The 138,505-nt window shown below is 35.0% G+C and overlaps 2 protein-coding genes and 1 long non-coding RNA gene across 3 annotated transcripts in view; 2 read left to right on the top strand and 1 right to left on the bottom strand.

Moving 5' to 3' along the window:
• The window catches only part of LOC136037402 (GRIP and coiled-coil domain-containing protein 2-like), a 201,739-nt gene extending 193,280 nt beyond the window's left edge, over positions 1 to 8,459 (top strand). Inside the window, exon 10 of the mRNA XM_065720153.1 lies at positions 6,446 to 8,459. Within this exon, the coding sequence (XP_065576225.1) occupies positions 6,446 to 6,510 (65 nt within the window). The 3' untranslated portion in view covers positions 6,511 to 8,459. The remainder of the gene's footprint in view (positions 1 to 6,445) is intronic.
• A 32,534-nt stretch (positions 8,460 to 40,993) lies between these two features.
• LOC136037399 (acetylcholinesterase-like) lies at positions 40,994 to 126,685 on the bottom strand. Its single transcript, XM_065720144.1, has 5 exons — positions 126,533 to 126,685; positions 102,742 to 104,304; positions 73,761 to 73,933; positions 56,532 to 56,700; positions 40,994 to 42,089 (listed from the first exon to the last, which is right to left on the bottom strand). The coding sequence occupies exons 2-4, from the start codon at positions 104,283 to 104,285 to the stop codon at positions 56,591 to 56,593; spliced, it is 1,827 nt and encodes a 608-aa protein (XP_065576216.1). The 5' UTR covers positions 104,286 to 104,304; positions 126,533 to 126,685; the 3' UTR covers positions 40,994 to 42,089; positions 56,532 to 56,590.
• Positions 68,621 to 70,288, top strand: LOC136037397 (uncharacterized). Its single transcript, XR_010619925.1, has 2 exons — positions 68,621 to 69,801; positions 69,894 to 70,288. It is a non-coding gene; the product is annotated as an uncharacterized LOC136037397 (long non-coding RNA).
• Positions 126,686 to 138,505: the final 11,820 nt, after the last annotated feature.

Raw genomic sequence — 138,505 nt, 5'->3', positions numbered from 1 at the left:
GTTCAATTTTAAACAGTCAAAAGAGACCCAAGGGCAACTAGCCCTCCGCGCCCTTTTTGACCCAAGCCCATCCAAAAAAAATTGGAGACAGCCATTTTATTAAAAATAGTTCAAAAATTAGTTAATAAGAACTCTGGGGATGACAAAAACCCCCAGAGCCCGGGGCAAGTGTTTTAAGTTATACCCTGCGGGCCTATAAGGTTGTTATGTTAGGGTAGGTCGTATAAACTTCAGAGGTGGCTTATTTTATTGGAAATCGAAATTTCTAGTTACCTTTTTATGAGTCAATATCTAACCACCACTACCCCCCCCCCCACACACACACACACACACACACAGCAGGGCATTTTTCTCCAGAAGCACTTTATGTGCAAGAGGTGTAGTTATAAACTTCGGCGGGGGGCTCATTCAATTGGAAACAATAATTCCTATTGCTCTTTTTAAGAGTCAAGCGCGACCTGAGGGCATCAAGCCCCCTCCCTTCTTCCATGCCGTTTTCCCCCAAACGCATCCAATTAAAACTTTGAGATGGTCATTATGTCCAAAATAGCCAAGAGGTGAAGTAATTGAAATAATTATTCCTCGGGGCCTGACAAAACCTCCCACTGCCCCCAGGGTAAAAGCTGTAAGTAATGCAAGCTGTCCATTGTCCATATACAAAGTTTTTATGAAGAATACAAGGTTTTTGAAGGGGTAATCGTATGGACTTCGGAAAAGCCTCATGCGATTTAAATTGGAAATTCTAACTCCATTTTTAAAAGTCAAAAGTAATCAGACGTTGGGAACCTCCCCCCCCCCCACCCTATGCCTTTTTTTAAATTCTTTCGATCAAAGTTTTGATTTAGCAGTTTTGTTCAAAATCATCCAAATTTCAAATATCTTTGGTTACAGGTTTGAATCCCCCCCTAGCCCTGAGGGAAAGGGCTGTAAGTTACACTAGCGGCCCATTGTTAACATATAAAGCTTCTACGGAAGACGTGGTCGTATAAACTTTGGAGGAAGTTCATTCGATCAGAAATTAAAATTTATTTTGCTGCTTTTAAGAATCGAAAATGATCAAAAGTAACAACCTCCCCCCCCCCACCCTCCTTGTGCCTTTTTCCTCCAAATGCATCTTATAAAAATTTTGAGATAGCCATTTTGTTCAAAATAGTCCTAAATTCAAATTGCTATAAATTAGGGATTTAGAAATCCTCCATAACCCCTAGGGAAAGGATTGTAACTTATGTAAGTTGCCCATTATTAGAATATAAGTTTTTTGTGGAAGGGCTGGTCGTTTTAACTTTGGAGGGGGCTCATTTTGTCGGAAATTGAAACTTTTAGTTCTTTTTTTAAGAGTCAAAAGTGATCAATGGGTAATTACCCCACGCTCCACTTTCCCAAAGGGCATTCGGTCAAATTTGGATGTAGCCATTATGTTCAAAATAGTTTAAAGGCCAAATAAATATGTTTTTGGGTTTGAGCCCTCTCCACCCATTCCTGGGGAAATGACTCTGAGCTAAGAAACTTGCTTATTGCTATTTTGATACTTTGTGTACCTTGATACCTTGTTTACTTAGATGCTTTTCTTTACTTTGATACTTTGATACTAGTTTTGATACTTTGATGAAAGTTTGATGTTGAAAAAGTATGAAATAAGGCATTTTCTAAGAACTTGAAACTTTTTTGCAATCAAAAACGAACAAAAATAAATTTAAAAATCTTTCCGAAAAAAGTTTTTCAAAGAAAAGCAAAGGCTATAGTAAACTTATGATGAGCAGTTATAAATACCTGTTAAAATTCAAACTAGAAACGACAAGAAATCACAGTTAAAGAATAAATGAAACCCAAAACAAACAAAAATTAAATAAACAATCATAGCAATAAAACATACAAGTACTAATTTGAAGGAATAAATAAATCTTAAAACGAGTAAAACTTAAATGGAATATGCAAATCAAGCTTGAAACGAATAAAAATCACTACAAAAAAGAGTTTGGGTTTTTCCTTCTTCTGTCACTGCAAAATTCTAAAACCTACTGCGTTCATTGGTGCTTTACTGAAAACTATACTTGTCTCTTTGTGTCTTGAACAGTCTTGGAAGTACAAATAAAATCAAAAGTTCAAGATTTATATTTCGCTGTAATTTTATTTTCATTTTCAATGCTGTAGTAACCAGAAAAGACAATATTTGAAATATAAAAGGTTTTCAGTGAAATGCCAATGACAGAGTAGGCTTTATACTTTTACAGCTAAGGAAAAGGGTAGTATCCAAACTCTTGTTTTTAGTTAAACTATATATGTCTTGAATTGTCCTGGAAAGAACTAATAAAAATTAAACTGAATATTCGGTATATAATGATGTTAATCGCTGAAAGCTCGTCACTTCAAAATTTAATTCTTCTCTAATTTTTCTGTTTATTTTCAATGCCGTAATAAGTAAAAAAGAAAATATTTGTAATATAGTTCGTTTTCAGTAAAGCACCAATGACACAGTAAGTTTTAGACTTATACAATGAGCGAAGGAGGCAGAACCCAAAGTCTTGTTTATAGTGATTTTTTTCGTTTCAAGCTTGATTTGCATATTCAATTTAACTTTCACTGGTTCAAAATTCATTTATTCATTTATACTAGTACCTATTGTATGTTTGTTTCCTATGATTGTTTATTTAATTTCTGTTTGTTTTTGGATTTCATTTATTCTTTAATAGTAATTTCTTGTAATTTATTCATTTATATTAATACCTCTTGTATGTTTTTTTGCTATGATTGTTTATTTAATTTCTGTTCATTTTGGGTTTGATCTTAAGTTTAACTAGACCTACGTTGCCTGAGCAACGTGAAGTGTTGCGGCAACCTTTGTCCGGCTTCGCCGAATAAAGTATTGCGAGAGCAACACTTTGGTTTTGTTTCTTTGCTATCAGTTAAACGCTGAAGTTGTCAGCCTATCGAAGCTTTTAAACCGTTATGTTCAAAGAAGAACGCGATCAGTAATCACATGATCAAAGGCTATTCCTCACCGTTGAAAAAACAATAATAGAAGAATATCGAAAGAAGGGACTAAATTGACTTTGCAGCCAGTTGAACTTTATCCTTTTCAATCGTAGACATCGTGATGGATCAAGACTTGGAACAATATCTTATATAATCTAATTGGTATTATAAAGCTATCCGTAACTTTTCAGGATCAAAATACCATAGATGACACTCTATTAATTATTATGAAACTGCCTCGTTTTACGTTATCGTTTGTACCCGTTGCGTAAACACTTAATTCTAGGTTACAGTGAGTATGGGTAGGCTACACCAACTAGCAAAAGTTACAAACCCCTCTTCACTAAAGATGATGGTAGCCTAACAGACGATTATTACTTACAAGTCCCCTACATTTCTTACCACTGGAAGCAACTCCATCTTATCATCAAATACACTAGAAACAAATAATAGGTACATCAAATAGCAAAATTTACAAACCCCTCACTGCCGAAGATGATTATGAGCTAACAAATGACCTCTCCTTACAAGTCCCCTACATATCTCACAATTGGTATCGGCTTATTTTTGGTTTCAGTGTGTACCCTACTACTGAAGTTGTCAACCCCTTGAAACCAGACAACCAGACTGTCAGGCAACCAGACAGACATATTTAACACTTATAGAGTTTAGTCCATCTTCAATTTGAAAATGGTGCCTGTCTGCTTGCCTGCTAGAACGGAGCTTTCTACTCCAAAGCAGAAACATGGTTTAATGAAACGAAAGCTTGGCTGCACAGAAGCTTAAAACAGCGTAGCTTTCCTTTGAAGGTATAGTTTTTTTGGGAATTATAGATTGTTACTGTTGGAACTTTAAGGACAAAAAGTGACGTCATATTTAACCAATTATTTCTGTTTATTTGTTGTCACGGTTCAACATGGCAACACTGACGGAAATATGATTTGCCCTAAAAATTTCATATGAAAGATCTAAGGCTGAACTGGCCGGTCATGACAAAAACAAAGAGAGAAAAAAATCTCAAGGTGAAGGAAACAAACAGGACGAAGGGCAGTAGAAGGAAAAGACAAACTAAAAGGACATAGATATTTCGCCTGTATAAAACAAGGCGTTTCTAACGCTAAAAACAAATATAAAATCTAAAATAATCCAAAAGCTAGAATCAAATAAAATCTAAAACCAAGAAATAACAAAAAAACAATATAACATTGATGCTACTGTGATTGAGCACCACTGAAGCTAATTAAAATTACTTCAATTAGAACACTGCAGTGAGTCAAATTGTAAATGGAATCTACGGTTGGAAGAGAAGCAACAGTGAGAATCACAATGAATCTCAAGTCAAAACAAATCCTAGAAAATAGATTATTCTTTGATACATTAATAGGAAGGTGGAATTGAATTCCTCCTAAAAGGAGAATTGGATTGAAACTCCTAAAAGGAGTTTCACGTTATCTGCATTTAGAAGACAATCAATATATACAAGCCTGCCGAGTGCCAAGTATCGGGGCTTAGTCTCAAAATCGGCTATATATGTTTTTTTCTTAAAACTGACATATTGAGATTTTTTCCAAAAAAAGATCTAAATAGGTCACAACTTTACGGAAGAATTTGTATTTTTCTTAAAGTGATTGTGTTGAACCTATGGTGGCGCCATAACATCATGAAAAATTTCGTGCTGTCTGAAGTTAGATGACAAGCAACAATGATAATCAATGTATTCAAGCCTGCCGCGTAGCCTTGCTGGGCCCTAAAATCATCAGCTTAATCTAAGTCCATGGGGAGTTTTACTTCCTCATTTGATTCCATGGTCTTCCATTGCCTTTCCAGTGCTTCTCAAGACAAAATTTATTGAAATAATCCATATAAAGGGGGATAGAACACAACCCCGCTTAACTCCTGGTTTAATGTGAAACCAGCTGCTAACCTCATTTCCTACTTTACCCGCAGCGGTTTTATTCTCATACATAGCACTAATCACTTTAATGTATTGTCTGGTATATCATACAAGAATAGGACCTTTGCTAAAGGTCTTCTATTAGCTGAATAAAACACTAGCTCTTAATCTACAAAACTGAGGACTAAAGGAGTTTAATGACTCTGGTGCTTCTCAAATGTTAACCCTAGAGTTATTATTTGGTCGACACATCCTATACCCTTCTTAAAGCCACACTGTTTTCTCTTAAAACTTTATCATTAGTAACTCTTAGTCTAAAAAGTATCATATTACTAATTAATTTGCTACCTACAGAGACCAGACTAATGCCTCTGTAAATACCACACTCACTCTTATTTCCTTTTTTGTGCAGGGGATAAATTGGAGTTTCCCAAAAATCGAAAGGTACTTCTCCTTTTTCAAAAATCATGTTCATAATCCTCAGTAACTAATTTCTGACCTCACAACCACCATATTTAAAGAACTCATTTACCAAACTTTCATCACCTTGAGCCTTATTATTTTTAATCCTTTTAGTACTGTCACTAATTCTTCCTCACAAAATCGATCTTCCTTCACATCTAAGGTGCCATAATTTTTTTTTCATCCTTCTCTGTATCTTTTCCTGTAACTCTATCCCCGTTTACCACATTCTCAAATTGTTCTTCCCATCTCTCTTTAATTCTTTCCTACTCACTAAATGTGGCCCCTTTTTTATTTTGAACTTTTGTGGCCCCTTTCCTATCTCTCAATCTATTAACATGCCAGTACAATATTTTACTATTATGCCGTCTGGCTGTATCTTCCAGGTCTTATCGTTAATTCAAATTTTAATGCTTTCTTCACTTACTTTACATTCCTCTTATCTTCTTGTTATGTGTGACTCAGATAATTCGCTCCTCCTTCTCTACTTTAAACATGAAGCATTTCCACTAATATACCTAGATGCGTTTGTAACTTTTTTCCCTAAGACAATATCAGCGACTTCACAGACTATTTTCTTGAAATTACTCCATCCGTCTTCAACATAGTCAAATTTTAAACTCACTAGTTTAGTATTCAACTGTTCCTGGATATTTTCTCTTAAATTCTCATCCTAGAGTCTACCCACCAAAATTACTCCCAATTACTGGTATTAGTTTTACAATTTTTTTTATTATCGCCCCATCCCTTTCCGGAAATATTCCTGTGTTTGTACCTCTTACAGAAGTTTCCTCTCTTAATGGAATGAATTTGTTTGTGTATTGTCTTGTAAACCGTATGTAAACAAATAGTTCTGTCAGAAACTTGCAAATTAATTGTTTGGAGTTTTATGTAGCGTGATGTATCTTATCTAGAGAAAGTGTAGGAAAAGTCACCGATTTTATGATTTTGCATTGATCATTAATATGATTTTGCATTGTCTCAGTATTTTGTATAAATAATGGAAATTCTTTTATCTTTTCATGAAATATTTTTTTTAATTTCTTGTTTGTTAAATTTACTATAATTTTTCATTAATATTTTCTGTATAAATAAATCAATTTTTTTTTCTTTTAGGACCGGATATTGGCAATAAAGCTTCTGGCTACCTGAATTTCGGTATATGGCCACTTCCAAAGTAATACCCGCATTCCCTGAAATTAGTATTATACGTTTGTTGAAAAGTATTTCCATTTCTAGAAGTTACGTTCCTTTCAGACTAAGCGACAATTAACCTCTGCAACCCTTTGAAACTTCTCCTGACAACTAGGACAACTGCAGGTGGGAACTGGGCCGGTGCTCTTTGGGATCTAAAAATCAAGGTAGCAACTTGCCAATTCCCGTACCTTAGAAGATCCACTAAAGTAGATTTCGGTTCTGATAATTTTTATATAGTTTCCTATGAGTGGGGCTTCTCCTAGCCCCACTCCAAGGAAGAATTTTCCTTCATTTTTAATCGGTAACCAACTCTTACTTAGTAGAATACATTAGTCTTGCAGTGAAAATGGGGTAGTATTGGAGGGATAGAGTACCTCTCCAACAGCTATAACATAAAAAGAAAGTATAGTTGTCATGGTAACCATGGTTAGTCATTATAACGGTCATGGAATTAATATGGTTGTGGCTATTTAATACAGGTCATGGTTATAGGCCAATATAATGGTCATAATGACCATTATAATATAATGGTCATGGAAACCATGTCTATGGACATTAGTGAACTCATTTCTAGAAAAGAGCCATGCATAGCAAATTTATGATGCATTTATAGAGTCAGACATAATGGATTTAAATGACTAGGACACAATACATGGATGAAGGATAACTGATTGCAAAAGACGTCTTTTTGGCCATCTATCTTGGGTAAAACGAAAAGCAGGTCGTCCTCGAATTGGGTGAGAAGAGGTTGTAAGAAAGGATTTATAGGACATAGAAACTTCTTGCGAGGGTGTAAAGAGAAAGGCTTTGGATATATTGGGATTGAGGAGGAGCGTACGCAGCTGACTTGGCCTCAGGCGTCTTCGTGTTGCAGTGAGCTATAAGTAACAGTGGTAGTACTAGCAGATTTATGACATAATTTGACTTAGCGGTGTATGGTCGCTTAATCTGAAAGAGGTTGTATTTAGTGCTAAATTCATATCTGTTATGATGTGCCTGCTCTTTTGTTTTATTTACTGGCTAAGTATTTTTGTAATTCTTTTTCCATTGTTCGTCTTTTTCTTTTCAGAAAACTTGGCCGTGTTTTCTTTATTACAATTTTGACATAACGATTACGATTTACCATCTATTTCTGATTTAAGAAAAAGAGATACAGGGGGAGGGTTTGCCTATACCCATACAATTCAGTTTGGTTTACCTGTTATAATGATATTTTAGACAAGGGGTTCTAATTTGGGTGGGTCAGGGTAGGGGCATTGCTCATTAGACTTTTGAAGGTATATTTTATGGGTATTATAGTAAAAATATGGGGGAACTAAATCTCTCTCCCCCCCGCTCCTTATATTTTGAAAATACGCTAACCTTTTTTGTTTCTTTATGTTAAAATATTGAAGAAAATACTCCCCCCGTACATTTTCATGTATTTGGTGCCCTTATTTCAAACTAAAATTTAGCCAGTAATATTTGCTACTAGTAATTTTTTGACAAATTGGGATAAGCAGATTTTGTTTTAACAAACCTGTTTTTTGTGTGTGAAAAATAGGTTTGAAAAACTTGTTATGTTTTGACAAACAGGTTTTTGGGGACGAGGATATGTCTTCTGGTGGAAATATCACTTGACAGGAGTTGATACGTCATGTCACTAAGATGCTCCACAAGAAAACATATCCAAAATCGGCCAAGAGAGTTTGAAGGACCCCCATGGTTTCATTAGCCTGACTCTTTTTAACTTTTTAATTGTGGTTGTTGGCTCTTATTCGTGTAGTTGTTATTCATTAAATAAAAAGAAATCAAGGAGCCTACTCCAAGGCTGTTTCTATAGTATTTGTTAGCCAATTTGGTAGTATTCTATCCTTTTCGTTGCAAAGTGCAGTCATGTTCCAATTGTTTGTTATGTATATTATTTATGTTATTAAATTGAAATTAAATTGTCTTCGAATTTATTTATATTCTGTATATTAGATTAAAGCCAACTATCCTCCATTATTTTTCTTTGCTTTGTTCCTAAATGCCATTGAATCTATTTTTTATGCAGTTTATTAATACTGTCGTAATTACCGAATAAATAACTAATTATTCAAATTAATTTATTTTAATGAAATTTGTATGTTATTTATTTTTGACAATAATTTGAGCTTAGAGAAGGTCTGCAACGATGATAAATGTTGTAAAGATTTACATAAATTATTAAGTTACTTTAACTAGCTTCAGTATATTTAAGTTCGGTCAAACTAGCTCTTTAGTTCAATGATTGGGTCAAATAAATGAGCATTGCTAAATTTGGATAGTCTCGCAGTGTTTTGCCTCAAGAAAAAACTTTTGAGGAAAATTTAGTCTTCCCGGGTATTTCTCCATTCCTTTATGGGTTTTAGCTATTCTGGTTGAAATACAGTGAAGTCTAAAATTTCCTTTCCTTTGTTTGGTTTCAACGTTTTTTGAAATAGCGGAAACAGGGCGTCAATAATCAATTTCATTTTTGAGACATTGTTAAAAAATAATTTTTTCCTTATCCCGATTGCCCCTGTGTTTGAGCATTCGATCTTAAAGAAGTTGAGGCAAAAAGTTAACACAGCTTCCCTCGTTGGAGAGGTAACTACGCCTTCACGTATAAAACTATTTATTGATGTTTTAAGTAGTAGTGTAAGTAGTGGCACTACTTAGAGGCAGTAGTGTTTTTCGGGAGTTGGCGGTGGCGTCAGTAAACACCGTTCAGATTCTTTGCCAAACTTAGATTTTAACAAGAACTCATATGATACTTGTGACGAGGCCGGAGCCTAAAATTAGAGTCGGTTTATCGATTTTAGAGTTTATCGATTAGATCAAAGTTATTGATTTCATCGTCCTAGCACGTCAAGAAGCACCGAACTCGCCGAAGCACTAGAAATCCCTCCAACTCCCCCAAAGAGATCGGATCTGGTCCGCTTATGTCAATCAAGTATCTATAATTTGTACTTATTCTCAAACTCGCCAAAGTACTAGGAATTCCCCCAACTCCCCCAAAGAGAGCGAATCCAGTCCGGTTATGTGAATCACGTATCTAGAACTTGTGCTTAGTCTTCAAAATTTCGAATTTCCAAGATTTTCCTCCCCCTCCCCCCTGTGTTCCAGGATCCCATCCGAATTGAAAATGGAGCATCTGAGACATGAGATCTTTGTATATATCAAGTTTCAATAAGGTCCGATTGTCCATTCTTAAGGTAAAGACACCTTCATTTTCACGATTACCTCTCCCTCCAGCCCCCCCCCCCCCCAGATGTTCGAATCGGGGAACGACTTTTATACCTGTAATTAGACATTTTGTGCAGGTCCCTGACACGCCTACCAGTTTTCATCGTCCTAGTAAGTCCAGAAGCACCGAACTCGCCAAAGCACTGGAAATCCCCCCTTCCAACTCCCCCAAAGAGAGCGGATCCGGTCCGGTTATGTCAATTACGTATTTAGGACTTGTGCTTATTCTTCCCACCAAGTTTCATCCAGATCTATCCTCTCCAAGCGTTTTCCAAGATTTTCGGTTTCCCTTCCAACTCCTCCCGACGTCACTGGATCCGGTCGGAATTGAAAATAAGAGCTTTGAGACACAAGGGTCTTCTAAATATCAAACTTAATTAAGATTTGATCACCCGTTCGTAAGTTAAAAATACCTCATTTTTTCTAATTTTTCCGATTTAACTGAATTACCCCCCATCCCCTTCTCCCCCAAAGAGAGCGGATCCGGTCCGGTTATGTCAATGATATATCTAGGACTGGTCCTTATTCTTTCCACCAAGTTTCATCCCGATATCTCCACTCTAAGTGTTGTCCAAGATTTCCGGTTTCCCCTCCAACTCCCCCAAATGTCACCGGATTCGGTCGGGATTTAAAATGAGAACTTTCAGACATGAGGTCCATCTAAATAACAAATTTCACCTAGAATCTGATCACCTGTTCTTAAGTTAAAAATACCTCATTTTTTCTAATTTTTCCGAATAACCGAATTAACCCCCCTCCCATCTCCCCCAAAGAGATCGGATTTGTTCCGGGTATGTTAATCACGTATCTAGGGCTTGTACTTGTTCTTTTCACCAAGTTTTATCCCGATCTCTCCACTCTAAGTGTTTTCCATGATTTTCGGTTTCCCCCTCCAACTCCCCCTAATATCACCAGATCCGGTCAGGATTTAAAATTAGAGCTCTGAGACACGAGATCCTTGTAAATATCAAATTTTATTAATATCCGACCACCTGTTCGTAAGTCAAAAATACCTCATTTTTTCTAATTTTTCCGAATTAACCGTCCCTCCACTCTGCCCCAGATGGTCGAATCGGGACAAAGACTAATTTTAAATTAATCTGGTCTGGTCCTTGATACGCCTGCCAACTTTCATCGTCCTAGCTTTTCTGGAAGTGCTCGAACTAGCAAAACCGGGATCGATTTTGTTTTTAAATTTTTATCCGTTTTACTTCCATCTCCCTTCCACAATTTGTTTCGGTTGATATCTGAACAACATAATCGAAACACGCGCTCTGCCTTTGACCTTCGAGTGAGACGAACTCCAACAGTACGTTCAGATTCCTCCCCGGATGTAGCATGTGCTAAAGCTTGGAACATGCTTCCAAAAGAGCTGAGAGTGAATGATAAAAAAAAAGAAAGATAAATTAAATTAGATGAAGTTTAGATTTTTTAGTATATTTAGGTGAGGTGGTTGTATGTCCGGAGAGAGAGGGAGGAACCCTATGGTTAAGATTATATCATGAGTAGGCGTGTGGTTGTGTCGAAGAGGGAAGTGGGAGGCGTACTGCGTGTTAGTGAAGTATATTTTATGTTTATGGGTCTCAACGTGAGTTTTGTCACAGACCAGTGTACTTTATGTTTATTTATTTCCTTTGTTTTAATTATACCCGATTGAACTTGAACTAATTTGATAGACAGACAGACCGACAGAAACTGCGATCGCCAGATGTTTCTTGGTAAATACCAAGCGCCATAAAAATACCTCTTTTGGGGGAATTTTCTTTGATTTTTTTTCTGGTATTTTCATTGAAAGAAATGACAAGTTTGTCCCTCCCTTGATTTTGAAAAATATATTTTGCCCCCTATCCGCCTAAGTTTTGTGAATTGATGCTACTACTTAAAGCCGCGCATATATTTGGATGTGGAGTTCAGAGATGTGCCTTATAAGCCCTAGTCCTATGTTTTAATGAATGTGAACTGGTATTTGATTCAGCTTACCAAAATGTGAAAAAGACTTTGAAATAGGGACTTTCCAGACCTTAAAACTGTCATTCCAGTCAAGAACAAAGTCAATAATAAAGAAGCTAAAAATGTACAAGCTGTCACCTGGGCCTACCTTAGGTTTATTCATACCCACGACCTTGTAAGAATTTTTTTGGCTATTTCCGGAGTACGAAATGTTTTATGACAGTGCCACATTCCGTCTGTGCTGCCACCAGGGCTGTATTCAGGGTTTTTATTCGGTTGGGGTTACTAAAAAATTACCCGGATTAGGCCCTGCTGCCACTAGGGTCGTATCTAGGATTTTTTAGGGGTAGGGTACAAAAACATTGAAAACGCATCAAAAATGTTTTTATATGTATGTTTTACGAATTTTTTTTGTTTTTGGGGGGAGGGTAAAACTCCCTACCCTTTCCATAGATATGGCCTTGGTTCCCCTCCTGAACCATGAAAAAAAGAAGCAAAGTTAAGTAGTTCGATTTGCCATGCTGGTCCTTCGTTGGGGATTCCCAAAGACAATTACGCCTTTAAAGAAAAGTTCCTCCTTCTTAATATGCTTGGTTTCATATGTTTTAACTTAGTTTTTACTAACCATATATCTGTTTTTACCATATATTGTTGGTTAACCATGTATTGTTTAACCATATATCTGTTTTTATATTTGACACCCATTACTACCAAAAACTGGATAACTGCACATTAGGAATATAATTGATTTTAAACCTCTTATGAGAAAGCATTAAATTAGACAAGTTGTCGGGGGGGGGGTAGTTGTCCCCTGGTCACTTTTGACTCTTAACAGTGGAACTAGAACTTTCAGTTTACAATCAAATGAGCCTCCTCCAAAGTTTATACGACCGCTCCTTCAATAAAAAAACTTTTATGCCCTTGGGTTATAACTTTCGACCATTTCAAAAAGAACTACAACTTTCAATTTCCAGTTTTCAAACCCTAAATTTTATCTGACTACCATTACCGTGTAGATCTTATATGCCCTTGAGGCGCAACTGGCGTTATTTGCCCCCACGCGTGGGGGATGGGAGTTTTTTTAACTGATCCTTGGGCTATTTTAAACAAAATATTTATCTTAAAATTTTTATTGGATGGATTTGGGAGAAATAGGGCGTGGGGAGTGGTCTAGTTGCCTCCCGGTCACTTTTACCTTTTGAACTCGGACTAGAACTTCCAATTTCCATTCAAATGAACCCTCTCCTAAGTTTATAAAACCATCCTTTCTATGAAAATCTTTTGTACCCCGGGGCGTAACTTAAAACACATGCCTTAGGCTGTAGGGGGTTTTGTCGACCCTGGAGGTTTCGTTAACTGATCTTTGGATTATTTTAAACAAAATGGCCGTCTCTAAGTATTGACTGGATGGATTTTCAAGTATGTCTATCAAAAGTATTCTTTACAACCGAAAAATGTATTTTCCCCTTTTAGTTCATTTTTAAAACATGATTTTTTTTAAGTTTTTTATAAAGTATTTATTTAACTCTTTTTGATTTTAAATTGTGCCTACTTTATATTTTGAGGAGAAAATGCTTGATTTCCGCACATAGTAGGGGTAACTTAAATATAGCTATAAAGGGGGAAATAAGTTGTTTTAAGACAACAGGAAAAAGTGTATATGTACTATATCAACAATATTAATGGTTTGTCTAAAATTTTTCACTTCCAAACTATTTCTATGAAGAAATAAAATTTTTGGTTTTAATCGAAAAATATGTTTTCAAAATCTATATCCTGTTATTAATTTTGAACATTGTTATTTTTCTGCTATTTCTGAACTTTTTCAGCTGTTCTTTACTTCTGCTATACTTGGTACAAAAGTTGTCTCCAGATGCTGTTTCGCATAAATTCTCCAAGGAAGATTATTGTGAAATATCATTGCGCAATATTTTCAATTTCCTGATTGAGTTTCTAAAGAGGGAAATATTACAAAGCTCCTTGATAGAAATAAATTCGTGGTAATAGTGAAACCTCTTTCTTGCTTAAACGGCCAAGGTAGTCTTTCCTGGCGATTAAATAATATTTTCTTTTTTCAAATCATGGTTGTCGTGACCGCTGCAACCTACTATAGCCCAAAGTAAGGAGAAATTGCCATTTATAGAAGATTCAGGAATGGTAACTATTATTTTGATTAGTCTTGATAGTAAAAGCTTGTTTTGAAAACAAATTTAAGGGAATCTCGAAAAATAGAGTGAAATTCCTTGCGAAGTGACATCAGAATGAGACGAAAAATATGCCTGCACCATTGGAATACTAATGATTATAATTAATTTTTTTTATTGAAAAAATTGCAATGTTTTCAACTAAAATATCGGAAACGTGTTACTTTCAGCAAAGCACAAAGAACAGCCTGAACGGTAAAAGTGTGTGGTTAAGGGAGGGGCCCTCCTGCGGTTCAGTTTTTTTGTATTAAATTTATAATGTCGCTCTTTGCTTGCATTTATAAAAAAAATGTTTTTTCTGTAAATTACAGAAAATGTGACTTGGAAACAGAGACGTGATTTCAATGATCTCTTACCACTAACTATTTAACTGAATTATTAGATTATCAGAGGTTTAAAAAAAAAATGTATGTGAAAATGGCGGAGGTGGTTTTCATCTAGATGATTTAAACGAATATCATGTTTCTTATTTTCTTAGGAAAATCATTGTATGCCTCAATAAACAAGCTTAAATATGCGTCTCGTGTATATAATTTTTGGTTCCCACAACCCAATCAAAAGCTCTTCGACTAATCACATTGATGCCAGATTGCCACCATTCGGCCTAGTGAATTCCACCTTTTCCGCCATTATTATATTTGTTTTAAAGCCGGTCTCGTCAAACATCGTTCCATTCTGATATAGCATTGGTAGAGTTAAATTTTTCATATTTATTAGCCCAGTTGGAAAAAATAGTCAAATCTGGAACCGAAGATACATAATTTCAGAGTAGATAATATTGATACCAAACATCAAATCTTCTTCTTTTGTGTACCTTTTTTAATCTTAACCATGCCGAAACAAACCACAAAAGCAACCGTTTAATGTCCACAAAACGGAAAACCCAATAAATTTTGAAATGATCAGTGCAACCCTTGGAGGCAATTAAACGTATGAAAACACAGAAAGGGAATAAAAAATGAAAAGAGAAAAAACAAATAGGTGAAAAAAAGAGGATTTTATCAGCCAGTAGCTAAATATGAAAAACAAGCAAATATTTCGACAAGGACCTCCGCCAAGTCGTCCTCAGTGCTCAAAAAAAAACAACAGTTTTTTGTTTTCTTCTTTTTTTTTTTTTTTTTGCATAGCCAGTATGGTCTCAGAACGTATTTGAGGCAATTAAACCCAGTGGTACTGTTTTACAATAACCCAATAATTAAAAGTAGGCGACAAACCTTCAAGTCAAGTGCGAAATGCACCAATGGATTTATATCCCCTTATCAGTGACTGATTAATTCACCTGATAACATCCCTTTGAATGGTATTTCCTTTTTCGATTTCACCTGGGATGCACTGACTAATTTTAAATATATGTGAATGAGTCACATGAGGCAATTAATTCAAAAATCGAGACAACAATGTTCCTTATAGCATTGTATCAAAAGTCACTGATAGCATTGTATCCTCGTATCAGAAGTCAATCATAAGCAGAGTATAAAAAAAAACACAATTATAATTAATTCAAATTTTACCAATCGCCGCCTCGAAACTCTTTATAAGTTTTTGCTTTTGAGGGACTTGAGTGAAAAACTTTCAAGGCCTCACCTTATTTTTGTCAACCCTACCCTTTAGGTTTGCAGTTCATTTCTACAAAAAAATAAGTATTTAATAGTGGGAGCTAACACAAATACTCATCTTGATCCCAGGATGTGGGGTATTTTCTTGAAATAGCTTATACTATTCCCTGACCCTTCGTAAGCCTCTTTTTATCTGAGGGACTTGAAACCACAACTCTTCAAACCCTGGTCACAATTTTGCAAACTCAGTACCCCGAATTTTGGGTTCATATTCACAAAAATGACTCTACAATAAGCTAACGCAAATACTCTTTATCATCCAGTTTTCAGGGCATCTTCTCAAAATGCCTCGTGCTACAATCAAGGGATATTTCTTGTTCCACACTACTCTAATCTTGTAAGTGCCCTGAGGTTTCCGACAATGCAAAGACTGATCTTGTTATTGTAAGTGAATTTCCCTCCTCTTGCTACTTAACGAGAATCCCCAACTGTTTATTCAAGCCACCTTTTTCCCTTAAGTGACTGAAATAACAACATGACTAAACAAGGCAACTTCTATTAGAAAATATACTGAATTTATATAAGCTAATAGACAATGCTTGTGGGAGAAATATCGTCCCGTGGTTCCATAAGCAACGCGGCACGAACCGTGCTGCGAATATTATTCTATCATTTTGTAAACAGGTGAATGATTTTATTGAAGAATATGGGGAACTTGAATCCTCTGATAGACAGCGCTTATGAAAGAATTATCTCCTGGGTTAGACCAGTGGTTTCGAAAGTACCACGATGCGAACCGTTATGCAAATTAAATAAAAAAAAACAAGTTTTTTTAAATGAAAGTAAGGAGCAGCATTAAAACTTAAAACGAACAGAGCTTACTTCGTACATGAAAGGGGCTTTTCCTCCTCAACGCCTTGCTCTTTATGCTTAAGTTTGACTCTTTCTCTTAACTCTACTTTTTAAAACAGTAAAAACTTTAGCGTAAAGAGCTGGACTTCAGCATTAAAATGTATTTCTTGTGATGTAACAATTGGTGTCAAAATTCCATTTTTTAGAGTTTCGGTTACTATTGAGCTGGGTCGCTCCTTACTACAGTTCGTTACCACGAACTGTTTGATATTATTCTACCATTTTGTATACAGGTGATATTGGAAAATATGTGGAACTTCATTTCCACATGCTGTTCTGCACTTATTCTACTGTTTTGCAAATAGTGGCCGCTTTCATTAACATGTTACTTCCCCTTTTTAGAAAAGAGAGAAGACTGATGGTTTTTATTTTTCTTTTGCAATTTGTGTTTTCAAGGATATATTCAAAATTTACCTGAGATTATTTTATCAGCCAGTGCTATCTAATTCTTATATCTTTTCTATTTCTTTCTTTCCATTTTTTTTCTCCTCCGTATATATAAGGGATTAATCAGTTTCATTACTGACGGAGATCCTATAAGTTTTATCGGTATAATGGTTGTAGAGATAGCTGAAAGTTAGTGAAGAACAAATTGCAGCATAGTAACTAAAAGTTAAGATATTATAAGCATCTTTTGAAAATTAACTTTTCTGGGATATATCCTGTATAATTACTATCAGGAAATAGCCTATGACTTTTTCCTAGTTAGAATAGTAAAGGACGACCCCTACAAAATCAAAGTGGCTAAGTAAGTCACTATATCCCATTAAAGATACTTATATTATCTCAACTTTTAGTTACTATGCCGTAATTTGTTCTTTTCTAGGTTTCAGTTATCTCTAAAACTATTACACCGATGAAACTTATAAATCTCCATTAAAAATAAACTTGATTGATGTCTTATGTAAGCTGAGGAGAAAAAAATGCCGTATATGCAGAATATCGGGGTTTAAGCCAATTTCCTTTATTTGCAAGCCAATATATTTTCTTTGTTGTTCAAGCCAAGGAAGTTCTTTTTTCTTTTTTTTTAGTTTTTTCTTTTTTTATAGTTTTTTTGTAGTTTTTTTGTTCTTTTTTTATTTTATTTTTTCGTTTTTAGGTTTTTTTCTTTTTTTCTAGATTTTTTCCTTTTTTTTCGTATTTTTTGTTATTCCTTTTTTGGCTTTTTTCTTTTATTGTTTTCTTTCGCTTTCTTTAATATTTTTATTTTTTTTTTTTTTTTTTTTTTTAGTTTTTTATCCAAACATCTTTAGAACTATGATATTCATCTCTTCATTTTGTGTATACTATACAGAACAGAACTATACAGATCCTTTATATGAGGCTGCTAGAACTTTCTGCAACCCTGATTAGTCTCTTACTATGTTGCAGCTTCCACTACGACCACGACTATGGGTTTGTATATAGTTTATCTATCTACTAGCTGATGCCAGGCGGCTTCGCCGCCTAGCCCCAGCTAGCAGCACGCGGCAGGCTTCTATATATGGATTCTCATTGTCCCTTGTATTCTAACCGCACGCAATTTGTTGTCTTTTCATATTGCAGTTTTTTCAAAGATATTTGATTATTAAAGCAAATCCAATTTATAACAATAATTTTTACTAAGATTCAAACTTGGTTTTCTTTTTTAAGATTTTTGAATTGCTTCAATCCGTTGTCAAAATATATTCAAATATTTTTTCTTTTTTCTAGTTCTAAGAGGGCTATCTCAGAATTTTGACCCGGTGAAATTGGGAAAATAATTAGGGTGGGAGGGGGCCTAGGTACCCTCAAACTTTTTGGTCACTTAAAAATGGCACTAGAACTTTTCATATCCGTTTTAATGAGCCCTCTCGCAACATTCTAGGACCACTGGTTCTATACGATAACCCCTGGGGAAAAAAGAACAAATAAATAGGCATCCGTGATCTGCCTTCTGGCAAAAAATACAAAATCCCACATCTTTTTACATAGGAGCTTGGAAGTCCTGTGGTGGCGCAGTGGGTTTGACCTAAGCTTGGTAATACGGGACCCAGAGATCGAATCATGAGGGTTCTCTGATACGCTGAATCTAATGGTGTGATTTTCGTTAAGATTCTATGACTTTTAGGGGGTGTTTCCCCCTATTTTCTAAAATACGGCAAATTTTCTCAGGCTCGTAACTTTTGATGGGTAAGACTAAACTTGGTGAAATTTATATATTTGAAATAAGAATTAAAATTCGATTCTTTTGATGTAGCTATTGGTATCAAAATTCCGTTTTTTAGAGTTTTGGTTAAGCCGGGTCGCTCCTTACTACAGTTCGTTACCACGAACTGTTTGATATCAAAAATGTATTTTTCTTTTCCTTTTCACTTCAGCTACAATGGGCTAGGGATCGGTTTTTACTGTAATTAAATAAAAAAACAAGTTTTTTTAAATGAAAGGAAGGAGCAACATTAAAACTTAAAACGAACAGAATTTACTCCGTATATGAAAGGGGCTTTTCCTCCTCAACGCCTCGCTCTTTACGCTAAAGTTAGCGTAAAGAGCGGGGCGTTGAGGAGGAAAAAAACTTGTTTTTTTGTTTAATTTCTGGTCGTTTTTGAATTAATGCATGTTTTGATCTTGGCTCTCCGCACATAAATAATTAAAACGAAATTTGCATATTAATTAATTGCAATTAATCGGAAGATTCTGAGAAAAAAGGAGCGAGGGAGGAGGCCTAGTTGCCCTCCAAGTTTTTGATTACTTAAAAAAGCAACTAGAACTTTTAATTTTTTACAAATGTTTTCATGGGTAAAAAAATACGTAACTTACGAATTAACTTACGTAACGAACCTATATTTGTATGTTTTTTTGCGTATATTAGGGGGTTTCAACCCTCGTCGATACCTCGCTCTTTAGACTAAAGCTTAGATTTTGTCCCAATTCCTTAAGAATGACCTCTGAATCATAAAGGCCGTAGAATAAATAGTTGAAATTACTAAAAATACTTTAGCGTAAAGAGTGAGGTATAATGACGAGGTAAACCCCCCATATGCGTAATAATTTTTGTTCGTTTTAAGTTTTAATGCTGCTCCTTTATTTCAGTAGAAAAAACTTTTCATATTTTTTTTGCATGGTTTTTTCAAATAATGCTAGAAAATCCTGCGCCCCCTTCATTGAAATTTTTTCCCCCATGAGAAGTTTCTCCATGGAAATATCCTCCCACGTGCCCCCCCCCCTCAACTCTCCCCCTAAACCAAAAAAAAATCCCCTGAAAACGTCTGTACACTTCCCAGTAACCATTATTATATGTAAACACTGGTCAAAGTTTGTAACTTGTAGCCCCTCCCACGGGGACTGCGGGGGAGTAAGTCGTCCCTAAAGACATAGTTATTATGTTTTTCGACTATGGGGAATAAAATGGCTATCTCAGAATTTTGATCAGGTGACTTTTGGGAAAAAATGAGCGTGGGAGGGGAGTTAGGTGCCCTCCAATGTTTTGGTCACTTAAAAAGGGCACTAAAACCTTTAATTTCCGTTAGAATGAGCCCTCTCGCAACATTCTAGGACCACTCAGTCGATACGATCACCCCTGGGGAAAAAAAACAAATAAATACGCATCCGTGATCTGTCTTCTGGTAAAAAATGCGAAATTCCACATTTTTGTAGATAGGAGCTTGAAACTTCTACAATAAGGTTCTCTAATACGCTGAATCTAATGGTGTGATTTTTGTTAAGATTATATGACTTTTAGGGGGGTTTCCCCCTATTTTCTAAAATGAGGCAAATTTTCCCAGGTTCGTAACTTTTGATGGGTATAACTGATCTTGATGAAACTTATATATTTAAAATCAGCATTAAAATGCGATTTTCTTTATGTAATTATTGGTATCAAAATTCCATTTTTTAGAGTTTCGGTTACTATTGAGCCGGGTCGCTCCTTACTACAGTTCGTTACCACGAACTGTTTGATCACTAGTGGCTATAGGTGGTTCTTTAACATTAATTTCATCAATCAAATATTTTAAAGTATCCCCCATAGTCTAGGGGTTTGGATAGCTTGCTATCGCCTAGTTAGACCGAATTTGATTCCCGAAGAATGATTTTAGCCGTACTGATGTTGTTATCAATTCTTTGAATAGTATTTACTTTGGTGATACAATAATTAATTTAGTTTTTAAACAAAGTATTTGGGATTTTTTGTTGACTGTAATTTGAATTGAAAAAAAAACACAGTGAAATTGTATCATCCAAGGCAGAGAGGGGCCTAGGTTTACCTCGTTATTTTTGTAATTTTTTCCCAGTTTCTGTTTTAAAGATTATTTATGGTGCGATTATTAAACCTTACATTGCATGTGGGTGTGCCCTTTGGGCAAGCAATTTTTTTTTGGGGGGGGGGGGGGTCTTTTGGGGGATTGTTCTAATTTTAGTGATACACATATTTGGTATTCCCATGTTAGAATTTTGAATGCTGGTCAGTTACGGGATAATCAGTTATTAACTGTGGTATACCAGTGTTTAAATGGTGTTTCACCAGCTTGTTTTGTGGATATTTTTTCTACTAATTCTGATTATCATTCCTATCATACTAGAAATGTGGATAAGCTAGTATCTGAGATAAGAAACACAGTGAGATCAGCTCATGCGTTTCGTCATGGGAGTGTAAGCCTCTGGAATAGCCCTCCGGACAGCATTAGGGGCTCTGAATCAGGGTCTTCATTTAAAGCACAAGACAAAAAGCTCCTTCTTGGTCAAGATGAATGGTGAGAGCGGTTCTCTTGTTAAAGGTTATTTGTTTTTTTTCTCTCTCCCTCCCTCTCTCTCTCTCTGTCTTCAGTTTTTTGTATATTTATTTATATGTTATTGATAATGTCAATTAATTAATTAATTGAGTCACTTCGCACAGGATATTTAACCTTCTAGCAGTGGCTATGTTTCTCAATTGAGTTTGTTGTGAAATTAATAAGGCTTCTCTCTCTCTCTCTCTCTCTCTCTCTCTCTCTCTCTCTCTCTCTCTCTCTCTCTCTCTCTTTCTCTCTCTCTCTCTCATCTGAATCTGATGCTTCACTTGGAGCTTTCCAGCTATACAACATTCTTGTGCAAATAGAAAAATATCTTTATTTCTATTATTAAGAACCGTTCCTTCTAATATATCATATACGGCTAGATCCTTAAAAATCCATCCCACTCTCTTTAGCTCAAACTTCTTTGCAGCTTCGAGACTGGTTTGCTTAAAAAGATTTTAAGGCAGATTGACATTAATTTGACTACCTCTTGTGAAGAGTCATGAATAGCCGCAACAAGAGCTCATACAAGCAAGGGCATACCTTCACACAACTGGTATCGGCGGTATAAGTAACCCATTTGTCGGTTCCCCGTTACCGTCAATAGCCTACATATTGATCAACAATATGACCATTCTGAAATATAATATTATCAACATGCTTTTAGGCCTGCTGCTTCAAGGTTATAGTGTAATGACATTAGTTAGAAATGCTTCTTTTCAGATCTATAAACAGACAACAAAAGCTTGACTTGATTAAATATGAAACATCCTCAAGATCAGTGTATTTTCCTCGGTCTGCTCCAGATCCGATTTATCATAGAAAAGCGTTAAATGACAAATATTTTATTTTTTTGTTCTGCCAAGTAAGACTCGTCGGATGGACCAAGAGCACAGCAGTTGAACCACTGATTCCTGGTATTTGATTCATTCAGACACCCTTGTCATCTGATTCTTTCAATTTGCCCAGCCTTTACTTCCAGCATTTGATCCACAGCATCGTAAAACATTTCTCTTTATCAGTAAATTGGTCTTTGTTTCTGATCCTGTGGTACTTGGCAATGCTCTGGCAACCGATTTTGGTACCAATTCAAATACCGAAACATTGCTAATCAGGATTAAGAACAACCGTTTGCCAATTAGGAAATTCAAATCCTTTATATGACGTGTTTTTTTTAAGCTCGGAAGACCGTTCCTATTGACGCTAAGGTCGAAGTCCTGGCTTACAAATCTAAACAAGTCGCAAACCTTTTTATAAAGGTCGTTAATTGAGGAGTTTTCATTAATTTCGATGCGTATAACACCTGCTTCCGACTGAATTCGTAAAAACATTACTTACTGAGACAAAAATAATTTTAATTGGAGAAGAAAGTACACAGATTGGTTGATAATTGTTTAACATTGTCCCTTAAAGGAAGCAACTGTCATCAATTGTCATCAATGTTATTTACCGTCTTGGATTTTTTCCATTAATTGTTTTGCATTTACCAGTTTTCTGGCAATATAATTAGCTTTTACATAAAGAGAAACAAGTTAAATTATGGATTATGACAATTTCTTTGTAATATCCGTGGCTAAGATCAAGGATTTAAGTTTAATCTGGGTATGGGGAGCAATATTTAAGAATTAACGACGCTTCTTGACTACTGCGTCGGTCCCTGCGTCGGCCCTGCAGTGCATTCCTGCGGCGTGATTCGATCTCTGGGTCCCGTATTACCAAGCTAAGGTCAAATCCACTGCGCCACCACAGGACAGGGGGAGCAAAAATTATAATAATAACGAAAATTTGAAATGTAAAAAACATATCTACTTTAAGATTAATTCATACAGATGGCCTATTTCCGACCACGACTCCTTTGCGTACGTAAATCCCAAAAATAAACTAAGTTTTCCAAAAGCGCATAATTACTATATCCCAAACATAGAAAAAATCACGACCCTTATTCGAATTATCCGTTACTGAAGTTTCTGACTGAAACATTAAATTTGTATGGTACATTGCCCTTTAAAACAAAATTCACTTTTCATTTGTTGTGATTCTCAGTTTCACTTGTCTTTTAACCGGATATTTTTTTTGTGCTTCATTTCTGGTACTTCTCGCTGTCGGTTGTCTTCTATCCGTATATTTCTTTGTTTTTTTCACTTCACGTTCATCATTCCTTCAGACATTTTTTCAATGGCCTTAACTTCAACTATTCAGATTAGTCTTGTCATGTTTGATGGTACAGCTTGTTGCATGTCTTCTAACCGTATATTTCTTTATGCTTCGATATCGTTCTTCATTACTTCAGACATTTTTCTATGTTATTTTCTTAAACTATTCAGATTGATCTTGTCATGTTTGATAATACAGACTGTTTTTTTTTATTTTATTAGCGATGTAATTTCCGAAGAGTTTCAGGCTGTTTCTTAAAATGTTAAATTAGTTTTTGAACTATTAATAGTAATCGAACATTTTACTATTAAGAGTAATCGAAATAATAGTTACCAGTTTTTTATCAGCTTCTAGTTGTAATGTTTCGCACTAGCCAGTTTAATTGAAAACTCAGTTTATTTAATTTAGAGTTACACGGGCCATAGTTCGTTCTTTACTAGCTTGCAGTTATCGCTTCAACCATGATAAAGCTGTAATTTTGCTATGCCAAAGCATTTCAAAAGTGTACCAAATTTTTCCAGACATGTATTTTGTCTTTTGCAATTTCTATCCAATCTTTGATTCTTTATGCTTATTTACTTGTTGAAATGTTTTCGCTTCTGATAGCCTTTGAAATATCGTTTGTGATTCAATGTGTTTTCCCCTGAACACACATTCGTATTTTCTTTTGCTACTTCTCTGACATGTTCCTCTTTCTGTCTGTGTTTCATACTGGGTTCCTAATTTTTTTTTTCCTCTGCTTCTTCCGGATTATATTCTTTACTATTGAGCTCCTATGTTTGTTCATGCTTTCGTTCAGGTGATAGTTCCCTCAAATTCAGCATTTGAATTTCCCGCAATCTATTGGTGTTGCGTCATCTTGCAAGTCTCAATATAAATTGAAAATTGATAAAAAATACATTTTTTTTTACTGAAAAAGGCACCTGACTATTTCAACAGCTTTTGTCTCTTAAAAAGGAAACTATATCCATTAGTTTTCGAAATATCATCATTTATTCATATCCATTTGGAAATATCACTCTTTGAATTTTTAAAGACCATGCCTTGTTGAGCTATTGGGATAAAAACAGTAAATAGAGGCAAAATTTCTCATTCTATTTTCATTTCTTTTTTCTTTACTTTTTTTAGGATAGGGTGCCATAAATATTTGTTTAAATATGGACTTGCTTGCGGATTGTTTCTGTAAGCCTTGTGAAAGTATTGTTGACCTTAATTACATAACTTAAATTATATAAACTAAATTTCAACTATCTCTATAACTATGATATTGATGCCCACATTTACCTTGAACTATCGATCCTTTATGTACTGAGTTGTAAGCTACCACTGCAACTCGGATACGGTTGAGACCTTGTACATATATGTACCAGATTACAAACAGGAAAAAAGCCTACGGCTTTTTCTTCTTTGGAATAGTAAAAAATGAACATCACAAGATCAAGCAGCTAAGTAGGTCCAGTATATGTAATGATCTGTTATTGCAATGATCGTCTCTTGTAATGATCCACGGGAGACCTGGGTTCGACTCTCCATCAGGAGAGAACTTTAGTATATTGAATTTAAAGACATATGTCTCAAATTTAAACTTTAAAAAAGCCACAGGGTTATATACCTTTGGGCTTGAGTTCACTCTTTACTATAATTATATGTAACTTATTTTCCATTAAGTCTCCGATGGTACAACAGTAAGCATATCCGCTTGTCACTCGGGTGATGATCCGTTGAATCCAATGATTCCTAATAGAAAAATGTAGGTGTTCATAAAAAATGATTATATTAAAAAAATATAATTACAAACATGCACTATATATGGTGATTTTCTTTTAAAATGAGCCATTAAACAGCTCTCTATGATGTGTAGTTCAAAGCTATCTGTGAAAAATAAAAAGAAAGAAGAAATATGCACTTGATGCAGAATATCGTGATTGCAGCCACCTTTCTTGATATTCAAACCAATATATTTTCCTTTCTCTTCAAGCCAAAGAACAGTTAGTTGCCTTGTATAGGGGTATTAGGTTAGTTGCCTTTATAGGGGTATCAGGTTAGTTGGGGGGTATTAGGTTATTTGCCTTTATAGGGGCAGTTCTAAAAGTGTATTGCTTTTATAGAATTCGAATCTTGTTTTAGGAGTTTTTACTATTTGACGTGATCTTCTCTTACTAGGTTACAAGCTAACGCTACAACCCGGAAAGTACAGTTAAGTTTTTTACACACAGTACAGTTACAGTACAGTACAGTTAAGCATGTTAGTATAAGCTGGTGTTCATTCTATAGTAGAATTAAATAAAAAAGTTTTTAATTGCAAGAAAGGAGCGATATTAAAACTTAAAACGATCAGAAATTATTCAGTATATGAAAGGGGTTGTCCCCTCTTCAACGCCTTGCTCTTTACGCCAAAGTTTGACTTTTTCACGACTCTACTTTTTAAAACAATAAAAAACTTTAGTGTCAAGGGCGAGGCGTCGAGGAGGGGACAACCCCTTTAATATTAACCCACCAAAGATTTGCCATGGCACGCGACTTGCTGTAAAAAAAAAAACAATGGAAAACGTAATAGAGGCAACAATCTTGACAGGGCCTTCCAAGGGTGAGGCTGTTCTTATTCCTTGCATTCCCATGAATCCAACGGATCTACCTTTTCAATTTATAAGATTGCATTTCCGAATTCAATTAGCATTTGCAATCACCATCAACAAAGCTCAAGGGCAATCATTATAAAAATGTGGTATAGATCTTAATACGGATTGTTTTTCCCATGGACAATTATATGTTGCATGTTCTACGAGTCGGTAAACCGGACAGTCTATTTATATGCACAGACAATGGGACAGCGAAAAATGTTGTATTTCCACAAGTTTTACGCAGTTAAAAATTGGCACCTTGCATACGTGTTGCTTTAGGGAGGGGGGGTTGGTTTGAGGCTTAGAGAGAAATTTACAGAAGAAAGTGTGTCGATGTATTACAAGAGCAACGCGAAACCTGGCTTGCGGCTGAAAGAGAAAGTAAAAAAAGAATGCTTGTCGAGGAATCACCAGAGTATATCAGAGGAATTACCAGTTGTATATCCGCAAATTTTACGCAGTTAAAAATTAGCACCTTGCACACGTGTTGCTGGGGCACTTTCCGGAAAAAAATAAATAAGAAAAGTAAAATAAAAAAAGAAGAAATAAAACTAAAAAAAGCTAAAAAGGTAAACAACTAAAAAAAAACTAAAAAGAAAAAACAGAAAAAAACTAATATAAACTAAAAAAGAAAAAAACTAAAAAAGAAAAAAGAAAATATAATTAAAAAACAAGGGAATAAAAGAACTCTATAACCTTAAAAAAGAAAACCATAACTTTGAAGGTTAATAGATATCATTTTTAGAAATTGGACTTGCTTTAATAATCAAATATCTTTGAAAAAACTGCAATAGAACACAAGGGACAATGAGAATCCATATATAGAAGCCTGCCGCGTGCCTCGCTGGGGCCCGGCGTTTCTTTTTCATTTTTAATGAATAAAACTTTCAAAATGAATGCAGGGCCTAAACTATACTCTGGGAAGGTGTTTCAAGCTACTATCCTTACCATTTCCTTGTTTTCAGGCCGTAGAATATTTCATAGATGATTACTTATAAGACCGATAGGAGACATTTATCGAATTTGCAGAAGTAGATAAGATGATTGCTTAAATTATCCACATGAAACTTTGGAGGACTGAAACTACAAAATAAAAAAGAAAGTTTTGATCTTAACACACGTCACCAGTGAGTTAATTGTCGGAGTTTTGTATGTCTGCTAATTCCTCAGATAAATGTGTCATTTGTATTGGATTTAAGTTTTGTCCTTCCGTGTGACTTGAGCTTCAAACCCAGTAAAAGTATTTCTAAGATATTACTGACATTACGGAAAAAATTATGTTGTTAAATTTTAGCATTTTATTCGACGTTGTAAATATGACGTTGTAAAATGTCTCTGGAGAAACTGTCTAACAAGCAAAAAAGGAGCATAAATAGATAAAACAGAAAAATACGAAAAAAATATCAGTCGATCATTCTAAATTACACTTATCGGGTTTTAATCAACTGAAACACAAAATATAAAAAGAGAAACTGTAATCTTTCTAATATTTTTTTCTTAATTGCTGATGCGTCTTTTTCATATTGTGCACAAAGATTTAATTGTCGAAGTTTTTCAAGCATGAATTCAATCGTAACCGTTTATGATAATAACGTTCAACTCTATCCCAGTACATCATCACATCAAATGTTTACAATAGCTGAAACACGCAAAGAGCCTATTTATAATAACATATCAGTGGAGCCAGCAAAAGCTCAGAATGAAGAGGATATTATGAGCACAAAATATATTTTCTTAAGTATATTCCTGGGATGTTCCCTCTTCCTAGCTTCTATAGCAGGGCTAATACGGTTTGCTATTCTTTGGGAAGAATGTATCCTTGTATTGGGTTGGACAATCTTGCCAATCTGGGTAGTGACAATCTTTGACTCTTGGAGACTTATTTGCAGTAAGATGAAACTATTAGATCGACTAGAAACTTGGTATGAAAAAGTTTCACTCTTACTATTAAGTGTAATATGTATTACAATGAACATTTTGCTTGTTATTTCTTGGGCAATGTACAAATACTCCGAAACTACCTATAGATCTGCCTGGTGGACAATAAGAATTATTGTTTTAGTAGCCTTACTGCTATGTCTAATTTGCACGGCATTGAATGTTATGTTTAGAATACCGAGACTTTGTGCTTCATATTTCAAACTCTCGGCAAGGATAGTAAATCAATTGCTTGATTCAGTTGATAGAAGAGATTCAGCAAGGGTCTAATTCTTTTATGGTGATGCTGTACAGAGGAGAAGGTATTTGGATTTTTCCTGGTTATAAAGAACTAGCCCAACTGACGTCATCAAACAGTTTTACTATAGCGTCATGTATGGTTGTAACCTACAATTCTGACGTTGTTTATTATCGTGCATACGAAGATGGAGTTTTTGGTAACAAAATGAATTTTGTTTTGAACTAGCTGTTGGGGTGGCGCTTCGCGCCACCCCAACACCTAGTTTGTGGGGCGCTTCGTGCACCCCCCAAGCCCCCCCGCGCGCGTAAGTCGTTATGCGCCATATTAGTTACGCGCCATTGTAGTTGTGTCCCTGTGTCCCACCTGTGAATATATATATATATATATATATATATATATATATATATATATATATATATATATATATATATATATATATATATATATATATATATATATATATATATATATATATATATATATATATGTTTTTAACTACGTAAAACATGCAAATATACACCATTCTTCGCTGTCCCATTGTCTGTGCATATAAGTAGATTGTCAGGTTTACTGACTCTTGAACATGCAACATATAATTGTCCATGGGAAAAACAATCTGTATTCAGATCTATACCTCACTATTCTAATGATGTGTCCGTGTGTCCCGGTCGGCATTTATATTCCCTGTGTCCCGGTCGTCATTTGTGTCCCGGTGTCCCAGTTTGTAATTTCTCTTTGAGTGTCCCGGTCATCATTTATATTCCCTGTGTCATTTATATTCCCTGTGTCCCGGTGTCCCGGTCGTCATTTGTGTCCCGGTGTCCCGGTCTGTAATTTCTATTCGAACAATCCCTGTGTCCCGGTCGCCATTTATATATCCCGCCTGTGCCCCGGCGTAGGCGCTTTGTGCCCCCGGTGTATATGAAAGCCCCTTTCATATACCGAGTAATTTCTGTTTGTTTTAAGTTTTAATGTCGCTCCTTACCTTCAGCTAAAAAAAAACTTGTTTTTTTTATTTAATTTCTGAACGTTTTTGAATCAATTCATGTTTTAATTTTGGCTCTCCGCTCAGGAATAATTAACACGAAATTTGCAAGTTTCTGTTTTTTGGCTAAATGGCTTTCTCATAGTTTTGATCGAATGACTTTGAGAAAAAAAGGAACGGTGGAGGAAGCCTAGTTGCCCTGCGATTTTTTGATTACTTAAAAAGGCAACAAGAACTTTTAGTTTTTTACGAATGTTTTTATTAGTAAAAGATAAACGTAACTTATAAATTAGCTTACGTAACAAACTTTTGTAATCTCATGTTTTTATTACATATATGAGGGGTTCACCCCCTCGTCAGTACCTCGCTCTTTACACTAACGATTAAATTTTGTCCCAATTCATTAAGAATGACCCCTGCATCACAAAAGCCGTAGAATAAATAGTTGAAATCACTAAAAATACTTTAGCGTAAAGAGCGAGGTATTAGGAGGAGGTGAGCCCCTCTTATGCGTAATAATTTCCGTTCTTTGTAAGTTTTAATACTGCTCCTTACTTCCAGTTGAAAGAAACTTTTCATATTTATTTTTTCATTGTTTTTTTTAAATAATGCTAGAAAATCCTGCGCTCCCTTTCATGGAAATTTTCTTCCCCCATGGCAAATTCCTCGATGGAAAGTTCCCCCAACATATCCCCCTCTTGTTAACCCCTCCCTCAACCAAAAAATCCCCCTGAAAACGTCTGTACACTTCCCAATGAGCATTACTGTATGTAAGCACTGGTCAAAGTTTTGAACTTGTAACCCCTCCCGCGGGGACTGTGGGGGAGTAAGTCATCCCCAAAGATATAGTTACAAGGTTTTTCGACTACGTTGTATAAAATGGCTATCTCAGAATTTTGATCCATTGACTTTGGGAAGATAAATAGCGTGGGAGGGGGCCTAGATGCCCTCCAATTTTTTGTTCACTGAAAAAGGGCACTAGAACTTTTTTCCGTTAGAATGAGCCCTCTTGCAACATTCTAGGACCACTGGGTCGATACGATCACCCCTGGGAAAAAAAAACAAACAAACAAATAAACACGCATCCGTGATCTGCCTTCTGGCAAAAAATACAAAACTCCACATTTTTGTAGATAGGAGCTTGAAACTTCTACAATAGGGTTCTCTGATACGCTGAATCTGATGGTGTGATTTTCGTTAAGATTCTATGACTTTTAGGGGGTGTTTCCTCCTATTTTCTAAAATAAGGCAAATTTTCTCAGGCTCGTAACTTTTGATGGGTAAGACTAAACTTGATGAAACTTATGTATTTAAAATCAGCATTAAAATGCGATTCTTTTTATGTAGCTATTGTTCCATTTTTTAATTAAAAGTAAATTTTTTAATTAAATTTAAAAAAAATTAATTTAATTTAAAATTTTATTTTTTTAATTAATAAAAAATATCATTTTTTAGAGTTTTGGTTACTATTGAGCCGGGTTCCTCGTTAGTTCGTTACCACAAACTGTTTGATTTTTCATTCGCCGAATCAACACACTGCTCTACTGAACATTTCAAAGATGTAATTGCTATTTTTCCACCCTAGATAACTTGGTTTCTTCATAACTATGAATTGCAGTCCTGATTGACCAGAGACTAAAGAAGCAGCATGTACTGTGTCTGGTGATAATTAATTTATCATGAAGCACTCCACTCCTTATCTCGTTACTTAAATTACGAAACAAAAAAGAGATGAAATAACCAACGATTTGGATAAAAGATTTATAGAAAGGTGGCAGCACATGTGTATGAATTACAAAAATGAAGATTATCACACATGCGTTTGTTATTGATCATGAGTCTTAGTGACCGAATTCATAACCCAGTAAAAATTGATGCTCTAATTTCAGCTGAAATTCCAATTACAGATGACTCTGTATTGCGAGAATTACTGCTAAAGTTTATAATTCACAATCCGTGCGGAGTGAAATTAAATCCAAAATCCATTTATGTTATTAATAAAAATGGAAAAGTGTACTGATACTTATGCAATATTATGTCGTTACACATCTAGCTGATGATGATAAACTAAAGTTGTGTTGCTATTATGACCTTAAATTTGACCAAAGTAATTTAAGAAGAATTTTCATATAAACTTGCTGTTTATCAAAAAGACTGCAATAATCACCGAATTACAGGTAATAATCGCCATGTTTCTACATATATGTATATTTACTCAAAAGACACAATGTTACATCGATGTTAAATAAGTTTGCAGTCCGGGAAGTATGTCCGAGAAATTATTTGTATAGATACATCTACAGAGGATATGATTGCGCTTCAAACAAGATTTTCAAAAACCAGTGTTATTTTTAATAATATGTTGGGTACCTATGGTATACCTGTGTTGAAGAACATATGTATGTTGGTACGATATATGAACATATATATATATATATATATATATATATATATATATATATATATATATATATATATATATATATATATATATATATATATATGGATTATGGATTATTCTTTATGGTTGATTGTGTGTGGCTATGCTGTTTGACCTATGTGATTGTATGGATGAGTAGGGTTAAGGCCTCATTCAAGTGCTGGTCTATATTAATCACTAATTTAGGAAAACAGTCTTCCTTTTTCTCCCTTGCCTCCCTAAGCCCCCCCGCGCGCATAAGTCGTTACGCGCCATATTAGTTACGCGCCATTGTAGCTGTGTCCCTGTGTCCCACCTGTAAATAGAGATAGATATAAATATATATTTTTAACTACGTAAAACATGCGAATATACAACATTCTTCGCTGTCCCATTGTCTGTGCATATAAATAGCATTTATATTCCCTGTGTCCCGGTCGTCATTTGTGTCCTGGTGTCCCAGTTTGTAATTTCTCTTTGAGTGTCCCGGTCGTCATTTATATTCCCTGTGTCCCAGTGTCCCGGTCGTCATTTGTGTCCCGGTGTCCCGGTCTGTAATTTCTATTCAAACAATCCCTGTGTCTCAGTCGTCAATTATATATCCCGCCTGTGCCCCCGGCGTCCCCGTTGTAGTTGTGTCCCTGCGTCCCGGTCGTCATTTATATTCCCGGTCGTGATTTGTGTCTGGGTGTCCCAGTCTGTAATTTTTCTTTGAGGTTCCCGGTCGTCATTTATATTCCCTCTGTGTCGATCGTCATTTGTGTCCCGGTCTGTAATTTATCTTTGAGTGTTTTTTCTTTTTAGTTTTTTTTAGTTTTTTACATTTTTTCAGTTTTTTTTTCTTCTTTATTTTTCAGCGTCACTATGAAGTACATATCGCCGAACCTTTGTTTTTTAACTTAAATCTGGTAGGCATTGATGACCTTATCCAAGTCAAAATCCCAAACCCAATCATCATCGCTATCATTTTCAGTTTTGATATGTTTTGACTCTCGCTTTCCAGGTGGATTTTCATCTAACTGCGCGGTTTTGCGTTCTTTAGCCGCAAGCCTGTTTTCTTGCTGTTCTTGTGATTCCTCGGCACGCTTTCTTTTCTTACTTTCTCTATCAGCAGCAAGTTTTTTGGCATAGACTCTTTGAGCAGCTTCCTCGGCTGTTGCCATTGTAGGTTCTTCAGTCATTTTACAATTAAACATTTTTCCGTGAACGCATGTCTTAAATACCATTAATGACGTCACCGTCATAGCAAAAATGACGACAACTAACTTCATGACGTCAGTCGACACAGAAACATTATGTCACCTGACAGACAGACACACAGACAGACAACTTATTTTTATATATATAGATATGTATATTTATATGAACATATGTATCAGGTAACTATGATGAAGAACGCTGCATTACGCCAACTGAAGAATACTGGTGACTTCTTTGCCACGATATCCAAAAAAGTTGCGTCGCTCAACGTTTGAGAAATCATTTACCTGAACAATACCGGACGCTTGTTATCAACCAAGCCCAAGAAGATTTGGTAAATATTGGACAAAAAGGCTTGGTGTTAGAAGCGTGTTATTATCGACATGAGTAGGCATTAAAGCAAATTCAAACAAACCGCACCACGAATCTTTTGATTGCGTATCGGTGATCAGATTCACAGCCTAAATTATGTAGCTCATCTATATTGATTCTAATTGCTAATATTTCTCTGTCATTTGGAGGTTGTAACGACTTTGGAGATCTTTTTACTGAGAATAACTTTTTACTGAGAATAAGTGCTTGCAAATAACACTATGAATTACTCCGAATCATCTTCTCAGTAGGGGCTTTCCCGAGGTCACTTAGCGTGTCCAAAGGTTGCAGATAGGAGACCACCCTATAGATATGTAGATTACCTCCACAGGAGACGTTGACCAAGGGAGACCTGGTCCCTGGGTGGCCCACAATAGAAACTGAGGCACCCACGCCCAGAGACCGTATATACAGGTGGAGAAGGAAGAAAATCCCTCAAATGTACGCTCATCAGGGCCCACTTGCGTGTGGACACGTCCTGTGAGTTACAAACCTTCTCCCAGCAATGATTATAATGCATGGTGATGCAGAACACCATCTTGGAAGGATCTTTTATAGGAGGACAGCTTTGGCAGGGCATAATCCAGATCTATGGACAACAACCTCTGCAGAGGGCTACCTCGACCTTTTCGGGGCACCCACAAGACCGGGTAACTTGCGATTGCCTCTATTTCCCAAAAATATCAATGGACCTTAGACCTAGAAAAATTATGAATATGGCTACGACGTTTTCGGCAATCAATACGGTCCACTTAGCACTGGTGTCAAGACATAAGTAAGCCAACCATACTATGGCGTTCCCGGCAGGTGATGCGACTTTGAATATGGTGACGAAGTCAAAAAATCTTCAAGCCACATTCTTGGGAAAACTAACTACAATCACAAAGCAAGAAAAATCAAGAATAACAATTGGTTGTCGGAATGTCAGATCAGTTAAAAAAAAAAGCTACACAGGTTCTCCTTCTCCATGAGATGAAGAAGTACCCCATTCACATATTGTGTGTTTCTGAGATCAGAATCTCTGTTTCTGGATCAACAGTAGTTACAGCACCCGAGACGTTACAACACTTCCGCTTTTTCTACTAAACGATAAACGATAACTCAGGACTCCATGGCGTTGGTTTCATCATGAAACCAACATTTCACCGAAGAACCAGAAACGTACTTTTGATTGGGATCCTGTTTATCTCCGACTGGATTAGGCTTAAAGAAAAACTCGGAAATTTATCTATTTTCTCAACATATGTCCCTATTTATGATGACCCAATTACTGCTAAGGATGAATTCTGTTTGGAACTACAAAAACTGTCCTCTTCAGTTGCCGCAAGAGACTACCTGATTAATCCGGGAGTTTTCAACGCGAGAATTGGTCTATATCATATCCCCATACAAGTCCTGGAAATTTTAGACTGGGGAATACATGTGTAAATGGGCGAAGGCTGGTAAACTATGCTTTGATGAATCATCTTGTTGTGACCAACACCATGTTTCGGCGCAAGCCAAGTCATCTATGGACCTGGCGTTCCAACGATGGTCTTACTAAGGCCTAAAATCAAGGTCTGATCACAAGCTAGTGCTTGTAAAAATTCTACTTGGTCTTGCATCTTGGAGAAAGGATAAACCGAAAGCCCGAATTAAATGTAACCTTACTGAAACTGTAAGGTTAAAAGGCTTACCGAAACGGTAAGCTGCATCATAAAGAAGTTCATTAAATTTTAAATATGGGGCTAACAAACCGTTTTGATGCCCTAAACTTGAACGAACAAGGTAACCGCAACCCTAAGCAAAGATGGGAGACATTAAAACCAGTGATGAGATAGACTAAAGAGATCTAGGCCAAACGAAAGTTAAACGACAGCATTGCATTACCACCAAAACCCAGTCAATGGTCGAAGAACGTAGGAAATATATGAGCCCAAACATATCATGAAAGATTTGCACAGACAGGTCAAGCGCTCTGCTCGTCTAGACCGCCGCGAAATGTGGAAAAAGACTGCTTTGTCCTAAGAAAAAGAAGCACGAGCTCATGACACCCGCTAACTCTACCAGGCTCTTAAGGAATTGACTGGTAAGAAAGCTGCTGTGTCTGAAGCTGTCAGAGACAGAGCAGAAATATTCTTTAACTGTCAAAAGGAACGTTTGATCAGATGGAAAGATCACATTCAAACGCTACTTAACCAATCCGTGGTATTAATTCCTGGTTGTTTTCCCCCTAGTGTTCAAACAGAAACTTACAGTATCGAGCTGGCCGCCCCCAAAAGACCGGAAACACTCAAAGTGATTAAGGCCTTGAAGAACAAAAAACCTCCAGGCCAAGATGGTCTCCCCCTGAAATATGCAAATAGTACCCCGATATGACAGCTTAGCAGCTCTATGGTTTCCTAAAGAAAGTATGGAGTACCAACACTTCAACAAAGGATTGGAAGACAACAGTTATTTTCCCTTTTTACAAGAAAGCTGATAAAACTGAGTGTAAAATTTACCGGAGAATGTCTAATTGACATTGTAGTGAAAAGTCTCAAGATTATCCTCCTTAAGCGCTTCAATGGGGGCAAGAGAGAAAAGAATTCGTGAAAATCAAACCGGTTTTGTCCTGGTAGAGGCTACAATGAAAGTACTTTTGCCCTCCACCTCATTTTTCAGCAATTTGAAATGTATAATTTGCCCCTTATTCTGATGTTTCTGGACTTCGTTTCCGCCTTCTATTCGATCACTCGCCAAACACTTTGGAAAATCCTTGAAAATGATGGAATGCCCCTGAAATTTCTTGAACTACTTAAAGCATGCTAAAAGGGTTCTATGAGCTGAGCTTGAGTTTATGGAGAAGAGACTGAAGAAATTTTGGTTGTATTTGGAGTAAAAGAAGTTCGTGTCCTGTCTCCGACTCTGTTTAACTACTGTATTGATTGAGTGCTTAAAAATGTACTGTCTTTTCATCCGGGAATTCTGATTTGACAGAACCTTTCTTTTGTAGACCATAAATATGATGATGGTGTCGCAATCCTCTCGGACCCAGAGAAAGCTCAAACTATGCTCGATGAGATAGTTACTTGAGCAGACCGCATTGGCTTGAAAGTAAGTATAAGGATAATAAAATTTATGCCAAAAAATCACACTGATCCTATTTCGTTAACTCTAAATCAAGCAGAGGTGGCTCTAATGGATCTTCTGACGTCAATATTCACGGTGATAGCAGAAAGCAAAGGTGGTGTTTGCTTCCATTAGAAAACTGTTGTGGAACTGGCGTGAAATTAGTGCTAGAACTATAGTTCGAGTCTACCTGGCTTTGGTTCGAACAATCCTTCTTTTCGAAGGTGAAACTTAGTCAGTCAAACGACTGCAAAAAAATGCACTGAAGGTGTTTGAGCATGCCTGTCTGCATAGCATCCTCAGTTTAAGTGTTAATGATAGTAAATCAAACATGTATATCAGACGAATCTGTGTTATCAGGAGACTCGTTTCCATCACGATCTAGGAGCGTCGACTGAAATGGTCTGCCCATGTCTAACGGAGGCCAACAGAATACTTGCCTCACCGAGTCCGTCTAGCTAACCCGCTTAGCTCATGGAAGAGATGCCAAGGAGGACAGCAGAAAAGCTGGTGGAACTTGCTTAAAAATCAGACCTTGAGCCTATTGGTGGGTTCAAAAGAATTGGTCATAGATGGACAACTCAATGGCTCCATTTGAAAAGCAGCTGTCAGTAGACCGCACTATGTAGTTCAAAGAGGTTTCAAAGATCCTTGATACTGGGCAAGGTGGAAACACCTGATCCTCGCCACAAGAAGTAAGAAGTATAAGTAAGAACGACACTTGTTATGTGACATAAAAACATGCAATCCTATTGCATTGCCTTGGATTTAACGTTGAATAGCGAATGGATGGCCTAAGAGAATCAGCAGTGTCCAATCGATGGGGGGTAATTTTACCTAACAAGACTTCACATTTAATCACTAAACTTTAAGTACATTTCATCATCAGGAAAGCATTACTTAAGGAGGGAGAAACTATAAAAACATCTCTTTTTTCGCACTTGAATACTTTTACTTAGGAAAGAAGCTAAAAGAATCTAAAAACTGGCTTTTGTTTAATCGCTCTGTACCATTTTCGCCCTATTTCCATGTAAAATATAAGAGTAGCAGCTTTTTAAATTATTCTGGGGGATTTCATACGAATACCCTTTACCCATGCGCTATCGACAACTTCACCTCTCTGTAATCGTATTATCCTCATTAGCATGTTTACACTACGTAGTTATTTTTAAGTACGTTTACTGCTTAACATTAAAAGGATTTGTGGGCCCACCCTCCAAAAATGGTGTCCCGATGAATTAGGTTCAATAGGGTGATTTGCCCAGCAAGCTGACCACGTGACAAAATGTGTCAAGTATTGACACATTGGACAACAATAGCATCTTCTATCAAGCTCTTTCCTTTCGCACATGAGTGACAAATATCGATGACCGGAAAATGGACCAATTATATCTGGCTCTTCGGCAGGCTCGTAAGGAATTCATGACCTATGCTGAACAGATTCAATTGACTGAGCCCTCAACTGAATACAAAATCGCCTTTCTATCTTAATGTTCTTCATTTTCAAATTCTCTATCATTCTAAAGTACGCGAATACCAATCCCCAAATGTTTGTTAGTTTGCTCAAAAATATTGATTTCTCTCGGTATCTCTGGAATTTTACCCATTAAATATTTAAAGTCCCGTGCCTCCATTAATTTCAAAGTCGTCCAAGTGTTTCTTAGTAGAATATTGCCCCAGCACCTCGTGTACTGGAAATAAAATGCCATGTTTGCAGCATTGCACTATAGTATCGAAAACTAAAACTTGTTTGCCTTGAAAACCACTAAAATCTAAATTATGTTTTAACATTTTTTCACCCATCCCCTCTTAAGACATTTTCTTAATTTATCCAGATTTAAATAAGATAAAAATCCTTAATCCTCAAAAAAAAAAAATATTTAAATCAAAATTTTAGATATACAAAGCCCCTCCTTTGCCACTCGTTAAAATCCACCAATTGTGTAACCAAAAAATCAACCCAGCCCAAAAAAGCACTCTCAGAAGCATACAAGTTGGAATCAAGGGTTTAACATTCAGTCAAAAACAGCAGAAACAACAAGAGACGACAATCAACACCTAACCCGACTTTTCATTAAAATAAAAACATTTAGAGAGAAAAATGATTTCACACCAGCTCTCCTGAATGTTTCAGGCCACTGGACTCCCAAGATCAAACAAGCTTCTTCCCCCTTTTTTCTAATATAAAATATATCTGTCAGGACTGATAGTCCAGTATAAGAATTAATTTTGTATAAATTAGTTACTACTAACAAATATTACTACTAGATTATCACTAGGGCCTCAGAAAGAGGGGGGGTAGTAGATGTAGTTAAACTTGGACAGAGTTTGAAACTTCTATAAATAAATATCTTCCCTTTGAATACAAATGAAAGTCATCATTAACACAATGAGAAGATTATTGCTTTTGCAAGTAATTTTACTTTTATTGCAAAACAGGCTTCTTTACAAGTTATATCACGCATAAGAATTGGAGGGAACTCCGAACCACACAAAATGCATTTTTCATACTGGAGAAAAAAAAGTAATTCGATTTCATAGGTGTCTTTTGTTAATCTGTGAACAAAAATTATTCCAATTTTTAGAATGTATTTGAACAGAACCAAGGGGTATAATGGGAAAGGGGCTTTCCATACAATAAAAAAGGCAGATGTTCTTACATTTTTAGAGTTCATTATTTCTCTTCGCTATTGCCAAACAAAATTTTGTCTTCGTTTAATGATGAGCGAGTACCATGACATGTTATACAATTAAAAAACAAATCCAGAAGAATTAAAAAAAAAATCCACAAAATAAGTTAAGAAAAGTAAGAGCTTTGTTAAACTAAAAGTGAACAGAAATAAAGTCGAATAATCGTTCAAGCTTCAAAATACCAAAAATAATATCCGGTCATATGGTTTCATCATACCTGCTTCAAATCCCCTCTTCGAACAATATCACGGATCAAACTGCATGAGAAAATGAAGAAAAAGACAAGCAAACAGTGATAACACACTTAATATCATTAAAAAAAAGAAATAAAAGAATACCATGAGCTTGTAAAGCAGGCCCTGGCGGGATGTGCAGAAAAAATTAAAACTTGGTATGACAAATCATCCCGCATGTGCAAATTCACGGAAAGGGAAGCTTCTCGGCACCTCCGGACACCCCACTCACACTCTTTTGACCGCTAATATTTCTCACAAAGGGTATATCTCCTATGCTTCAATTGTTTACGAGAAAATTCATTTCAAGCGACATACCTTGCTAGTCTTTACCATGCTGTTACGTTACCTCTGTTCCTATTATGAGGATTTGAGATTATCAGGATTGAGGATTTGAGTATTGAGGATTTTCACTAAAACTGATCAAGCAACAAATCTGTTCCATCTTTCATTTCACCTAATATCTATTCCACATACCAGCATGGACACGCAACAAAGAAATAATTAACAGATACAGTATACATAACCGGTCAAAAACTTGCAGTTTGAAAATCGTGCAGAAAAATAAAACAAAAAGAAAAGTTCTTATTTGAACTGGCTTGTCAATCTTTTTATTTGACTCATTTTAGGCTACAATTTACGCTCTTTTCATTATTTAGCTGTTTTCATTGTTCTCACTGTAAACGTTCTTTTTGTTTTTTCTTATTTTGTCTTCTTTGCTTCTAATTATGCTTCATCTTTTTCTGTTTGTTGTAAACAAGTTCTCAATTTAATAAAGACATACGAAGATAACACTTTAGATAGTCAATTTTCAGATACTTCTTGACTGTATAGCCGAATAAAGTACCAAGAACCGAGAAAATAAAACTGTTTGAAAATTGAGAAAATTAAATAAAATTAATAATAAATATGAAAAAAGATTACCATAAATAAAATGGAAATAGATGGGGCTTTACAATCTCTTTTGGTGAAGATTTATATTTTAAAAATAGGAATACTCGGAAATTCAATTCTAATGAAAAAGACCTTAATATGTAGTTTTTCGTAGTAGTGAGTGCCAATCTTAAAAAGCAACGGAGGTGAATAGTAAGCCAAAAGTAAGCTAAAAATGGCAAGAATAAACCTAAATAGACAATTCTTTAAATTCTTCCCTATTCTTTAAAGCTTTAAAGCCCTATCATTGGGAATCAACAGATTGTTGGTGCTTGAATTTTTGTGAACAAAAAGCGTAGTCAAACCTAAAAAAATTTTTTTGATTGATTTTCACGGTTCAATATGACAACAAGGAAGAAAATGCGAGGAAAATTTTATTATTCTCTAAAAGTTTCCAAAATTATTTTTTAAACATTTAAAAAATAATATTTCTTAAACATTTTTAAAAAATCTCAATTATTTTCTAAATATTTTCTATAAATTTTTTAAGAAATATGGTTCCCTAACTCTAAAATAAATTCATTATTTTCAAACAACCAAACGAAATAATCTTAACGAATCGTAGTTTTCATCCATGAAGAAACCTAATATGGGTACAGGGAACAAAAAATGTTTTATTCTGATTTCTGTGGTATTTAAAGTTATTCAAGTCTGAAATATTGTTTAAATCCCTGTTTTCAGCCCTTTGAACCTCAACCCGTTCTTCTGCTTGGTTGATTCCTTTTTTTTATCTTTTTTTCGTAGATTTTAAATTTTCAATAGAAATTACATCTTAAAACAGGAAGATATTAAATATCTAGACGCATGCATTCTAGAACGTACATATTTATGTTTTTTGTTCTAGAAGAAACATTATACCAACATATGTACGTTTTGGTCAGTGGTGGCTAAAAAGATCTTTCCCAAAAGTTGTTCACCCATTTTTCGCTTAATGGGCGGAAAATCTCTTGAAATGAAACCCTGACAATGATCCTGCTTGAACGTTAATGAAACAGGCCAGGAAAAACTAATGAAAAGGAATAAATTGAATATATTTCAAAAATCAAACTATTTTACAGTTAACACTTGCTTTTAATATTTTGCAACAACAAATTGGTAGTAAAAACAGTTAACTTTGAGAAATACATGACTGTGCTGGTACATTAGCTCGCGTGTTCAGGTGAGAAATGAATGATATAAGAATGAAATGAAGGTAAATATTCTACCAAATTAAGCGAAAAATTTCCCAATTTCTACCCAAAGCACAAGTATTCTTGTTTGAAAAAAGTTTCCTCAATTTTGCTTTGAAATATTCATTTAGTTTTACCAATAATAAGCTGAAGTTTATCATTATTTACCATTTATTTACCTTCATACATTAATCAAAACAATCAAATGTGATAAATAATAATACACTTAACTGAAATTATCACGTAGGAATGTAAATGTCACAAAATGCTACACTACATTTGTAACGTTACAGTAGAGAGAAACCCAGAGAGTTCATAGGTCAGAAACGATGCTACAAAAAACGTTTGTTTATATTAATAGCTTATAGTTTCATATAAAAGAACCAATCCAGCTTTCCTTTTTTATGACTCAAAATTGATGCAACTAGAGTGTATCAAATAGATGCAACAACTTGTGAAAGACTGGGCTATGCGACGTCCCTTTCTTAGAAACGCTTAAGGAATAATAGGATTGTTTAACTAAGTTTGGTCGACTTGAGTCACAAAAATAAACCATTGAAATTAAACCATACTTTTCATCAAGAAAACACAGGATAGAATCTCTCTTTTTCTCTTTGATGTAGCGTGACAATGTAACAACGTCACAATACAACATTACATTCGCAACGTGACATTGGAGGACTCATCAGCAAAGTTAGTTCAAATATCATACTTTCAAAACTTCGGAATAAATAGCACATAAAGTATAGTTGATTAAGGCGAAAGCATGGTTGTGCCGTTATGTCCTTATGTTAAAACCTCTTTTTGTAAAGAAGCAGCAGATGCATAGTAGACAGCTTCACAAAGAGTAGACAGTAGACAGCCTGTACAAAAGATTCACAGTTCCGCTTGAGCAGTAGAGAGTGTACTGTCGTATGTCAAACGTCTTCATCAAGTTCTGCAACAGAAAATTATAGCAACAGAAAGTTACATTTACTGATATCGTTATGGACAGGGTTGTCGCCCTAGTGATGTATCGAAATCTAAATTTCCGCTAATGGATTTGTTTTGACTAGTGATTCCTTGAACAGCTTTAGTAAATTCTTTTTTTTTTACAAGAGACTTTTTTTTTAGAAATAATGATTAGGAAGGAAAATCAAACAGAAAAACGTTTCTGTGAAAATCATCTCCTGTGTCCATAGGAAAGACGTTTAGTACTTTTTCTAAAACTATTGATAGTTGAAAAACATGCACGTTTTCTGCTATTTTCGAGAAGAATACAAGAATATTAAAGTCCAATGGACGCAAGTGCCCAGATGGGTTTTCCTTTTATAGGGCTTACGCAAGACTTATTTTGGTCCAAGAGCCCTTGTATTCCAACGAGAATGGGATTTGACTTCTCCATGACACACGTACTGTTTTTTATTTGGTCTATCGTGCACAGGTGACTGTTGCTGAACCTACAAAAGACTTGTTTGATTCCAATGAGCAGTATAGGCATTTACAAAAAGCAATTTAACCCACGCAATTTGTATGTATATTAAGGAAGTCATGAGATGAGGGTGAGTTCCCCCCATTCATTATTACGTATGTATTCAAAATGTTTGCTGATGTTTTTACTTTCTCTTTCTCTTTCTCTCTCTCTCTCTCCCCCCCCCCCCCTCTCTCTCTCTCTCCCTCTCTCTCTTTCTCTACAGCCACATCTCTCTACATCTCTCCTTCTGTGACTTTTTTTAAATTTAATTTTAATTTAATTTTAATTTTAATTTAATTTTTTAAATTTAATTTTAAATTTGCCCTTTGTTTAAATAATTACCTAACCATATGATACAGCTGATTCGCTGATTAGGCGCTTTTACAACAAGTGACTGTCTTTGTTTTCTTTTCCCATTCTTTTGTTTCAACCAGAATTGTTGAACTTTTTTCAAAAAATTGCAATACCAAATTAGAATCGCTCTGTTTCTTTTCTCATACCAAAGTGGAATTGCTTTGTTTATTTTCTAATTTGTTGGTTTCAACCAGTGTTGTTCGACTGTTTTCCGAAAAGATGGCATACTAAAACGGAATTACTTTGTTTCTTGATAAAACGTAGCTGGGTAGACCTCAAGTGTGTGATGGTACAATGAGTCGTCAGTAATAGTAGCAGTGTTAACAAATAATAAGGTTTTTGAATATTGCATATCAAATTCTCCAATAAGAGTTCCACTGTAGACAAAAATCTCTATAATTTCTAGCCATCAGGTTTGTAGCAATAGTTTTTGGCCATTCACTCGTGCAAAATTTTAAGGATTTTTCAAATATTCTCTTTTCAACATAAAATGTTGCAAATTTGACCTCAGGTGGCTTTACGGTGCAATGACTTGCTAGTTCTACTACTTCTACTACTACTACTACTACTACTACTAATAATAATAATAACTCACTGCAGCACCAAGCCGCCTGAGGCCAACACAGATACGCACGCTCCTCCTCCAACCTAATCTATTCAAGGCCTCCCACTTTGCACCCTCCCAGGAAGGTCCCATTTCGTTTAAATCTTTATTTATGACATCCTCCCAACCCAGACAAGGATAACCTGCTTTCCGTGTAGCCCCAGACGGTTGGCCAAAAAAGACAATCTTCGGCAATATGTCATCCTTCATCCGCAGAACGTGGCGTAGCCATCTCAACCTTTCTTTCATTATAGTCCTAGAAAGCGGGATTGAACCACATTTTTCGTACAACCTACTGTTTAAAATACGGTCAGTCAGCCGGGTACCCAGAACAATCCGTAGCTGTAGTTTTGTGTTGTTCACCCACTTTTTTGCTTTTCTAAGTTTAATCAATCTAAGTGATCTTGATGGTACACTGAGTATTAGCAGAAGTACTAGCAGATAATATGGATTTTGAATGTTACATATGAAATTCACCAATAAGAGTTCTATTGCAGGCAAAAACCTCTTACAATGCTAGCTATCAAGCTTTTGTACTAACACTTTTTTTTGCAAGGCACTCATACTATACTTTTAACATCTCAGAAATTTTCTTGACAAAACGTAGCAGTTTTGACCTCAGGCGTCTTGATGGTGTGGCGACTCGCCACTAGTTTTTGTAATTTCGTTTTTTTCTACAAACCATCCATACAATACCTTAAACGTTTTAGATATTTTCATGATATAGCGTAGCCGTGTCGACCTCAAATGGCTTGATGGTAGTATATGATATAGTAGCATAAGCAGATAATAGGTTACTTTAATGTTGCACATCAGATTCACCCAATAAAAATTCCACTGTAGGCAAAAATCTGTTACACTGCTAGCTATCAGGTTTGTAGTAGCAGTATTTTCAAGTTTTTTTGTTTTTTTGTTTTTTTGCAAGGCACTCCTACAACACTAAAGATTTTCAAATAATTGCTTGATAAAGACGTTGCAGTTTCGAGCTCAGGTGGTCTTATGGTGTAATCACTTACTAGTACTAGCTGTATTGTATTGTCCCATTAGAGACCATAGTGATAAAAAACCCACCCACTCTCCTACTGAAGGATCCTGTCTGCCGTAAGAAAGAATTTGATAAGACAGGGTGTGCAAATATTCGTTATGTTAAAGCAATTAAGGTTAGTGTTATGGTATCCGTACCATGTCAAGATGCATCGAAGCTCAGTTGCGATCTAAAGGTTAATTTTTCTGAAAGTATAATAACTTCCAAGCCTCGGCGATTTTTTGGAATTATCAGGAGTGTGGACATTGATTTTGATGTTAGTGCCTACGCATTGGACTTTCCAGGTATAATGGAGTTTAACCGGCTAGGAAAATCGCAAACTGCAAGAGTTATTTTTCAAACAGAAGAATACCTGCATTTTTACATCAAACATGGCATCAAATTCGGTTATGAGCTTTTCCCAGTGGAACGTGATCGTATTCAGCCTAGGCGTTGTTTTAAATGTCAAAGTTTTAACTATGTTCAAAATCAGTGTAAATCTGAATGTTTCAAATGTGCCCGATGTAGCGGTAATCACATTTTGACTAAAGACTCCCCATGTCAAGCGCCAGTTTAATGCGCCAGTTGTGGCTTGAATGATCGTCCAGTTTACAGCTTTAGGTGTCCGATTTTAAAGAAATTTTGTAAATGAATGTATTACTTTGTATTTCGTCCTTTAATTCAAATGGTGTGTTAGGGAAATCACTTCATAGTTCTTTGAATGAAAAATCATCGTTATTATGTCTTCAGGAACACCACCTCCTTGATCGTTCGTTGAATCTGCTTTCTAGTCTGTCTACTGAGCATGACATTTTTGCTGTTCCCGCTACACCGACTGGTGGACGTCCCTCCGGTGGTTTAGCTACTATTTTACCCAAGTCTCTTAATGTAGCTATTCTAGCAATTGATACACATTTTTTAGCTTGTAGTTTTTCAAACGTAGTTTTAATTAATTGTTATTTTCCGACTGATTACCTTGATTCGTTTACTCAATGCTGTTTTAATCTTAGTCGTTTTGTCTCTAGTTTACAGTCAACTTTGCGTACTTATATTTTAGGCGATTTTAACTGTGATCCAAATATAGCAAATGAAAGGGATACAATTTTATTTTCTTGTCTTCCTAATTTTTTTGTTTTACCGAAGTCCCAGGATTTTACTTATATTCATTGGAGTGGTAGTACAGCTAATATTGATCATGTTTTTTCTTCTAACCCAAGTGATCCTTTGCCTGTGGTTACTGTAATCGAAGATTTCCCCGTTAGTGACCACATGCTGCTTCAGTTCCTTTTACCCCCTTTGGCTTCTCGTCCTTCCCCAGTTCGTTTTTCTGGTAACAAGCTTCCTAAATTTTTGATCGGGTTGATTGGAATCCAAATTTTAGACCGCTTTACCAAGAAAGAGTTGGGACTTTAATTGACAAAGTTTATATCCCTTATAGTTTGGATTCAATGGATAGTAATCCCTCTTTGACTATTAATTGTCTTTATTTTGAATTAATCCATTGCTTAAAGTATGGTACTGCGGCAGTTTTTCCTACTAATAGGATAAGATTGGGCGCGCAGAAACCTTTTTGGAGCCTCAATCCTTTTTTGGTAAATTCTAATAAGACGGCTAAACAAGCGTATTGGGAATGGTGGGCCCTCGGTAAGCCAAGAGACTCACATCCAGTTTTTTTGCTAATGAAAAAGAGAAAGGCTGAATTCCAAGCGGAGCTCCGTCGTCATAATAACCTGGTCATAGAAGAAGCTTCTTCAAACATTGATAACGACAAGGACAAGAATCTCCTTTGGAATATTCTCCGAGGCAATAGGCGGATTAACATGCCTGATACGATTTCCACACCATCGCTAAAAGAGTGGGAAAATTATTTTTCTAAGTTGTCGACTTCGTACGATTCTAACAGTGTTGTGTTGCAATTAGATGAAAGGTTGAAGAATTTTTCAACTGATTACAGGATTTCTGAGGATATTTTACGTGGAACAATCAAAACGTTAAAGGCGCAGTCGGCTAAGGATCATGATGGCTTATTTGCTAATCACCTCAAACTTGCTCCTTCTTCTTTTCTTATTACTCTACTGGCATTTTTCAACCTTTTACTTACTACTGGTTTAGTACCATCGTCATTCTATATTGGCATAGTTACGCCATTCCTAAGAGCGGGAAAAAAGACTTGTCATCTTGTAGTTCCTGGAGGCCAATTACTAGGGGTTCTATGATTGGGAAGGTGTTTGAGTTACGTGTGAAGGATCTTCTTGAAATTCTTGACACTGGTTCTAATCAAGTTGGTTTCAAGAGAGGTTTGGGATGTGACCATGCCCATGCATCTTTCAGCAAAGTTATTGAAGAAGCGAGAATCTCTGGTCAACCGCTATACGCCCTCTTGATTGATATCAAAGGGACCTTTGATAACATTTCTCATGCATCCGCTCTGCTCACTTTAATCCATGCTGGATTGCCCCTAGCTGTCATACGAGTCCTTCGCTTTTGGTATTCTGGTTTAAAGATCCGTATCTGTCCGAGTTCGTCTTCATCTCAGTCCAAATTAATTCAAGTGGGCAGAGGAATTAGACAAGGAGGAATTATTTCTCCCTATATATTCAATTCTTGTTTAGCTACTGCCCTTAATTCTCTTTCCTGCTCGTTTGTTTCATTATCTCGAAATCTGTCTTACATTGCATATGCTGATGACATTATCCTTCTAAGCCGGTCCAAGTCTAGTCTTGTTTCTAATTTTAATATTTTAATTAATTGTTTAAAAGGTTTAGGCCTTTCTATCAGTTTTGAAAAATGTCAATTTTTTGTTGTAAATTGTTTAGAGGATAATTTCAGGGCGACTCTCGATTGCGGCAATGGTGTTATTTTTAAGTCGTTGCCAATAGTCACTTATTTGGGATTACCTTATGCTGCTTCGAAAAGAGATTTCAAACCAGTCCTGGTTCAACATGTTCAGATGAAACTACGCAAGGCATTTGGTCTTTTAAGTCGTTGTCGGGGTCTTTACCGTCGGGACGTCATGGGTCGCATGTATAGCGCTGTTGTTCTGCCTCACGTATTGTTCCCGTCCCTCCTCTTCCGAAATTTCAGACCTTTTGATCTTTCGCCCATTAAAGTTTCTTATTTTAAATTTTGTAAATTTTTACTTGGTTTCCCCCTTTCTTTTAGTAACACTGAGATTGTTCTAAAGCTCAATGTGAAGGATCCTGTAGTCTGTATCAAGAAAAAATATAAAACATTTGAATATAGGGCGAAAATTAACCTTTTAGGCCACAATTTATTTCCGTTTTTTAGTAACAGTTCTGGCTCTTCATGATTTATAGGCTAATCTATTTAGAAAGTGTTTTTGTATTTTTTTTTTTTTTTTAAGTGTTGGATCAATATTTGATAGGTTTTGATTGTAACTGTTATCATTTGTTTTTTCTTTATATTATATTGTAGCGTACTCATCATTTTTTGAGGGAAATAAAGAAAATAAATAAAATAAATAAATAAAAAATAAGGTCCCTGCGTCGGCCCTGCAGTGCATTCCTGCAGCACGATTCGATCTCTGGGTCCCGTATTATCAAGCTAAGGTCAAACCCACTGCGCCACCACAGGACACTAGCTGTATTGTCGTGTTGTTCATTCGCTTTTTTAAGCTTTTCCAAGTTAACTCAACCAAAGTGGTCTTGAAGATGCAGTCAGTATTAGTATTAGCAGATAGAATGATACATATAAAATTTACCAATACGAGTTCCATTGTAGGCAAAACCTATTACAATGCTAACCATCAAGCTTTTATGCTAATAATATGTTCATGTTCTTTTTGTTTGTTTTTTTGTTTTTTTTTTCAAGGCACTCATACAATACTTTTAACATTTCATATATTATCTTGAAAAAAAACTTTGCAGTTTGGACCTCAAGTACCTTGATGGTGCAATGACTTGAAACATGTAGTTGTATTTTTGTTTTTTTGTTTTTTCCATAAACCATCCACATAATGCGTTAAAAATTTTAGATATCTTCAAGATATAACGCATCAGCTTCGACCTCGGATGACTTTACGGAGAAAAGTCATTATTAGTAGTAATAGCAGATAGTACGTTTTTGAATGTTGCAGATCAAATTAACCAATAAGAGTTCCATTATAGGCAAAGATATGTTCCATTACTAGCTATCAGATTTGTAGGAATAGTATTTTTCAAGTTTTTTTTGCAAAACTTTTTGCAAGTAGTACTACTACTACTACTTCTAACAACTTATCGGAGGACCAAGCAACCTGTGGCTAGCACAGCTACGCAGAATCAGACGACCTATTTTCGGTTTAGCCCAAGACGGTTCAACGAATAGGAAAATCTTTGGCAATCTATCATACTTCATCCGCAGAACATGCTCTGGCCATCTCAACCTTTCTTTCATCATAGACTTAGAAATAGGGATTTAACCACACTTTCCATACTGCCTACTGTTTTAAATACGGTCAGTCAGTCCAGTACCCAGAACAGTCCGTTGGAGATTTCTTTCGAAAAATTTAGCAAATATGTATCTGCTTTTCGAATGCTTCAGGGCCGGTAGCTTCCAAAATTCTAATGTTGGTTTGCACACTTTTCTTCCTATTCTAATTAACTTTTTTTAACTGTGAAAAAACACCCTGAGTCTTGGCTATTCTACTTTTAACATCTTCACTGCTCCTACTGTCTTTACTGAAAATACTACTAAAGTAAGTGAAGCTGTCCACCTGATCAATCATCTCGTTGCTCAACATCACCTTTTCAGCTTCACTTATTCGAAACATAGTGACTTAGTCTTCTTAACATTGTTTTCAAACCTATTCTAGCACCGTGAACTCGCAAAACCAATAAAATTTCATTAATTTTGCTCAAACTATCATCTAGGATGCTTAAACCATCAGTATAATCTAAGTCCAAGAGAAATTCCCCCCCCCTGTTTAATTCCGCGAAGTCCTATTGCATTTGCTATGATTCTTAAGACAAAATCTATTAAAATGATCCACATAAAGGGCAATGAGCCACAACCCAGTTTAACTCCTGAATTAAGACGAAACTAGCTGCCAACCTCATTTCCTACGTCAAAGGCAGCAATGTTATTTTCGTACATAGTATTAATCACTTTAATGTATTTTTCTGGTGTACCACACAAGGATAAAACCATTGCCAAAGCCCTTCTATCAATAGGATCGAACGCTTGCTCCTAATCAGTAATACTGAGGACCAAAGGTGCTTAATAACTTATATACTTTCAATTGTTAACTTAAGAATGAAAGTTTGGTCGAGACATCCTCTACATTTTATAAAACTGTACTGATCTTCTCTTAAAGTTTGTTCAACGGTATCTCTCAGTCTACATTAAGTGGATAACCAATTGTTTTGAGAGTCAACGACACTTGTTTTTCAAGGGGCTTACGCAAGCCTTTGTTTGTGCGTAGGGTTTTACGCTTCAATACACAAATGTCTCATAGATACAAGCATCCAGGCTGGTTTTCCCATTACAGGGCTTGCGCAAGATTGAGAACTTGGAACAAGAGAACTTTGTTTGAGAAACTCAAACAAGAGAACTTGTTTGATTCCAGTTAAGAGTACAAGTATTTACAAAAAATGATTTAAACCGCGTATTTTTTTGTATATAAAGGAAGTCATGAGATGAGGTTAAGCCCCCTCCCCCTTTCATTATGACATTCGTAGGTATAAATCATAAAATAAATGTTATTGCGATTCGAACCTAGTCCTAAGGCATTTTGTTATAGGTACTGGTAAAACATGGTACGAATGAATTGTTAAATCGATTAGTTCGGCAAGGCACTGGCACTAATTTGTTCTTTTTTTCTGGTATCAAACAGTTCGTGGTAACGAACTGTAGTAAGGAGCGACCCCGGTCAATAGTAAACGAAACTCTAAAAAACGGAATTTCGATGCTAAGAGATATATAAAAAGGATCGGATTTTTATGCTGATTTTAAATATATAAGTTTCATCAAATTTAGTCTTTGTCATCAAAAGTTACGAGCCTGAGAAAATTTGCCTTATTTTGGAAAATAGGGGGAAACACCCCCTAAAAGTCATAGGATCTTAACGAAAATCACACCATCGCGTTCAGCGTATCAGAGAACCCTACAGAAAAAATTTCAAGGTCCAGTCTACAAAAATGTGGGATTTCGTGTTTTTTGCCAGAAGACAAATCACGGGTGCGTGTTTATCTGTTTGTTTGTTTGTTTTTTTTTCCCAGTGGTTATCGTATCGACCAAGTGGTCCTAGAGTGTTGCAAGAGGGCTAATTCTAACGGAAATGAAAAGTTCTAGTGCCCTTTTTAAGTGACCAAAAAATTGGAGGGCACCTAGGCCCCCTCCCGTGCTCATTTTTTTCCCAAAGTCAACAGATCAAAATTTTGAGATAGCCATTTTGTTTCACATAGTCGAAAACCATACTAACTATGTCTTTGGGGATGACTTACCCCCCACAGTCCCTGGGGAAGGGGCTGCAAGTTACAAACTTTGACCAATGATTACATAAAGTAATGGTTATAGGGAAGTGTACCGACGTTTTCAGGGGGGGATTTTTTTGGTTTGAGTGTGGGGTTCAGTGGAGGGGGCTATATGGGAGGATCTTTCCTTGGAGGAACATTTCATGGGGGAAGAAAAATTCAATAAAAATGGCGCAGGATTTTCGAGCATTACTATTAAAAAAAACAATGAAAATATAAACATGAAAAAGCTTTTTTCAGTTGAAAGTAAGGAGAAGCATTAAAACTTAAAACGATCAGGGATAATTACGCATATGAGGGGTTCTAAAAATACTTTAGCATAAAGAGCGAGGTATTTAGGAGGAGATAAATACTTCGCTCTTTATGCTAAATTGTTTTTAGTAATTTCAACCATTTATTCTACGGCCTATCTGATTCAGGTGTCATTCTTAAAGAACTGGGACAAAACTTAAGATTTAGTGTGATGAGCGAGGTATTAACGAGGGGACAAACCCCCTCATATATATAATCAAAAATATAAGAATATTAAAGTTTGTTACATAAGTTAATTCTTAAGTTACGTATATTTTTTACTAATAAAAACGTTCGTTAAAAATTAAAAGTTCTAGTTGCATTTTTAAGTAACCGAAAAATTGAAGGGCAACTAGACCTCCTTCCCCACCCCTTGTTTTTCAAAATCGTCTGATCAAAACTAAGAGAAAGCCATTTAGCCAAAAAAAGAATTAATATGCGAATTTCATTTTATTAATTTATGTACGGAGAGCCAAAATCAGACATGCATTAATTCAAAAACTTTCAGAAATTAAATAAAAAAAAACAAGTTTTTTGAAATGAAAGTAGGGAGCGACATCAAAACTTAAAACGAACAGAAATTACTCCGTATATGAAAGGGGCTTTTCCTCCTCGACACCCCGCTCCTTGCGCTAAAGTTTGATTCTCTCTCGCAACTCTACTTTTTAAAACAATAAAAAACTTTAGCGTAAAGAGCGGGGTGTCGAGGAGGAAAAGCCCCTTTCATATACGGAGTAATTTCTGTTCGTTTTAAGTTTTAATGTCGCTCCTTACTTTCATTTCAAAAAACTTGTTTTTCTTATTTAATTAACTACTGAGTTGTCAATAGGAGGTAGAAAATGTCGGTGCTTGGGGTTAGCAAGGAGAAATTGCCCAAACGTATTATCAACTGAAACCTGCGATCTCAATCAAGATTTTCAACCTTTAAAAGACTCAAGAACAGAACAATAATCAACATTTTTCTCCAAGGATGGTTTTAACTATTCTTTTTTGGACTTCTTCAACATCGTTACTTAGATATTTAATATTATGAATCTGAGGCCCCGAACAGGACATGCATAGTCTAATATGGGAAGCATCTATGTTAGATAAGCCATTCCCAGCTGATTTTCTGGGAAACCTAAGCGGCACATTGAAATCAAGGAACGTAGTACACAGTTGCCTCTCTGGATTAGCCCTTGAACATGAGCACTAAATGAACAATTGGCGCTGAAATTAACTCCCAAACCTCTAGATGACGATACAATTGGAAACCAGGGAGTTGGACCAACAAGATATCGTTTCAACAGATAAATCTTAAAATTTTGGCGTTGCTTTCGTTGATCTGAAAACTATTTATACTACATTCTTCCTTGAATTTTGTTAAATGATCAGAGCTGAACTGGGGCATAGCTTGGGTTGCATCTACTGAGAACTTAAGTATCGCAGATAGATCGTTTACGCATTTGAATTGGTCAGCCATGTTGTCCGTAACATAGATAATTACCGCAAGGAAAAGTAGAGCGGCAAAATTGGTGCCTTGAGGAGCTCCACGTAATCTTTTCCCATTCAGATTCGAACAACCAAAGAAATCTTGAAGAAAGCATTTGCATAGGTAAACAAACAACCCTCTATTATGTTCAATCAGGTGCACTATACCGTACAAGTGTACTATAGTATTGCGTAAGACCCAGTTGCACGTAATAACGTCTTGAGGGGCTAGTACCACTTATGGCTGTCTTTAAAGTCATTATTACATCACTGCTTTTAATACTTTGTAGTATGGGAAAATATGTAAAAATATATGGAATAGGTGTAAATTTGTTTGTTTGAATTTATCCCTAATATATGTAAATCTTAACAAACTTTTTTGAAGCAGGTGTAAAAACCAATGTGGAACTAAACCTAAGCTTTTTCTCCTATTATTAAAAATCATATTTTGGCTGGACCCTTAGTCTAACGTATATTCATTTCACAGGATTCAAATACAAAACTACATAAGTCTTCTAAGGAGAAATTATGATTTTTTAATCCCTTGGATTTCCTCAGAAAGTTGAAGGAAATTATGGTACTCTCAATTTTTTCAACATGATTTTGTAAAAGCTTCAAATAGGCAGGTGGGTATTCTCCTCATGAGCCCTTGTGTTGGGTTGTTGCCTCTAAATTATTTGTCTTTACTGTTTTTATTGTTTGATAAATGACGACTTATACTTATTGACGACACGACTGCCTGTCCATGGATTATTCTTTATGGTTGATTGTGTATGCTGTTTGACCTATGTGATTGTATAGATGAGTAGGGTTAAGGCCTCATTCAAGTGCTAGTCTATATTAATCACTAATGTAGGAAAACAGTCTTCCTTTTCTCCTTCTGTCTTTTTTTTTTAATGTGTTTGTGCTGTTGCATTGGTGATTCCTCTTTTCATTATATTCTTGTTTGATATACAGAATATATTTTCACTGCTTAAACAAAATGTAGCTCATCTGCATAGACCTACTATGTAGGTGTCCTAGAGACAACTCGTTTTACTGACGATTTGCTATTGCATTCAGGGAAACAACTTACCTTAGGGGAAGTTCTGTAGGTAGAGGTGCCAGTGGGTAAAGCTATTCGTGGACTATAAGATAAAGATCATGTAGGTTGTAACAAGCTGAAAATATAGAAGATAATAATGATGTTGGTAGGATACCTTTGAGAAAGTCGGCGCCAAAATGACGTTAATGGTGGTGGCAGTAGCAGTCATTTGATGACGGCAATGTTAGCAGGTATTGAAGTAGCAATAGTAAATTTGGATCCTGATAGACCAAGTTTTAAATTTTAAGATGATTCATATGCCCCATCCTTCCAGAAAAAAGATTACAATTTGATCTAAATTTTAACTTGGAACTGACTCCACTTAATTTGGGTAGATCTCCTCCCCAGTCTCAAAATTGGCCAGAATTGTCCTCTTCGATGTCAATAGCAACAACAAAGATGACCAGTTTTAGCAATGGGGATGAAAGTAACAATAGTAAAGGCTAATACAATGATAATGGTGCTTAGATTCAGATGAATTAAGGTACTACAAGATTTGATGATCCCTCTGTTCTATCCCTTCAGACAAACTTGGTAAATTTTCCCCATTTTGACAAGGAATTATCAGCCAAGAAAAAAATATTGGGATGCACCCTACTTAATTTTGAATTGTATTTTTACAAAGGGAGTAAAGGAGAATCTCTTTTTTTTTAATTTGTATGGACAATCCTCTCGGAACAAGAAACTGGCCAATAATAACATTCTTTCGTAGCTTGAAAACCCCTCACCCTAAACCTTTTTTTGGCTTGGATCCATCTGTCTTTGATTTTACTTTTTAAAATTACGTGTTTTCTTTTCTCTTGTGCGTTTTATCAACCATTAGTATTATTATCATTAGTATCATTAGCAATATTTGTAATAGTACCTGTAGTAGAAATAATGATCTTAGCATAAACACAACTCTTAATTCCAAATTTGCTCTCCAACAGTTTGACCAATTTCTTCACTGTCTCTCTACTTCATATGCCCCACTTACACCCCTTATCTGTTTTGTCTGTTTACACCCATTTTGCTGTCTCCACAGTCATTGTCTGTTTCCTCATAAATTTTGCTTTGTGTAATAAAGAGTAAATGAAACATGAGTAAAATTACCAGGGTTGAGCTCCATAACCGTAAAATGAACAAAGTAGCATCTTTTCTATTCATGGTTCATCCTGTGGTGAAAAAACTCACTGTAAAAACTTTACCGCCTTCGAAAGTCGAGACCAAAGAATAAAAAATTGTTCTAGCATGTATTTTAGCAAGAATCATCTCAAAGCATATTTTTTTGAATTTTCCAATTATTTATACTAGAATTGCTTTCTCCAATTTTTCACCTGATGCCATATTAAGCCCTATGGACACCTAGGAGATCCAAAGGGATTGAAATGGGTCGCTTACTACGCACCGAACAATTTTTCATATTAAAAAGGCCTTAGAAACGAATTAACGTGTTGACTCTAAAAGGCTACTTTGGGTGGAATGAACCTCCTCCCAGCTTTCTATGATCATACTTTCTATGTGAAAAGACCTTGGAAAAAGAATTTAGTATATTGAATTACATATTAATTATAAGGAATTAATTCCATGGAGATACATCCGCTTTGGCTACTGCGCCGGTAAGGCACAGACTATGTTTTGCCAACTGGGTTCTGAGTCCTGAGTTCTGAGCCAACAGTTCTGAGCTCCGAGTTCTTTATTTAACAATAAATTTCATAAGCAAAAAATACTTCATGAAAATCTCCCCCATAAGGCTCCATGACCAGGAAAGAACAGGGTAGAAAAAATACCAACACAAAAAAACTAAGCTAAATAAAAAAAAAAATGAGCCGCCCACCTTTATAATCCCCAATAATTACAAGCTAGGCAGGGGGTAGCACATGATTTCACCAACTCAAATAAATATCCAACCAAATCCAGAGATATTAACTCCAAAGGAAACCGAAATTAAAAAAAAATGTTTACTAGCTAAAAAATCTCTAACATAATTTTATGAAATTGCTTAATGTCATGCTTTGGAAGATATATGGCTGAAAAGTTTGTTTTTATGTTTTCTAGCGTCATGAATTTTAAACTGTAATTCAGGTCAAGATTGTACCCCTTGGTTTTTTCTCCCATGTCAAAAAATTATTTTTAGTTTTTCCATTAAAAATTTTTTATTTATATATTCTCGTATAAATTAATCAACAAATAAAAAGATTCGTTGATAAATATTATGTTTAAATTTCTAGCTTTTCCACTTTTGGTGAGCATTGAAGTAAGCAATTCTTCATTTTCTGTTACTACCCTGAACATTCGAAACAAACATTTTCCGACTTTTGGCTATATCCATTTTCTTCCTCATTAAGTGCTTCTTTATATAATCAATTTTGCTTGTAATGTTCAGAAAGAAAAAATATTTTCTTTGCCACTTTCCTTCTGGAGACTGGAAATTTAAAAATCAGAACCTTGTAATAGAACAAGAAGAACGGCTTCAATTCCAGCCAAAATAGGAGATTTCAACGTAACAACCACTAAGAAAACTGTAGAAACCCTTCCCTAAAGGGATTTCTTCAGACGCACTTGGTTTGCATAGAACTTTCTATCGATATTCTATTAGACTTTCTAAGAGAAAAACCAAGAACAAGTTAGAAAATTATCGACTCACCATAATTTAAAACTCCAACTTTCTTGTTACTTGAAAAGAATTAAACTGAAGCACCTTATCTACAGACGGAATGAAAATGAAGGAACGATGGCTAAAAGTGATAGAAGGAGTCCCCCAAGTTTGTAACCTTGAGCATTACTATAAATAGTACTGCTTGATGAACACTCAGCTGCAAATAATAACAAGTTAGAAAATTTTCGTAAACACCTTAAAATGAAAGTAAGATAAGATTAAAGGTAAGCTAACTTTAAAAGTATCAATTCTTTTCGAAAATATTATAGTTTATTCGGAGTATATGGGTATTTAATTTCAAGGACACTAAATAAATTTCTAAATAAATAAAATAAATACAACAAACAAAAAATAAAATAATGAAAATAAACAAATAAATGACACTAAATATAATATTCAAAACGTCTTTTATTGTTTTAAATATTTTCCTTTTCCAAATTAATACCTATGGCAGATATAATTAATTAATTTTTGACCGTTAGTCTTAACAAATAGGATTTATCTGCAAAATAATGTTTGATTCTCTTTTTAAGTAAGATTTACAATGACACTTGAAATCTGAGTTCTGAGTTCTTTATTTAACATTAAAATCCATAAACAAAAAATTACTTCAAGACAATCTCCCCCATAAGGCTCCATGGCCGGGAAAGAACAGGGGAGAAAAAAAATACCAACAAAAAAAAATATAAACAAAAACCAAAAAACAAAATTGAGTCGCCCACCTTAATAATCTCCAAAAAATGACAAGCTAGGCAGGGGGTAGCATATGATTTCACCAACTCAATTAAATATCCAACTCAATCCAGAGACATCAACTCCAAGGGAAACCGGAATAAAAAATAAAGAGACAAAAAAAACAACAAAAAAACAAAACAAAAAAACAAAAAACAACAAACAAACAAAATTATTTACTAGCTAGAAAATCTCTAACATAATTTTTGAACATACCAAACGAGTGGCAGTGTCGTACGAACTCTGGGAGCGTGTTCCAGATCCTGTTGCAAGCTGTCAGAGGGTTGAAGTCAGACCTCACTGACGGTGTGTGAAGAACCAGTAAATTGTTGGAAGTGCGGAGATGATAAGTCGATTGATCAGAAACAAAAGATATATTATTACATAGGACAGCAGGAAGATGGCCGTGCAACTGTAAAAAAACGAAAGAAGAACAAGAAAGAAAATAGAGAGATTTCAAATCAAGCAAGGGTTTAAGTGAAAAACGGTTAGTTTCCTGAATAAGAGTCCTTGCTTTATCATAAAGTTTTGAAAGTGGCTTCAGAGACGAGGGAAAAGTTGACATCCAAATAACAGAACAATATGAAACATAAGACTGAACTAGGCTGCAGAACAAGAGTCTAAGAATCGACCCTGGAAATATATATTTGAGCTTTCTAAGGATTCCGAGACTCCTGGAATCTTTCATTTTAATCAGGTCAATATAATGCTTGAACAAAAGATTTTCGTCAAGCAAGATGCCTAGGAATCGAACATAACGATCCTTAGGTCTACTTAGAGAACCTCTTGATAAATTTATTTCATTTAAGTCAGGGCAAGCCTTTGAGACTCTGGAGAAAATGAGAAAACATGACTTTTCGACATCTAAGGCAAGATAATTTACATCAAACCACTGGATAACTCTTTCAAAAAGGGCTATCATCCTTGAACGAAGATCAGACTCAGTTCTACCAGTTATGCCAAGAGTACTGTCATCAGCAAAAGCAATAAGTGTATCCGGTAAGGACAAACTCTTGTCACAGCTAGTGACGGATACTGGTTGAAAAAGCCGACAGCAAAGTGTAGGTTTTAAATTTTTAACCGCATTAATAAGGTCATTGACGTAGATTAAAAAGAGTATCGGCCCAATGACAGATCCTTGTGGAACACCAGACTCTATTCCAGAAGGATTAGAAAAGTCCGGATGAACCGAGATGACTCGACCAGATAAATATGATAGAAACCATGAATAAGCATTCCCTCTTATACCAATATGGGACGTTTTCAGAAGAAGAATCTAGTGTGTTAATGAGTCAAACACTTTTCGAACATCAAGAAAAAGAGCAGCAGGTATCAAACCAGAGTCAAGAGCTGAATTTAAATAATTCAAGAGAGTTGCACATGCATGCTCAGTTGAATGTTTCGCCCTAAAACCAAACTGAAAATCATGAAAAAAGTGTTTAGAATTAAGAAAATCAAGAAGTCGAGAAAGCATAGCTTTTTCAAAAATTTTACTAAACACTGATAAAAGAGATATGGGACGATAATTTGCAGGATCATTCCTTGATCCACCTTTAAAAAGGATGATAACACCAGCACGCTTTAGAGCACTTGGGAAGACACCATTTTCAAAAGAAAGATTGACAAGTCTCGTGAGGGCACACACAATGACAGGAAGAATGAACTTGACAACCTTAGTCGGAATACGGTCTGGGCCAGAAGATGAAAAACCCCTCAAACAATTGACAATTCTGGCTATTTCAGCTTCAGAGTCAGGTTCCAATGCCATTGATTTAGGACAAGGTGGTCCTAGATAAGACCTAAAATCAGGTAGAGAAGAAGAAGGACTTACAGAAGAGGCTGTAGTTTTGCCAATATTAGCAAAATAGGAAGTAAACGCATCTTGAACTTTTAGCTCACCCTCTACATTTTTCCCGTCAATCACAACACTTGAAGGGACAGAAGGAGGCAGAAAACATGGCCTGATAACAGAATTGATTACTTGCCATGTCTTCCTAATGTCTTTACCGCACGCAGAGAACTTTCTATGATAAAATAACGATTTAGCCCTTCGGCAAAGCAAATTGTAAACTCTTCTATAAGCTTTGAAAAGTTGAAGCCGAGAATCACACGAAAATGGCTTAGAGCATCTGTAAGCCTTCCAAAGATAATTTTTCTTCCTCCAACTTTTAAGGAGTCCAGGGGTCATCCAAGGATTCAAAGGGGTTGTTCTTTTCGATGCTGGATTCGACTGGGGTGCATTACATGTATCAAAGATAACTTCTTTCAAAGAATCATAAAACGAATTAAACAAAGAATCTATGTCAGACCCATTTTCAGAAATACTCCACGAACGACCTGCCAACCGTGACCTAAGAATATGCAAGTCCTGATCATTAAATTTTAAAGAGGAAAAACCAGCTTCTTGGCTCCTCCTTGGCAACGAATCGGAAAAATCATACATGGAAAAAACAGGAAAATGGTCTGAGATATCACTCATCAATATAGAATTTCGTACCAACGTCAAAGATGAAAAAATATTATCAAGCAAAGAAGCGGTAGTGTTAGTTATGCGAGTTGGAATGCATGCAGAAGGCAGTGTTCCACAAACGAGCATTGTCGAAAGAAAATCCAAGGACGAGGATGACCTCCGGTCAAACAAATTAAGGTTGAAGTCGCCCATAATTACAAGTTCACATGAATGAAGTTGGATTATTTCCAAGACCTCATCAAGAATCTGAAGGAAAGAGGTAACAGACCCACTAGGAGACCGGTATATATTACCAACAATCAAAGCTTTTGCTTGGGTTTTAATCTCAATAAATATGGATTCAAAAATTCCTTCTTCATTTCTTGACAGGTCATGTCTAACAGAGTACGGAAGACATTCCGAAACATAAACAGCAAGGCAACCTTTAGCCATCCTACTTCGATTCAAATATTCCATCTTGTACCCCGGGAGATGCAATAGAGATTCGTTTTTTGAATAAAGGAAAGTCTCACAAAGACCAATGATGTCAGGGTGGCCACTAAGCACTATTTTTTCAACTCATCAAACGAAGAGCAAAGACCCTGAACATTAAGCTGAAGTATAGAGACTATACCATCTCATTTGGATACTCGATCTAAATCAGATACGTATTTACTACTAACTGAAAAATGGGGATTTGATGGTGATTTGTTAGACTGACCTACTGAATTATTTATCAAACTAAGAACATCAATTGGGTTATTTTGAAGATGAGATAGTCGCTCACCCAAGGAGGAGATGTCACCCAAACTAGAGTCAGACAAATTAAAAAAAAAAAAGACATACAAACTATGATCCATCATGCGCCACCCACCACCCAGCTTGGCATCTTCATAACAATGACATGTGGACAGCAACTAGGAAAACAGAACGATGAACTCATTTTTTGTGAAAAAAGAAACTGAAACAGAAAAAATAAAGGCCAAAAACAGAAAACTTGAATAAGAAAAAAACTTGTATACAAAATGAAAAACAACAAAAACATAACTAAATCTCCCAATCCAGGAGAAAAATTTATATATCATAACTTACGAAAAAAAAATCATCAAACATCATACATATTACAAACATCAAGTAAATCACTAAAAAAAAAATGAACAAATCACACATATTACTCATCACCTCCGACTATCACAGCGGGGGAGGGAACCACAGAGGTCGCATTACTAGATAGTTTAAAGGGATCAAAACATGAGTCCTCTATTCGCAACCAAGTCTTACTCTTTGAAGACTTTTTCGCTTCAATCCATTCACTAATCCCTTTCGTTATTACTCGGGTTTCAGCAACTCTAGTTGAAGTGTCAGATGACGTACGCAGATTATAGCCGAAAGATAGCAGTTCTTTTCTACGACGTGCCAATTCACGCGGGAGATCGGAAGTGATACTTTTAAAATACATTAAACATTGTAAGTTCGCGGTTTTATTTTTACTTTGTTAAGCATCAATACTGGTATTTTACTAGTAATTTAAAGGTAGAGTCAATAATTAGAGAAACCAAATTGAATCAAAAGTTTAGATTTTATATAGCATGGAATATATTTTTGGCTCGTACAATAAGTCACATGATAACACCCACCTTAAGCTTAAGTATTCAAAAATAGTGTATGTTAAAAAACATTCGAAAACACTTCCAAAATAAATAAATGATAGGCATTTCTTTTGTTAAGCATAAACTTTTGTATGTTTTTATCTTCTGGGTAGTTGAAGCACTTCAAAGGTGGGGTTTCCCCTCTATATTTTTTGGAAAATATTTTTTCGAGTTTTTCATTGAAAATTAACTTTTCTGACTATTTATTGCAAGGAATTGGAAAAACAAAGTTTCTTCCCCCTAGATTTTTAAAAATTAATTTTGCCCCTCGCCCCCTCTCCCAGCATTTTCGTGAACTGGTGCTACAGAATGATCACCAAAAAGGTTTTAAGAACTGAAAGCACTTGAAAGTTTCAATTGTTATTAAGATTTTTAATAAAAAAAAAAGTATTTAATGAGAAGTAAAGAGCACTTTTATAACCTGAAACGAGCACAAATATCCATATAGCAATTCAAACTAAAAACAAAGAAATATCATTACAAAAAGAAAAACGAAAAATAGAATTGGTTTAGAATTGAGATAGTTAAAACAATAGGAAATTATGCTTAATGATGTTCGGGCTTCCACCCCCTAGCCTCCTCCCCTTCCTCTATATTGTGGGATGTTTAGGGTTAATTTCTTGTGAAGGTAGACGGGATTAAGAAGCGTTTGTGCTTGTCAAAATGCAACCTTTGTTCCCTATACCAAAGGAGCTGGCTCCATAAGTTTTGAACTGGCGGATGAAAAAAAAAATAATAATACTCAGCTATCATTCTTCTGAAAAAATTGGCCGTAGGGATATGTTAGAGGGGTCGTGGACCCACTTCATGCCTCCACTGATGAGTGCCACATAATACGGAATTGAAGTTCCTTGAATTACTGGTGTTAAAAAAAAATGCTGCATACTTATCTGACTGCTAAAACGATATCAGTAGAGAAGGGGAGTAGGCCACGGGAGGAACCAGTTTATGCTTTCATTCGTACAAGTCGAAAATTACTGTATGTTTCTGTATTTCTGTAGCAAGGTGTCACCTGCTTATCCTTCTGATAAGAAATTAGCATTGGGACGAGGGGATAAGCACAGCCTAGGCTTATACATGACTATTTACAGCTCATTTTTATACTGAATTAGTATCTAATTTGTTTTGTCATTGTATGAGAACATAGGGGCTTCAGTACTGAGACTCAACTTTACTCAACTTTACTGTAGCATCTGGCTTGGACCTGTTTGGCTCCTCTTTGCTCCTCTTTTACGCTAATTCAGATCTTAGGTCACTTTTGCACGCTGTCAGGCCTTAACTTGTTTCTGCACAAAATCAGAACTATGGTCAGTTTTGCATAAAATAAGCTTGTAGCTTAAACTTGGCGCATTTTTGTACTGAGCCAGAGTTTGTCTGTTTTTTGCTTCGTTTAGCCGAGATTTTACTGATTCAACTTAGTTCGTTTTTGTACCAGCACATGGATTAGCTTTTTTGTCCTGTTTCAGGGCATAATTCGTTTTTGCAGTGATTCAGAACTTATCACGTTTTTGTAACGAATCAATTTTCAGCGATTCAGCAAAATTCTGCTGAATCCGCAAAATCTAATATTTGCGTTGGTACAGCCCATAAGTTAAATTTAGATCTTTTTTCTATTACGCAACTTTGATTTTTTTTTATTTCAATGCCCAGTTGGGATTTATCTTGTTTTTTGCCAAGTTTCGTCCTTGTTTTTTACCCTTTGTTCGTCCTCCAAACCAACAGATTGAAAATTCTCGTACTGTCCTGGTTTAAACAATAAGCGAAAGACCTATGTCTGTTAAAAATATAGCAGTGGAGGGAGGTTTAGAGGAGGCATGGACCTCAACCTTCGCACTTTACTAAATCTGTGCAAGAGAAAGTGGGTTAGAGAAATTTGTTGTCAATATAGCGCGAATAACGCTTTGTCCCTTTGAAGATTTTGAGGGACTGTATGTAAGTAAATGAAAGTAAGGAGCAACATTAAAACTTGAAACGAACAGAAATTACTCCGTATATGAAAAGGGCTTTTCCTCCCCAACGCCTCGCTCTTTACGCTAAAGTTTGACTCTTTCTCTTAACTCTACTTTTAAAAACAGTAAGAAACTTTAGCGTAAAGAGTGGGGCGTTGAGGAGGAAAAGCCCTTTTCATATACGGAGTAATTTCAGTTCGTTTTAAGTTTTAATGTTGCTCCTTACTTCCATTTATAAAAGGTTGTTTTTTTTATTTAATTTCTGGACGTTTTTGAATTAATGCATCTTTTGATCTTGGCTCTCCACTCGTAAATAATTAAAACGAAATTTGCATATTAATTAATTGCAATTAATCAGAAGATTTTGAGAAAAAAGGAGCGAGGGAGGAGGCCTAGTTGCCCTCCAATTTTTTGATTACTCAAAAAGGCAACTAGAACTTTTAATTTCTTACGAGTGTTTTAATTGGTAAAAAATATATGTGGCTTATGAATTAACTTGCGTAACGAACTCCTATATTTGTATGTTTTTATTGCGTATACAAGGGGGTTCACCCATCGTCGATACCTCACTTTTTACACTAAAGCTTAAATTTTTAAGAATGACCTCTGAATCACAAAGGCCGAAGAAAAAATAGTTGAAATTACTGAAAATACTTTAGCGTAAAGAGTGAGGTATTACGAGGAAGTAAACCCCTCATATACGTAATAATTTCTGTTCGTTTTAAGTTTTAATGCTGCTCCTTACTTTCTGTAGAAAATAATTTTCATATTTATTTTTTCATTGTTTTTTCAATTAATACTAGAAAATCCTGCGCCCCCTTGATTGAAATTCTCTTCCCCCATGAGAAGCTCCTCCATGGAAACATCCTCATACGTACCCCCCCCCTCAACTCTACCCCAAGCCAAAAAAATCCCCCTGAAAACGTATGTGCACTTCCCAGTAACCATTACTATATATAAACACAGGTCAAAGTTGGTAACTTGCATCCCCTCCCACGGGACTGCGGGGGAGTAAGTCGTCCCCGAACACATAGATATTAGGTTTTTCGACTATGGTGAATAAAATGCTTATCTCAGAATTTTGATCCGGTGATTTTTGGGAAAAATGAGCGTAGGAGGAGGCCTAGGTGCCCTCCAATTTTTGGTCGCTTAAAAAGGGCACTAGAACTTTTAATTTTGGATAGAATGAGCCCTCTCGTGATATTCTAGGACCACTCTGTTGATACTCTCACCCCAGGGGAAAAAAATAAAAAAAAAAAACAAATAAACACGCATCCGTGATCTGTCTTCTGGCAAAAAATGCGAAATTCCGCATTTTTGTAGATAGGAGCATTAAACTTCTACAATAAGGTTCTCTGATACGCTGAATCTGATGATGTGATTTTCGTTAAGATTGTATGACTTTTAGGGGGTGTTTCCCCCTATTTTCTAAAATGAGGCAAATTTTCTCAGGCTCGTAGCTTTTGATGGGTAAGACTAATTTTGATCAAACTTATATATTTAAAATCATCATTAAAATGCGATTCTTTTGATGTAATTATTGGTATCAAAATTCAATTTTTTAGAGTTCCGGTTACTATTGAGCCGGGTCGCTCCTTACTACAGTTCGTTACCACGAACGGTTCGATTAACTTATTCATTCATTGCTGTATCTGCTATCTTTATATTTGATCCCGTATCTCATTTAGTTTCTGATTATTTTGAATTTCAGAGTCAAATTTGTCTCTAAGTTTTCATTTTGAGCTGTCAAATGACTCTGGCTAGATTTTGGGCAAAATTTTGAAGTTGTGTCTAAATTTTCATCAGCTGCAGTTTTCAGCAGTATTTTTTTTTTTTTTTTCTTTAAGAATAATCTACTACAAATAAATGAATGGATGCAGAGTGGAATCACCATTCAAATGAACTGAAAATCAGCATAAATTTTGGCCTTCTGTAGGGCTCATATCCCTCTTACCCCCCGCTCCCCGCATCCTGCAGACACACTTATTTATACATGCATCATAATATACTATTTTGTTAAAATATATTTTTTTATGTTCTATCCTATTGTAACTTTGTTAGAATAAAAGCATGCCAAGAAAAATTTTAAAAATATCTAAGTTTATCGTTATAACTATAGAACTAAAAAGTTGGAGGTCAGGAATTAGTGCAACTAAACGTGTTGGTTTAAAACGTGTTGGTCTAAAGTCAATATTTTGACTTAATAGATGAAGCCTTGGCCTTGTTTCATACCCAGAAACTAATAGAGGGATCAGCGAAAACACAGAATGGTATTTTTGGCTGTTCGAATCCATGCAAACCAAATTTTTCTTCCGTAATTTGTTGTCTTCAATATGTCCTCATTGTCTTCACCCCTGATCCAGTTTACTTACAATGAAACTTTCATGCCCATTGAAAAAGCAATGTTTGACCAATTTTGTGATCTCTCTGCTCGACACAGCTCAAATTTTTTCTAAAGGTATTCTCCTTTTAGGTCTATTTTTCTTACTGTACAATATCTGTAATCTGCAGGCCGAGTGGAGTAAAATATATATGGGCCTTTTTTGGACTTCACGAATCAGTAGGCCTACAATACAACAAAGCGTTTTGAATAGATTCTATCTTCATTTGGGCGCCCTTTCCCTGTTGTCCTAGAAATTTGAACCAGTAAAAGATATTAAAATTTGGTGCCCAGTCTGGGGTGTCACATATGGCTACAACCAAATTTTAAATGATTGAAGTTTAACTGGCCTAGTCGTGTCTACATGCCTTCTAAGTTTTCTGCCTGTCAGAGATAAAGAAACTATTTAGGCCTATGCTCAAGTGAAACGAATTAATGCAGTCAGAAATAATTTCAAATTTTTGTCCTTACTATATAATATTAGCTTTCCAGTTGTTTCTTGAGTACTTATTGCGCTACTGATTTTTTTTGATTAGTCAAGAATTAGGCCGGGGAGTCAGAAATAAGCTCATTTTTGTGTTGTTTGTAAATTTTGATTTAGCTTGAACTTGTGTTATTTTGCACCGATGGAAACTTTAATAGCTTTTATTTAAGGTAAACTAATCTAAAACATAGTTTAATAAAAGTACGGGGGTGGACTATATAAGAGGCATCTAGATTTAAGAGTATAAATAGATTTTAGAGTATACTAGATTTTAAGAGTATAAAATCTAGTAAGGCATCTAGATTTAAGGGGCATCTAGATTGGATCTAGATAGACCTTTTAAATAGGCATCTAGATATAGACTAGATGCCTCTTAAGACGCATCTAGTTTTTGATATCGTTAATCGATAATTTTGCGCTATTATTTTGACAATAATGAAGCTTTAAAACTTATTTCTTTATATAGGTTTACATTTGTTTATTTTTTATATATTATTAAAATAAAATAAAACAAGTTTTTTTAACTGAAAGTAAGGAGCGATATCAAAACTTAAAACGAACAGAAATTACTCCGTATATGAAAGGGGCTGCTTCCTCATCAACGCCCCGCTCTTTACGCTAAAGTGTTTTACTGTTTTAAAAAGCAGAGTTGAGAGAAAGAGTCAAACTTTAGCGTTCCCTCCTCAACGCTTCACTCTTTGCGCTAAAGTTTGACTCTTTCTCTCAATTCTACTTTTTAAAACAGTAAAAAAAATTAGCGTAAAGAGCGGGTCGTTGAGGAGGGAACAGCTCCTTTCATATACGGAACAATTCCTGTTCGTTTTAAGTTTTAATATCGCTTCTTACTTTCAGTTAAAAAACTTGTTTTTTTTTTATTTATGAACGTTTTTGAATAAATCTATGTTTTTATTTTGGCTCTCCGCACATGAATAATTAAAACAAAATCTGCATATTAATTTGTTTTTATGGCTAAATGGTTTTCTCATAGTTTTGATCGGACGATTTTGAGACGAAAGGAGCGTGGGATTAGGCCTAGATACCCTCCAATTTTTTGGTTATTTAAAAAGGCAACTAGAACTTTTAATTATTTATTACCGGTGTAATTTTCAAGCTGTTTGGGGAAAAAATTGTCTTGGGCTTGTAACCAATATTTTATATTTCTCGTGCATTGGGGGTCCCCTGAACCCAAGAGGAGGGTACCGTTCTCTTAACCGTTCTTTTTACATTAGGCTGTCATTTGTTCAGGGACTGAAGGTCGGAAGTTCAAAGTCATTGAAGGAACTCGTTTTCGAACCATTCCTGTGCCTCTAATCCCTTATTCCTCCCCAGGAACTCTTTGGTCCACTTAGCCAAAGCAAAGATTCTTAAAAGTTTCGAGCCAATAGGAAAATGTATATTTTTGTCTCTTATTCTGGCTCAATCTTTGGAGGAACCTACATTTTGTCTTATCCATTTCTTGTGTCTTGGCTTTTGCACGGTCCAAGGTCCTTGCCCAATGCCATGTTTACCCTTATTTAGGTTCTATTTTTAGTTGAGCCAACATTTTTTTTTCTTTCGACTTCACGTCCCCTTGACCAAATAAATAATAGATTTAAGTTTCAAGTCAATCAGTAAAATATTTTACGGCACCAGTTGGGGTGGGGTCCCTGCCTCCAGCCTAATTGTTCGTGGAAAAGTGTCTTCTTTGCCAATGAGCTTATGGGTGTGAATTTCAAGCCGTTCAGAAAAATATGTTCTTTGGCCCTTGCGGGAGAGAATTAGTTTTTTTGGGGCAGGGGATGGGGGCCTCAGGATCCCTTGACCCGAGAGGGGAGCAGGCACCTAAACCATAATTTTTATAGTAGGTTCTCCTTGGCTCAAAGACTGATGGCTGTAATTTCAAACCGAGTGAGACAACACGTTTTTGGCCTATTTCCAGACCTCCTATCCCTTTCTTGCTTCCCAAGAAATTTTTGGTCCCTCTAGCCCAGGCAAAGATTCTTGCAATTTCAAAGTCAGTAGAAAAAAACACATTTTTCTCAATTTTCTTGCGCCGTCTTCAAGGGAAACTATATTTCAAATTTTCTTTTTTTTTTCCTTTGTGCATTAGTTTTCTCAAGGCCCAAAAACTACAGACATATAAGTTTCAAGCCAATCAGAATTTGTCATTTTTTTTAGGACTCTTGGGGCTCATATCCCAATATTATTATTTTTTTTAGATTAAGGTACTCTAGGTCTTTTTTGCTATTTGTACATTCAGAAAAAAAATTGAAAAAAATTTGTTTTTTTTCTTTGTTTATATATATATATATATATATTAGGAAAACAGTTTTCCCTTTCTCCTTCTATCTCCTTTCTTTTTTCTTTTTTTTTTCTTTTTTTTTTGTGTTTGTGCTGTTACATTGATGATTACTCTTTTCATTATGTATATATATATATATATATATATATATATATATATATATATATATATATATATATATATATATATATATATATATATATATATATATATATATATATATATATATATCTATATATATAAAAATAAGTTGTCTGTGGATGGATGGATGGATGTGTCAGGTGACGTCACCTGAAAAAACTGGATCAGGTGACGTCAAAACTGAAAAAACTAAAAAAAGGCAAAAACTACAAAAAAAACTAAAAACTAATAAAAAAAATAAAAAAGCTAAAAAACTAAAAAAACTATAAAGGTAAAAACCAATAAAAAACTAAAAAAAAACTGAAAAAACTAAAAAAAGGCAAAAACTACAAAAAAAAACTAAAAACTAATAAAAAAAGTAAAAAAGCTAAAAAACTAAAAAAACTAAAAAAACTAAAAAAAGGTAAAAAACTAAAAAAAATAAAAAATAAAAAAAACTAAAAAAAGGAAAAAACTGAAAAATAAGCTAAAATAAAGGTAAAAACCAATAAAAAACTAAAAAGAAAAAAAGGAAAAAACTAATAAATGACGACACTCAAAGAGAAAGCGACCAGGACAAAAGGAATGTTCGATTAGCAATCAACAAAGCACCGGGACACAGGGAGTATAAATGACGACCAGGACATAAGTAAAAAAAAAAAACTATCTATATATATAAAAATAAGTTGTCTGTGGATCTGTGGATCGTGGATCAGGTGACGTCACCTGAAAAAACTGGATCAGGTGACGTCAAAACTGAAAAAACTAAAAAAAGGCAAAAACTACAAAAAAAACTAAAAACTAATAAAAAAAATAAAAAAGCTAAAAAACTAAAAAAACTAAAAAAAGGCAAAAACTACAAAAAAAAACTAAAAACTAATAAAAAAGCTAAAAAACTAAAAAAACTAAAAAAAAGGCAAAAACTACAAAAAAACTAAAAACTAATAAAAAAAATAAAAAAGCTAAAAAACTAAAAAAACTAAAAAAACTAAAAAAAGGTAAAAAACTAAAAAAACTAAGAACTAAAAAAAAAACTAAAAAAGGTAAAAACTAAAAGAACTAAAAAAGAAAAAAATAAATGACGACACTCAAAGAGAAAGCGACCAGGACAAAAGGAATGTTCGATTAGCAATCAACAAAGCACCGGGACACAGGGAGTATAAATGACGACCAGGACACAAGTAAAAAAAAAAATTAACAAAACTAAAAAGAAGGTAAAAACTACAAAAAAACTAAAAAGAAAAAAAAACTAAAAACTAATAAAAAAACTAAAATAAAAAAAAAAATTAACAAAACTAAAAAGAAGGTAAAAACTACAAAAAAACTAAAAAGAAAAAAAAACTAAAAACTAATAAAAAAACTAAAAAATCTAAAAATCTAAATAAACTAAAAAAGAAAAAAAAAAGGAAAAAAATAAAGGAGAAAAACAAAACTAAAAAACGAATGTATATACAGACCGGTACACCGGGATACAAATGACGACCGGGACACAGGGAATATAAATAACGACCGGGACACAGGGACACAACTACAACGGGGACACCGGGGGAAACAGGGGGATATAAATGACGACCGGGACAAAAAAACTAAAAAGAAATAAAAACTAAAAACTAATAAAAAAAACTAAAAAATCTAAAAATCTAAATAAGCTAAAAAAGAAAAAAAAGGAAAAAAATAAAGGAGAAAAACAAAACTAAAAAACGAATGTATACACAGACCGGGACACCGGGATACAAATGATGACCGGGACCCGGGACACAGGGAATATAAATGACGACCGGGACACAGGGACACAACTACAACGGGGACACCGGGGGAAACAGGGGGATGTAAATGACGACCGGGACAGGGAATGGTCGATTAGCAATCACCATCAACAAAGCTCAAGGGCAATCATTAGAATCATGAGGTATAGATCTGAATACAGATTGTTTTCCCATGGACCATTATATGTTGCATGTTCAAGAGTCGGTAAACCTGACAATCTATTTATATGCAAAGACAATGGGACAGCAAAGAATGTTGTATATTCGCAAGTTTTACGTAGTTAAAACCATATATATATATATATATCTATATTCACAGGTGGGACATAGGGACACAACTACAATGGCGCGTAACTATTATGGCGCGTAACGACTTACGCGCGCGGGGGGGCTTGGGGGGGGCGCGAAGCGCCCCCACCAACTAGGTGTTGGGGTGGCGCGAAGCGCCACCCCAACAGCTAGTATATATATATAAATATACATATATATATTTATTATTTCATTGGAGTCTATTTAATCTACTTATCTACTTAATTAATTTAGTCTATTCAATCTATTAGTGTATTTAGTTTTGTTTTCTATAGTTTTTATTTTATTTGTGTGTTCTTTTCTCCTGCTTTTTGCTCTTCTCTCTGTGATTAAATGATGATTTTAATTTTTTTTTTCTTCTTCTTCTTTGAGTAAGTGACTCGTTTACCTCCCCCTTTCTTTATGGATCAAAGAGACTTTGGGGGAATAGTAAAATGTAATATTGTATGTGGATTTCATGATGAATGAATCTTATCGTATCATTTCCAAGCTACAAAGAAACTTCTCGTGGTGTTGATGGCCTCTGTGCAAAGCATCTAAGGTGTGGAACCCTCTCCTGATTGAGCATCTGAGCTTTAAGAGGATATTCTGTTAGTTCCTGATTTGTTTAGTACTGGAGTAATAGCCCTGGTATTAAAAAGGGGAAAGCACTCGGACCCATGTCTTCTTTTAGACCATTAGGGTATCTGCAATATTAGGGTATGGTTTTCTGCGAAGTTTTTGAGTTACAAATTGAGATGAGATGATATCTGATAAGTGTTATACACCGGATAGCCAATTTGGCTTCAAGAAAAGAGAAGGCCACGACAATACTCACCCTTTGGCTGCTAAGTTACTTCAATATGCTAATGAAAATAATGAGGTATTATATTTTGTTGGGTTAAATGTATCTAGAGCTCTCGACACGGGTATACATCCGCATATCATCCGCCACGACAATACTCACCCTTTGGCTGCTAAGTTACTTCAATATGCTAATGAAAATAATGAGGTATTATATTTTGCTGTGTTAAATGTATCTAGAGCTCTCGACACGGGTATACATCCGCATATCATCCGCCACGACAATACTCACCCTTTGGCTGCTAAGTTACTTCAATATGCTAATGAAAATAATGTGGTATTATATTTTGCTGGGTTAAATGTATCTAGAGCTCTCGACACGGGTATACATCCGCATATCTTATTGGCTGCTTTTAAGTGTGGAGTTAATATTTCTGTCATCAAATCGATATGTGATATATATAAAAAGCTAAATGCCAGGGTTAAGGTCACCTTTTCATCTGGTATGGTGGAACCCAATTTTTCAGTTCCAGTAAAAAATGGTATTAGACAGAGCACTGTTACTTCTCCCCCCTTGTTTAATAATACTATCATTGGGCTACAATAGAACGTCGTAACCACGTGTATATTTAAAGGTACTGATGTTTTTTTCTCGATATTGAGTATAAACGTAGGCTACTGGTCTTCGATTTAACGAGAGTAAGACTGAGTTCCTGGTGTTCAATCACCGTTCAAATTGCCCGACAAATGTTCAACTAGGTGAGCATGTTATTAAAACACAAGAAACACTGACGGGTCTTGGTGTACCGACTGGGTCAAATGTTTGCACCACGCGTCAGCCTTTGAAAGATTATTTTTCCAGAGAATCTAGGATTGCAGACTTTTCATCGAGATTTCACCTTTTGGGGGGGGGGAGTTTTAATTCCTGTCTCTCACTTTATAGCAATATCTGCTTTGCAAATACTAGTTGCTCTTACTAGTTGCGTTAAAGTTTAAATTTAGCCGCCGCATCTTAGCTCTAGCGTTTTAATGCATTTGCTGTTCTGCATCTACTCTCCCTTTCACCGTTTTGGTCTCTTCGTAGAACTTCAGATATTAAGAATATACAGACGTGCTTCTACAACTATGCAAAATATTTTTTGCGGCAGCCTCTCAGGACTAACAACAGCTCCATGTTCTCGCGGGATGGAATGCCATTCCAGTGTCCGTGGCGCAGAAAAGATATCTTAGGCACATTATTGGTGAAAGCACTTCTGAAACAGTCCTTCGTTGATAATGTTTTTGTTCTTACGTATAATTGCCCTTATTTGTATTTTTTCTTTTTCTTTTTTTTCTGTCATTTCTTCTTTGTTTTGTTTGTATTTGTCAGAACTTATTTGTTTCTTTCCGTTTTTTTCTGTATACTCCATCAGCGTTGCATTTTACATTTATGATGTACAATAGATTTATACATACATAATATTTTGCTTGCCTATTTTTCATTCTTACGTCTGTAAGTTTTAAACTGATCAAGAACATAAAGTTTCCGACCAACCTCTGAGTCCCCAAGAACCCTTTTCCTGAGTCCCCAAGAACCCTTCCCAATAAAATAAGTATACCGCATGACCCATGGAATGTACCTTGAAAGTTTTGAGCGAGATCAGAAAACCCTATGAAAATCACCTGAAAGTTTTAAACAAAAGGCAATTTCAAAATTTTTGATCCAATATCATGGAGGGTACCGGTGTCAGTTTGAAAAAATGGAGGCGGATATATTTCAACCCTTGAAAAAGCTTCTAGAGCTCTCAATTTCCGTGAAATTGAGCTCCTTTGGAAGTATTCTTGATCACCTCTTCCGGAGGTGATCATGTTATTGGTGATATTAAATGACGACTTATACTTATTGACGACATGACTGCCTGTCCATGGATTATTCTTTATGGTTGATTGTGTGTGGCTATGCTGTTTGACCTATGTGATTGTATGGATGAGTAGGGTTAAGGCCTCATTCAAGTGCTGGTCTATACTAATCACTAATTTAGGAAAACAGTCTTCCTTTTCTCCTTCTGTCTCTCCTTTTTTTTTTTTTTTTTTGTGTTTGTGCTGTTGCATTGGTGATTTCTCATTTCATGATATATATATATATATATATATATATATATACCTAAATATATAGATAAGTATATAGATATACATATATATAGTATATATTTACTATACATAAATATATAGTAGAGTTATGTACACTGGTGTTACTATATAGGCAACGCTAGGCGTATCTTTTTCATAGGATAAAACAGTATCTAAAGTAATTGAAAAAGAGATGCTGTCCTTACTTATTTGCATCAGCTGAGGGAGGAATTTTTTCCAAAATGCACACTGTCTGGCCCGTAATCCACGACCAATTGTATTATTCTTAGGTGCCAGAAATATATACTCTTTCTTTACTGGGTCATATGGAGGCCAGTAATCCCTTGTGTAAATTGAATCTGGACTTTTGTTTGGATTTCTAAAAAAGAAACAGGTTATCGAGTTTAATATACAATTCACTAGCATATTTAACACAAAGAGAAACTATAACAATTATTTCAGAAAATGTTATCGAGATATCACTGCCAGAATAACGTTAAATAACGTTAACCGAAATAACATTAACCATTAACGTTAAACTGGGGCTCTACCAAAAACCAAGCTTACCTATCAAACAGTTTGTGGTAACGAACTGTAGTAAGGAGCGACCTGACTCAATAGTAACCGAAACTCTAAAAAACAGAATTTGATATCAATAGATACTTAAAAAGAATCGCATTTTAATGCTGATTTTAAATATATAAGTTTCATTAAGTTTAGCCGTAACCATCATAAAATTTGATTATTTTAGAAAATAGGAGGGAAACCCCCTCTAAAAGTCATAGAATCTTAACGACAATCACACCTTCAGATTCAACGTATCAAAGAACCCAATTGTAAATGTTTCGAGCTCCTATCAACAAAAATGTGGGATTTTGTATTTTTTGCCAGAAGCCAGATCACAGACGCGTGTTTTTTTGTTTGTTTCTTGTTTTGTTTTTTTCACAGGGGTGATTTTATCGACCCAATGGTCCTAGAATATCGTGAGAAGGCCTATTCTAAGAGAGATTAAAAGTTCTAGTGCCCTTTTTAACTGACTAAAAAACTGGAGGGCACCTAGGCCCCCTTCCAGCCTCATTTTTTTCCAAAAGTACCCAGATGAAAATTTTGAGACAGCCATTCTGTTCAGCATAGTCTAAAAATCTAGTAAATATGTCTTTGGGGACGACTTAATCCCTTATAGTCCCCAGGGGAGGGGTTGAAAGTTACAAACTTTGACCGTTGTTTAGATATAGTAATGGTTATTGGGAAGTGTGAATATGTTTTCTGGGGGAGCTTTTCGTGTTGGGAGAGGTCGAGAGAAGGGGGTTACATAGGAGGATCTTTCCATGAAGGAATTCATCGTGATGGAAGAGAATTTTCATGAAGGGGGCGCAGGATTTTCTAGCATTATTTAAACAAAAAAAAATGAGAAAATAAATAAAAAAAGTTTTTTCAACTGGAATTATGGAGCAGCATTAAAACTTAAAACGAACAGAAATTATTACGTATATAAGGGGGTTCGTCTCCTCTTCAATACCTCGCTCTTTACGCTAAAGTATTTTTAGTAAGTTCAACTATTTATTCTACTGCCTTTATGATTCATGGGTCATTCTTAAAGAATTTTGACAAAATTCAAACTTTAGTGTAAAGAGCAGGGTATTGACGAGGGGTGAACCCCCTCATATACGTATTAAAAACATACAACAATAGAAGTTCTTTACGTAAGTTATTTCGTAAGATACGTGCATTTATTACTAATAAAAATGTTCTTAAAGAATAAAAAGTTCTAGCTGCCTTTTTAAGTAACAAAAAATCAAAGAGCAACTAGGCCTCCTCACCCACCCCATTTTTTAAAATCGTCAAATCATCAAAAACCATCAAAAAATCATCAAAGTTGTCCGATAAAAACTATGTGAAAGCCATTTAGCCAAAAAAATGCAAATTTTGTTTTAATAATTCATGTACGTTGAGCCAAAATCAAAACAAGCATTAATTCAAAAAAGTTCAGAAATTAAATAGACAAAACAAGTTTTTTCAACTGAAAGCGATATTGAAACTTAAAACAAACAGAAATTACTCTGCATATGAAAGGGGCTATTCCCCACTCAACGCCCCGCTCTTTACACCAGAAATTGACCCTTTCTCACAGCTCTACTTTTTTAAAAATAATAAAACTTCAGCGTAAAGAGCTGACCTTTGAGGAGGGAACAGCCCCTTTCATATACGGAGTAATTTTTGTTCGTTTTAAGTTTTAATGTCGCTCCTTACTTTCAGTTGAAAAAACTTGTTTTTTTTATTTAATCGTAGAGTAAAATTGATTGATTTCATGGCTGGCTAAAGATTATTGAGAGCCTTGTGAATCAATCTCTAAATTTCTACATGCTAATTAACGGTTTTCTACTCATAATTATGTTTAGTTGCTTTGATTTTGTGTTTTCAGTAAAGCTCTGTTTTTTCAGAATTCTACAAACATTGGAAAATGACAAGAACCGGTTTATTTGAAGCAGTTTTTCAAATATATATTGTATTAACTGCGAAGTAGTAATTTCTGTTTCTTTTATGTTTCAACTTCACCTGTTACTTTGATCAGATAAACTATTTTTTTTAAGCTAATGCCACTCAGACGTACTGTTGACTATGGATACGTTGATTTAGATTTTAGCTTTGGATTTCGATTCGGTTGGGGTATAACTTAAAAAACTATGGAAGTTCTAAATGCCCAACGTGGATTCCGAAAAGGACACAAGTTTGGCAGAAAGTGGATTCCGGATATGTGGGTATAGGAAAAGAAAATATTTGGCTGAGAGAGGGTGGGTAAAAGAAAATTAAATCAGTGAGTTCAAGATTATATATCAAACAGTTCGTAGTAACGAAACTCTAAAAAAAGAATTTTAACACCAGTTGTTACTTCAAAAGAATCGTACTTTAATGCTGATTTTAAATATATAAGTTTCATCAAGTTTAGTCTTAACAATCAAAAGTTAAGAGCCAGAGGAAATTTGACTTATTTTAGAAAATAGGGGGAAATACCCCCTAAAAGTCATAGAATGTTAACAAAAATTACATCACTAGATTCAGCGCATCCCCTATTGTAGAGGTTTCAAGCTCCTATCTACAAAAATGTGGAATTTTGTATTTTTTGCCAGTACGTGGGAAGATAAAGCTCCTTTCCATCAAAAAATTTATCATGAGGGATGAGAATTTCCATGAAGCGGTGCAAGATTTTCTAGTATTATTTAAAAAACAACAGCGAGAAAATAAATAAAAAAAAGTTTTTTTCAACTGGAAGTAAGAAGCAGCATTAAAACTTAAGACGAACAGAAATTATTGCGTATATAAGGGCGTTCGTCTCCTCCTCAATACCTTGCTCTTTACGCTAAAGTATTTTTATTAAAGGTTTTTAGTAAAGTATTTTAATATTTAGTAAAATATTTTTAGTCCCCGGGGGAGGAGCTGCCAGTTACAAACTTTGACCATTGTTTACATATAGTAACGGTTATTGGGAAGTGTACAAACGTTTTCAGGGGGACCTTTTCGCATTTGGGTGAAGATGGGTCGTTGGAAGGGTTACGTGGGAGAATCTATCTATGGAGGAATTTATCATGAAGGAAGAGAATTTTCATGAAGGGGGAGCAGGATTTTCTAGTATTATTTTTAAAAAAATGAGAAGATAAATTAAAAAAAGTTTTTTCAACTGGAAGTAAGGAGCAGCATTAAAACTTAAAACAAACAGAAAATATTACGTACATAATGAGGTTTGTCTCATCCACAAAACCTTGCTCTTAACGCTAAAGTATTTTTAGTAATTTTAACTGTTCATTTTGCGGCCTTTATGATTCAGGGGTCGTTCTTAAAGAATTGGGGCGAAATTCAAGCTTTAGTGTAAAGAGCGAGGTATTGACGAGAAGAAAAACCCCCTCATATACGTAATTAAAATATGCAAATACAGAATTTTTTTACGTAAGTTAATTCTTAAGTTACATATATTTATCAAATAGTTCGTGGTAACGAACTGTAGTAAGGTGCAACCCGGCTCAATAGTAACCAAAACTCTATAAAACGGAATTTTTATAAAAAATAGTTACATAAAAAAAAAACAAATTTTGACGCTGATTTTAAATATATAAGTTTCGTTAAGTTTAGACTTACCCATAAAAACTTATGAGCCTGAGCAAATTTGCATTATTTTAGAAAATAGGGAGAAACACCCCTTAAAAGTCATTGCATCTTAACGAAAATCACACCATCAGATTCAGAGTATCAGAGAACCCTTTTGTAGAAGTTTCATATCTACAAAAATGTGGCCACATTTTTTGCCACAGGACAGATCACGGATGCGCGTTTATTTGTTTATTTTTTTTTTGTTTATTTTTTTCCCCAGGGGTGATCGTATCGACCCATTGGTCCTGGAATGTCGTGTGAGAGCTCAATGAAAATAACCTAAACCTTATTGAAAGTATTTTTGATATAGTCTAAAAAATTTCTAAGCTGATTACTGGGGGGTCTGACATGTATACCAAATTCTATTTCTCGGGTCAAGTAATAAAAGAAATTATATGATAATTTGAATAGAGAATCCCCAGAAAATTAGCAAAATTTTCTAATTTCGAGTGGCAGGAGGGCGAGCCGTATTCCCTGTGCATGTCCCTGGAGGGATCATTAGAATGTCTAGTTCACAAATTTTTGGCTTTGTGTATTGTTTTATCAGATGCTTTCACCCCTCCCCATTAAAAAGAAACAAAAATCCTTATAAGACAATCTTATTTTCAGTTCCCAACTCTCTTGCTTATTTACAATCGTTACATTTCAACTGATTATCCCTCCCATATTCATTTCTCTCCTTTTTCCAAAATTTCTATCCCATTCTTGCCAATTGGCTAAACACTTTCTTTTTTGTTTCTAAGGTAACATTAATTCTGATAGACTAACTTTCTCTCCTATACGTTCTAAGACTTTGATGAAGTTTTACAACAATAGGGCTCTATTCCAGAGGGATTCATGATCCGGAAACTATATCTCCCTTAAGGCTCTATGGGGATTTCCGGTATTGTATTGAATTTGCAACTCTGAAAATCGTTTGTGAGATTGAATCAAAAACTAAGGGGATGCTCAATTTCAAAAAGCGTACACTAAGTGGCTCGCGCCATGTGTGGCCCTCTAGGATGTATACGAGGTTTTGGAACCCCTCCATAGGATTGCTTAGCAAATTAGATTAAAAATATTATTTTAAGAATATCTCATTGGTAGCCTAAGGTTTTTAAACCGTTACTTTAACCGAACAAATCCAACATGACGACAGTTCATTCACAGAGCTCATTTAACCATTTTACTGATAAAAAAGTACAAAGTAATGTATTTTCTTCGTTAAAGATTAATTACTTTTATTGATTGTTTTACCAAACTCTTATTAATGTTGCATCTTCAACCTATTTTATTAAACGAGAAATAATCGTAGATACATCTGTCTGTTTTTTTTCGCAAATACAGTACTTTGATTTGTTTTATTTTTTTTAGAAAAATTGGCATACTACCCTTTTTTGGTGTGAAAAAATAACAAGATAGGTAACGACTCTTAGAAAATTCATTTCGAAAATTCATTTAGCAAGCTTCTTTAATATTTTCTCCTAAATCGTCTTTTGACTGAAATTAGAAACCCCTGAAGATTGACAGCCTTGGACATAAGCAGGGCTACCACCCCCATTGATTTATCACTATTTCTAGTGATTTCTCATGTTGCCTAATGATTTTTTTATGCCTTATGATTTATAGTGATTTCATTCTCAAACTAGTGATTTGTCCTAAATCTAGTGATTTTTCATAATATAGCGCATAAATTCATGATTCAATTGAATAAATTACACAGGACAGTAATCAATAAACAAAACGCAAAAAAGTCGTCTATTAAACTTCCTGATATGTTCAAGATTAGCAATTATGTAAGTATACCACCTTTGAAACTTCTGATTTCGCACCATATCATGGTTGCAGCAGTAGCTGTAACCTAGTAAAGAGCGAACTACACCCAATAGTAGCTAAAAGATATAAAAAAAAACTGCCTAGTTGAAAATATTCCAACTAACACGAATTCAGGAACGGTTATCATCTTTTCGGATCGTCATAAAAGTAAAAGTTTATGGTGAAATAATTTTATGCGGATTTCGAAAAAAGCCTAAAACCCCTCAAAAAGGGCGTCTTTTTTTCAGGCCTAGCGGGTTACCAGAACATCAGAGAGAGATGCTTAATAGCTCATTCAAAAACTATTTATCATATCTACGTGATTTTTCAAAATTCCTTCATCTGCAAGTGCCATATGGCACTAAAATGACACTTTTTTTGCCATTTCTCAAGGGGTGGCGCTAGCGGGCTACCAGAAATCGTCTATATATTTTTATAGCTCATGTAAAGATATTGCTCATATATACGTCCTTCTTTTAGATTCGACCATCTGCCACTTCCAAATTGCACTAAAAACGGCACTTTTAGTGCCATGTCTCAAGTGGAAAAGTTAGGACTATAGGGTAAGCAGAACTTTTAAGAGTGATGTTTAATAGCTCATATTTACGTGCATTTGTATGTGTTTCTTATCAATTCTACCATCCGTAAGTGCGATATATTGCTGAAAACGACACTTTTGGTGCCACTTCTTAAGAGGAAAAGCTTTGGAATGCAAAACAGGTACTATTGTAATGGTTATGTTTCAAAACCCTTAACTGGAGTTTTGCAAGAACTTCTCCCGTACACTCCCTCTCTAAGATCCCTTAATAAGTTTCATAAAGTCGTCTGCTCACCAGTAAACTACCGCAACATAAGCAGGCTACCACACCATCGTAGATATATGTTTCATGACTCAATTAAAAGTAATTTACTAGGATTTCATATATTCTACCCATTATTAGATTTTACAGATTTTAACGTTAACTAATTTCTTGGGAGAACTTGCAATGCACTCTTTCTCATTGTTGAACCAGTAGTTGCAACCTAGCAGCCCATAACAACTAGAAGTAAAAAACTTTAAAACAATCTAATTTTTTTCTTCTTCTTTTTTCAAGGCCTAGCAGTTTACCGAAACGTCACAGAGAGATGATTAAGGTCTTGTTACTATTTCTCATATATAAGTGGTTTTTATAAATTCCCCCATCTGCAACTACCATACGGCAACAAAAAATATGCTTTTTATGGCACTTGGTATTAACCAAGTGACATATAGCAATCGCCAATTCTGTCGGTCTGTCTGTCTGTGGGTCTGTCGGTCTGTCTGTCCCGGTTTTGCTACTTTAGGCACTTCCAGGTAAGCTAGGACGATGAAATTTGGCAGGCATATCAGGGATGTGACCAGCTTAAATTAGAAAGGGTTGTTTTCCCAATTTGACCATCTGGGGGGGGGGAGTGGGGGCCGGTTAATTCGGAAAAAATAGAAAAAATGAAGTATTTTTAACTTATGAATGGGTGATGGGATCTTAATGAAATTTGATGTTTGGAATGATATTATGTCTTAAAGCTCTTATTTTAAATCCCGACAGGATCTGATCACATTGAGGGGAGTTAGAGGAGGGGAAACCTAAAATCTTGGAAAACACATAGAGTGGAGGGATCGGGATGAAACTTGATGGGAAAAATATTCACAAGTCCCAGCTACATGATTGACATAATCGGAACGGATCCTCTCTCTTTAGGGTAGTTGGGGGGGGGGGGGGGGTAATTCTGAAAAATTAGAAAAAATGAGGTATTTTTAACTTACGAACGGGTAATCGGATCTCAATGAAATTTGTTGTTTAGAAGGATATCGTGTCTTAGAACTCTTATTTTAAATCCCGACTGGATCTGGTGACATTGGGGGGGGGGGAAAGTTGGGAGGGGGAAACCTAAAACTTGGAAAACACTTAGAGTGGAGGGATCGGGATGAAACTTGGTGGGAAAAATAAACAAAAGTCCTAGATACATGATTGACATAAACGGAACGGATCCACTCTCTCTGGGATAGTTGGGGGGGGGGGTGTATTTCTGAAAAATTAGAAAAAATGAGGTATTTTTAACTTACGAACAGGTGATCGGATCTCAATGAAATTTGATATTTAGAAGCATATCGTGGCTCAGAGCTCTTATTTTAAACCCGACCAGATCTGGTGACATTGGGGGAGGGGGAGTTGGGAGGGGGAAACCTAAAACTTGAAAAACACTTAGAGTGGAGGGATCGGGACGAAACTTGGTGGAAAAAATAATCACGAGTCCTAGATACATGATTGGCATAACCGGAACGGATCCGCTCTCTTTGGGGTAGTTGGGGGAGGGGTTAATTCTGAAAAATTAGAAAAAATGAGTTATTTTTAACTTACGAACGGGTTATCGGATCTCAATGAAATTTGATATTTAGAAGGATATCGTGTCTCAAAGCTCTTATTTTAAATCCTGACAGGATATGGTGACGTTGGGGGAAGTTTGGGGTGGGGGAACCTAAAATCATGGAAAACGCGTAGATTGGAGGGATCGGGATGAAACTTGGTGGGAAAAATAAGCAGAAGTATTACATACGTGATTAACATAATTGTAATGGATCCGATCTATTGGGGGGGGGGGGGTTAATTCTGAAAAATAAGAAAAAATGACGTATTTTTAACTTACGAAGGAGTGATCGGATCTTCATGAAACTTCATATTTAAAAGGACCTCATGATTCAGATCTTTTATTTTAAATCTCAACCGGATCAAGCGTAATAGGGGGGGGGCAGTTGGGGGGGGTGGAAATCTTAGAAAATACTTAAAGCGGTGAGATCAGGATGAAACTGGATGGGAAGATTAAAAACCTGTCTAAGATACGTGACTGACATAACCGGACCGTATCTGCTCTCTTTGGTGGAATTGGAGGGGGGGTAATTTTGAAAATTGAGGTATTTGTAACTTACGAAAGGGTGACCAGATCTTAATGAAATTTGATATTTAGAAGGATCTTGTGCTTTAAAGTTCTTTTTTTTAAATTCCGACCAGATCCTGTGACGTTGGGGGGAGTTGGAGGGGGAAACCGGAATTCTTGGAAAACGTGAAAATTGGGGTATTTTTATCTTACGAATAGATCATCAGATCTTAATGAAATTTGATTTTTAGAAAGAATTCATGTCTCAGAGCTCTTATTTCAAATCCCGACCAGATCACTTGACATTGGGGGGAGCTGGAGGGGGAAATCTTGGAAAAACGCTTGGAGTGTAGGAATCGGGATGAAGCTTGGTGGATAGAATAAACAAATGTCCTTGATACGTGATTGACAGAATCGTACTCGATTTGCTCTCTTTGGGAGAGTTGGAGGGAGGAGTTCAGTGATTTGGCGAATTTGGTGCTTCTGGACGTGCTAGGACGATTAAAATTGATAGGTGTGTCAGGGAGCTGCAAAATTTGACTTGATAAAGTCGTTTTCCCAGATTCGACCATCTGGGGGGCTAAAGGGAGAGGAAAATTTAGACAAAAATTAGGTATTTATAACTTACGAGTGGGTGATCGGATCTTAATGAATTTTGATATTTAGAAGGACATCGTGACTCAGAGCTCTTATTTTAAATCCTGACCGGCATTAAGCCTCTAATTTCCTTTTTAAATCAATCTATTGGTTCATAGAATTTTGTTAGAGCTCATACCATATGATCTCTTGGCTCTTAGCTCTTCTCGCCTCGTCACAAGTGCCATATGAGCTCTTAGCTCTTGTTTACCATGGTGAGGCTAGCGCGCTATCAGAACATCATAAATATATTTTTGAGAGATTATATAAAAATATTACTCATATCTACGTCCTTTCTATCATTTCCACCATCTGTAAGTTTCAAATGGCACCAAAAATGGCACTTTTTCGGCCTTAAGTTTCATGCCTTAAGTGTAAAAGCTGGGGATAGTTGGCTACTTTAACTTTTTAGAGGAATTTTTAATGGCTCATTTGAAAACTATCGCTCACGTCTACGTGCCTTTTATCAATTCTTTTTTTACTTTTTCTTTTTTAATATTTCATATTCTTTTTAATACTTTTTTTTAAATATTTAACAGCTTTAACAAGCAATGCTAGGAGACCGAGATTTTGCTTGGTGAGAGGAATTATATACGTAAATTGACACTCAGTGTACCCTGCCCCTCTCCAAAAATATATACCCCAATACCCTGATTGACACAAGAAAAAACTTCTGTGTAATTTTTCTAGACGAAAATTTTTAACCAAGATGCAAAGGGGAAGGTAATTTTCAGTCTCTTTCTGCTCTGGGTCAATTTTTACACCGTGATCGGTATTTCTGCCAAGAATTATTCTGTGCAAGGTTTCTGCCACAATGGTGCCGAAAATTTTTTCCATATTCTGGATATTCTTTATCAAACAAGGGTGGGTAAGTAAATAATTATAATGTTATTTTTGGAATATTTTTACACTGAAAGTAGTATGTAGTTAAAAGTGGAAAATTAGTTAAATCTATATATATAAAAATAAGTTGTCTGTCTGTGGATCAGGTGACGTCATGTTTCTGTGTCGACTGACGTCATGAAGTTAGTTGTCGTCATTTTTGCTATGACGGTGACGTCATTAAAGATATTTAAGACATATATGTTCACGTAGAAATCTATTAATGTTTAAGTTTAAAATGAATGATGAACTTACAATGGCAAAAGCCGATGAAGATGCTCAAAGAGTCTATGCCAAAAAACTTGCTGCTGATAGAGAAAGTCAGAAAAGAAAGCGTGCCGAGGAATCAAAAGAACAGCAAGGAAACAGGGTTGAGGCTAAAGAACGCAAAACCGCGCAGTTAGATGAAGATCCACCTGGACAGCGAGAGTCAAAACATATCAAAACTGAAAATGATAGCGATGATGATTGGGTTTGGGATTTTGACTTGGATAAGGTCATCAATGCCAACCAGATTTTAGTTAAAAAAACAAAGGCTCGGCGATATGTATTTCATAGTGAAGCTGAAAAATAAAGAAGAAAAAGAAAACTGAAAAAAGAAAAAATGTAAAAAACTAAAAAATACTAAAAAGAAAAAAACACTCAAAGAGAAATTACAAACCGGGACACAAATGACGACCGGGACAGAGGGAATATAAATAACGACCGGGACACTCAAAGAGAAATTACAGACTGGGATACCGGGACACAAATGACGACCGGGGCACAGGGAATACAAATGACGACCAGGCACAGGTATTTAAGAATATCGTTCAAAGACAAATTTTTAATTGTAAGAAGACCGTTGAAAGAGAATTTCTAATTGTAAAATGACTGAAGAACCTACAATGGCAACGGTACCACCATCGAAGTAGATAACCAGTGGGTTGTTTCATATTCCCCATTATTATCAAAAACATTTAATGCACACATAAACGTTGAATACTGTAACTCCGTAAAGGCAATCAAATACATATGTAAATACGTCAACAAAGGCAGTGACATGGCAGTTTTTGGCTTGCAGCCCGAAATCAAAGATTTCGACGAAATCGTACAATATCAGGCTGGAAGATACATAAGCAGTAATGAAGCTGTTTGGCGAATTCTTTCATTTCCGATACATGAACGTAGTCCTGCTGCTGTTCACTTAGCGGTACATTTACAGAATGGTCAACGTGTTTATTTCTCGGAAACCAACGTGCAACAAAGAGCCCTGAATCCACCGGATAGAAAATTAACAGCTTTTTTTCGCTTTGCAAAAATGATTCTTTTGCAAAAAAACTGCTGTATACTGAAGTGCCTTCGTATTACACGTGGAACACTAAAAATAAAGTATTTGAACGTCGAAAACAGGGTAAGTCAGTCGACGGCCAACCTACCATCTTCAAAGATACCACGATAGGAAGACTCTACACCGTTCACCCCAATCAACATGAATGCTTCTTTCTACGCCTGCTTTTGGTGAATGAACCCGGTCCGACATCCTTTGAGTATTTGAGAACTGTAAACGGTACTATACATGACACTTACCGTAGTGCATGCCAAGCTCTGAATTTATTGGAGAATGACCAACACTGGGATAACTGCATCAATGACGCGTGCGAAACGTCAACCCCAAGTCAAATTCGTGCATTGTTTGGCATCATTTTAACAACTTGCTCTCCATCAGCTCCTACAGAGTTATGGGGAAAATATAAGTCAAAAATGTCCGAAGATATACTCCATCGAAAACAGTTAGAGACGTCAGATATGACTTTTGATTTTACATCAGAAATTTATAACTACACTTTAGTTATTATAGAAGATTTGTGCGTACGTATGGCAAACAAACCTCTTCAGGATTTGGGAATGCCTTCACCTAACCGTATCGCTGCTGTTTCGACATATGTAGAATTGGATCGTGAACAAAGTTACAGTACGAGTGATCTATTGTCTTATGTACAAAATAACATTTCCAAGTTAACGTCGGAACAAAAAGACATTTATGATACGATAGACTCAATTTCAGGACGTATACAACTACCTGCTGATTTCTGTAATTTAGTGACGTCCAAAAATGAATTGATTGAAAAAGTATTTCCGAATATTCTAAAAAATTATAAAAATAATAAATGGCTAAGTGAAAGAGCGATTCTCGCACCCAAAAATATAGACGTCCACGAAATCAACAATATTGTTTTGACCAAGATTCGAGACCAGGCAGTCCTTTACAAGTCAGTCGACACAGTTTTGGAACCAAATGAAGCGGTTAATTATCCATCTGAATTTTTAAATTCCATAGATCTTTCAGGGTTTCCACCACACGTGCTACAACTAAAAATAGGCGTACCAATAATACTTTTGAGAAATATCAACCCACCAAAGCTTTGCAATGGCACGCGACTTGCCGTAAAAAAAAACAATGGAAAACCTAATAGAGGCCACAATCTTGACAGGGCCTTTTGAGGGTGAGGCTGTTCTTATTCCTCGCATTCCCATGATTCCAACGGATCTGCCTTTTCAATTTTAAAGATTGCAATTCCCAATTCGATTAGCATTTGCAATCACCATTAACAAAGCTCAAGGTCAATCATTAGAAAAATGTGGTATAGATCTTAATACTGATTGTTTTTCCCATGGACAATTGTACGTTGCATGTTCGAGGGTCGGTAAACCTGACAATCTATTTATATGCAGCGACAATTGGACAGCGAAGAATGTTGTATATTCGCAAGTTTTACGCAGTTAATTTGTATTGTATCTATCTATCTATCTATCTATATAAAAACGAGTTGTGTGTATGCATGTTTGTTTGTTTGTAAAAAGAGCGTTTGCATATGACGTCATTATTAGTACATACGGCTTTGTATATGCACAGACAATGGGAAAGCCAAGAATGTTGTATATTCGCAATTTTTACGTAGTTTAACTCCTGCAGACGAAATGAATGCTTGCCTGAAAAATTCTAATTTATTAACTACAAATATGCGTGTCCGATTGCAAAACGATGACTCTGGTCAAACATTTTCAGATCAATTGCTGGCAATTGGAAACGGAAAGCTCCCAGTAGTGGGAAAGCCAAAAATGTTGTATATTCGCAATTTTTACGTAGTTTGAAACACATATATAAATCTATCTATATTCACAGGTGGGACACAGGGACACAACTACAATGGCGCGTAACGACTTACGCGCGCGGGGGGGCGCGAAGCGCCCCACCAACTAGGTTTTGGGGTGGCGCGAAGTGCCACCCCAACAGCTAGTTTGGAATAACTAAAGCTTAAGCAATATAATCTATAATCGTCACTAATAAACGTCCATAAAAATATAATAAAATGGCCATTTTCAAAATTTTTGCTGGTGTTCCAAAAATTATTCTAGCTCAATTAAACTAAAAAAAAGTGGCTCCTATATTCTTTGGGAAAAACGATTGGACAAGTAAAAAAATAAAAAAAAGTAAATATTTCCATTGTATTGTATTGTATCAGATTAACGACGCTTCTTGACTACTAAGGTCCCTGCGTCGGCCCTGCAGTGCATTGCTGCAGCATGATTCGATCTCTGGGTCCCGTATTACCAAGCTAAGGTCAAACCCACTGCGCCACCACAGGACTAAATATTTCCATTAGATCACAAGCGACGAATTTTCAAAAATGGGGGAATAAGCCAAGGGTACCAATTGGCAAAAATACAGAAGAATTTTGTTTTATTCTCTGCATAAATTGCAAAAAGGCATTTTTAAAATTTCAAGGGTAAGTTTTGCTTGAGAAAAAACAAAACACCGTTCTAAAGGTATTTTTCCACATTTAAGGGGGCAATTTCCCCCCTTCCTATAGGTGTGCCTGTAAATAACATGGTAAATAAACAAAAAAAATGTTTAATTAAACTGATAAAAAGTATTATGATTCTTGTGATTTTTTGGTTTATTTCAATAATCTAGTGATTGTCGTGCTGATTTAGTGAATTTTCTTTTAAAGAATCCAGTAATTGTATTTTGCACTTTGTAACAGCACTGAACACAAATAGGAGTTTCTAACACTTTTTAACACTTTTTTTCTTGACAAATTAGTTGATTTATAGCCTACTAATAGCCTACTACTAGAGTTCCCAGGACGGGATCTAGAGGGGAAAAAATCCCAGTTTGATAGAAACTGGGCCGGATTCTTAATTGTTTCGCACTAAAAGCCGCTTATTACGGCAAACAATTTATAACACTAATTTGTGTATTAGGAGACCAAGCTTTAGTCGGCGATTTTCGTTTCTTTAATAAGAATATTCGTAATAAGATAATTTTTTCGTTTTCCGTTGCTTAAAAACGATCTAGAGAGGTCTAACGATCCACATCTTGACACCAGGGGGCTTGACACCGTCTAATCGTTTTGGTCACTTAAAAAAAAGCATTAGACATTTTAATTTCCGTTCAAATGAGCCATCAAACATCTCTTTATGTTGTTCTGATAACTCGCTAGCCCTGGTTAAAAAAAAGGGGGGGAAAGGAGCATTAGTGCTGCAAACGCAAAGAATAATTTTCTTTGTTGTTCAAGATGGGGGACTCTAAGTACACTATAGAAGATTTTAGACTATACTGATTCCAATGTTGCAATTTTGATCTTGATCTGATGGCCTTTTCGAGGGATTTCAGTCTCTTTTAAAAATCATTTTTAAAAAATTTTCTCAATAAATTTTTACTTTTAAGATTAACTTAAGCAATAGTTACCATTACTCATTATCAAATGGCAATTTTTTCTCATCATCCAGTCTTTTTCAAAACGCACTTTTCAACTTTTTATTACTATGGGCTGTGCTTTGCTCTTTACTAAGTTGCAGCTACTGCTGCAACTATGATAGAAGACACAAATCCATGATTAAAACACACCTGATACCGATATGCTCGATGCGGCACATATGATATCAATACGCCCGATAGCGATACGCGCGATACCGATACACCCAATACCGATAAGCCCAATACCACGTAAAACCCTTTCCCAGGGACCGTCATTTGATCATCAGAACCATTAGACCTGTGAAATGTGCTGAAAAAAAAGTATCTCAAAATTTTTATAGGACGACTTCGGAGGGAGAAGGCCTTTTGGAGAGGGGGGCTAGCTGCCCTCCAATGTTTTTGGTCATTTACAAAGGGCATTAGCAAATTTAACTTCGGTTCGAATGAGCTATTAAACATCTCTCTATGATGTTAGCGTCATTCGCTAGCCCTGGTAGACAAAAAACAAAAAGGAGACACAATGCTACCCTTGCATTTTCCTTGATTTTCAAGGTGAAGGGCTGTAAGTATTTGACTAATTAGTTTCACTTATTTGTTTTTATTTGTTATAAACAGCAAAATGCCGCAAGCCGGACTGTGCAGGAAGTACGGTTAGGACTCAAAGGTTCAAGTCCTTAAAGGTTTTTTTTTTTCAATCATGGTTATGTGCCTTCTATATAATGTGTTAGAGATACAAATACAGAAGAGAGAATAATGAGGACTTTTTTCCCAAGACAGTGAACGAACAACACCTATTTTAATATTTCGGCCCTATATCTAAGGGCCGTCTTCAGCAAAGAAAATAATAAATAATAACACTTACAATAAAATTTCTCGGTTAAAAATCCATTTTTTAAAATAGTCTTGTCATCATTACTTCTTAACGAAAAGTTCAGCCAAGACTGTGTGATAAAAGCTAACATTTTCTAAGCTAAAAAGGTTCATTCATTGAACTAACTGTATGTATTAAAAATTGGAATAATTTCTTTTTGCGATATTTGCCTTCTCTGCAGCTAATCTTGTAGTTCTTTTGGGATTGGGCTTGTTTTTATTCGTTCCTATTTTTGTTTTACTTTGAAAATAGAATTTTTAGAATAGAATAGAATTGAAAATAAGAATAGAATAGAATCGAAATAGAATTGAAAATAAGAATTTTATTTAAATAAAAAAACAAGTTTTTTAGCTGAAAGTAAGGAGCGACATTAAAACTTTAAACGAACAGAAATTATTTCGTATATGAAAGGGGCTGCTTCGTCATCAACGCCCCGCTCTTTACGCTAAAGTTTGACTCTTTCTCTCAACTCTGCTTTTTAAAATAGTAAAAAACTTTAGCGTAAAGAGCGGGGCGTTGATGAGGAAGCAGTCTTTTTCATATACGAAGTTTTAACGTCGCTCCTTACTTTCCGTTAAAAAAACTTGTTTTTTTCTATTTAATTTCTGAACGTTTTTGAATCAATGCATGTTTTAATTTTGGCTCTCCGCAGATGAATAATTAAAACGAAATTTGCATATTTATTTTTTGGGTAATTGGCTTTCTCGTTGTTTTGATCAAATGATTATGAGAAAAAAAGGAGCGGGGGAGGAGGCCGAGTTGCCCTACGATTTTTGGTTACTTAAAAAGACAACTAGAACTTTTAGTTTTTCACCTATGTTTTTATTAGTAAAAGATATACATAACTTACAAATTAGCTTACGTAACGAACTTCTGTATTCTCATGTTTTTATTACGTATATGAAGGGGTACACCCCCTCGTCAGTACCTTGCTCTTTACACTAAATCTTAAACTTTGTCCCAATTTCTTAAGAATAACCCCTGAATCACAAAAGCCGTAGAATAAATAGTTGAAATTACTAAAAATGCTTTAGCGTAAAGAGCGAGGTATTAGGAGGAGGTGAGCCCAACACATGCGTCATAATTTCTGTTCGTTTTAAGTTTTAATGCTTCTCCTTACTTTCAGTTGAAAAAACTTTTTCATATTTATTTTTTCATTGTTTTTTTTTTTTAAATAATGCTAGAAAATCCTGCACTCCCTTCATGAAACTTTTCTTCCCCCATGACAAATTCCTCCAAGAAAAGTTCACCCAACATATCCCCACCCTCTCACCTCTTCCCTCCCCGACCTAAAAATCCCCCAGAAAACGTCTGTACACTTCCAAATAACCATTACTACATGTAAGCACTGCTCAAAGTTTGTAACTTGTGGCCCCTCCCACGGGGACTGTGGGGGAGTAAGTCGTCCCTAAAGACATAGTTATAAGGTTTTTTGACTATGCTGAATAAAATGGCTATCTCAGAATTTTGATCCGGTGATCTTGGGAAAATAATTAGCGTGGGAAGGGGCCTTGGTGCCCTCCAATTTTTTTGGTCACTTAAAAAGGGCACTAGAAATTTTCATTTCCGTTAGAATGAACCCTCTTGCAAGATTCTAGGACCACTGGATCGACACGATCACCCCTGGGAAAAAAAACAAACAAACAAATAAACAAATAAAAAAAACAAAAAAAAATAACAAATAAGCTATAACAACAAAGTAAGGAGCGACCCGGCTCAATAGTAACCGAAATTCTAAAAAATGGAATTTTAATACCAATAGTTACATCAAAATAATCGCATTTTCCTGCTTATTTTAAATATATAAGCTTCATCAAGATTAGTCTTACCCATCAAAAGTTACCAGCCTGAGAAAATTTGCCTCATTTTAGAAAACAGGAGGAAACACCCCCTAACAGTCATATGATCTTAACGAAAATCACACCATCAAATTCAGAGTATTAAAAAACCATATTGTAGAAGTTTCAAGCCCCTATCTACAAAAATGTGAAATTTTGCATTTTTTGCCAGAAGACAAATCACGGATGCGTGTTTATTTTTTTTTTTTTTTCCCCAGGGGTGATCGTGTCGACTCAGTGGTCCTAGAATGTCACAAAAGGGCTCATTCTGATGGAAATTAAAAGTTCTAGTGTCCCTTTTAAGTGACCAAAAAATTGGAGGGCCCCTAGGCCCCCTCCCACGCTCATTTTTCCCCATATTCACCGGATCAAAATTCTGAGATAGCCATTTTATTCACCATAGTCGAGAAAACTAATAACTATGTCTTTGGGGACGACTTACTCCCCTGCAGTCCCCGTGGGAGGGGCTGCAAGTTACAAACTTTGACCTGTGTTTACATATAGTAATGGTTACTGGGAAGTGTACAGACGTTTTTATGGGGATTTTTTTTGGTTGGGTGGGAGTTGAGGGGAGGGGTTACATGGGAGGATCTTTCCATGAAGAAACATCTCATGGGGGAAGAGACTTTCAATGGAGGGGGAGCAGGATTTTCTAGCATTATTTAAAAAAAAACAATGAAAAAATAAATATGAAAAGTTTTTTCTACTAAAAGTGAGGAGCAGCATTAAAACTGAAAACGAACAGACATTATAACGCATATGAGGGGTTTACCTCCTCGTAATACCTCGCTCTTAACGCTAAAGTATTTTAGTAATTACAACTACTTATTCTACGGCCTTTGTGATTCAGGGGTCATTCTTAAGGAATTGGGACAAAATTTAAGCTTTAGTGTAAAGAGCTAGGTATCAACGAGGGGCAAGCCCCCTCATATACGCAATAAAAACATACGAATACAGAAGTTCGCTACGTAAGTTAATTCGTAAGTTACGTATATTTTTACTTATGAAAACGTTCGTAAAAAATCTAAAGTTAATGCCTTTTTAAGTAATAAAAAATCGGAGGGCAACTAGGCCTCCTCCCTCGCTCCTTTTTTCTCAAAATCTTCGGATTAAAACTGTGATAAAGCCATTTAGCCAAAAAAAAATTAATATGAAAATCTTGTTTTAATTATTTATGTGCGGAGAGCCAAGATCAAAACATACATTAATTCAAAAACGTCCAGAAATTAAACAAAAAAAAGTTTTTTTAAATGAAAGTAAGGAGCGACATTAAAACTTAAAACGAACAGAAATTACTCCGTATATGAAAGGGGCTTTTCCTCCTCAGCGCCCCACTCTTTACGCTAAAGTTTTTTACTGTTTTAAAAAGTAGAGTTAAGAGAAAGAGTCAAACTTTAGCGTAAAGAGCGGGGCATTGAGGAGGAAAAGCCCCTTTCATATACGGAGTAATTTCTGTGCGTCTTAAGTTTTAATGTCGATCCTTACTTTCATTTAAAAAAATTGTTTTTTGGGTTTTTTGGGGTTTTTTTGTTTGACCCCAGTTACTCGTCTAAGAGGAGTGTATCAAATACCATGTAGTTGTGGAAATTATTACATTGGTCGAACCCACCAAAGCTTAGGAACAAGATTACAGCAACACAGAGAAAATATTGAAAAAGGATTGAAATCTAAAAATAACTCCATATCTTTCGATTCAGCTTTAAGCAATCATGTTTTTGAAAATCAAAACCATTATGTTCTATTTGAACAACAATTCTAATTAGCAATGACCTAGGAATCCAACAAACTGTCCGCGAGGCAATCGAAATCAATCGAAACTTAAATAATAATACATCCCTAAATAGAGACTTGGGTGAATACACACTCAACCCTATGTACACAAAGTTAATTATAGAAAATAATATAATTCAAAATAAAACAAAAAAAGGAACGAATAAAAACAAGCCCTATCCCAAAAGAACTACAAGATTAGCTGCAGAAAAGTCAAATATCACAATAAGAAATCATTCCAATTTTTAATAAATACTAAATAAAAAAAACTAATTTTTTTAGCTGAAAGTAAGGAGCGACATTAAAACTTAAAACGAACAGAAATTACTCCGTATATAAAATGCGTTGTCTCCTCCGCAATTCCTCGCTCTTTACGCTAAAGCTTTTAATTGTTTTAAAAAGTAGAATTGTGGCAAAGAGTCAAACTTTAGCGTAAAGAGCGAGGGATTGCGGAGGAGACAACCCATTTTATATACGGAGTAATTTCTGTTCGTTTTAAGTTTTAATGTCGCTCCTTACTTTCAGCTAAAAAAATTAGTTTTTTTTATTTAATTTCTGAACGTTTTTGAATTAATGCATGTTTGGTTTTGGCTCTCCCCACATAAATTATTAAAATGAAATTTGTATATTAATTCTTTTTTTGGATAAATGGCTTTCTCTTAGTTTTGATCAGACGATTTTGAGAAATAAGGGGTGGAGAAGAAGGCCTAGTTGCCCTCCAATTTTTCGGTTGCTTAAAAAGGCAACTAGAACTTTTAATTTTTAACGAACGTTTTTATTAGTAAAAAATATACGTAACTTATAAATTAGCAACTTACGTAACAAACTTTCATAATCTTATATTTTTATTATGTATACAAGGGGGTTTGTATCCTCGTTAATACCTCGCTCTTTACACTAACTCTTAAGTTTTGTCCCAATTCTTTAAAAATGACCCCTGAATCAGAAAGGCCGTAGAATAAATAGTTGAAATTACTAAAAATACTTTAGCATAAAGAGCGAGGTATTTATCTCCTCCTAAATACCTCGCTCTGTATGCTAAAGTATTTTTAGAACCCCTCATATGCGTAATAATCTCTGTTCGTTTTAAGTTTCAATGCTACTCCTACCTTTCAATAGAAGAAACGTTTTCATGTTTATTTTTCATTGTTTTCTTATAGTAATGCTAGAAAATCATGCGCCCTTTTCCTTGAATTTTTCTTCCCCCATGACAGATTCCTCCAAGGAAAGATCCTCCAACATAACCCCCTCCCCTCAGCCCCACCTCCCAAACAAAATAAAATCCCCCTGAAAACGTCTGTACACTTCCCAATAACCATTACTATATGTAAACACTGGTCAAAGTTTGTAACTTGCAGCCCCTCCCCCAGGGATTGTAAGGGAGTAAATCATCCGCAAATACATAGTTATTATGGTTTTCGACTATGTTGAACAAAATGGCTATCTCAAAATTTTGATCCGTTGACTTTGGGAAAAAATTAGCGTGGGAGGGGAACTCGGTGCCCTCCAATTTTATGGTCACTTAAAAAGGGCACTAGCACTTTTCATTTCCGTTAGAATAAGCCCTCTTGCGACATTCTAGGACCACTTGGTCAATACGATGACCCCTGGGAAAAAAAAAAAAAAAAACACAAACAAATAAACACGCACCCGTGATTTGTCTTCTGGCAAAAAATACAAAATTCCACATTTTTGTAGATAGGAGCTTGAAACTTCTAAAGTAGGGCTCTCTGATACGCTGAATCTGATGGTGTAATTTTCGTTAAGATTCTATGACTTTTAGGGGGTGTTTCCCCCTATTTTCTTAAATAAGACAAATTTTCTTAGGCTCGTAACTTTTGATGGGTAAGACTAAACTTGATGAAACTTATATATTTAAAATCAGCATTAAAACTTGATTCTTTTGATGTAGCTATTGATATCAAAATTCAATCTTTTAGAGTTTTGGTTACTATTGAGCCGGGTCGCTCCTTACTATAGTTCGTTACCACGAACTGTTTGATAGTTATTGAAATGAATGAACCTTTTTAGCTTGTAAAATGTTAGCTTTTATCACACAGTCTTGGCTGAACTTTTCGTTAAGAAGTAATGATGCCAATGCTATTTTAAAAAATAGATTTTTAACCGAGAACTTTTATTGTAAGTGTTTTGAAGACGGCTGAAGACGACCCTTAGATATAGGGCCGAAATAGTAAAATAGGTGTTGTTCGTTCGCTGTCTTGGGAAAAAAGTCCTCATTATTCTCTCTTCTGTATTTGTATTATGGAAAGGCAGTCTGGTCTTCGTCATTATTTGTGTTAGAGATAATTACTTGAATAGAAAAAAAAGAGAGAGAAGAAGAAAAAAAACAGAAATATCTTCCTAATCGAGTAATTAAGATAAATGAGCACTTGAACGAGGTCTTGACCTCACTTATTTATCCAATTTCCCAGGACAAAACAGAATAACGAAACCGTCAACCAAATCGAAATGTTCAAATCCATGCAAAGTCGTCATTTATTAATGTTAGCCGTTATAAATTTACAGGCAAAACCACCTTAAATCTAAAGAATTATTGCCAAGTGATTACCTCCCCTTAGGGCTCCTCAGAGGAATAAAACCTTCCTAAATGTTTGATGGTTTAATGTCCTGACCTGGCAAGGTGGAGCGTCTACCATAAAGCTCCTTTATGGTATCCCTATGTTAGGTAAAACTTGTGAAATGCATGCCTACTAGTAAAATTATTCAAAATAACATACAAAATAAGATTAGTTATTCATTTTGTGAATAATCTGTATTTGTTAAGACACAACTACCGTCATTCTTAACCAGTGTTGTTTTTCCTACTGCGCCAAAAAATTACAACTTACCGCCAAAATTGGAGCAGTTTTGAACCTGATTGTTTTCTGTTACTTTCTGGATGAAAAAACTTCCCTTTTTTTATATTTTTCTTTAGCATTTCGAAAAAAAATTAAGCCAAGCTATTCAAATTCATCAGTTGTTTCTTTTAGTTCTCAGTCTTCAAAGCAAGGGCTTGATATATAGTCTAGTATTTATTATTGGGAGATATTCAGACATTTTCTAGGCTGTGATTTTTGTAGCAGATATTTATCACGGGAAGACTTTTCCGTGGGTAAGACATTTCTGAGGGAAGTTTCTAGGAGAAAATTTACAAGGGGGACGGGAATTTTTCAACTATTTGAAAACCGTCACAAACAAAATAAAAGAAAAACCGCTGGAAGTAAGGAACAATATTAAAACTTAAAACGACTAGAAATTAATCTGTATGTGAAGGGGGCTTACTAGTAAAGCTTTAGTTTTCTGTAATCAAACAATCATACGAAAATATTATCAGTTAGTTTACTTGTACTAGTTTTATCAATGTATGTTAGATAGACTGTGAAGCAATAATTTTTGTTCGCTTTCAGTTTCAAATTCGCTCTTTAATTCCCTTGGAAATATTTAACTTTTTTTCAATTAATTAAAATAAAGAGAGATATTCAAGTTTAAAACGACCAAAAATTGCTACTTCACAGCATATAAAGCACACGCCTATAAAACAGTTTTAAATAAACTGACCAATGATGTGTCCCTGTGTAAAATTATGCTAAGCTATCACTTTATTGGAAGCACAAAACCAAAGCATAGTTAAGAATACTTTGTTGTTAAGTTGCAAACATTATCCTACAGGGTTTTACTTTCCTAGCATAAGAAACACCCTATATTGGTTTGTGTTTGCAGTAAAGCGCTACGTAGTTTTGCATAATCCTACAAACATAGGGAAATACCATGAAAATGGTTTTTAAATTGTTTTTTATTTTTATTATTATAATTTATTTTTATTTGACTTAATTATTTTATTATATTATTTCTATTTATGTATTTTATTTTATTATAAATCACAATTAGTTTTAATATTATTATAAATCATTCTTATTTTCAGAAAAATATTTTTAATTTGAATTCTATATTTCTAATTTGTGTTTCGAGTAAATCACTACACAGTTCTGCATATCCAACACACATAGTTTGTTTGTAAATTGTTTGCAACAATTTACAAATAAAACTGTTGTAGTTTGTTTGCAACATAGTTTGTTTGTAAATCAGTTTGTAAATTGTGTTTATTTTTAAATTGTTTAAGTTTTTTATGTAATTAATTATTCTATTATATGTTTTTTATTTGTATATTTTGTTTTACTATTAATTATAGTTATTTTCATTATTAATGTAAACTTTTATTTGATAATCAGATTATTTTATTTTAAATTGTGTTTCCAGTAAAGCGCTACGTAGTTTTGCATAATCCTACAAACATAGGGAAATACCATAAAATGGTTTTTAAATTGTGTTTATTTTTAAATTGTTTTTTATTTTTATTATTATAATTTATTTTTATTTGACTTAATTATTTTATTATATTATTTCTATTTATGTATTTTATTTTATTATAAATCACAATTAGTTTTAATATTATTATAAATCATTCTTATTTTCAGAAAAATATTTTTAATTTGAATTCTATATTTCTAATTTGTGTTTCGAGTAAATCACTACACAGTTCTGCATATCCAACACACATAGTTTGTTTGTAAATTGTTTGCAACAATTTACAAATAAAACTGTTGTAGTTTGTTTGCAACATAGTTTGTTTGTAAATCAGTTTGTAAATTGTGTTTATTTTTAAATTGTTTAAGTTTTTTATGTAATTAATTATTCTATTATATGTTTTTTATTTGTATATTTTGTTTTACTATTAATTATAGTTATTTTCATTATTAATGTAAACTTTTATTTAATAATCAGATTATTTTATTTTAAATTGTGTTTCCAGTAAAGCGCTACGTAGTTTTGCATAATCCTACAAACATAGGGAAATACCATAAAATGGTTTTTAAATTGTGTTTATTTTTAAATTGTTTTTTATTTTTATTATTATAATTTATTTTTATTTGACTTAATTATTTTATTATATTATTTCTATTTATGTATTTTATTTTATTATAAATCACAATTAGTTTTAATATTATTATAAATCATTCTTATTTTCAGAAAAATATTTTTAATTTGAATTCTATATTTCTAATTTGTGTTTCGAGTAAATCACTACACAGTTCTGCATATCCAACACACATAGTTTGTTTGTAAATTGTTTGCAACAATTTGTATATTTTGTTTTTTATTTATATATTTTGTTTTTTATTTGTATATTTTGTTTTACTATTAATTATAGTTATTTTCATTATTATTGTAAGCTTTTATTTAATAATTAAATTATTTTATTTTATATTGTGTTTCCAGTAAAGCGCTACGTGGTTTTGCATAATCCTACAAACATAGGGAAATACCATAAAATGGTTTTTAAATTGTGTTTATTTTTAAATTGTTTTTTATTTTTATTATTATAATTTATTTTTATTTGACTTAATTATTTTATTATATTATTTCTATTTATGTATTTTATTTTATTATAAATCACAATTATTTTTAATATTATTATAAATCATTCTTATTTTCAGAAAAATATTTTTAATTTGAATTCTATATTTCTAATTTGTGTTTCGAGTAAATCACTACACAGTTCTGCATATCCAACACACATAGTTTGTTTGTAAATTGTTTGCAACAATTTACAAATAAAACTGTTGTAGTTTGTTTGCAACATAGTTTGTTTGTAAATCAGTTTGTAAATTGTGTTTATTTTTAAATTGTTTTAGTTTTTTATGTAATTAATTATTCTATTATATGTTTTTTATTTGTATATTTTGTTTTACTATTAATTATAGTTATTTTCATTATTATTGTAAGCTTTTATTTAATAATTAAATTATTTTATTTTATATTGTGTTTCCAGTAGAGCGCTACACTGTTTTGCATAATCCTACAAATATAGGGAAATATGTTATTTAAAAATGATTTTTTTAAATTAATTTTTAAATCATGGTTCATTAAAGCGCTACTTTATTGTGCATCATATTACAAATATAGGGAAATATCATGGAATCGGTTTATCCACACAAGTTGTGTAGATGCATGCATACGCTCTGGAGCAATTAATTTTAGCTCGCCTGCATATTAAGCACTGAGGAAGACTGATGAGGCAATAAAGAGGAAACATAAATCTACAGAGAAGAAAGAAAGGAAAGGATAATTAGTTCAGAAAATTCCATTTGTCAAAAAAAGAGTAATGCATATATGCATTAAATTATGTTGATAAACCATGATTCGAAAGCTTATGGGTGTGGTTGTTAACAACACTTTGGGTATACACTGTACTGTTGCATATTAATTAGAAATGCATAAAAATCTGAGCTTAAAATATGTGCGGACCAATCGCATACACAATCATCGTATACTCACATTTTTGGGCCCTCCAACAATCCCCTTCAAAAACTTTTTCGGCTCTCTTAGCCCAGGCAAAGATCTTTGGAAGTTTAAGTCAACAGGCAAAAATGTTTAAGAACATAAAAACTACTTACAGTTTGAAGTACAGTATTAAGTACTACCTACAGTTAATCATCGTCGCACATTTTTGGGCCCTCCAACAATCCCCTTCAAAAACTTTTTTGAATTTCTTAGCCCAGGCAAAGATCCTTGGAAGTTTAAAGCCAACAGGAAAAAATGTTTATGAACATAAAAACTACTTACAGTTTTAAGCCGTTCAGAAACAAAAGTTTTATGCCCTATTTTGTGACAAATTAAATTTAAAAAAAAAAGAACAAGTTTGTTTTAACTGAAAGTAAGGAGCGACATTAAAAATTAAAACGAACAGAAATTACTCCGTATATGAAAGGAGCTGTTCCCTCCTCAACGCCCCGATCTTTACGCTAAAGTTTCACTCTTTCTCTCAACTCTACTTTTTAAAACAGTATAAAACCTTGGAAACAAGGTAACGGGGTACAGTTTTATTTCTAAAAATTAATTAAAAATAAGTGAAAGCGCTGTTTTTAACACGACTGAAGCAATTCAGTGCCAGGCACCGTTTCATTGTATGTCTATCCCGAAATTTGGGTGTACGTTATAGCGGAAAACATTCTATTTCTAGACTATATAAAATAATGAAAATATGGAAAGGAAATATAAATCTACAGAGAAGAAGGAATTAAAAAGAGAATGGAAAATTTCTTCAGGATATTCCAGCCGTCAAAATGTAAAAGAATATTTTAATATTAAAAATTCTGAGATACCTTGATTCATAAGTTTTCGTTTATTGTTTTTACCAGCAGTTGGGGTATACTATATATAACGATGTATATTTTAGTTCTAACAATTAATTAGAAAAAAATTAAATTGTAAATTTGAAATATTACAGGAAACTTTCATACGCACAAGTCTTCGAAAGATATATTTCATTTATTCTATTTTTTTCGACAGTTTATTAAAATTACTAAATTTTAGATACCTTTTTTGTAGTTAACACATTTACGCCCTCTAATTATACTACTACTGCTAAAAGTCACTGCTAAAACACCCCTAAAAGTCATAGAATCTTAACAAAATCACACCATTGCATTCAGCGTATCAGAGAACCCTACTGTAGAAGTTTCAAGCTCTTACCTACAAAAATGTGGAATTTTGTATTTTTTGCCTGAAAGCAGATCACGAATGCGTGGTTACTTGTTTTTTTTTTTTTTTTTTTTTTTGTTGTTTTTTTCTCCAGGGGTAATCGTATCGACCAGTGGTTCTAGAATTTCGCAAGAGAGCTCTTTCTAACGAAAATGGAAAGTTCTAGTGCCCTTTTTAAGTGACCTAAAAATTGGAGGGCACCGAGTTCCCCTCCCATGCTAATTATTTTCCCTCCGTTTTTGCCAGAGTCACCAAAGTCACCAATTCTGAGATTGCCATTTTATTCAGCATAGTCAAAGAACCTTATAACTATGTCTTTGGGACGACTTAATCCCCCACAGTCACCGTGGGAGGGACTACAAGTTACAAACTTTGATCAGTACTTACATATAGTAATGGTTATTGGGAAGTCCACAGGCGTTTACAGGGGGATTTTTTAGTTGGGGTGAGGGGTTGTGAAGAGATGGATATGTTGGGGGAACTTTCCATGGAGGAATTTTTCATGGGGGAAGAAAATTTCCATGAAGGGAGCTCAGGATTTTCTAGCATTATTAAAAAAAATGAAAAAATAAATATGAAAAAGTTTTTTTCAACTGAAAGTTTAAAACTTAAAACAAACAGAAATTATTACGCATATTATTGGTTCACTTCCTCCTAATACCTCACTCTTTACGTTAAAGCATTTTTAGTAATTTCAACTATTTATTCTACCGCCTTTGTAATTCAGGGGTCTTTAGTCTTAAGTCTTTTAATTCCTTTAGTCTTAAGGAATTGGGACAAAATTTTAGCTTTAGTGTAAAGAGCGAGGTAATGACGAGGGGTGATCCCCTCATATATGTAATAAAAACAGGTGAATACAGAAGTTCGTTACGTAAGCTAATTCGTAAGTTACGTATATCTTTTACTAATAAAAACGTTCGTAAAAAATTAAAAGTTCTAGTTGCCTTTTTAAGTAACCGAAAAATTGGAGGGCAACTAGGTCTCCTCCCCCGCTCCTTTTTTCTCAAAATCTTTCGATCAAAACTATGAGAAAGCCTTTTAGCCAAAAAAATAAACATGCAAATTTCGTTTTAATTATTCATCAATACATGCACTAATTCAAAAACGTTCAGAAATTAAATTAAAAAAACAAGTTTTTTTTAACTGAAAGTAAGGAGCGACATTAAAACTTAAAAAGAACAAAAATTATTTCGTATATGAAATGGGCTGCTCCCTCCTCAACGCCCCACTCTTTACACTATTTTTTTTTTTACTGTTAAAAAAAGTAGAAGTGAGAGAAAGAGTCAAACTTTAGCGTAAAGAGCGGGGTGTTGAGGAGGAAGCAGCCCCTTGCAAATACGAAGTAATTTCTGTTCGTTTTAAGTTTTAATGTCGCTCTTTACTTTCAGTTAAAAAAACTTGTTTTTTTTTAATTTAATTTGTCACAAAATAGGGCATAAAACTTTTGTTTCTGAACGGCTTAAAACTGTAAATAGTTTTTATGTTCCTTAACATTTTGTCCTGTTGGCTTTAAACTTCCAAGGATCTTTGCCTGGGCTAAGAAGCAGGAGCATAGTTTAGATAAAGCTCGTTTTCTATAGCTACTCCAGTTTTCAATAATTTCGTCTTGCCAGGATGAAAGATTGTTGCAACGATAAAAGCTTAGAAAGATTAGGAAGATAAGATAAACTTAGAACGTTTAACTTCTTTGGATAACTAAAAACGAAAAGAATAGCCAAAACTGCATTAAATAGTAATGAAAAGCAGGAATCAAACGATGTTAATGAATGCAAGGGATTTAATAATTACAAGAACGCTTGATTTTCTATTTGGCTTTCTATTTGCCTTTCAAACTAAAAACTTCGATGAGAACATAGCCTTCCTTAGGATTAACAAAAACTCGGAGAGCAGAAAAAAAATAGGCAACTATATCTAAAATTTGAAATAACATTCATAGCCTGTCTTAAATCGTTGTTTTCAATTTTTGGCGCGTAAATCACATCTTTTAAATTTTGCAATTTAAACAAAAAACTCAAATTTTTAATTTAAAAATTCTAATGTCTAAACACCAATGAAAATAATAATATATCACTTACCCTGTTTTTGCAAAATTTGCCCAATATCTCATTATTTTCTTGCTAAAGTCAACTTCATCTTTGTTATAACCTTTTTCTGGGTTCAAAGGCTCACCAAATACAAAATTGATTTCATCAGCGTGGAGTACACCCATCCAGCTAGGCCAAGGGTGAATCGAAGAACGGTGAGTAAAATAATACATGTAGACACTGTTGCCAACTTCTGCAAATCTTTGCGCAAATTCATTAACCCCACATACAAATTGACGATCTCCTACCATTTTGTCGACAGCATCAAGGTTATATTTGGGATCATCTTGATTTAGCCAATTTGTATACTCAAAAATAACTGCTTGCCTTCCAGCTAGATTGAGATCCCTGTTCCAGTTTAGATTCTTATTGACCTTGTCCACAGCTTCCAAGTACTGACTTCTTGTTAGTGTTACGCTTTCATTATTTGGAAACATATCAGGAAGGAAATAGCTTAGGAAGAAAAAAGCTTCTTCAGCGTTTGATCCTAGTAAAAGATTCATTCTTTTTAAGTTGTTACTGTCAGCAATCATCTGTGTTGGATGTTGGTCAATTAATGTTCCATCTACAACAACAACAAATGTAAACGCAACTACATGATCTTGAGCAGGCTCTTCATATACTAATCTTGAGGCGTTGGTTTCTCTAAGACAATCAATTACCTTTGAAATATCTACAAGGTCATCTGTACATCCCACGTTTCTAGCCAACTCTTTGCCTCTTTTTAAACTTTCTTCTTTTGATATAATTGCCCAGGGAGCTGTTGGAGTTCCGCTTTGAAGAATGGCTTGATTAAACATATCTCTACTTAAGGGTGATAATATATGAAATGCTATAGCAGAGGCACCAGCTGACTCGCCAAATAGTGTCACATTGTTGGGATTTCCCCCAAAAGCATGAATATTGTTTCTTATCCATTCCAAGGCCATAATCTGGTCAAACATTCCAGCGTTACCAGGAGCATCTTCAGTGCCCATGTAAAGAAAACCCAGCGCAGCAAGTCTATATTGAATCGAGATTACAATTACATTTTCTTCTGATGCTAAAATGCGAGGGTCATACACATCAAGTGTGCTTGAACCAGTACTGAAACCTCCACCAAAGAACCACACCATCACTGCAGCATGTCTTGGTCTCGGACGAGGCACCGTAACCGTTAAATATAAGCAATCTTCACTCAAATCAGTATTTGCGTTCCACATAGTTGATCCTATGAAGTCTCCATTGGTTGTATCCATAGTCTGCCAACAAGAATTTGGGAGACTATCGACGTCTTTTATATCATCCCATGGCTCTACGGGATGGGGGTGTTTGAAGCGAAGTGGGCCAACTGGAGGTTTCGCAAAAGGAATACTCCCCCACATGTCGACCAGTTTCCCTGTTGCGGCTGCCTTTGTTGCTCCACGGACTTTTCCATGTGTTGTTTCTATCACTAAATTGTCTGTCTGAGCATTTGAGTAAAAGAAACATGTTATCACAGTATTAATTAACACTAAGAAGCAATATTGTAGCCATTTGTCGCCATGAAAATCCATTTTCAGCCTCGGACAAATTCTGAAAAAGAATAAATAATCATTAATAAATCACCAAAAATCTTGTTGATGTTATGAGGTAGCACTAATATCTTTTTTCTTTCCAGAAGTAAACACAATAATTACGAAATTTTTATTTCACACTAAGCAGAAATCTTTTGGGTTTCTGAGTTGTTTGCAAATTTTCTGAGTTGCTTCTACTTTATTTCATGTCCTTTATGTTTTTGTTTTATTTCATATTAGATATATTTTACATTTACTCGTATTTAGAATATTTTCGATACTAAACACCGTTTATATCTCTCTCTTTTTGACAAATAATTATCATAGTGTTTCTTTTAGAAGAGGGTAGAGGAACTAATTAGAGTAGTTCGTCTTTCCGACTCTTAAGCTATTCATTTTTCTGTATTATCCCCCTTCCCTATTATTTTGCCCCCCTTCCAACGGGTATTTTGGTATTATTTTGCTCCCAAAATATTTCGCTTTAAACTTCAAAGTTTCAAATTTTTGATTGCAGCATGGCTGTCAAATTATTTCAATCAAAAATAATTTCATTCGCTGTTGTCCTGAACATTTCATTTGGGCTGCTAGCCAAAATTTTTGTTTTGCCCTGTCGTGGATTAGGTTTTGCTCATAGAAAAATGAAAGCTTCTCTAGAATCATTAAATTTTGTGTTGGATACCCTGTAAAGCCAAATAGTAAATTTGTGTATTGAATTTTCTCCTTTTTGCAACAGATTTGAGTATTTAAGTTCTTTTAACTAGCTCCCTATTTATTGCTTGTCTTGTCTTTTTTTCTGCATTAGCAGATTCTGCATTAGCAGAATTTACAACTATTTTCTTAGAAGAAATGGAATAATAAGATAAATTTGGTCTAACGCTTCGTTTATCACATAATTTCTATTTGCACTGTATATCCTGAATGTATAACATTTTATAAGAAAAAAAGAGTTTAATAAGTTTTCCAAGTTTCTGAGGATGAACTAAAGGTCTTAAATATTATTTTGACTACTGCTAATTGATTTTCTTTGCTACTTTTTCTAGTTCCTAAGGCATTTATTTTCGGATTACACAGCTGTTTGATTTTCTGTTTTTTAGAAGAAATAGAATAAGAAAAGAAATTAGTTGAATATATAGTTCATTTGATAAGGACTTGTCACAATCGACTGTATAATCATTTCTCAAGTACCAAATTTTTCAGTTTTTTGAGAATGGTTTTTAACCCTCAAATCTTCTGGATACATCTATTTAGTTGGCTGTTACCTCATTTATATTATTATATTACTTTATTATTATATTATATTTACTATATTATTATATTATATTACTATTATTATATTACTTCCGATGCTTGCTACTGATGTTTAGAAATCTAAAATTGTTTTCTTTTCTATTCTTCGATGAAAAATAGAAAACAGTAGAAAAACAAATAACAAATAGAAAAGAGTAGAGTGAAAAACAAATAGAGTAGACAAAATGGTAGACTCCTCAGCTCTTAGGTAAATATTTATTAACAACTTTACGCTGGCCATTTTGTATAAAAAAAAATAGATATCTTTAATATTTTTCGTATTTTTGGAGGTAGGTCTAAGCAATTTAGAACTTCTGCTTATCCACTGTTACCTAATTGTAGCTGATCTAATTATTTAAATTGGTACTGATTGCAAAAACAGACAAGTTAAAAATTTCAGAAACTAATAAATGAATAAATAAATAATAGGAAGAAAGAAAAGCTCTCAAGAAATCTGATGACCACTTGAGAGAATCAAATATAGTAAATCTCCAACTGGTGCTCCACAATTTTTTATGTTTTTATACGAATCCTCCAGGGAGGGGGGATTTTATTTATTTTTCAACACTTTTAACAAAAATACTAAAAAAGCCATTTTTCAAAATCTAGGGGTACAACACAGGGGAGGAACAGGACCCCCTGCCTCATCTACTGTCCCAAATTGACGCCACTGGAATCATTGAGTCAGAAAATGTAGAAAAAGCTTCGTAAAAAATGAAAAAAAATCAAGCACAGATAAATTTCCTCATAATCTTTATTTTACAAAAACAGACAGAGGGGGAAACGCAGTCCCCTAACAAATTCCCTGAAGAAGATAGGGTTGGTATAAAAATCTGGAGCCGTTCATGTGAGATGGGTTAGGGACTTGTGCTTATATTCCCACCAAGTTTCAGCCCAATCCCTCCAATCTAAGCGTTTTCCATGATTTTAGGTCACCCCAAACTCCCCCCAATGTCCCCAGATCCGGTCGGGATTTAAAATAAGAGCTTTGAGACACGATATGCTTCTAAATATCAAATTTCATTGAGATCCAATCACCCGTTCGTAAGTTAAAAATACCTCATTTTTTCTAACTTTTCAGAATCACCTACCAAATTAGCTACCAAAGCTAAGTGGGTTTGACACTCTACTTAGAATCTTGAGGATCGAGTCCTAATCTCTCTGTGGTAGTTTTAACAGGATCGTGATAGTGATTCAGCTATTGAGTAAATCTTGTCAAGATGTTGTATCAACACTGCTTCAGGAATGGTTGATGTCTCCGTTCTGTCACAAGCTCCTTTCTCCATCCCTATCCCTCAAAAGGAAGCCCTCATAGTGGTATCGAAGTGGACCTTTCACGAGTGTCCCCAACCAAAAAAGTAGCTAAAAAAAAGCACTTCAGGGCTACCTTGCGGAGTAGCACCCCTAGAGGAAATTATAGCTTAATAGCTTAATAAAAGTGAAAGCATTACACTAGATTCGATAATGAAAAATTCTTCTCGGCTTCATTTGTTTTGGTGGTCTTTTTTGAACTAAATAGGTATGAATTCTAGCAATATCATCAGTCAACTGAGTTTTAGCTATGTTATCAGCTCACCTCTGTTCGTAGCATAGCTTTTATAGACTTGGATATATAATGAGACTGAGATAGTAAGCTGAAACTGCTTGTGGAGAAATTCGAATTTTATGGATAGGGGAATGTTGCCAAGTTCGGAAATCCGTTTAGTGATCAGGATACATCCTCCATTCAACTGGAGGTTTTGAGTCTTGTTGCCGTCTGGTTCTAAGCCAGCTTAAATACTTTTTGCAATCTCGATAAAAAGTTACTAATCCTTGACCTGCCTTGGTGGAACCCAGTGCCTTTCTTAAGGTCATAACAATATTTGTGATTTAAATATCACAATTACCTTTTTACCTTTGTTTTTTTTTACCTTTGGAGTTTATTAATAAAATAATTCAAGCTGCTCACTCCATGCCAAAAGTGCAAGATATCAGTTTTGCATGCGGAAGGCGGGTTTTAATTCAGTTCAACTTTCCCCTCATTATTCCTTGAAAAATTAACCTTAATACAGTTAGCCATATTTGTAATAGCAGTCACAGTAGTAGTCCCAATAGGAGTACTAGTAGTTAAGGAATGGGAGTAAAATAATGGCACTAGTACCAATAGCAGCAGTAGTATTAACGTATTGCCTTTTCGTCATTCGAACACCACCCTCATCAAACCCTGAAAGCTTCATCTTAATACAATTAGCTGTTGCAATGATATTAGTAATGTATGTGTTTTGATTTAGTCAAACATCATCCTCAACACCCCCTGAAAGTCTGACATTAATACAATTAGCCATAGTAATATTAGCACTAAAAGCAGTAGGAGTAGTCCTGGAACTAGAAATAGTGGTAGTGTGCACATTGTGTATTTTTACTAACTCAACACTTCCGTCAGCGCGCTCTGAAAGAGTCACTCTAATCCTGTAAGCCATTCTTGACACACTGCTGATAAGGCTATATAGTGCTGATAAAGTCAAAGGAGTACTATGCATATAGTACCTTTTGGTCGGTTCAATATCTCCTTAACGTGCACTGAAAAATTCAACTTAATGCTCTAAGCTATTCCTGAGATGTATCTGCTACGGCGTTTTAATAGCCTGTATTCACATAGCGTGTTTCAATTTAGTTCACTATCATCTTCAGCTTTCGTCCAAGTTTTACTGTAATACCCTTAAGCTGAGCAGTATTAGTAACAGTCATCGTACTAGTAGTACCAGTAGCAGTTGTTGAAGTAGCCGTAGTATAAGTAGTGTTAGTAGTTGTATGCAGAGTAGTTGCATAATAGAAGTATGCATATTTTGCATTTTACCTAGTTCAACACCTCCCTTAGCATTTCCTGAAGGTTTCAACTTAATACCCTAGACCATTATTACTGCTTATTTGCCCTTTAGACAACCAATTTGAACAAAATGTGTTTTTATTTAGTTCAACATATCCATAAACATTCCGTGAAAGTTTTAACTTCCTACCCTTTGCCTCAGTAGTAGTGCAGCAATAATAGTAATAGTAGCAGAAGTAGTAGTAGCAATATACACAGAATGCCTTTTGGTTAGTTCAAAATCCCTCTCAACGCGCCCTGAAAGTTTTATCCAATCAAACAGTTCGTGGTAACGAACTGTAGTAAGGAGCGACCCGGCTCAATAGTAACCAAAACTCTAAAAAATTGAATTTTGATATCAATAGCTACATCAAAAGAATCGTATTTTAATGCTGATTTTAAATATATAAGTTTCATCAAGTTTAGTCTTACCCATCAAAAGTTACGAGCCTGAGAAAATTTGCCTTATTTAGGAAAATAGGAGAAAACACCCCCTAAAAGTCGTAGGATCTTAGTGAAAATGACACCATCAGATTCAGCGTATCAGAGAACCCTACTGTAGAAGTTTCAAGCTCCTATCTACAAAAATGTGGAATTTTGTATTTTTTGCCAGAAGACAAATCACGGGTGCGTGTTTATTTGTTTGTTTTTTGTTTTTTTTTTTCCCAGGGGTCATCGTATCGACCAAGTGGTCCTAGAATGTCGCAAGAGGGCTCATTTTAACGGAAATGAAAAGTTCTAGTGCCCTTTTTAAGTGACCAAAAAAATTGGAGGGCATCTAGGCCCCCTCCCACGCTCATTTTTTTCCCAAAGTCAACGGATCAAAATTTTGAGATAGCCATTTTGTTCAACATAGTCGAAAACCATAATAACTATGTCTTTGGGGATGGCTTACTCCCCCACAGTCCCTGGGGGAGGGGCTGCAAGTTACAAACTTTGACCAGTGTTTACATATAATAATGGTTATTGGGAAGTATACAGACGTTTTCAGGGGGATTTTTTTGGTTTTGGGGGTAGGGTTGAGGGGAGGGGGCTATGTGGGAGGATCTTTCCTTGGAGAAATATGTCATGGGGGAAGAAAAATTCAATGAAAAGGGCGCAGGATTCTCTAGCATTACTATAAGAAAACAATGAAAAATAAACATGAAAACATTTTTTCAAATGAAAGGAAGAAGTAGCATTGAAACTTAAAACGAACAGAGATTATTACGCATATGAGGGGTTCTAAAAATATTTTAGCATAAAGAGCGAGGTATTTAGGAGGAGATAAATACCTCGCTCTTTATGCTAAAGTATTTTTAGTAATTTCAACTATTTATTCTACGGCCTTTCTGATTCAGGGGTCATTCTTAAAGAATTGGGACAAAATTTACGATTTAGTGTAAAGAACGAGGTATTAACGAGGGTACAAACCCCCTCATATACATAATAATAATTAAAGAATATAAAAGTTTGTTACGTAAGTTAATTCTAAAGTTACGTATATTTTTTGCTAATAAAAAAATTCGTTAAAATTAAAATTAATAGTTGCCTTTTTATGTAACCGAAAAATTGCATGGCAAATAGGCCTCCTTCCCCATCCTATATTTCTCAAAATCGTATGATCAAAACTAAGAGAAAGTCATTTAGCCAAAAAAGGAATTAATATGCAAATTTCGTTTGAACACTTTACGTGTGGAGAGACAAAATCAAACATGCATTAATTCAAAAACGTTCAGAAATTACATAAAAAAAAACTAGGTTTTTTTAACTGAAAGTAAGGAGCGACATTAAAACTTAAAACGAACAGAAATTACTCCGTATATGAAACGGATTGTTCCCTCCGCAATCCCTCGCTCTTTACGCTAAAGTTTGACTCTTTGCCACAATTCTGCTTTTTAAAACAATTAAAAGCTTTAGCGTAAAGAGCGAGGGATTGCGGAGGGAACAATCCATTTCATATACGGAGTAATTTCTGTTTGTTTTAAGTTTTAATGTCGCTCCTTACTTTCAGTTAAAAAAACTAGTTTTTTTATGTATTACTTTAAGACTCATATATCCTTCTGTCAACCTTAATACCTCACAGTAAGTTTGATCAAACAGTTCGTGGTAACGAACTGTAGTAAGGAGCGATCCGGCTCAATAGTAACCAAAACTCTAAAAAATTGAATTTTGATATAAATAGCTACATCAAAAGAATCGCATTTTAATGCTGATTTTAAATATATAAGTTTCATCAAGTTTAGTCTTAGCCATCAAAAGTTACGAGCCTGAGAAAATTTGCCTTATTAAGGAAAATAGGGGGAAACACCCCCTAAAAGTCGTAGGATCTTAACGAAAACGACACCATCAGATTCAGCGTATCAGAGAACCCTACTGTAAAAGTTTCAAGCTCCTATCTACAAAAATGTGGAATTTTGCATTTTTTCCCAGAAGACAAATCAAGGGTGCGTGTTTATTTTTTTTTTTTTTTTTTTTTGTTTTTTTTTTCCCAGGGGTCATCGTATCGACCAAGTGGTCCTAGAATGTCGCAAGAGGGCTCATTCTAACGGAAATGAAAAGTTCTAGTGCCCTTTTTGAGTGACCAAAAAAATTGGAGGGCATCTAGGCCCCCTCTCACGCTCATTTTTTTTCCCAAAGTCAACGGATCAAAATTTTGAGATAGCCATTTTGTTGAGCATAGTCGAAAATCCTAATAACTATGTTTTTGGGGATGACTTACTCCCCCACATTCCCTGGGGGAGGGGTTGCAAGTTACAAACTTCATCCAGCGTTTACATATAATAATGGTTATTGGGAAGTGTACAGACGTTTTCAGGGGGATTTTTTTGGTTTTGGGGGTAGGGTTGAGGGAGGGGGCTATGTGGGAGGATCTTTCCTTGGAGAAATATGCCATGGGGGAAAACAATTCAATGAAAAGGGCGCAGGATTTTCTAGCATTACTATAAAAAAAAAACAATGAAAAAATAAACATGAAAACGTTTTTTCAAATGAAAGTAAGGAATAGCATTGAAATTTAAAACAAAGAGAGATTATTACGCATATGAAGGGTTCTAAAAATACTTTAGCATAAAGAGCGAGGTATTTAGGAGGAGATAAATACCTCGCTCTTTATGCTAAAATATTTTTAGTGATTTCAACTATTTATTCTACGGCCTATTTGATTCAGGGGTCATTCTTAAAGAATTGGAACAAAACTTACGATTTAGTGTAAAGAGCGAGGTATTAACGAGGGTACAAACCCCCTCGTACACATAATAAAAATATAAGAATATAAAAGTTTGTTACGTAAGTTAATTCTTAAGTTACGTATATTTTTTACTAATAAAAACGTTCGTTGAATATTAAAAGTTTTAGTAGCCTTTTTAAGTAACCGAAAAATTGGAGGGCAGCTAGGCCTCCTTCCCCACCCCTTATTTCTCAAAATCGTCTGATCAAAACTAAGAGAAAGCCATTTAGCCAAAACAAAATTAATATACTAATTTCATTTCAATAATTTATGTGCGGAGAGCCAAAATCAAACATGCATTAATTCAAAAACGTTCAGAAATTAAATAAAAAAAACTAGTTTTTTTAACTGAAAGTAAGGAGCGACATTAAAACTTAAAACGAACAGAAATTACTCCGTATATGAAATGGGTTGTCCCCTCCGCAGTCCCACGCTCTTTATGCTAAAATTTTTAGTTGTCCCACGCTCTTTACGCTAAAGTTTTTAGTTGTTTTAAAAAGTAGAATTGTGGCAAAGAGTCAAACTTTAGCGTAAAGAGCGAGGGACTGCGGAGGGGACAACCCATTTCATATACGGAGTAATTTCTGTTCGTTTTAAGTTTTAATGTCGCTCCTTACTTTCAGTTAAAAAAACTAGTTTTTTTTATTTAATTTACTTAAGCATCCACTACCGTAAGTGTTTCTCGAGATTTTCACCTTAATATTCTTAACGATAGTAGAAGTAGTAGTCCCACCGATAAAACAAAATAGGGACGAATAAAAACAAGCCCAATCCCAAAAGAACTACAAGATTAGCTGCAGAGAAGGCAAAAAGCGCAATAAGAAATTATTCCAATTTTTAATAAATACAGCTAGTGAAATGAATGAACGTTTTTAGTTAGCTTTTATCACACAGTCTTGGCTGAGCTTCTCGTTAAGAAGTAATGATGCCTAGGCTATTTAAAGGATGAATTTTTAACCGAGAACTTTTATTGTAAGTATGTTATTGTTTATTATTTTCTTTGCTGAATACGGCCCTTAGACATACGGCTAAAATGTTCAAATAGGTTTTGTTGGTTCACTGTCTTGGGAAAAAATTCTTCATTATTCTCTCTTCTGTATTTGTATTATGGAAAGGCAGTGTGGTCTTCGTCATAATTTATATTCCTTCTAAACATTCCACAAAAGTTTCACCTTAATACCCTTAGCCTCAATAGATACTGCAAATGCAATATTAGTATTAGTAGTGTATACATAGTGCCTTGGGGTTGGTTCAAAATTCCGTTACAATATACCCTGGAAGTTCGAACTTAATAATGTACGCCGTTCCTGAGATACCTCCTATAAACCCTTCTGACAATCTATATGCTCTTACTTCGTTTGATTTAGTTCAACTTCCGTCTAAACGTTCCCTGAAAATAGCCTTAATGCTGTTAGATTCAGGAGAAGAAATAGTTGTAGTGGTAGTAGCAGCATTAGTATGCACACAGCCCCTTAGGTTTTTTTCAACATCCCCTCATTACACGCTGAAAGCTTCATCTTAATGCCATAAACTGTTTCTGAGGCATTGCTGATACGACCTCTGGGCAACCTGTATGCACATCATGTGTTTTGATTTTTTTATGGAATGTTTCAACATTCTCGAGAATTTTAGCCTTAATACCCTTAGTTTTAGCGGCAATAGTAGTAGAAGCAGTATTAATAGCCGTGATAGCAGAATTAGTAGTAGCAGTAGTCGCAGTGTAGTAATAGCAGTAGAAGCAAAAAGTAATAATAGCAGGATGTAAATATCGCCTTTTGGTAAGTTCAACATCCCCGCAACAAACCCTGTAAGTCTCAACTTCACAGGCCAAGTCTAACTTCACAGTCTCAACTTCAAGTCTCAACTTCACAGGCCTAAGATATTTCTGATGCACCCTTTGACAATCTACATGTAGACGACGTGACATGATTAAGTTCAACTTCCCCCTCAATATTCCCTGAAAATTTTTTCAGGGAAAAAAAAGCTTTGTTTATTACATAATTTCTATTCGCACTGTGACAATTGACTGTTTCAATCATTTCTCAATTACCAAATTTTTCCATTTTTGCAATTTTTGAGAATGGTTTTCAAACCCTCAAATCTTCTGGATACAACTTTTCCCTTATTTATATTACTTCAGTTGCTTACTGCTGATGTTTAGAAAACTAAAATTATTTTCTTTTCCATTCTTCGATGAAAAATAGAAGACTAGAAGAGCAAATAGCAAATAGCAAAAAGTAAATAGAAAAGAGTAGAATGAAATACAAATACAGCAAAAAAATGGTTAATTTCTCAGCTCTTAGGTAAATATTTATTAACAACTTTTGCTGGCCACTTTGTATACAAAATAAGATATCTTTATTATTTTTTGTATTTTTGAAGGTTGGTCTAAGCAATTTAGATCTTCTCTGGTTTAGCCACTGTTACCTAATCGTATCCCTTTTAATTATTAAATTAAAAAAACAAGTTTTTTAAATGAAAGTATGGAGCAACATTAAAACTTAAAACGAACAGAAATTATTCCGTATATGAAAGGGGCTTTTCCTCCTCAACGCCTCGCTCTTTACGCTGAAGTTTGACTCTTTTTCTTAACTCCATTTTTAAAACAGTAAGAAACTTGAACGTAAAGAGCGGAGCGTTGAGGAGAAAAGCAACTGTCATTTACGGAGTAATTTCTGTTCGTTTTAAGTTTTAATATTGCTCCTTACTTCCATTTTAAAAAAAAAACAGGTTTTTGTGTTGCGGAGCAACACTACTGCTTTCGTAGTTTGTTTTGTTTTGTTTTTTTTTGTTTTTTTTTCACCGTGATCAGCGACCTGTAGCTCCGAAGTGGTAAGAGTTAAAAATTTGAGATTTTTCAGAGGAAAGGAAAACGTGAAACAGAGTAAAAAAGTTCCAGAGAAGTTCCTAAAATTTCTAACAGTTTTCCATAAAAAAAATAAAACCGTTTTTTTCTTAGAAACTCTGCGTTCGATGTTTGGCGTCAAGTTAAGACGACCCTAGCTTCGGAAATAAACTTGTTAGAAATACAGTTATGCTGAACTCATGTAGAACTTTCATTTGTCTCTTCGAGAACCGGAGCACAAAATTCCGTAGCTCTTACAGATTTCCCGGAAACAATTCCGGAAAAGTCCATCTCGTTCCGATTTTTTTTGAATTTTCTCAAATTTTCGATTTTGATGTTTCTTATATTTTTATCGAGTAGTGCTATGAAAAGTATGCAAGAAGAAGTGAAGTGTTCTATATACCAAGTTGCTTCGTTCTCTAAGAAATAATTTCCGAAGTTTTGACGTTCTAGAGGTAACTTCTGTTCTGGATCAGCTAGAATTTTTTTTCAAACGCGGTTCGACAGGTCTCGATCTCCTAACAACTGGAGCTTACAATAGTTTCTCCGAAATAAAGTTCCTTCTGTGGGTTTTTCTATTTGGAAGTTTTGTCATGCCCTCGGGGCAATTTAAATTTTTTGGTGAATTTGGTTTGTTTTATATTTTCCTAGCTTAGACCATCAAAAGTTAAGCAGAAAACTATAAGACGTTATTTCCGTATCTCTTTCAGATTTCCCGGAAATAATTCCCGAAATGTGCGTCTCGAAACATAATACTTCGAATTGGCGTCAAGTTAAGACGGCCCTAGTTTCGGAAGTAAACGTTTTAGAGATAAAATAATTATGAACTCATATAGAACTTTTATTGATGTTTGTCGTTTATTTCTGGACCAGCTAAACATTTTACCAAACTCAGTTTAGTAGGAGCTCGAAATAAAACCATATCAAAGATGCTTCAAGATAACAATCGAAGCCGCATTAGAAAAATGTCCTCTGAAGGACAAAATGGAGACTGTTGCTCCGCAACTGTGTCCTGTAGGGCACAGTTGCACGTGTTGCTCCGCAACTGTGCCCTAAGGAACAGGGCACAGTTGCTGCAACACTTCCCGTTGCACAGGCAACGGAGGTCTAGTTTTATTTAATTTCTGGACGTTTTTGAATTAATGCATGTTTTGATCTTGGCTCGCCGCACATAAATAATTAAAACGAAATTTGCATATTAATTAATTGCAGTTAATCAGAAGATTTTGAGAAAAAAGGAGCGAAGGAGGAGGCCTAGTCGCCCTCCAATTTTTGATTACTTAAAAAAGCAACTAGAACTTTTAATTTTTTTACAAACGTTTTCATTGGTAAAAAATATACGTAACTTACTAATTAACTTACATAACGAACTTCTATATTCGTATGCTTTTATTGTGTATATGAGGGGGTTCAACCCTAGTCAATACCTCGCTCTTTACACTAAAGCTTAAAATTTGTCCCAATTCCTTAAGAATGACCTCTGAATCACAAAGGCCGTAGAATAAATAGTTGAAATTACTAAAAATACTTTAGCTTAAAGAGTGAGGTATAACGAGGAGGTAAAGCCCACATATGCGTGATAATTTTTGTTCGTTTTAAGTTTTAATGCTGTTCCTTACTTTCAGCAGAAAAAAACATTTCATATTTATTTTTTCATTGTTTTTTCAAATAATGCTAGAAAATCCTGCACCCCCTTCATTGAAATGCTCTTCCCCCATGAGAGGTATCTCCATGGAAATATCCTCCCATGTAACCCCCCCCCCTTCAACTATCCCCCCTAAACCAAAAAAATCCCCCTGAAAACGTTTGTACACTTCCCAGTAACCATTACTATATGTAAACATAGGTCAAAGTTTGTAACTTGCAGCCCCTCCCACGGGGACTGCGGGGGAGTAAGTCGTCCCTAAAGACATAGTTATTAGGTTTTTCGACTATGGTGAATAAAATGTCTATCTCATAGTTTTGATCCGGTGACTTTTGGGAAAAAATGAGCGTGGGAGGGGGCCTAGGTGCTCTCCAATTTTTTAGGCCACTTAAAAAGGACACTAGAACTTTTAATTTCCGCTAGAATGATCCCTCTTGCAACATTCTAGTACCACTTGGTCGATACGATCACCCCTGGAAAAAAAAAAACAAAAAAACAAATAAATACGCATCCGTGATCTGTCTTCTGACAAAAAATGCGAAATTCCACATTTTTATTGATAGGAGCTTGAAACTTCTCCAATATGGTTCTCTGATACGCTGAATCTGATGGTGTGATTTTCGTTAAGATTATATTGCTTTTAGGGGGTGTTTCCCTCTATTTTCTAAATGAAGCAAATTTTCTCAGGCTCGTAACTTTTGATGGGTATAACTGATCTTGATGAAACTTATATATATAAAATCAGCATTAAAATGCAATTCTTTTGATGTAACTATTGGTATCAAAATTCCATTTTTTAGAGTGTCGGTTACTATTGAGCCGGGTCGCTCCTTACTACAGTTCGTTACCAAGAACTGTTTGATTTAACTTGCTACTAATTGTAAAAACAGACAAGTTTAAGATTTCAGAAACTAATAAATGAAAAATAGGAAGAAAGAAAAGCTCTCAAGAAATCTGATGATCGCTTGAGAGAATCAAATCTAGTAAATCTCCAGCTAACGCTCCACAATTTTTTTTTTACGAATCCTCCATGGAGGGCGAAATTAAACTATTTTTCAATGCTTTCAATGAAAATACCAAAAAAGGCATTTTAAAAATCTAAGGGTACAAAATAGGGGAGAAACCCCCTGTCCCAAATTGACACCACTGGAATCATCGTGTCGGAAAATGTAGAAAAAGCTTCGTAAAAAAAAGTAAATGGCTATTAAGTACAATGGCTACTTTTAATGAGCTACTGTAGAGGCCGTATCCAGGGTAGGGGTTACCGGGCTTAAACCTCCCTCCTTCCTCTAAGATTTTTGTCCAACATGTAAAAAATTAATAAAAATGCAGATAAACAAATTTTGATGCATTTGCAAAGATTTTTTTTTGTTAAACACCGCCCGGAATAAAAAGTCTGGATACGTCTTCTGCTACTTTAAAGTTAAGAAATTTTACAAATTTTGATTCAATATATGAAGCAGATCTTTGCAATGTATATAATGTTACCAAACTTTTGACTTTCTAGAGTTTTGGTTGGTATTCACAGATGTCACTCTTTTCTTAACGGTAAAATTACCATAAACAATTTGACTTCACAGATTACATCAGAATATGCAATCGATCCTCAAAATTTACAAGTTATTAATATTGATGACATCACTATTTTTAAGCAAAGCGCAATTAATGCCCGAACAGCAACACAAGGGGTGGAAGGCATTTAATGAACCACTGCAGAAGTAGAGTAGCGATAATTAGAAAAGGGAGGTTCATTAGCCCACTAAATTATTTGCCACCCAACAAATTGAAAAATAATTTGAACATACAAATTCCCTACCCCCTCCCCTAAATTAAAAAAGAAAAAGGTTTTGTGTCCCCTCGCCCACAGCGGTCTGTGAAATCGTGCCACTGTAGAATTAAATAATTTGTCTTACTCTCTCTTATTGCCTGTTCTCTTCTAAACTTGAACGCAAAGAACAATTTTTTTTAAATATATTAATTAAAGGGGCATGGATATAGCATAGTTATGAGTAAGCATGTTAATTCCAATGAGACCAACTACAGATCTTCCATTAATGAACTCTGTACTTGATTGAAAAGGGAACTAAGGTACAATATCATTTCGAGACAATACTTTATTTATTTCCAGACTAGAGTCGGCGTTGTCAGATCGATCGTTGCATTGCAGCAAAGAGCCAAATTAAAAATTGATTTCTTGCGACAAAATTAACCAGCAGATTAAAAGGAAGAATGTGAATATATGAGTTTTAACTTAATCCGCAAGGATATGTAAAAGTAAAAATAAAAGCAACATCATTTCTTCTAATGAACAAATGAGCCCTATTTTTGATAGTAATTAAATTAGTGCCAAAAAATTAATGATTTTAAAAACAGTCAGAAATAAAATAAGTTGTTTGGAATTGACAGTAAGGAACAACATTAAAACTTAAAACGAACGAAAATTATTACGGGCATGATGGGGGCGGCGTCTTCCTCAACTCTCTATCCTAATGCTTGACGTTTTCTCGCAATTCTTTAAAAAAGACTGTTCAAACACAAGGGTGGGTACATTTGACTGAGAAGTATTTTAGAGAACTTTAAGAATTTAGCGTAAAGAGTGAGGGTTGAGGAATGTGCAGCCCCCTCATATACGGTTCGCCATAAGTTCTAACGTTACTCATTGTCTCCGGTTGAAAACTTTTTATTTTCCACGGAGAATTATTTTTTCACAATATTTCTGGGGGGGGGGTCCGTGGAAGAGGAGCTGTGGAATTTCGAGCTGTTTTTTGTTGTTTTTTTTAATATAAAAATAAAAATCGTCATAAACATTTTTTCAGTAAAGCTCCCTCCTTTAATCTTTATCAGGTTGGCACTTTAGCGGGCTCGGAGTTGCGGTGTTTCCTCAAGTCTCCCTTTTGTGTTAAGGTGGACTGTTTTGTATGACTTAGTGTGTATTTAGATCAGGTTTAAAAATCACTCTTTAATTTTCCTAGAGAAAAAATCGCGTAAATCGGTAAAGAGGAAACTTTCACAACCATATACATATATACATCTACATACATATACTTACATACATACATACATACATATACATCCATATGAATACATACATACATACATGCATGCATACATACATACATATACATCCATATACATGTATACATAAATACATACATACACATATATACATATACATCCATATACACATATATATATATATATATATATATATATATATATATATATATATATATATATATATATATATATATATATATATATATATATATATATATATATATACATACATACATACATCCATATACATACATACATACATACATACATTCATGCATACATACATACATACATATACATACATACATACATACATACATATACACCCATATATATGCATACATACATACATCCATATACATATATACATACATACATACATACATACATATACATCCATATACATATATACATAAATACATACATATACATACATACGTACATACATAAATACATACACCTTTATGCATACATCTTTATTGATAATATTTACGACCCTGCGAAAGCCCACGCACAAATTCTGCTCTTGAAAGCTGAAAAAGTCAGTATATATTTTTCTATTGAAGATTTTAATCCTGCAGAAGATCAATGTAAATATTCAAGTTTTATCGGACCCATGAACCCTGTGAACTAGCCGTCTAAAGCTTAAGGAAAATTTACTGTTTGGCTTCTAAAATGAATGCACGTTCATGATAAAAATTAAAATATTGAGCTCAATACAATGAGCTCACTTAGATTATACAAGTAGTAAAATATATATCAATGATAATATATAATTATATAATATAATATGTTCTTGTACAAAAAGCTCATAGATTCATTAGTGAAGATACATATTATGCATCTGGTAGTGATCAGTTGTAGAAATTTAAAGAGACTATTATCCAGGGGTTACCCACTTTAAAAAATCGTGCATAGCAGGTGATATGGACATCACACGAGTAGGAAGGCCCACTCGTGGAGTTAATAAATGCGTTGGCCACCCTTACTGACCCTTTATAAACAGCAGCATTCTTAGATCCGTCCACACATAGACGATCTTCCCCAGATGACACCATGTAATTTCGTATCATTGACTTTTTGTATTAGATAAAAAATTCTCGACATAATACACAATTCATGGACACCAATTCATGAACATTATGGGTGAGGGACAAGGATTTTTGTTTTGTTGAAATGAATATACCAACAGAAATAATTTTAAAATCTAGAGATGGGGCGATTTATTTCAACACAAATACCAAAATGAAATATTTAACTCTAGGGAGCAAATGCAGAAGAATCTACGAAGGCGTCCACAATGTAATTCTTCAGAAGGTCTTGAAATATTACCATTATGATTCAAAACTTTTACATTCCGGCCTTTCTATCTCCTTTAAGAGTATCTCAATTCCACAGAATAACGATCCATCTCATCCAGTGCAACATGCACTTTCAATTCGGATCACGTTCTATATTCACATCTTCTGGTCCCCTTGTGGTCTCATATATAAATTAGGGATTATTATGGAAAACAGTGGAAAGTAAGAGGAAACGTCTGGAATAAGATAAAGATCTAGGAAGTGACATATCATTATCCTCTGATGGAATTGATTAAATATGTAAATAGGGATTATATCCTTTTTGAAGACGACATTTTCCAGTCCACGGTATGATTGAAACAATAAAGCGGAAGAATATCAGTTATTTACTAAGTATTAAGTTGATACTTACCAGTTGCGTGGCTGGGGGGGGAGTAAGGGGGAAGGTTTTCATTGGTTTGCAGCCTCTAAAGTTATTTTTTTACTTATATTGTGGCTTGATAGAGATGAAGGGGGGAGCGATTCTCTTTCCCGGTACTGAAAACTCTAGCTACGCATCTGGTAGTCCCACTATCTATGGTAATATAAAACACGTCAAAAACTATAAATTTTACCAGGGAATAGAATTGAACAACAATTTTAGGGCTGTATAGCAGTTTCAAAATGACCAGCTTCTTGAAAAAAACCCTGTGAGCCTAAAAATTGTCGAAAACCCAAACTTTATATATTTTTCTCAATATAATTAATCTCTAACAACTGATAGACTTGTATTCAGCAATGTGGCATTATGATATCCAATCTTTAACAAATTATTTCCATGATTTGGGTATAATTGAGACTCCCATTTCTCCTGCCCACCACATCCGTTCCAAGAAATACGGCCTTCCCCCAATTAAATCATAAAGAGATAGATTCTCAATCAGATACCAGATTCCTCATATATAAATAAACTTAATTTAGCAGAAATGCCCCGAATTTTCAAGAGCCAATTTTCTTTAAAACATATTTCAAAAATAGTCCTTTGTCTGGATATTTGGATTGATCAATAATAGATATTAGTATGAATTTTGTTGTGGTGTCCTAGCGCTGGGGTGACCTTCTCTGCCATCTCCTACCTTTCATGTTTTTTCCTTTTTTTTGTTATTTCGGCATTTTCTTACCTCTGTTTTATGACCGGCACATAGAGCCCTAGTCCCCTAAGTCCAGTTTAGAAAATTATTTATTATGTAATTTGTCAATAGAAGATCTTGTCTTAACCTATCTGTGAAAAATTGATGTTTTGCGTAAGTTAGGGCCCTTGAGTATGTGGGGGTCACATCGATGCGGACTGCAAGCTTATTTGAACTTTTGGCATTTTTGGAAAAATAGCTATATCAAAATTTTTATTTTATACCAAGGGGGTTGTAGGGAGCAAGCGGTTGAAAAATGCACTGGATGAGGTTGGGTACCTTCCGGTTGCTTTCTACTCTTAAAAAGGACACTAGGTATTTCCATTTCAATGGAATCGGCCACTTCCGAAGCTTTTATGGCCATAATATAGCATACAAAGTGGCAGGCAAAAAAAAGAAAAAGGAAGAAAACGTCGAAGACAGGTGGCATTTACTCCGACAACGCTATAACGTTGTTTCTGGAAACTGATTCGTTCATAATTTTTGTTTTTGTTTGTCCATTGGTCATTTAAGATTTCTACGAAATCTTAAGTTTAAGTTCCCTATTTTAATACTTAAAACACATTAAATTCAAAAATACTTAAAATACTTTTTACACTATAGATATGTAGACTATGAAATATTTATGTTGCATTGGAAGAAAACGCATATATGTTTTTAAATCCTTTTTTTGGTACAAATAGAAATTAGCAAAAACGATTGTCGGGAGTAGTAGCAGGGGAGAAGAACGACTGCAAGGGGAAGGGCCGTGGTTCAGGCTTCCCAAAAACCTCCTTTTTTATATTTCTGAGTACGTGCCTGGCATAGAATAAATGAACGGTTAACGACAAAAGCATTATATACCAAAATGGAAATTAAAACTTATTTTATTATTATAATACCATCTTGGTTTGTAAAGGCATTGTTTTCGATACATGGTAGGCTTGCCTAGTAGTAAACAATAGTAGAAACAGCAAAGCTAGCGAAGCAAAACGAAGCTAGCTCCCATAATATCTTAAACGACAGAGGTGTGGAGTGTGGAGAAGGCTGATAAAGTAGATCGGTTACAGTTCATGTATTCTAATTGGTTGTTGGGGGTTAGTGATGAGTTTAGTCACATAGTGTTGAAGGGAGATTTAGGTTTACTACCGTTAAGGGTGTGGGGCTTAGTGGAGATATCAAGATACTGTGAAAGAATCATGAGCCTGTCTAGTAGCCAGGGGCGGCTACCAAAGCAGAACTAGAGCAAACTATTTGGCCCCCCAAAATATTTTGCTCTAGTTCTGCCTTTTCTTGTAGCAGGTTCGTAATGATTGTTTATGATGGTATGCTAACAGACGGCAAGAACAGTTCTTGGCCTAACGAAGTTGAAATGATTTTTGATAGATGGGGTTTTAGTGAGTATTTACATGAAAGTTTTGAAGTTAGGCTAGTTGCAAGAAGAGTAAAAGATAGAATAATATAGCAGGAAAATAAAAGTTGACAGAATCTAAATGATCCTCGATGCCCTTTGGCTGTTTGGGCCAGAACAGTCAAACAGCCTTTTTTTAGGCAGAGATAAGTACCGTAGTGAAGATATAAGACGAGCAAATTCGGTTTGTGGTAATTTTTTATGTTTTGGTGAGTGGATGAGATATATTAGGAATAATTGAACTAAAAATGGTCCATACCAGTATCCTATGTGTGGGGAGGAGGAAGGCCTTATCTCTTATGAGAATATACAAAGATTTAATGGATTCGAAGGAGGTCTCAGCATATTTTTGAGGTGTATATTGATTTAAAAGAGAAATGATAAGTAGAAATTTTGATGATTTTAAATACTTGGGGAAATTTTTTCGAGTGGGCATGATATATAGAGACAATTTCTGATAAATAATGAATAGATTAAGGTTATTGAGGCTTTTATTATTAATATTTGCGTTATTACTATGTGTAGGACTGAAAGTGTTTTTGTACCAAGGCCTTAAGAAGCTTTTGTTGCAATAAATATTTGTCTATTCTTGGCATGGCAAAAAGGCGATTTGTTTACCTATTCTGATAAAGGGGGTTAATTTTCATTCATGTTTACGTTTTTGATTAGTACTTAAATTTGTTGACCCGAGATAACGGAAATACTAACAGACGAAAATATTTGTGTTCAGGACTTACGGGAAAAAACATGAACTGAACAGTAATAAGTAAATTGGAAAGCAAACAAGTAAATTCCTATTTTTTTTACTATTCACTCAGATGGATGACCTCTCCGTCTCCGAATTACACATATTAAAGTATTCTGACCCTTTTTACATCGTATCGTAAGTATAAAGTGTAGTCTACTTAGAAAACTAGTAGAAAACGTAAGTATAATTCGGCCTCAAGCGACTTGGTTCAACGGTGAGTCACTAGTAGCATTATTAGTAGTAGTAATTTTGAGTGTTAATTAAGAACGGACAATTAAATTTATATACTTTTTCTAAACTTAAAATTCTGGACATGTCCAATATCTATATAAGGGTTTCAAATTTGGCGTAAGCTCCTACATTTTTTTTCTTTTTTTCACACATATGCTAAGAAGGTGGCAAATTTCTTGCCGTCTCTAGATATGCTGGTACAGTGTTTTGAGATAGAAAGATTTGTATGATTTGGCGCCCTTTATTAGGTGGTATGGGTCCTTTCTCTAAATCAGTGGCAATTTTTTTTGAAATATTGATCGGAGCATTTGGAAACTATTTCCTTGAAAAAATGTGCCTTGTACCGTACATTTATGAAAAAATGTACCGTACTAGCATGTGGTAAAACTTAAGAGGGGAACGTACAAAGGCTGTATTAGGGGGGGGGGGTAGGTGGGACCCTTGCTCAGTGCGCAGAAATTTTAGGGGCACTAAATTCTAAGCTTTCAAATTTATCAACTTGAAAGCTTTCAAAACTTCAAAATTTTTAATGGTTATAATCATTTTGCAATTTATGAAATTCTACTTTTACTAAAATACAGTAGAGGGCGGAGATGGCAGTAGGCCTAAGTACTAGCAAATTGAATCCAAAATTTACATTTTTCCCATATTTTGATCACCATTCCAAACGACATAATTAATACGAAATAATTAATAATTTTGTAGAGGCTAAAGTAAAAACAGCCGAATTTAAACAAATGAAAAATTTTGTTAGTAAATAAAACTTTGATTAAAATTTTGCCTGAAAATTTACAGAGACATGGTAGGTGTGGGTTCTTATCAATATTTTGCCCCAGACGCAGAAGAGGTCAGAGCCACCACTGGGGATGTATTTAATCTTCAAAGGGATTCAATGGAAGATAGTAATTGGAATAGGCAGGAGTTTTCATAAAATCTGTGCGAAAATTGCGCCAATAGAAGTTAAAGTCAGGACACTAGCTATGAATTAATTTAGAGCAAAATGTCTCCCATTTACTTATTTTATCAGCAATTTCATAGGGAAGGGATAGACGTAAAAACTTAAGAGGGGGCTCGCTCTGTTGGAAGCTGAAACTTTTGGCGTGCTTAAAACGTTGGTTTGAACATTTAGCTTGACAAACTAAGTGATTTTTTCTTTATACAGGGGGACTTCCAATTTTTTGGTAAGGGGAATAGTCGAGTGAAAATTTCATTTGATTGATTTTAATTATACATCCTTGGTTCTTCGGCCAAGTAAAAATTTACAATAAAATAGGTTTTGGGCACAGGACTACCAAAATGAGGCCCAAAAAGGAGTGAATAATTTTTTCCCAATTAGTTCTAATTGGTATTTTTTTGAAATTTCAAAAAAATGTTTTATTCAAGAAATTTCAAGAGAAATTCAAAAGAAATTAAAAACAAATGTCTTGTTTTTTATTTAATACAAATAAAGTATCTAATCGTTAAATTGACGATAATACTCTTCTTTCTTCTGGTTTTAAGGCCGATGAAAGTTTCTGTCTACCTTGAGTTTTAGAATTATTTTTACTTTATAACAAATTTGTGAATGTATAATGAAAATATAGACGAAAAAAACTTTATTCTTTAGAGTTTTCAAAACTCTAAAATATTTTCAAAATATTTTTTTTCAAATTGGTTCTACACTTGTTTCCTTAAGTTATTGAGCTAAAAGGAACCCCAATCCAAAAAAAAATAGAAAAAAAGTATTTCAACAAACAATAGGGCACAAAAAGAGCGAAAAACTTTTCTGGATAGAATTCTAGGACTTGAGTTCTCGGACGAGAGATCCATAACACAATAAATTTAGGCTGGTGGTACGGACTCCCTGAAAAAGGGATGAATAAACTTTGTTTTACCCAGCTTGAAACATACATTTGCCAAGCCCACCCGTCAAGTATTTGACATCGGTATATATGCAGATATATACCCCATATTTCATCAGTCCCTACAGAGAGGGAGGGCGAGTATTGCATGCTTGTGTTTAAGTTTTAAATGTGTTTTTCTTAGCACAAGTTGTCTTGTAAATTGACGATTCATAATTATATAGTGACATTTGAACAAGCGACTGACAAAGCTTGGTAAGAAGATCTTGGTAAAAAGAAAATATAGTAATAATTGAAGAAAGAACAAAAGAGCCAATAGTCCAAAATGTATATCAATATTCCCTTTGTTAAACAATTTCAAATTCATTTGTTTTTCTTCTTTTTTAATTCCATTTAGTTTTTCAAATTTACTTTTCATGAATATCTTATTCTTCATACTAGCTGTATACCCAACATTGCAACATAAATGCCAAGAGGTCTAAACCCATACCCTAATTTTGTACCAACTAAAAGGGTATAGAAGACTCTATTCAAAAACCCCTGAAGTAACTAGTTGACATAGGCAGAGAAACACGTTCCTATCTGTAATTTTCTGCACGTAAAACTGCCAAAAAATAAATTCTGATATTGCTTCTAACTCGTTTTTATAGATGAGAAAGATGTATTATGAAATAGCATACCTATAAAGGTGTTACAGTCATCCCAAGTATTTGCTTTCAAATCTTTCCTTAGATTGTCTTTGCACTCCAGATTATTTCATAACCGCTTTCCAATAGCGGTAGGAAATTATCTGGCAAAGCTTCGAGAGTTTGTCCTGAGCTTTCGACGAATCCTTCAGATTCCGATGCCATGCGCTGTAAGTCAGGTCAAGAGTTTCTGAGTTTGTAATAAATTATTTGGTTTCTTCCTTAAAAGTCAAGGTAAACTTTAATAGGGAACCAAGGTAAAAAGTTGACCTTTTGTTTCCTTCTAGCATTAATATAATGACGGGAAGTAATATTTTTAAGTGCCAAAAAATAAAATCTGATGGTTTGGAATGGTTAGATAGAAACTTACCAAACCATATGCCGTAAAAAAAATAACCTTATACCGCAATAACCGTAAACCGTTAATAAAAAAAAAAAACCATTAAATAAACCGTTATAAAAATAACCATAAACCTTATATAAATAAAGAAACTGTAATAAATTATTTGGTTTATTCCTTAAAAGTCAAGGTAAACTTTAATATTTTCCATAGGTTATTCATTTGTAATATTTATGTATTTTTTTGTTTGTTATTTTTTGTTGTCTTGGGGTCTCGCAAGATAATGTAATGTTTATGTTTTTTTTATTGTTGTTGGTTTCGGTATATTGTCTCATTCTCCATATTCTCTCACTCTCCATATTCTCTCTTTATTTTCCTTGAATTTAGCACAGCCTCGTAAGCTTCGCTTATGTCGCGCTATTGATTGAGAAATGTTTATTTCTAATCAAATTGTTCTACTACTACTACTACTACTAATAGAGAACCAAGGTAAAAAGTTGATCTTTTGTTTCTTCCTAATATTAATATAATGAAAGAAATTAATATTTTTAAGTTCCAAAAAATGAAATCTGATTGTTTTAATTGGCTAAATAGAAACTTACAAAACCATATGCCGTAAAACATAACCTTATACCGTAATAACCATAAACCGAATACCGTTAATAAAACAAGAGTTAAGAGCTCATATGGCACTTGTGGCGAGGCGAGAAGAGCTAAGAGCTAAGAGCTCATATGGTATGAGCTCTAACAAAATTCTACGAATCAATAGATTGATTTAAAAGGAAAATCAGAGGCTTAATTCTGGTCAGGATTTAAAATAAGAGCTCTGAGTCACGATGTCCTTCTAAATATCAAAATTCATTAAGATCCGATCACCCACTCGTAAGTTATAAATACCTAATATTTTCTAATTTTTCCTCTCCCTTTAGCCCCCCAGATGGTCGAATCTGGGAAAACGACTTTATCAAGTCAATTTGTGCAGCTCCCTGACACGCCTACCAATTTTCATCGTTCTAGCACGTCCAGAATCACCAAAATCGCCAAATCACTGAACCCCTCCCCCAACTCCTCCAAAGAGAGCGAATCCAGTACGATTACGTCAATCACGTATCAAGGATATTTGCTTATTCTATCCACCAAGCTTCATCCCAATTCCTCCACTACAAGTGTTTCCAAGGTTTCCCCCTCCAACTCCCCCTCAATGTCAAAAGATCTGGTCGGGATTTGAAATAAGAGCTGTGAGACATGAATTCCTTCTAAATATTAAATTTCATTAAGATCCAATCATCTATTCGTAAGATAAAAATACCCCAATTGTCACGTTTTCAAAGAATTCCAGTTTCCCCCTCCAACTCCCCCAATGTCACAGGATCTGGTCGGGATTGAAAATTAGAGCTTTGAAGCACAAGATCCTTCTAAATATCAAATTTCATTAAGATCTGGTCATCCTTTCGTAAGTTACAAATACCTCAATTTTCAAATTTACCCCCCCCCCTACTCCACCAAAGAGAGCAGATCCGGTCCGGTTATGTCAGTCACGTATCTTAGACAAGTTTTTATTATTCCCATCCAGTTTCATCCTGATCTCTCCGCTTTATGTATTTTCTAAGATTTCCGTTCCCCACCAACTGTCCCCCCCCCCCAAATGACACTGGATCCGGCTGAGATTTAAAATAAGAGATCTGAGTTACGAGGTCCTTCTAAATATGAAGTTTCATGAAGATCCGATCACTCCTTCGTAAGTTAAAATACGTCATTTTTCTAATTTTTCAGAATTACACCCCCCCCCCCCAATAGAGCATATCCGTTCCAATTATTTAAATCACGTATCTAAGACTTCTGCTTATTTTTCCACCAAGTTTCATCCCGATCCCTCCAATCTAAGCGTTTTCCATGATTTTAGGTTCCCCCACCCCAAACTCCCCCAACGTCACCAGATCCGGTCGGGATTTAAAGTAAAAGCTTTGAGACGTGATATCCTTCTAAACATCAAATTTCATTGAGGTTTGATCACCCGTTCGTAAGTTAAAAATACCTCATTTTTTCTAATTTTTCAGAAATAGCCCCCCCCCCCCCCAGATACCCCAAAGAGAGCAGATCCGGTCCGGTTATTTCAGTCACGTATCTTAGAAACGTTTTTATTCTTCCCATCCAGTTTCATCCTGATCTCTCCGCTTTAAGTATTTTCTAAGATGTCCGGTCCCCACCAACTGCCCCCCCCCCAATTGACACTGGATCCGGTTGAGATTTAAAATAAGAGATCTGAATTACGAGGTCCTTCTAAATATGAAGTTTCATGGAGATCCGATCACTCTTTCGTAAGTTAAAAATACGTCATTTTTTCTAATTTTTCAGAATCCCCCAATAGAGCAGATCCGTTCCAATTATGTAAATCACGTATCTAAGACTTCTGCCTATTTTTCCCACCAAATTTCATCCCGATCCCTCCAATCTAAGCGTTTTTCATAATTTTAGGTTCCCCCACACCCAAACTCCCCCAATGTCGCCAGATCCGGTCGGGATTTAAAATAAGAGCTTTGAAGCACGATATCCTTCTAAACATCAAATTTCATTGAGATCTGATCATTCGTTCGTAAGTTAGAAATACCTCAATTTTTCTAATTTTTCAGAATGACCCCGCCCCTCCAACTACCCCAAAGAGAGCGGATCCGTTCCGGCTATGTCAATCATGTATCTAGGACTTGTGCTTATTTTTCCCACCAAGTTTCATCCCGATTTTTCCACTCTAAGTGTTTTCCAAGATTTTAGGTTTCCCTCTCCCAACCCCCTACCCCCCAATGTCACCAGATCCGGTCGGGATTTGAAATAACAGCTCTGAGGCACGATATCCTTCCAAACATCAAATTTCATTAAGATCTGATCAACTGTTCGTAAGTTAAAAATACTTAAATTGTTCTATTTTTTCCGAATTAACGGGCCCCCTACTCCCCCCCCCAGATGGTCAAATCGGGAAAACGACTATTTCTAATATAATCTGGTCCGGTCCCTGATACGCCTGACAAATTTCATCGTCCTAGCTTACCTGGAAGTGCCTAAAGTAGCAAAACCGGAACCGACAGACCGACAGACGGACAGACCGACAGAATTTGCGATTGCTATATGTCACTTGGTTAATACCAAGTGCCATAAAAACTGTTAAATATAATGACGGGAAGTAATATTTTTAAGTACCAAAAAATTAAATCTGATTGTTTGAATTGGTTAAATAGAAACTTACAAAACCATATGCCGTAAAAAATAACCTTATACCGTAATAACCGTAAACAGTTAATAAAAAAACATTAAATAAACCGTTATAAAAACAACCATAAACCGTAAAAAATGGAAAAAATCGAGAGTTTATTTTTTCATTGACCAGTTTAATGGTGCCAAGTTTAAGGGAAAAAAGTGGTTGAGAAATCAGCAATACAAAATAACATGGCACAGAACAGCTTAAGAAGGTGTAGCTTTCTTTGATGGTGCAGTTGTCTCTGGGAATCACCCCATTATCGAACTTTACCTAAATAGTTTTGCTTTTTTATTTCAACAGTTCACCGTGACAAAACTGACGAAACGTAGTATTTTTCTAGAGCTCCATTATTTTGTGGATTTGATTTTTATCTTATGTAATGCAAACACGAAAAACTAATTCTCCAAAATCCAGGGTGTATGCAACTTTGTTATTTTTATATAGCTCAATAAAAATTCCAAAAATTGTATTTCTTAAAATCTAGGAGCATTGATAAAACCTAGGAAGGCAATCTTTCCCCCCATTTGAGAACAAGAAGACAACCTCTTTTTAGAAATAACCAAAACCGAATTGTTAGAGAAGACTTAACAAATGAAAATATAGTAAAACGGGTATAATATTTTAGAGAAAGCAATGGACAAAGCAAAGGACCTAAACTTTGTTCAAAAAAATTCCAGGAAATATTTTTCCTGGAAGACGCATTCAGGAAAGTTTTTATTTGATGTCTTTGGTGCTTTATCACTTACATTGTCCCATCTTGCGAATGGACAAGCCATACCTGACGAAATTCTCGAAAAGTCAATCTCATAATAGATATTATACTCCATAATAGATACTCCAATGAGATTTCTGTATGAAATGTAATACTAGGGCTGCTATTCAACTGAACGAGAAATCCATGGAAGGAGTTTATTCGCAAAACTCACAAAGGCTCTCCAGATTTCACATTGCTTGTTCTTTTTGCCTTAAGTAATAATGTGTAAAAACAAAAGGGCAGGTCAAAGTTTGTACTTTTGTAGAAAAGAACAATAAGATTTTAAGCTCCTCCCAAGAACAACCTTTTTCAGGATTTTAGTGACAAAAACGGAAAAATTAAGATGTATAGCTAAATTAGGTAAAATAGTGTGACTTTTTTTGGGCATAGAATACACACAACTAAACCAGAATGGTTTTAGTAAAAAAAATATTTTCATTTGAATAAATATTAATTATGTAAGAGTGATACATTAAAAATTATTTGAGGTTAACTGGTTGCACATAAAATTAAATACAATTAAATTAGCTCTAATAAACCATTACATTGAATTTGCTCCAATAGAGGGTGACATTTTGATGTCACAGGAGGGGGTCCTGAAATCCCCCCACAAAAAATATCGATTAAAATATTAATATCAATTATGTTACTAATATCCTTTTACTTGATAAATCTGTAATGTATGAAACCAAAAAAGGTAATAATAAATTAAAAGAAAAAAAAAACAAATAGGTGAAAGAAGGAGGGTTTTGTCAGCCAGTAGCAAAATATGAAGACGAAAATCAAGCAAAAATTTTGACAAGGACCTCCACCAAGTCGTCCTCAGTGCTCAAAAGAAAAGAAGAGAAAAAAACAACAACAAAATCTAACCTTCTGAAGGGAAAAATTTTTCTGAACCCTATTGACTAAAGAAATTACTACCCTTATTTTCACAGAAGGAGGGTGATTTGACGGAAAATGTAGATACCAATCATTATGTGTCGGTTTTCTATATATAGAAAATTCAAGGCTAGGAGTATTTTTAAATATGAGTTAGATTACGTTAAAGATATTCTGAGATTTACATTAAAGTGACAAAATTGGAAAAATCTTTTTAAAAAATAATATCTCTGTTTCTTTCAAAACTGAACAAAAAGTTGAAAAATTTTTCAACTCAGGAAAGGATAAAACTGACCCTATACTATGTAGTGGTATCTACAGAGTCCCTTGTACATGTGGAACCCATCAACAACTAGTGGAACGATTGCATGAATACAAAATTTCAATAGGTAAGTCCTTGAGATTTGAAAATAAAAATAACAACTTTGGTTCAGCTCCGGCCCAGCAAATATATATAAATCCTGACCATTTAGTTCTTTTTGAAGAGGGAACTTTAATATCTACCGTAAATGATCTACTGCAATCTTCTAAAGAGGTAATTGAGATAAAAAATATATAAACAGAAATTCGGCTATAAATAGAGACACGGGAGATAAAAAATGTGATAAATTATTTTAAAAGATTTCAAGTGTGAAGTTTTTAACCAGCAAATTCCTACAAATCAGTATTCAAGTGAGGATATTAATAGATTAACTAAAATTTATCAATCACATGACAAATAATTCACTAGAGATGATGACAAAGGACTATTCCTTAGGCCCAATTCATAACAACTTAATCAGACAGTTCGTGGTAGCGAACTGTAGCAAGGAGCGACCCGGCTCAATAGTAACCGAAACTCTAAAAAACGGAATTTTGATACCAATAGCTACATCAAAATAATCACATTTTTATGCTGATTTTAAACACATAAGTTTCATCAATATTAGTCTTACCTATCAAAAGTTACAAGCATGAGAAACTTTGCCTTATTTTAGAAAATAGGGAGAAACACCCCCTAAAAGTCATAGTATCTTAACAAAAATCACACCTTCAGATTTAGCGTATCAAAGAACCGTACTGTAGAAGTTTCAAGCTCCTATCTACAAAAATGTAGAAATTCGTATTTTTTGCCAGAAGACAGATCACGGATAAGTGTTTATTGTTTGTTTGTTTTTTTTTTTTCCAGGAGTAATCGTACCGATCCAGTGGCCCTAGAATGTCGTGAGAGGGCTCATTTTCACGAAAATTAAAATTTCTAATGCCCTTTTTATGTGAAAAACTTTGGAGGGCGCCTAGGCCCCCTCCCATGCTCATTTTTTCCCAAAGTCACCAGATAAAATTCTGAGATAGTCATTTTATTCAGCATAGTCGAAAAACCTAATAACTATGTCTTTGGAGACGATTCATTCCCCCACAGTCCCCGTGGGAGGGGCTACAAGTTACAAACTTTGACCAGTGTTTACATATAGTAATGGTTATTTGAAAGTTTATAGACGTTTTTAGTTTTTTTTTGGTTGGGCGGGGGGTTGAGGGGAGGTGGTTACGTGGGAGGATCTTTCCATCGAGGAATTTTTCAAGGGGGAAGAGAATTTCCCTGAAGGGGACGCAGGATTTTATAGCGCTATTTAAAAACAATGAAAAAATAGATATGAAAAAGTTTTTTTTCAACTGAAAGTAAGGAGAAGCATTAAAGCTTAAAACGAACAGAGATTTGTACGCATATGAGGTGTTCACCTCCTCCTAATACCTCGCTCCTTACGCTTAAGTATTTTTAGTAATTATAATTATTTGTTTTATGACCTTTGTGATTCAGGGGGTCATTCTTGGGGAATTGGGACAAAATTTAAGCTATAGTGTAAAGAGCGAGGTGCTGACGAAGGGGCGAACTTCCTCATATGCGTAATAAAAACATACGAATATAGAAGTTCGTTGCGTAAGTTAATTCGCAAGTTACGCATATTTTTTACTAATAAGAAAGTTCGTAAAAATTAAAAGTTCTAGTTGCCTTTTTAAGCAACCAAAAAATTAGAGGGTAACTAGGCCTCTCCCCCGCTCCTTTTTATCTCAAAATCGCCCGGCCAAAACCATGAAAAAGCCATTTATCCAAAATAAAATTAATGTGCAAATCTCGTTTTAAAAATTCATGTGTGCAGAATCAAAGTTGAAATATGCATTAATTCAAAAACTTTCAGAAATTAAATAAAAGAAACAAGTTTTTCTTTAACTGAAACTGAGAAGCGACATTAAAACTAAAGACGAACAGAAATTACACCGTACATGAAAGGGTCTATTCCCTCCTCAGTGCCCTGCTCTTTATGCTAAAGTTTTTTTTACTGTTTTAAGAAGTAGAGATGAGAGACAGAGTCAAACTTTAGTGTAAAGAGCAGGGCACTGAGGAGGGAACAGCCCCTTTCATGTACGGAGTAATTTCTGTTCGTATTAAGTTTTAACGTCTTTCATTAAAATTTAACTTTTAACTTTATTTTAACTTTCAGTTTAAAAAAATCTTTTTTTATTGAAATATTAAAAGCCTGTCCGCATATCTAATGAAAACCGAAATCGTAGACAGGCAAAATCTGTCGCAAAGCAAAGGATTCTTATTCAAACTAATTGGTGAACTCTGTTTCATTGATGTCTGATCTCTTTTATTGATTAAATAAAAAAAACAAGTTTTTTTAACTGAAAGTAAGGAGCGACATTAAAACTTAAAACGCACAGAAATTACTTCGTATATGAAAGAGGCTGCTTCCTCATCAACGCCTCGCTCTTTACGCTAAAGTTTGACTCTTTCTCTCAATTCTTCTTTTTAAAACAGTAAAAAACTTTAGCGTAAAGAGCGGGGCGTTGATGAGGAAGCAGCCTAAATAAATAATAATATTTCTTTGAACAGGGACTTAGGGGAATATTCACTAAATTCTTTATACTCAATTTTAATTAAAAATGATCTAACAAAATATTTTACTAATTCGATTTATAATATTACTGAACCAACTACGAAAAGGCCTTTGAGACAGGCTGCTAAACAAGCAAGATTAGCTTTAAGAAATTGCATCTAATCATTTTGTTCTCTTTAGTTTGAATGAGCTTATATTCTCATTTCATTCTTTTCGCCAGTCCTGGTTGAACTTCGTTGAAGTAAGGATGCTAGGGCTATTTTTAAAAAATAAATAAATAAAAAGTTTAAAAAGTGTTTTTAATTATTTAGTTTTAATTCTCACAATATGATGTAAGTTCATTTATATATATATATATATATATATATATATATATATATATATATATATATATATATATATATATATATATATATAAAATTCAAAATTCAAATTCATTTTATTTAAAAAACATTCGACGGACAGAGCCGATTATTAGTTTTTATTGTCATACACACACAAAAATTCGTCGACAAGTCAAAATTAACATTCACAAAATTAATAATATATACAATTAACAATAATAATTGTCACATACACACGAAAATAAGTCAACAAATATACACAAAATTATAATAATACAATTAACAACAATAATCCGGATTAAAAAGTCGATCCAGCATTAAAAAACTTAACAAACGAGGGCACAAAACTAAGCTCATAACGAGCATGTGACACAGTCACAGGTTGAAGTTTTGGTACAGGCTCTGCAACGGCCCTGAGTGGCCTTACCCGTGCCAGTTGATGTTGGGGAGGAAGGATATTTCGGTGTATAGGGCTGGACAAAATTTTATTACCAAAGGATAGGGCTAGTTTTAAACGACGAGATTGAAGGGTTTGAAGTTGAAACTGATTAAGGAGGGATATGTACGGTATTTTTGGGGCTTTTGAGATTACTAGGAGGGCACGGTATTGCACCCTCTCAACCCGGTCCGACTGTTCCCTAGTCAGCCCGAAATGCCATACAGGGCAACAGTATTCAAGTGTGGAACGTATAAAAGAGAAATAGATGCGTAGGAGGTGTGGTGCAGGGATTCCATGGCGAGCCAACAACTTTAGAGACCTGATGGCCAAATTAGCTTTTTTTAACATGCCATCAACATGTTTATTCCACTTCAGATCTGAAGTGATATGAACGCCGAGCAGTTTAATTTCGGTCACGTGACTGGCGCTGGGAATAGGTGGATTAAAAACTGGCGCAGATTTTAAAAAAGAAAATGTTAAAATTACAGATTTATCAAAGTTGACAGTCATTTTGTCCACCTTTGCCTCTTGACATATATCTTTCATTAATGAACCTGCTCTGCTTGGTAGGTTTTTCCGACAACATTCAATGAGCGACAGATCGTCGACATACTTCCAGCGATCGTCCAGTGTTGTTGCCAAATCATTTATTATGACAAGAAACAAAAGTGGTCCCAAGAGGGTACCTTGGGGAACTCCACAAAAAATGGGCAGTGGGTCGGAGTAGGTGGACTTATATTTTGTCCGTTGACATCTACCAGAAAGAAAACTAGCAATTAAACGTACAAGGAATGAATCTACACCTAGTCCAAGAAGTTTTTTTACAAGAATTTTGTGGCAAATTAAATCAAAAGCTTTTCTTAGATCTATTGCAATAAGATTAATCCAAGAATCTGGTTCATCGAGTTTTTGCAAAATACTGTCAATTATACTTACTAAGTAATGAGATGTAGATGTGTTTGGCATATTTCCAAACTGCCTTGGATCAATTTTGTCCAGAATACGGTCTTTCAGCCATGCTGCAACAAAACTTTCATACACTTTGCTAAAAATGGGTGTCATAGTGATCGGTCGGACACCCGAAAAATCATTGGGCGCATCTTTTTTTGGTATTGGTGTAATGAACCCATTTTTCCAAATTGATGGATACTCACCTGTTTTTGTCACCTGATTAAAAAGGAGTGTTAGGGGGCCACTAAGATAATCTGGAAATGCTTTGATGAGATCAATGGGAATATCTACAGGGGTAATGCTTGTTCTTTTAAGCCTTTTTAATTTGAAAAACACCTGGGACTCTGATATCAAAGGGAAATCAAAAGACTCAGGAGGAGGGGTGGGTATTCCCACGCTCAGCAAAGGCGGGAGGGATTGCACAATGTTACCCAGATGTTTATTAAGGGAGTTGGCTGTTACGACGTCATCTTCATCAATGCCAAAATCGACTCCTTTTTCCACCTTGCCCGTCATCCTTTTGATTCGGTTGTACCACTGGCTTGGTTTGGACTCGAACAGATGATTAACTTTACGTTCTACGTATTTGTTCGCGTGTTTTCGAGTGACTTTTCTTAGTTTGTTTTTCAACCTGTTGGCTTGTTGGGTATTACCATGACGGAAAAGCCATCTCTTTTCCATTACCATTTTCTTAACTTCTTGTGTAATATATGGTCGATCTGACGAGAAACGTTTTGTTGACTTCTCAGGAAAACAGGCCTTGTAATTATGAAGCAAAGCTTCTTGGAAAATAGTAGCTTTTTCGTTGCTACTTTTAGCATCTTGGAATTTTTCCCATTTCTCGCAGCTTAACCATTGGCCAAAAGTCAGAAGTCCCTCACTTGTGATTGGTCGACTGATAATTACAGTTGTAGTGTAATCGATTTTAATGGAACAGGTGGGGTTACGTTCAAGAGAAAAGTGGTAACTTCCTCCAATTGGAGCCCCGGTCGTAGGTATGTTGTAAAATTCGTGCATATTTATGGAAATTCGGTCAAGGGAGGTGCCACCTTTGGTTGTGGGAAGATTGACGAGCTGCTTCAGGCCGATTCCGGCGTCCAGGTGATGGAGCTTTAATTCATTGGCATCACCCATCATGAAAATTCCGCATGATGGGTATTTGCCCAAAACAAAATCCGAACTGAGTTGTAGCTTTTCTACGAATGCTTGGCGGTATTCACTCGTCTGACCCGGCGAGTAATAATACACGCAGAGAGCAATACCAGTGAATTTCCGGGGGAGACGTCGTGGTTTTAGAATGACCCACATTATTTCGTCGTACTCAGTTAAAAAAGGGACATCAAGTCTAGCTGCTTTAAAAATTTCATGGGCATAAATAAGAACTCCGCCACCTTTTTTCCCCAGTGGATGGTCATCAGGTCGTATTTTTATAAACTCATCAAAACCACCTATTTTCAGGAGTTCTGGGTTTTGTCGATGAACTTCAGAAACCATTAGGACAGATGCCTTTGTTGCCTGAGCTAGACTTTCTAACTCAGCCACTTTATCAAAATTTAAACTTTCAGCATTTGCGTAAATAAACCTAGGGAAGGAAAAAACATCAGAATTATAATACTTTACCTTAGTGGTGTTTGATGTTCTTGTTGTAGGTCTTTGTAAGAATATGTTATTTCCCTGGTGGGTGAGGCTGTCATCAGGATCACCCATACCAACCAGGGGCTCAAATTTATTCAGTACTGGAATTTCGGCTGAAACGAAAGAAATTGTGTCCTCGCCATTGGGGGCTGTGAGGGTGGACAGGAGGGGGGAGGTACGGGGATTTGAAACACTGTCGGGGGGCTCGGGGACGTTATCTTTTGTGGGGGGTAGAAAAGTTGATGCTGCTGAGGTAGCGGATCCGGGAAAAACATTCCGACCGACCGAGAAGGCGCAACACACGCTTGATTGGGGGTATGTTGATGTACGGGAGGGATTGGTGGTAAGGGGGGCCACGGAGGTCCGCAAAAGGTGTAATCGCGATGTTTTTGAATTCGTAACCCCCGTCCAATTAAGTTTTTTGATGCCGGGTTCGGATCCAGAAAAGTATTTTCCTGTCGATTGGTGTGACTGGAGCTACGTCTTTTTGATGTACCGC

Source organism: Artemia franciscana, chromosome 16, assembly GCF_032884065.1.
Source record: "Artemia franciscana chromosome 16, ASM3288406v1, whole genome shotgun sequence".
NCBI lineage: Eukaryota > Metazoa > Arthropoda > Branchiopoda > Anostraca > Artemiidae > Artemia > Artemia franciscana.
Note: the sequence above shows the minus strand (reverse complement) of the source record. Positions and strands in the feature narration are given on the sequence as shown.

Excerpts from the sequence above, each read along its gene's own strand:
- LOC136037399 (XM_065720144.1), bottom strand. The coding sequence starts at position 104,285 with ATGGATTTTCATGGCGACAAATGGCTACAATATTGCTTCTTAGTGTTA. Across the intron at positions 73,934-102,741 it reads GCAAATTTTGCAAAAACAGG|AAATCCAAACAAAAGTCCAG; the intron begins GTAAGTGATATA and ends TTTCTTTTTTAG. Across the intron at positions 56,701-73,760 it reads CCCTCAGCTGATGCAAATAA|CTGAGTGTTCATCAAGCAGT; the intron begins GTAAGGACAGCA and ends TATTATTTGCAG.